Raw genomic sequence first — 135,609 nt, 5'->3', positions numbered from 1 at the left:
AGAAAAATGAAGAAAGCATAAAATACAAAATAGCCGAGCAGCAACAAGCATACCTGACCTGACAGATTGAGAAAAAAAAATAAAAGGCATTCATGTAGAGAAAACTAGCTTTCAAATTTCTTTTCTCACAATGGCCAATACTATAATGGTGCTGACAGATGTACTATCAAGGTCCCCTTTCAGGATGATTCTGGATTCCTGCACTGGCATATTTATCCTACCCATTAAAAAGCCATGGCCCAGGCAACACTTTAGATTGCAGCTGACGTCAATGCCTGGACTAAGAATGACAGAATAATCAGCCAACTGTAACTGCTATCTAATGACCTCTGCTCTACGCAAAGGACAACATCAAAACTAATATAATGCTTTACGGTTTTTATCCACAAGGCCTTATCGACCACGCTTGTTAACATTGAAAAAGAATGCAAAGTACAATAGATACGTGAGACATTAGCAACTGAAGTCTGTGCATTCAAAAAGGAAAAAAAGCAAAATGATTGTTGAGTTAACATCTTCACCCAAAATTCAAGTGCCATTACTATTCTTGTACCTTACTTTATTCTAAATATTGTGGCGACTCACCGTCTAGTCGGGCGAACCGGCTCGGCAGTCGGGTCGCGTGGCGTCGGAGCGACGAGGCCCAAGATGGCGGCGGGCCTCGTCTTTCCGAGCGACGGGGAGAACCCGCGCGCGGGAAAGTCCTGATGACGTAGGACTTACGTCATTGCCGGTTTTTTTGGGCGGGAGTTTTTCTCCCTTAAAGGGCCCGCACAAGGCGGGAAAATAAACCAGTTCTGTTTGGCAATCCTCCGAGTAGAGTCTTGTTTTATTCCGCGGTAGCAACCGCTACAATATAATCATAATACTGCCTTTCAAGAAAAATGCAAGTCTAAATATATAACCAAATCAAAACTTTTTACAATTTAAGGCAAGTAATTTGTTTTAGTGGTGTTTATATAAAGAGCTGATATTAAACCAGATAAAGGTAGAAATCAGATACCCAAGAGGACGTGTGCCACGTGCAGCCATACGTGCTCATGGGATACGACACCAGCTCCATCATTCCGGTATGAGACAACCCCACATTCTCATATTTCTCATGACATAGCTGCAAGCCATTTGACTCATTAAATGTATGCTCTCTCTCATGGTATTGCTATCAGTTCCATTCATAGTACCCACAGTCACATAAAGAATGTGCATACTTCATAGACAGCATGCAAGGCAAAAAGTGAACTCAGGTTCCTGGTCCCAGGGTAGGGGAGTCCAAAACTAGGGGCACAGGCTTAGGGTGAGAGGGGAAGATTTAAAAGGGACTGGAAGGGCAACCTTATCCAGGCAGAGGGTGCTGAGTATATGAAATGAGCTGCCAGAGGAAGTGGTTAAGGCAGGAACAATAGTATCATTTAAGCAGCATTTGCACGTTCTCCCTGCGAATCAATGTTTCCTCTGGGTGATCCAGTTTCCTTCTACATCCTAAAGACATGTGGGTAAGTTGGTTAATTGGCCACTGTAATTTGCCCCTAGTGTGGAGATGAGTGTTAGAATCGGGAGTTCTTGAGCATCCAGGGAGAACAAAAAAGGATTAATATTGGATTAGTGTACATGGGTGGTTGATGGTCCGCACAGACTTGGTGGGCTGAAGGACTTGTTTCTGTCCTCATTCATGTGACTCTTTTGTACATTGTCCTCCTAAAGGGGATCATTACCAAGAATTATAGACATTACTTTGGTCTCAGGTTTCACTCTCAATTTATTTTTGTCCTTTTTTAAAAAAAAGTTGTATCCCCTTTGATGAAACAAGGCAATAAACAATAGTCCGCAGTTAAAAAAGCAGTCTATGATACTGATATCTTCAACATCTGTTAGTAAATTGCTTATCCAATCCCTAAAATTGGGTGCAAAAATAGAAAATATTGGAAACACTCTGCAGGACAAACAGCACTCGTGGAGAGAAAAAGCAGTTAACATTTTAACCAGAGACTCTTCCTAATTCTCATTCCTAATACAGATAAATAAGAATCTCTGAATATCCTACAGAATAAATGCATGTCATGTCAATACACTGTGTTCAGTCCTGTACATTTTTAAGAATCAAAGTGAAAATAAAGCAATAAGCAATGCAGATAGTCCAAGTTGCAGGAATGCCCAATCATTTGTATCAACTGTGACTGGAATTGAAAAACAAGGAGTTCCTTCAACGGCAGACTAGCTGAAAGTATTGGCCAAAGTGATCAGACATTATTCAGCGATTCCTGCTGGAAAGCGTATAGATTTGGGCAAGGTTAGATCAGCCTGTCTATATAGTTTCACGATCAAAGAGTCTACCATCACTGTCGAGGGAGATATCTAAAAACTACAAGAGCCACAGGTGCCTGTAGAACTCTCCTCAGTTACTGTCCACACTTTCATTGGGAAGAGAACAATAAGGATAGACGTGATAGTAGCGGGAGGGGGACTGAAAGCAGTAGCTTGCACTTAAATATATCAAAATATATCTTCCTTAAACTGAAACTGTGCAAGACTGACTGGCAAAATAACCAGCCAAACAGCAATGTCGGGTGGAGAACAACCTTGCTAGGTGGGCATCCACTGGTGGGGGGCAATAATGGGATGGTAGCTTGAAGGAAGATGTACGGAGGTGGTGGTGTGTGGGTGCACTAAAGGAGGAAACTGAGAGGAAGGGAGTTGAGGATGCATAGAGGGAAAAGTCCGAAGTTTCACCGAGAAGTGGAAGGGAAGGCATACATCGGTAGAACAGGGTCGGAGATATACCCTAATGAGGGTTGGTGCATTAGGAGAAGGGTAAAATGCGTCGAGCTGATGGCGGGGGTTGGCAGTGGTGCACCGTGGAAGAAAAGAGTGCAATGCACTGTGATGGGCGGGTTGTTGCTGCACCAAAGCGGATGGAAGGTGCAGACGGTGGATTTGGGGAGCCACCGGTTGAATTTTTACCGTGGTTAGAAGCGAGTGCCGATTCCAGCCTTACCCCGCTAACCGCCACCACTCCACAGCAACCGCCAACAACCACCCACATGGGTGAAGACAACACCTCCCCAACGCCAATTGGCCCTGGTCGCCGCCTTACACATTCTGACCGGGCTCTCATAGGTCAAGCGGACATCACTCAAACCTCAGGGCCTCGTGTTGGAGCTTCCCGCGCCTGCGGTGAGGTGGGAGTCTCGTGGTGTCAGTGCGCGGGGATGGACGGTTTGTGTGGGAGTGGGGTAGGGGCAGGGGCAGTGGTAGCAGTTGGTGAGAGGGAAGTGAGCAGCGAGAGTCTAGGCGTGGCCTCGTCAAGCCCCTGTGTAATTGTAGTAAGATATTCTTTTTCCTGTATTCTAGCCCTTTTGCAAAGAAGGCGAACGTGTACATGCTTGCGATGATTTCTGTCAATGACCAGGGTACAAGGACATTTGCAGGTCAGGACTATTGCTCAGCCAGGAGTAATCATGTCAGCAGCAACACTCTGATCATCCAGCACCTTTAGGGATGTGAGTAGTACCGGACTAACAGATTCTCCAGACTGTTGCATATTAACCTATTGATATCCAAACATTATTTCACAATTTTTGCATGTTATGCGGGTTTCCAGTGAAAGTTTGAAGGGAACGGGAAATATACAAGCACTCCAGATGCTGACTCTTGATGCACCGCTGACCCACCATCCAAACCCCTGCCTTCAGCCACACTCCCAGAACACGGGATTGGCTGCATTCACTCCCGTTTTCTGAACTAATGAGTGAGCCAAATGCCGAATCATCGGAATTTCTGAGCAGTTGGATTTGGGTTATCAGAGTTTTACTGTACTGGGCTGTTGTAAATGTAAAGGGCAGGGAGACTTTGTTCCAACAACCAATAAGGTGTGAGCAGGAAGATAACTATGATAGATTGGGGAGCTTCATTGGAAAGCATTAGCAATGGCTGACAATTGAGGAATGAATGCCTCAGCATCGGTTAGCTCTATCTGGTACAGCCTACAGGCTGACCATGCCCACATAGGTCAAGCTGGACATCACTTAAAGCCACATCGCCTTGTGTTCCAGCTACGTATGTGGGCAGTAAGGCCAAGTGCCATGATCCAAGTATGCAGGTAGAGAAAGGATGTACACAGCAAGGCGAGTTGATTGCGTGGTTGCACAACACCCATAGTGACTCTATCGACATTTCCCAATCCAAGTCATAGTCTTCCTTTCTCTTTTTCCTGCTGAAGTGGAGAACCTTACTTATGTGTTATACTGCATTTGCCTTGTATTTTCTCACTTCAGGATGTCTAAATCACCCTGAAGCCTTTGCATCTGCCTCACAAATCTCACCAAGTTTCATGTTCTTGGCAAACATAGAAATGTTACATTTGGTTCCCTTATACAGCCTATTGCTATATATTATGAATAGGTGGTTTTCTATTAGTCACTGCCTGCCACCGTGAAAAAGACCCATTTCCCATTTATTCCCTTTCTGTTGCCTGTGTGTCAACCAATTTTGAATCATACCAGCTTTTACTCCCAATTCTATATGCTTTAATTTTGCCTAATAGCCTTGTATGTGGGGCATCATTACAGGTTTTCTAAATATCCAAATGTGCCACTTTCATTGGCTCTCCTTTATTTATTCTACCTATTAGAACCTCAAAACCTGCCAGTAATTTGTCAAACATGATATCCCTTTCATAAATCTATATTGATTGACGTTATCTAGTTGATATTTTGTAAAGTAACCCATTGTCATATCCTTTATAACAGACTCTACCCTGTTACTGCTGTTTGGATAACTGGTCTGTAGTTTCCTATAGTCACACTTTTTTTGAACTAATTGGGTTACATTTCCCATCCTCTAATCTGTAGGAACCATTCTATAATGTATGAAGTTTTGGAAGATGGCAATCAATGCATCCAGTATTTTTCCAGCTGCCTCTTTCCATACTATTATCAGACATTTTTAAAAACTCCTTTTCATTATACTGTTGGTTCCCTAGCATTTCTGGAAAGTTATTTCTGTCTTCCGTGCAGACAGAACCAAAATATTTGCTTAATTGTTCTACCTTTTTTTTCCTTTTTATAAATTCTCCTGTTTCGACTGTAGGGCAACAACATTTGTCTTCACAAATCCTTTTAATTTTACGTACTTGTAGAAGCTATTACAGCTTGCTTTTATATTCCTTGCAAGCTTCCTCCCATACTCTATCTTTCCTCTCATTCAATCTTCTGCTCCTTTTTTTGCTGAATTCTAAGCTGCTCCCAATCCTCAGGCATGTTTTTTTTCTGACATCTTTATATGACTCCTCTATGTGTCTAATACTTTTCTGAACTCCTTTCATTGGTCATGGTTGGGTTGCTTTTCCTTTTGTGTTTTGTGTCAGAAGATACAGTATTATTGCTATCCTGAATTTAATTCCTTAAATGTTAGCCATTGCCTAAACACTCCCATTTTTGTTTTAATACTTTGTTCATAAAAAAATCAGTAAGTTTGTAAACAAAAATGTTCATCTCACTATTTCATAACGAGTTATGTTATTCCCATAACTGATAATGCTAACTAATCATTTACAAGCTTAAAGCAAAATAGTTCATTGAACTTTCAACCCAGATTTCAACTAATTTGCATGCAATCTCAGAAGGGCCCTAAACCATAACCCTTCCCCATGGAGCCCTCACAGTGTCACCTAGCACATAGTCCTGCATCTTTAACTGTGTTCATTTACAACACTAGGTCATGATTTTTGAGCTGAGGAAAGGGCACCTTTCACTATGTTGATAGTTTCCCGGCTCTAGTTGATATCTGTCTCAGTGTGTATTCCTGGGAACAGTTCATGCAGCACAGAATATGCATACCAATATGCATACCATATCATATTTGGAAATTTCTGAAAGGGAGGCCTTTTTCAACAACAACCAAGCAAGGGCTTGGTGCTTGTTTGAAAGTCCAATTGGGAAACCACCTCACTGGATCCACCATCTGGTTTTCTTACGGGGCTTTGATGACATTTTGTGCAGAGCATTGGCTAATTGATTGTGATCAAAGGGGTTATCTTGGAAAAAATGTTTTGTACAGGAACAGGGTCATGTGGTAAACTTGATCAAAAAGGAATGTTTGGAGGCAATTGGCCAGACCCATCTTTGCAGTGCTGTGGACAGGTAAAATCTCAACTGCTGTTTTGCCATACCCAGGATCTATGTACAGCTTGATACAGCCATCATAAAGGTGGCCTTCAGAGAGAAGTGAACGATAGAAATAAATTTCCTTTTTTTTTCTCGAGCTCAGTACACAAAGGTTCTGCAAACTGCCTCTGTTTTTGAATTATAGATGTGATTGCTATGGTATAATTGTGGTGTATGGGCCATATCTGTGCCAGGTACAACAACAGAGGGCATCTTGCACCTGATGACCAGGTTTTTCTTGTGATCGGTATTGAGAACTAGTGGTGATGCACTAGTTTCTTTAACTTATCTGCATGCACTACCCAGTTCTTAGTGCATGTCCTGGCTCCTGTGAACCAAATTACTAACACCTTCAGTCATTTGGAACTGATGATAAAGGGAACAAAGAATTGGTTTAGACATGATCTTGCTTTTAACTGCAATTGAATTTGGCCCCCATGGCCAGTTTGAAATGGCCATGGATGAACATTAATCTGCAGACCAACAGTCTGAGCAGAAGCAGAAGGCTTTGTCTTGAATGCCTCCACTGTTGGAATCATCACCCCTCTTATATCTGTGTCCTTACCAATGAATTCAGCAAAAGGCCTTAAGGCTGACATATGTTCTAATGAAGCTCACCAATCTATCATAGCCAACTCACCTCTCATCCTTTGTAGATGTAAGATTGAAGTCATTTCTTTGAGTCAGAGTAATACAGCTCGGAAACTTGCCCTCTACATTTACACCAGCCTGGTAATGCGATTACTCCTGTATGTGCAGAAGTCCTGACCAGGGACTTTAGCCAGCAATGCTTATTCTGCAGTGAAATGCAGCATTTATTTGAGTTTGAGAGAATATAATATGGAAAACTGCCCAATAACAGGATTCTCCTGTTATCAAAAAGCAGGAGAAATCCAACAATCTAACTCAGTCTATTCTCTATCATCAGCAAAGTATTGGAAACAGTTGTTGATGTGCTATCGAGGCATTTATTCACAGATAACCAACTCCCTGATCCAAGTTTGGGTTTCACCAGGAACATTTAGCTATGGACTTGGACATAGCCTTGGTCCAAATCCAGACAGTGGATTCCCTTTGACATCTAGACAGCATTTGACCAAGTGTGGTATTAAGGCGCCCTGGTAAAACTAAAGTCAAGGGCATCAAAGGGAAAATACTTACTCGTGTTATGCCATTCGCCCTCACAATGTGTGGTAGAGGTGTTCTTTGGATTACAAAACATATTCTCATGTTACTACACTCTGTCTTACTGTACTTCCTCTCAGTATTATCCTTTCAAAATCTTTGTGACAGACCCTCCACCATTGATTTAAATAATTGTTTTGTACTCAGTTTACACCAACATGAGAATTACAATATTGTTAAATTGACCAGAGAAGTTGATCTGAAACAACTTCTTAACAAATGGATTCTTGGTCTCATTCATTCTACTGGTTATACCCTCCTTCATGGCTCCTGTTCCCAGGAATATCCTCTAAGTATCAACTCGTTAATACTTGTTTCCTGGAAAACCAGTTGCACAAAATATGGACCCTGTGATATTTATCCAGCTCTGGGTTATCTACCTGACTCTCAAATGGGAACAGCTATATCCTCTGAAATTCTTCCTTGAAATAATGTCTACTTATCCCAGGGCAGAGTGGTGGCAGATAATATTTAATCAAGTGAAGTAATGCATGTTGGGACATCAAATGCTGGCAGGACATATACAATAAATAGCAGCAACTTCAGGTGTATTAATATACAGAGACCTTGGCATTAAAGATCATAGTTCCCTGAAAATGGTGATATAGGTAGATTGCCTTCATAGGCTGAAGCATTGAGTATGAGTTGGGACATCATGTTGCAGCTATACAAAATGTTGGTTAGGCTGCACTTAGAGTATTGTGTGCAGTTCTGGTCACCCCACTACAGGAAGGGTGTGGTAGCTTTAGAAAGAGTGCAGAAGAGATTCACCAAGATGTTGCCTGGAATGGATGGCTTCAGTTATAAGGAGAGATTGGATAGGTTTGGCTTATGAGGCTGAGGAATGACCTTCTTGAGGTTTATAAAATTATAAGGGGTATAGATAGGGCAGATTGTCAGAGGCTTTTTCCCAGGATAGAGTGTCGAAAACTAGAGGGCATAGGTTTAAGGTGAAAGGGGATAAATTTAAAGGAGATGAGGACAGGTTTTTCACCCAGAGGGTAGAGGTTACATGGAACAAGCTGCCAGAGGAAGTGGTAGAGGCAGAAACAATTACAATGTTTAAAAGGTATTTAGGAAAGGAGGGATATGGGCCTAATGTGGGCAAATGGGATTAGTGTAGATAGGCATCATGGTTGGCATGGATGAGTTGGGCTGAAGGCCCCATTTCTGTGCTGTACAGTTCAATGACTATGAGCTAGTGTTTGTTGTTCCTGTTCTATTTTATTTTTCAAAAATAAACTTTATTCATTTAAAAATACAAGAAATACAAAACAGTACATGGCTTTTTTTATATTGATAGTGTCATCCAGTCTCCATATTCATTCTGTTCTCAAGTCAATATATTTGTAGTGTCATCAAATTAATATTTTATGAGCGAAGCACCAATGCCACTCATGTGGTCACTTTAAACAATATACCCTTAAAGTGCAGGTTTGTCACACAGGACACAGTCACTCAGCGTCCAGTGGAGGTAGGATCTTAGGTTGCAGTCCTTCCTCACAAAAGACTTTGCTTTGGCTGCACCAAGTTTCAGTGTGTCCCTTAGCACATTCTCCTGTGCAGTGGAATGTGCTGTCTGGGGTTTTACTGAGCTGTGCTTCTCCAAACAAATTCTGCAACATCCTCACAATGTCACACATTAGGCTGTGTAGGACCAATTCGACTTGTGACAAGTCCTTGCTGTCTTTTAACTTTCCTTTAGCCAATTTCATGTTTAATGTGGAACCATTTAACTTGCTTTGGTAATTGAACTGCATGCAAGTTGTCCAGTGTACGAAATAATGCAAGGATCCTTGCATAATTTCGTACCATCTGCTTTCTCCGCATCCCAGTTCTGCAGTTTAACTCAAGCAAGGTACAGCTGATTTCATTGTGATTTCACCATATTTTGGGTGATCCTAAGGTGTATTTATTCTAACATCTCCCAGAACTCTCTTACTTATTTTCCCAATTTGCTTTCTCTGCCTGCTTCTTAGTTAATATAGGAATCAGTAAATGTGTCAGTTTAAGTATTGAGTTATCCACTTGTGGAGAGTATCCAGTACCCTTTGAAATGCTGCTTCTAATCCCCATTAGGATCAGTGAAATTACCTTATCCCATTTAAAGCCTGCTTCTCCAACTCCTTATGTAGGGCTAGCTTCAAAATCTAGTTCGTTCTGTCCACAGTCCCCGATGGTTGTGGATTGTGAGCCATATACATTCCATAGAACCACAGAACATAGAACAGTACAGCGCAATACAGGCCCTTCGGCCCACCATGTTGTGCCGACCTTTAAACCTCTCCTAAGACTATCTAACTCCTCCCTCCCACATATCCCCCTATTTTAAATTCCTCCAAATGCTTATCTAACAATCTCTTGAATTTGACCACCGTGCCTGCCTCCATCACCGCCCCAGGCAGCACATTCCATGCACCAACCACTCTCTGTGTAAAAAAAAAACCTCCCTCTGATGTCTCCTTTGAACTTCCCACCCATTACTTTAAAGCCATGCTCTCTTGTTTTGAGCATTGGTGCCCTGGGAAAGAGGTGCTGGCTGTCTACTCTATCTACTCCTCTTAATAGTTTGTATACGTCTATCATGTCTCCCCTCATCCTCCTTCTCTCCAATGAGTAAAGCCCTAGCTCCTTTAGTCTCTCCTCATAATCTATACTCTCTAATCCAGGCACCATCTGCCACTTCTCAGCCCAGCTTTGCATCCTATCAATATCCCTCTGCAATCTTCGACAGTCCTCCACACTATCCACACCACCACCGACCTTTGTGTCGTCTACAAGTTGCTAACCCACCCTTCTACCCCCTCATCCAGGTCATTAATAAAAATCACGAAAAGTAGAGGTCCTAGAACCGATCCTTGTGGGACACCGTTATCAAAAATTTTGTCAATGCATTACACAAAAAGTGCTGGAGGAACTCAGCAGGTCAGGCAGCATCTATGGAAGGAAATAAACTGTCGACATTTCGGGCCAAGACCCTTCATCAGGACTGGAAAGGAAAGGGGCAGAAGCCAGAAAAAGAAGGTGGGGGGGAGGGGGAGGAGAACACGCAGGCCAGTGATAGGTGAGTCCCAGTGAGAAGGGGGAAAGTAGGTGGGTGGGAAGATGTAATAAGCTGAGAGGTGATAGGTAGAAGAGGCAGAGGGCTGAAGAAGGAATGTGGTAGGAGAGGACAGTGGGCCATGGAAGAAAGGATGGAAGAGGGGAGGGGAGGAGAGGAGATGGGCAGGTCATCAAGGTGGGGGAAGGGAGTCATGGGAATAAGGGAAGACAAAGGGGGGGGGGGGACAAAGAAGGGGTGGGGTTACCAGAAGTTAGAAAAATCAATGTTGAGGCCATCAGGTTGGAGACTCCCAAGGCGGAATATGAGGTGTTGTTCCTCCAACCTGCATCTGGCCTCAATGTGGCAGTAGAGGAGGCCATGGGTAGACATGTCAGTATGGGAGTGGGATTTCCCTTCTATGCTTAATAACTTCAAAGTGGCTGGCACGACCAAGCTTGTAAAATGGCTTCCTTGGCAGTCTCCATCATTCTTGAGAGCCCCCAGCAAGTGAACACTTCCCTGACCACTGTCTTTGCTGGCCACAACACTCTGGTTAATGTCCAATAAGATCAATTTGGATGCAATGCCAAGGGCCCGCTACCCTTTAGTGGTGCTTTCCTCCTGTGAAGGTCTGGATTGTTATACAGGTTCTACAGTAATCCTCTACAACCTTCCTCAGATGGGGCCATTGTCCCACTTCTGCCGCCCTATTCCTGGTCACTTCTGATCCAGGATGACCAGCCCCTCACTCCATCAGCGACTTCCCCTTCCTCCCTCACGACCCAACTGTATGAACTCTTCCTGACACACCTCTGGAACAATCACATCTCTTTTAAATATGTCTCCTTTTAAATGCAGATTAATAGCCCCAAGCAACCTTTCCACTGACTTCTTTGACTTCTCGGGCAGTTTTCAACACTGTTGTACTTTTGTGGGTCCGGTGGTGGAGAGTGTATGTTGCTTGCTGTGGTCCAACAACCATCAATCCTAGCTGATGGGGATCCCTGGGATGCCCTTTTCTGCCCCCTCCCTTGCCAGTTTATTAGCCCTTTTTCCCCTTCTCAATGAGACCAGGTTTTTGTGGGCTTTTATATCAATTATATACTATCATTCTTTATTTGTTTCAATCACATCTAGGATTATCCTGACCAGTGGGGCTGTTATCAGGGGCTTTTTGTCTGCTGAGATAAAACCCCCTTCTGGTCCATATCGCTAAGTATTCAGTGCAAAAACTGCAATATGAACATTTTGGGGGGAGCGACAGGGAAATGTTACCACATATGCTACTTTAGTCAACTATGCCTACTGGCAGTTTAATAGCTAATTTTGCAGGTCATAAATTCCATATCCTGTTTTCTTCACCCTTTTCTACGTAACTTGACACATCTACATATACATCTCTGCCTCCTGGGTGGGCCCTTGATCTAAATCTACCATTTGCTTCCCACACTTCTTCAACTGTGCAGGTGTGTAATTTACCCCAAATAATTCCAACCCTTCCTGAACAATCTCTACAAAGGTGCAATTTAGCTATATTGTCCTTTATAAACTCCCTACTATACCCTGTTAATCCCAGAAACAATCTCAAACCTGCTATTGATGTTTGCTGGGAAAGGTCTTGTATACCCTCATGCTTAACATCATCAGTGGCCAACTCCTCCAGCTGGATGAGCAAGCCTAAAAACTGAACCCCTTCCAGACCTAAATACTTTTTTTGGATTCACTTTTAATCCCATGATCTGGAGTAATTTTGAAAGTTCCTCAGGAAGTTACTGATACTCCGTATCATAATGCATGAAAAATTGGATATCATCCATATTGCAACATCTAAGTTGACTAAATGTGGACAGACAGTCATGTAACTCTTCCTGTATACTGCTGCCCCTTAAACAAACTTTATGCTGATTTCATGGGTGCACTGGAATAGACCAAAACCCATCTGAAATGTCTAACACAATGAAAATGGTTGCTGATTCAAGGGAAGTCAATAAACTCCAGCTACAGTTGGTTCTGTTGGGGCACAGGCAGGAATATTTTTATTTGCCATCTATTAATCCATTATCCTACTCCACAATCCATCTGGATTCTTCATGAGCCAGAATGGAGAATTCATGAAGTCGGCAATTCTCTCAACATCCCCTAATCAATCAACTCCTGAACTGTCCTTTCAAAATCCCTTTCAGGTTTCTTAGAAAGTAAATATTGTTTTTGGGGTCTACTCATGGGTTTCCCACACCCCTTTCATCATTTCTTCCAAGGGGATAAACTGACAGCTGTGTTTGTATGTGGCGAATGCTCCAAGGACCTCCTTTATCAGTAACCTTCATTCAACCTGTACATTATCATCCAACTCCCTGCACCGTAGGATCACTCAGACATCACCACTCAAGCCTCTCTCTTGCACAGGAGCTATCACTACTATTTCTTCATCACCTCCCTATCCCACCACAAAGACAGTGTCTTCTGCAACTCTATACACTGACATCTAATCAGTGCCCAGAATTCCCTTTCCCTCTTTGCCCCATTTGATTATTGTTCACTTCTACCAAGTCCTCAAAGCCCAACTGTTACTTGTAAAAGTATTGATATTGGCCCAACCATGGTGTCTCCTGTAAAATCCCATTAAACACACGGTCACACTCCACCAAGGAGATAACATGGGAGATGCAGAGTAGACTACTACTCAAAATGCTCCCATGTCTACTAAATATTCCCCTCAATTACAATAGCTATACATGGTTGATCCTGATCATAGCTGAGTAGGCAGATACTTAGGCTGGGCGTTTCCCCTTCATGCTTGTTCCTTTTTGTCCTCGCACTCTTTCCACATAGCATGTGGATTTCTGGTGGGAAGACTTGCATTCCCTACTTTGATCAGGCCCTCATGAGAATTAAGCAAGCAGAATTGTGGTTCCCCTTTCCCTTTCAGTGGCTATTTACATTCTCATACAAAAAGTGACCCTTCTGGCCACAATTATAACACCCCCTCACACTGCTCCTTTAGCTCCTGCTCAGATTTTTCCTTCCAGCTGGCAACTATTCACAGCTACTCTCTTCGCCTCATACAGTTTCCCCTTGGATTATTCTTTCAGTCTTGGATTGTGCATCAGACTTCAAAGTTATTTTCCTTTGCACTGATGTTTCAGTATTATCATCCCTTTCAAGATAGAAATCTGAGAAACTAGCTTGTAGCTATGGCGATGAGTGTAGCATCAAAGTCTGCAGCCATTGATTAAAAGAAGCCTCCTATAACTACACAATCTCCCAGCACTCCTTCCATAGTCTGTATGTAGACTTGTCACACTGTTGAAAGGACCTTTCCTGTCCCTTCTCACCGCTGATATAGTTCTGTTTTAAATTCTCACGAGTCTGTTGCCCAATGTAGCCTTCAGGTAACCCAGTTATAAATTAATACTCAAACCGAATAGCAGCAACCTACTCCTATATTCTCCATTAAGTCCATTCAAATACCACTAACATGTCAACCTCTAGAAAGAGCTGTAGCGTGCAGGTGAGGTAGAATCTGGGGGAAGTTGATGGGAATGTGGGGAGAATAAAATGGCTTTGGTGTAGGATTACTGTAAATGGTAATTAATGGTGGGCATGGACTAGACAGGCTGAAGGGCCTGTTTCCGTGCTGTACGACCATGAATCCTTATTGCTGTTCTGTTTCCTGTAGCTCACTGCCTGCATTCAGAACCTTTGAAAGCTTGGTTCCTTCAAAACATGAAGAGGAAACACAATTTTCCAGCCATTTCTTGAAATGTGTCACAAATTGGAGTGCTGGCTTAACCTTAAAACACTGTTGATCTAGGAATGGTCAGCCAATCTTCCTGTGGGTATTATTACATCATTTGCTAAATCCTTTGTTTTGATTTATGGCCCTAGTTTCAGATAACTACTTCACTTTCCATTATAATGAAGAATTCTGTTATGGTCATTTTCCCCCTAATGGATACTGCACAACAGATTATCAATTAACCCTTTCTCATTACACAAATAAAAATCTAAAATAGCTTTCTCCTTAGTTGCTTCCTCAACATATTGACCTGGAAAACCATCACATACACATTCCATGAATTCGTCCTTCACCTTATTACTTTTTATTTCCCAGAGGGCAAAGAAGGGAATGGACAGGAATACAATTCCAAGTGGGGAATGGAAGGGAATACAATGGAATATAGGACCCAGAGAATATATATGCAGAAATATAATGCTCAGATGAAAATGGACAGGTTTGAACACCCATGGGGAAAGGGGAAATGAAAAGACCCCCAAATGCAGTAAGGGGGTGAGTACAACATATTTTAATTCAGCTGCCAGCAACCCTGTAAATAAGATTTAACCAGGATTTTTAATTTATCAAGGTGAGTCATAAAATGATTGGCAAATTATTCCCTACAATATTATTTTCACCACTCCTTTCCATTCCTGGGTCCTAGTGTCAGAATTAAACAAACTAGGCAGGTGGATAAGGAATAAACTTCTCTTTCCATTGGGGTCATTATCTCCTTATACAGATTAATGTCAAAATTTATTGATATTTTTATGAAGTGCCTCTGGCTAATTTACTGCATTAAAAGTTGCTGCTATTGAGGAATAAAATTTTGCCAGGATTCCTTACGCTTATTCCAATAGGTAGGATCTCTATTTAACATCTTGTCCAAAGGACAGTTCTGAACTCTGTCCATCACATGCAAGTGTTAGCTTGGGTTATGCGCTCAAGTCTCCTAGGGCCTCTGCAAATAGAAGACAGGTTCCAGGGATGATGGTCTGGTTGTACAAAATGGTATATTCGTATTGTATCAAAGATATAATTAACATCATCCATTGGTCAATTTACAGTGACACAATCTGACAGTCTTTCTAAAATGTTTTATTGGTTTGAGAATGTAGTGTCAACATTAATATTTGCTTTGCAGTAAACACTGCTTAGAAATTGCAGAAGATCTCCCCATTCTAAAACAAAATAAACTGAATCCAATGTAACAGCTTCAATTCCCCAACAGAAAACTCTCTCAACCAATCCTCTTATACTTGAGACCTCAACAAGATCAAGAAAGAAAACTCAGCTCGCTGCCTGAGGTAGAATCTGTTCAGGAAAGCAAAAAACAAAATCAGCATGTACAACATGTGAAAAAGGAATTGTATAAACAACAGTTATGTACATTTCTCTTTAAATCAATCCCTGGACTGGTTTCCATAGATCTTGATTTAACCTAATCCTATTGTTGCCATCTTCTGTTATTGAAAAATTTCATTTGTCTATGGTACAAGCACTTCTCATCACTTAATACTTCCAAAATAATTTAGTTTCTCAAATCTAAACATGCCCCAGTCATGTATCTCGGGTAAGAAGTGCCTGTTACATTTTTTATAAGTAGAAAAACACAACTGAGTTTTTTTTAAATGAAGCATTCCTTCAGGAGTTAGAAGCATGATTTGTTGCAAATGCTGCTGGCTCTGATACTTAAGGTTGTCAGAAAGAGAAGGCCTAATGTGAGGAAAGAGATGGGGAAGAGAAAGATCCATTCCTTCGGCCTCAAAGCTGAGTAGGCCTCTATTTAAGTTGTTCATTGATAACTGCAGTGTGGTCAAACCACCACCACCACCCATGTCAACACTGATGTCCTGCTAAAAGATAAACAGAGGGCAAAATACTGCAAATTTCACAAGAACTGTCCATCACTGAAAACTGTTTCTTCCTTAATGCCATCTTCGCTCTTTCATCTCTTCATCATTCCAGATAACTGATTTCCATGTTATCAAAGAGGAAACAGTTATTGTTTGGAATATCTCCACTTTCGTGCGTGCCCAATTAATCATTAAAACTTTTAACCATTTTGTTTCACAAAACAATATCCAAGTAGCCTTTTGGTAGAAGTAAGTAAAAACAAAAGCTGGAGCATCATTCAAATTTGACCCGCAATCAGTGCATTTATTTAAAGTGGGTTTCAAGACCATCACTGTACACTTAGAGTCCTGATGGCTTGACTTTCCTAGCAGCCCTTGAATTCCCTTCTCACTGACTGAGGATTCACTTCCATGACTTGATTCGACTGTTCTTTGGAGAGTACGATTTAATCTGTGCATCATCTACAATATTCCATCCCTATCTTTAATCCTGCATCCTAGAGTGTTCTTGACTCCATGGCCATGAGCAAAGTGTGGCAAAAATATGTAAATAAGCACTAGAGATTGAGGCAACATAGTGCTACTGGCAAAACCCTTTTCTGTTTGGCAACTGACCTATTATTAGTCACAACCAACAAATCATTGACATTTATACTAGCACTGAACAAGGAATTATAGTCCAATGGCTCAACATCCCATTTTTAAAAAATGTACTCTCTGATTCTGGTAATGCAGGCTTTTCTCCAGGGAGGAGGTGGTGACTGAGTAGTTGACCAGACAATTTCAGGGAGTAGTTATAGTCAACCATGTTAATGTAATACTGGAGTCACAAACAGGTTAGACCGGGTAAGGATGCCTATTTTTCTATCCTATATATAGATTATCGAATCAGTTGTGTTTTAAAAACAAATTAGCATCCTTGTGGTTACTTTTTTGATACCAACTTTTTATTTTCAGGTACTTGAAGCCGACTTCAAGTTCTCAATTAGTTAAAGGGGAAAATACACTCATGTTCCAGGATTTTTAGTCCAGTAACACAACCACTGTCTAACTATACCCTTCTCTGCTGTGGTTAACATATAGTTTAAAACCAGATCCCTGTAAAGCTAAGCTATTACTTGCTGATGGAATCATAGAACAATGTAGCACACAAGGAGGCTATTCAGCCCATCATATCTGTGCCAGAATGTTGACTGGGAAGCCTTCTAAAGAAAGTAGTGTAAGTTGCAAGTCAGAAACTTGTGCAATTTTTACCAATCTTTTTCTCAGCAATGTGTCGTAACAGTGAAGCGTCTCATTATATCTTTTGTTTAAAAAAAAGCAAGTTTTTGTAACAGGCAGCTGGGCACAAGTTTGACAGGAGGCTCCTTATTGCTGGGATAGCAGAGCACTTCGGTTAGCTTTCATTTTCTCCAGCCTCTTCGATAGGTGGCTGTTGCTCATCTCTAGCTCCTCAATTTTATCCAATGCTGAGCGGACCTATCGGAGGAAATAGAATCATAAGATCAACCCAGATTAGTATGTGAACAACGTACAAGTTACACCAGCACAACTAATCATCCAATGAAGTATGGAACACAACAGCAGCCCAAATGTTATTCCTTGACTAGAGACAGCCTTTTCAAACACTTCACATTATTTGGGTTTCTTTACCTACATGATCCACTTTTCTGGGAAATTTGCAGTTTTTCCATTTCCCTACCTTTCCTCAATCAAAATTGGGTCATCAAGTTTCAATCTATTAGAGTATAGAAACACCATGAAATCACTGACTGTCAAGGTGGGAGGGTAAACATTTATATTGACTAAAGCAGTAGTAAGCTGCAACTGTTTCCAGTTAAGCCCAATCCTCTATAGAGAGGTGCAAGCCCGAGAGAAACTGGAGGAAAAAAAACTAGAATTGTTTCAGAGATGAAGGACTTCAATTGCATGAACAGACTAAGAAGCAATGGTTGAACTCCTTGGAGCAGAAAGGTTAACTGTTGATTGAGGGGTCCAGACAAAATAAATGAGCAGAAAATTCTTACATTAGTGAGATTTAAGAAACAATGGACACAACTTTAAGGTGACTGGCAGAAGAATCAAATGCAAATTTGGGAACCAGCAGGTAGTTATGATCTGGAATGCATTGCCTTAAACAAATGTAATTGTGCTTTTCAAAAATGAATTGGAAAAAATGAAAACAATGCAAAGTGCAAAAAGGAAACAAATGCAGGGCTATAGAAGAAGAGGCAGAGGTTTGGGCCGAACTGGAATACTCTTATAAAAAGCCGGCACTGGCTTGACAGGGAGAATGGTCTGCTGTAATAATTTAATAAAACTAACAAACTATCATACAGAGACTTGATCAGTCTTACACTACAGAAACCAATTATCAAGAGTCTTGAATATCTCACCTAGTCTAATCTGACCGACAATTTCCTTTATTAGTTTTCTAGTTTAAAAAATTAACGATTTTCTTTTCACCAGAGGTTATTGACTCTGCTTCACCACAGTTTATAGGATCAATATCCAACTGGGCATGTCAAACCAAATTAAGTCTTGTCCGTACACACAATAGCTCACAGATTATTACGTCAACAATGTTGTGAAGAGCTTCTATCTCTTCACAACATCCCAGGGTGGTGTTGTGAAGAGATAGAAGCACTCACAAGCTTATTAGGAATTAGCTTTTTTATGTAACCTTCTAACTAGACATCAGATATACTTGTTTGCATCAGCATATTCTGTCACTGAGATCCCTTAAATAACTGTCAAGCCTTCACCTTACCTCTCTTTGGAGTTTGCGCTTCTCAGCTTTAAGTTCATCTTCCACTTTCTCTGCATTTTCTGCTGCTGTCTTGTATCGCAACACCTGGCCTTCAAGTCGAATGATCTGAAATAATTTCCAATCCAACCATCCCCCAAGAAAAAATAGAACATTAATCAATTTCATAAGAGGTAAACAGAAAGCTTCACATTAATGTAGAACAAAGGATGTATACAAAAGCACTAGTCAATAATTGAAAGTTCACAGTGTGGCAACTAACATCCCTCAGCGCTTTTCACAGTGAGTTAATTTGCCAAGTTCAGCAACTTAATCAGTAGTGAAATAATTGCCAGCTAATTTATTATTATGTATATGGGTAGTTGAGGGTGGAATGTTGGTTAAAGGTATAGGGAGGACTCCTTGTTCATCAAAACAAAAATGCTAATGGAATATTCAACATCCCCCTGAATCATAGGAACAGACAAAAAACAGGACATCTGATATATGGCACTTCAAAAGTCAAAGACCCCTGGTGAGGCCTGACCCATGCAGAAGCAAGGCAAAACCCAACTGAACTAAGATGATAGCACTCTTCCAGAACAATTCCTTAATCACAAACTATGATTTATCTTATTGCAAAAAATACTCAATTTTTGCTCCAGGGATCTAGGTCCTGGATTTTTGCATCTTCTTTAACCAACTTTAATATTTAAATTGGACCACAAGAACATTTTGAATCAGAAAAGCCCACTAAGAAGGATATTGAATAGGTAGGTTGAGATTCTAGGTGGAGTCACCAAGATAGGGAAGTGCACATAGAGTATGAGAGGAAATTGAATGGTTGGATCGGATCAAAGATAGAATAGAGTTCACATGCAGGAATACTGTTAAATTCTTACGTTTTGTTCCAGTGCAGTTATTTCCTGTTCGGTCTTGGTGAGTTTAAACTTGTATTCGCTGATTTGTCTGTTAGCATCTCCTTTAAAATAAAATCCACCAGTTATGATTAGCCAAGGCCTGTACATTTTGAGGGAGTGAAAGATTTACAAGTGATCAGGGATCTGGCCTCTAAATTGTTATAGTACCTGACAAGAGCAGATTTTTAGCTGTACCACACAAATAGAATGAGCCAAACACCAGGAAGAAGGTGGGGGTGGGGGCAAGGCAACACTGGAGAGGAAAGAGCAAATCAAACATGAGGGTCAAAGACATTCTGCAGGCTTATGGCTAAGAGGAACAGAAACGTGGAACAGGTACCTTATTAGTTTGATCAATATATGAACCCAATTGGTCCAACATGTTTCCTGAATAACCTCATTAAATTTTGTCTAATACCAAAATGCAGAAGACAAAATTTCTTGAGATCTTTAAGTGTTTACAAGCCAATGGAAACAGGGAATTGAATGTTGGGCAGGAGGGCTGGCCTGTCTTGGAGAGGTAATGTGCTCATCACCTTTCCTTGTATGGATACCATTTAAACGATAAAAAAAAGTATAATTTTGACTTTCGGTAACAGTGTTGTAGCCTGCTTCAAAATGATTGCTGCAATATCTCATTGTTGTGACTTCCATGCGATAATATCTTTGTTTTGCAGCTAGGGAGAGCCAAGAACACATGGGTGAGCAATTTGTTTTACAGTCATTCTTTGAAAGGATATGCAAAGTTTTTTAAAAATATGCTGCTCAATGAAGCATATCTAAACACATGAGTGATAATTTGAACAGGTTGGGCATCCAGTCAGTAAGGGTGTGATGCCATTCTCAAAGTAGGCCACATTGGGCAAGGGCCCACTGGAGCACATGAGACCTGTGTTTAGCTACTATTTAATACCATAACATGAATCATACTTGCACACCATAAACACAGACACACATTAAACAAATGACAGGAATTTGAGGCTTACTTTGCACATCAATCACCTGCATGTCCATCCCATTTTCCAAGATTATATCACTGAATGCTGCCTTTTCTGCCTTTCCACTCTTGGTTTTCTCATCCAGTTGTGCTTTTAATTTTTTAATCTAATGGAGAAAAGAAAAATCAGAATCAAAACTAAATTCGCACAAGCTAAATATGAACACAAAATTTATGAAATACATTAATAACTAATCTGCCTCAATGTGTCATCTACCTTCCCACAAATCCCCATCTCCCAACTTCTGTGATCTTTTAGACACTCATGACTTCCTAAATTACAATATTTTACCGTCTGCTTCGTTACTTGGTTTGACTGGCCAAAGCCTTCACTTTACAGAAAATCTCTATTACATCAATCCAGGCACAATTTAAAACGGCACTCCAGACATGCGTCTGACTCAACACAACATCCAGTTTGCGGAAATAAAAGAAACAACTCATAAGGCAACTTATAAGGCATAAAAAGAGAGACTGCAGATGCTAGAATCTGCATAAAGCCCTCCCCATTCTCTTGTTCCCCCCTTCCCTCAACTTTATCTCCCTGTCTGCTTGGTTCCTTCCTCTTATTCTCATTCTTCCCTCCTACCCCTCTAACCTGTTTCTCATCCCCTCTCTGTCCTTGACCCTTAACCTCCCTTCAATTTGTCCTCCTTTCCCCAGCTGTCACCCTCCCATTTCCTGTCCTCTAGTTCCTGCCCAACCCATCCCCTCCCCCTGCAGCTCGTTTCCACCCCTAATTGCCTTCCTCCTGTTCTGCTTGCTCAACTCATATCCTTCCCTCACCTTACCTGTTCTCCCCTCCCTGAGGGTCCTTACCTGTTCTAATAAGGCTTCCTTTTCATCTACAATTGTATTTACCCTAAAATCTGCAGAAGGAAAAAAGAAAACTTTATGAACAAATCAGGGTACGAAAACATTCTTATTTAAAAGAATACACATAGGACAAAAGAGAATGAGGAAATGCTGAAGTTAGTGTAGAAAGTTAAATGAGTTATTCACATACCACAAAGCACGGCAAGGGTGAGCCCAGGTTTAGTTCAACGTCAGTATGAGTGCTGGAACCTCGGGCTGCATGCAAACAGTCTAATCTTCCATTTTGTTTAGCATGCAAATTCCCTATGGTCAAACAGAACTGGAACACAAAATCTCATTATCCTGGTAATTTGGGGTTACATAAAACATTACAACACACCAGAGTCAGAAGTAGGCTAGGGGAAGGGGGTAGAGAAGGGGAGAAACAAAGGCAGGCAGTGAAAGAGACAGAAGGGAAACACACACACACACACACACACACACACACACACACACACACACAAAGTAAGAGACAGACTGTGAAAAGGACAAAATGAAGCTGACAGTATGAAAAGAGAGCAAGACAGACTCAGATTACACAAACAGGTGTAAAAAAGAGAGAGAGAATCATCCAGTGGACTGGCCAGCTTTGTGCCCTGGCATCATGACATACAATCAAGTTGCATCCATGCACAATACCAGTCACACACATACTTAGTATTTTCACTGTGTTTGACTTAGATGGTAACAGTATGTAAGGGGGTGCCCCTTGGTGTGTTATAATTTTATTAGTGCACTATTGTAATTGACAGGTTATATTTTCCAAAAGGAGTTTACAGTTATTTATTTTAGAAACTACGCAACTACTACAGTTAGTGGGAATGAGTAGACAACTTGTGGAATGACAGGTATGAATTGCAGGAGAGACAAATGTTAGACAAGAGTTGCAGTAAAACTCCGATAATCTGGCCTCCGATTGGTCACAAGTCTGGCATCTGGTTTACTAATTAGTCCAGAATGTGAGGCAGCGTCTAGACTATGGGCTAGGTGTGCAACTAGGGTCAGTGTCTGGAATATCAGGGGGTCAGGAATATGGGGAGGTTTGTGGACCCAGCATTGAGTGATGTATATTTCCTACTCCCTTTAAACTCACTGGGTTTCACTGGAAATTTATCATACTACTGTGTAACATGTAAAGAAGGGGAAATAATAGTGTATTTGGGTATTAATAGGCATAATATCCAATTGTACAGAAAATTGGATAGCTTAGTCTGGCACTACCAAAGTTCTCAGGGTGCCAGATTTTCGCAGTTTTTACTATACTTAGACTTGTTGTGCAAAAAAATGATCACCAGGAAAAAAAATATGCTAGAATTCACATTTCTATCATTTGTCCTTGAGTGAATTGAGACCACATTTTAACTTACAGCTAAACTGAGGAATGTAGCCCCATTCATTGGGCAGTGAGTCTGTGATTCTCTTTAGGAGTGGGGTGAGTGTCTGAGTCTTTTAATTTTCTCCAGTATGTGGTCTCTCTCAGAACAGGAGTAAGTATGCATCCACGATTCCTCTAATAATTATGGCCTATAGAATAATAGGTAGATTTGTGTGTTCCCTCAGTGACAGGACACTGACCTGTTATAGTGATTTTGCCTCACCCACAATGATGGAATAAAAATCTCTATTGATAATTTTTCCTTAAAACAATGGGTTTTGTCAGTTTGTGATTTTTGTGATACAGTGATGTGCCAGTGGTCTAGTGATTGTGACAGTAATGGGTGATGTACAGAAGTGTTGATTGCCCTAAGTAGGAAGACCATGAAATGTTGCATGATTGGAGTAGGCTCGAAGGGCCAAATGGCTTATTTCTGCTCCTAATTTTGGTAGCTACTTCTACTAAACACAAGAGTCAAAATACAGTACATTCAATCAGGTGGCATGCACCGTGTGAAAGCAGGTTCTCCCTTTCCAGTACCCTGCTTTCGGTTTGTTACTATCAACTCCCTAATGACAATTTACTAACTGCCTTCCTGAACAGAGGGCCTTTAGCTTAATCCACAACTTAACCCATTACTAAGCAGGTTTTCCACTCCTCTTACCCCTAGTCCTCCTGGAGGCATCAACTCTTCGACTGCAGTCCCACAGCTATTGATTGGTTTCCTGTACTCTTTCTGAGTACAAGACACCAAAGGTAAACAGAGGAGGATATGCAACTTCATAACAAGCTTAATCCTCTGCTCAACCAATAAGAAACAACACACTTGCAGCAATGCTCACCAGCTACAATTGAGAAAAGAAATCTATGAAAGGAATAGGCAGGGCTGTGCTCTGAAGATTCTACGATGCTGCAGGAGAGCTTTGACCCCCGTCTTAAGGACAGAGGTGAAGTGGCTAGCTGACCTGCCACTCAGGTGAGATAAGAGCTCAGCATGAATCTGGGAAATTAATGCAGGTATGTAACAGATATCTGAACACATACATATTGATAAACAATGACATAAAATCCTGGCACAGAACTAGATATGTGCTATATACCTACATCCTTGCATATACACATGCACACAGACATTTTTCAGGAGTTACTGGATAATAATCATACTCCTTCCTAAATAAAAGGTCACTGAAACCAATGAACCACTACCCCACCTCCTCCTTACTAATGTCATGCACGAAATGGCCTGTAGCAACCAGAACTTGTCATTACTAAGTTAATGACAGAACTATATTCCCATTAATAACAGCTGGATCCATATATGTATGTGCTCAGGTTCTTCCAAACTCTCTGATATGGAGAGTCTGGGCCCAAACCTTTTCTCACATGTGTAAAGTGGCAGTGGCTCAATTCAATTTAAAATATATAATACATAATGACTCTGAACTCAGAACAGTTTGATCAAAATGTTCAAGTTGTGACCTTTTATTCAGATTCAGATTCCAGCTGTGTCACAGTGCCTCACTTATGCAATGTGCCTATTTTAAGACTGTTAATCCATACAAAAACTGTAACATAACACAGTAGTCCAGTACACCAAGACTTTTTCAACTCTCCAATAAATGTATTTAAGGCAATGACAATAGAAATTCAAATAGTTTCTGATGCAGTCTGTGCTTCTTTGATTTTAAATAGCTGTTCAGGGTTTCTGTAAGCCATGTCTATCTTTCTAACTTCACAGCAAACATGAACTTATAAGTGAGGTGATGTTTTTCAGGGAACATCCAAACAAAAAGCAGAGGAATAGCAGGCCACATAAAGGCACAAATCATCACATGCAGTTATTAAGCAGACAGGCATCATATTGTATCATAAGGAACCTCTGTCTAACCCAAGAGCCTGTCCCCTGTACAGCTAATGCAGGAGCTTGGACAGTGATCAGAAGCAGAAACCCTATCTGGTCACGATGCAGTAGTCATTGAAGAGTGCTCAGGAGCAAGACCTGACTTGATCTGAGACCTGACTGACCTTGAGTCACTGGGCACTGATCAGGGAAAGGAATCCTGAATGATTTTCTCTGCCTAATTTTGGCATGTTATGGCCAACTGTTGCCCCCTTACATTTGTTTTATGTTCAAAAAGAAAATGTGGATTTCTCCAATATTTGTGGTATTGAAAATTCAAATTGATTTTGCATTCAAAACACTTCATTAAGCAGCAAATATTGCACCATCAAGTAGTAGCCATGTGGCATCAAGAAGATCAGTTTAAGGCAGGCTGCCATTTGTGGTCTGAGAGGAATGTGCAAGGTTTAGCTTGGTTTTCTCATAAAGAACATGCACATCATGGAAAACTGAAAGAACAGGCAAGATGTGCAGGTAGCCAAGGGCTAGAGAAGCTGTGTGCTGGTGAAGCAGGATTGAGCATGGCTCAGAATATAGTGCAAATAATAGCTCAAGGCCAAATGCAAACTTTATCATAAATGACAAATATACAAATTTATATTAAAATAACAATTCTGATACAGTGAATTATTACAGTGTAGTTCTATAGTGCAATCTGCAGACTTCTAATAAATCTTATGATAGCGAACACTCATCTTTACTTTTGCTTTTTCTCTTACTATCCTTTGCCGTCTCAGGAAGCCCCATTTCTTCTTCTGTTTCTTTCATATTGCCTTCTGCTCCACTAATGCTGCACGTGCCCCTTGGACTCTCACCCTGCTGTTGGTTGCCACGATAGTTGGATTGCCTCGAACTACTGTTCCTACGCTGGCACTTCTGCTCATCATATGCTGCATCCATATTGCAATGAGTACTGGGTTTTAGATTCTCACTGGACCCTGCACTCACAATGGACCTAGGTTCAGTCTCACTTTCAACAGATGTCTCTCCCCTTTCCTCCTCACTCTTAGGTGCCTCCTTATCATCTTGAATTCCATCTTGCAACATGTCATTCATCTCTTCATTCCACTCAAACTGATCCCCTTCCTCAGCATCCTCATCTTTGTCTCTGATCTCTTGTTCTTCCATACTACTCTGAGTAACTGTTATATCTTCGATCCTTGTTTCGTTTATCTCAGAGTCCTGTTGCTTTTGTTCTTGGTTGGTTCCAGAAGATTCTCTTTCACCCTTTGCAGGATACAGTTTGTCACTATCCTGAACTCTTTGGTTGGCAACATCCTCCAATGCCACTCTACCCATTGCTGGATCCTGCTGCACACCTTGTGCTAGTTCCTCTTGTCCTTCATTCAACTCAGACCTTGTTCTTCCATCATTTTCTTCAGAGCCACTGACAACCCCTTCAGATGTTTGGGCATTATCCCCCTGCATTTTATTCCTACTACCGATATCCAGTATTTGCCCAGTTTCTTTCTCATCCCTAACTTGCAGGTTCTCTTGAGCTGCTGACTCGTCAGTTACTCCGATCTCCTCCTCTCTCACCATCTCTTGTTCAATTTTGTTGTCCGTTACCTTGTGAACACTCTCTGGTTTGCCCTCACAGATTTCTTCAAAGCTCTTGCTTTGCATTTGATTGGTTTTGCAGCTCTCATGAACTTGTCCCTTTAAATAACACTCAGTTTCTTCAACCATGATTTCTCCCAGTTTTTCCTTTACTGCTAGATCAGTAAGCTTTGCTTCTTCTGACTCTTCAACTGCACACATCTCATTCTCCTTTCCCTGAATGCTTCCTAGTACGTTTGTGCCATGCTGTTCTTCACTTTTTTGGCCGGACTTGACCTTATCCTCTTCTTTATCTTTAGGATCTTTAAAGTCATTATTTTCCTCTCCTCTTGGGCTCTTGACATCATCCTCCACTTCTCTGGAGCTTTTGACCTCTTCCCCCTCCTTATCTCTGGGCTCTACAACCTCACCACCTTTTTCTCTGGGGCCTTTGACTTCATAACTCATTTCACTCATAATCTCATCACTCTCTTTGGGGCTTTTGGACTCATTCACTTCTGCATCTCTGGGTCCTCTGACCTCATCACCCACTTCTCTGGGGCTTTTGATCATATCCCCCTCTTTAACCTCACCCTCTTCCTCTCCTCTGGGAACTTTGATCTCCCCCTCCTCCTCTCCTCTCAAGCCTTTGACTCTATATCCATCTTCACGAATGCTCTCATCATCTGCTAAAATGCGGCCTTTGACCTCACCTGTATCTTCATCCTTTGGGCCTATGGACATATCTCCCTCTTTGCTTCTTGCCCTACCACCTTCTTCTCTGGGGTCCTTGACCTTATCCATCTCCTCTGTGGGGCCCTTGACTTCACTAACATTAGAATCGATAACCATATTCCCCTCTTCACCGCTGAGTCTGTCCTCCCCTCTGGGGCCTTTGATCCCTTCCCCCTCTTCTCTGGAGTTCCTGACAACATCCTGTACCTCGCTTCTGGGGCTGCTGACTTCATCTCCCTCATCATCTTTGACCTCATTATCTTTTTCTCTGGTGCTTTTGATCTCATCTTCCTCTTCACTTCTGACATTCTTTTCTTCTCTGGAATTTTTAATCTCATCCTCCTCTTCATCTTCGGCTTTACTGTCCTCTTTGGGACTTTTAACCTCATCCCCCTCCTCGTTTCTGGGGTTTATGACCACATTGTGCTCTTCTCTGAGGCTTTTGACTTCATCCCCCTCTTTACCTATGACCTCATTGCCCTCTTCTCTGAGACGTTTGACTTCATCCCCTTCTTCATCTATGACCTCTTCATCCTCTTCTCTGAGGCTTTTGACCTCATCCCTTTCTTCACCTTTGGAGCATTTGACCTCATCACCCTCCTCTCCACAGCTCTTGACTTCACCTCTGACCTCATCAATTCCCTCCATCGGACCTTTGACTACATCGCCCTCCTCTTCAGGTCCGCTGAATCTATTTGGTATGGGGTGTTGAAACTCACTTCCATCTTCCTTAATCTTAAACTGACTGTTACTATCTCGAGAAACTTCCATCTCAAACTTTTCTTGTTGGATTTCCCATTTTGCTTCATACTCTACCTGACTTTTAATATTATCTTCTTTGGAGCCCTTAGTCTCATATAGATCATCTACTGGGATTATGCTATCATTTTCTTCCTTTCCCTGGTCTTTCTCGCTACCATTGTCTTTATCCACACCAACCTTGGAGCCCTTGAGGGCTCTTTCACTTTCATGGCTACTGACCTCACCAATCTCCCAGCTTTCTCCATCATACAAGATTCCACATGTCCAGCTCTCTTTGTCAGTACCCTCATCTGTTCCTTGACATTCAATGACACTCTCTTGAACGCAATTTTCACTTTCATCCATTCCATGGCCTTTAATCTCCCCTGCATTGAGGCCTTTGTGTTTTTCCTCATCTTCTCCGAGTTCCCCTGCTTTATCCTCATTCTCTCTGGACCTCTTGACTTCACCTTCAAATTCTCCAGCATTAATCTCAATCTCAGTTTCTGCCCCTTTTTTTTCCTCATTCAGTATAATTTTCTGGAGACAGTCATGCTCTAGACTATCTTCCACTTTTCGTTGCTGCAACAGTTGTCTGGCTCCATCACCTGGCTTTGCAGCTGGATTGAGCCGAGCTTCATTTGCCAGCTGTTCTTTCCCTAGTTCCAAATCCTTTCCTTCTCCATCCTGTTGACAGATTTCTGTCCTCTCTTTCACTGTCACATCATCCCTCCAATCTTGATCTTCATTAAGAATATGTGCATGGTTAACTTCATCTCTGATCAAAGGCCCTCTCTCCCCTCTCAGATGGCAAGCAATCTCTTCATTTTCCTTCAACTCCTGCATGGCTGCTCCTTTTAGTAAACCATTCCCTACCTCAACATTTTCTGCCATTTCCTCTATTTCCTCCAGCTCTTCAGAAACTGTGAATCCACCAGCTATGGGTTGCCTCTTTCTCTCCTGATCTCTTCCCCTGTCTTTCTCTGCCCCATCCATTTCATTGATGCCTTCCCCACTTAACTTAGATTGATCATTTTGATCTGACTGAATGACTAGCAATTGCCCAGCCTCCCCGCTCTTGATTACATCACCCTGAAGACCTATTGGGCAGATTTCACTCTCCTGAGCTGTTGAATGGAGCTCAATGTCCCCCATGACTGCCTGCTCATGTTCTGTTTCTTGTACCACCATCCTAGCTAGTTCCTTCTCTTCAGCCTGATATGATTCAGCAGGTCTTTCTTGTGCACTTGTCAAGTTCTCCCCTTTCAGCTGGACTGATCCTATCCCTGCATGGATGGTCTCATCCATATCTTGTGACTTTTCCTGCAATTGATGCCCAGACATCTGCTGCTGGAATATTTCTACAGCTTTTTCTACCACATTCTGCACTATTTCCTGAGTTTGCTCCACAATCATTTGATAGTCAGCTCCTGTTTCAATATCATTAAAAGTCTGGTTAGCTTTCTCCTGCAGCTGATTCCCATTCACTCTTGGGTCACTTTCACTCTCATTACCCTCTCTGCAACCATAGCTGTGCATTCCTTCTTCAGATCCTGGGGCACAGTTTATTCCCTCAGATACCTCTTTACCTCCAGTGTTTTGTGTGTCACATGCACTTTGCTCTGCATCATCAAGATTAGCTGCAGTACATTCTATCTGGTCTGCATTTCCATTATCTCTTACAGTCATTGTTGGTGTATCAGTCTCAGTCAGTTCCTCACAATTCTCAGTTTTGTCCTTTTCTTCCACATTATCCATTAACATCTCCCGATTCCCAGTCTCCTCCATCAGTTCATCAGTTCCAGTATTCTGCATGTCTCCTCTTTGCTCAACAGCCTTCAAAATCTCATTCCTCATTTGCAATCCATGGCTTTCTCCTATAAGGATCATTGGAAGAGGTGAAGACATTGTGCCTGAGTTAACCCTTCTGAATTAGGACTTTTCTCTAAAGAGCTGTAATTTGCCAAGCATTTGTAGTCCCCAAACAAAAAAAACTGCTTATGCTGGAAATCTTAAATTAATTGTTCGCATGAATGGCCACCAATCTGAAACATCAAATCTGTTTCTCTCTCCACAAATGCAACCTGATCTGCTGAGTATCTGCAGCAGTTCTGTTTTTACTTGTAGTTCCCAGTTCTCCTGGCTTTTGTAAAAACATTGGTGCAAAATTTTCAGAGCAGCCCTCAAGGGACTTTGATAAAGACTAATTAAAACTGACTGATGTCATTAATTGACCCAAAACTTGTTTAACCTTTTATGATGTTGGGCATAATTTACTAATTGTGTTTTTTTAATTCACTTTCACAATCTGGCGATTCTTGGAAAGTCCAGCATTTATTGCCCATCCCTAATCGCCCTTGAGAAGGCGGAGGTGAGCCACCTTCTTGAACCACTGCAGCCTTCTTGTGAAGGTACACCCACGATGCTCTTGGGATAAGAATTTCAGGATTTAAAACCCAACAATGATGAAGGAATGACGTTTCCAAATCAGGATGGTATATGGCTTGGATAAGAACCTGCAGACATGAAGTTCCCATAAACTTGTTGCTGTTATCCTTCCTAATGATAGAAATTGCAGGTTTGGGAGGTGTTGTCAAAGTAGCCTGGGCAAGTACTTGCAGTGTGTTTGTAGATGGAACACACTGAAGCCACAATGCACCAGTGGTGGACAAAATAAATGATTAGGGCAGTGAATGGAATACCAAGCAGGCTGCTTTGAGCTGATTGGCATTAAGCTTCTGGGGAATTGTTGACAATGCACTCATCCAGGCAAGTGGAGAGTATCCACCACACTCCTGACTTGTAAATACTGAAAAGGCTTTGAAGTGTCAGAAGTTGAATTATTTGCTGCAAGAAACCCAGCTTCTGACTTGCTCTTGTGGCCATGGTATTTATGTGGCTGCTCCAGTTGAGTTTTGGGTCATTGTTGACCCCCAGGATATTGATGATGAGCTCTTTGCAATGGTATTGAATGTTAAGGGTATTGAATGTTAAGGGTATTGAATGTTAACCTGTTCTATAGAAAATGGTCAATGCCCAGCATGCTTGTGCTCCAAATGTCATCAACCCATACTTGAGTGTTGCCTATTGTATTTAGGCATGTATTACTTCATTTACTGAGGAGATGTGAATGGAATTGAACATTGTAAAATCATGAGTGAACATCCCCAATTCTGACCACGTGATGAAAGGAAGGACAACGATGAAGCAGATGGAGTTAGTTGGGCCTAAGACACTGTCCTGAGAAACTCCAGTAGTGATGCCCTGGGTCTGGAATGATTGACCTCCAACAACTACAATCATCTCCCTTTGTGTGAGGCATGACTTTGATCACTAGAGTGTTTTATGTTTGATGACTGGAGTGTTTTATGTTTGATGACCATTTTCTTTAGTTTTACTATGAAACCTTGATGTCACACTCAGTAAAATGCTGCCTTGATGTCTAGGCCATTCATTCTCACTTTACCTCTGGAGTTCAGCTCTTTGGACCATGTTTGGACCAAGGCTCTGCCAAGTTCTGGAACAGAGTGGCCCTGGCAAAACTTAAACAAGGCTTCAGTGAGTAGGTTATTGGCGAATATGCTGCTCGATAGCATTGGTGATGACAGTTCCTTTCAATTTGTTCATGATTGATCGGGTGATAGTAAGCCAAATTGGATTTGTCCTTTTTGTGAATGGGACAAACCTGGGCAATTTTCCATATTGTTGGGTGGATGCCAGTGTTGTAACTTTACTGGAAGAGCTTGGCTAGAGGTGCAGCCAGTTCTCAAGTACATATCCTCAGTATTTCAGCTGGGATATTCCCATAGCTTTTGCTCTTTTCAGTGCTGTCACCAGTTTCTTAATATCATGTGGACTGAATCAAATTGATTATTTCTGGAAAGGGTTGCAGGAGAATATATTTCACTTTAAAGGACACTTACACTTTGATTTGTGTAAAGAGGGGAATCATTAACAGATGCAGAAGCGAACAGCTGGCAACACATGGTGATGTTACTCTGTGGAGAATTATGAATTGAAACACACCTAGCAACAGCCACACTCCAACTTACCCACTGTTCCTCTCTCCCACCTCAACCAAGACAGCAATGAAACCTACCCCAAAAATTCCCTGAGAGAGAGTTGAGACACAGCAGAGAGTTGAGAGTGTTGAGACACAGCAGAATTTGTCCAATGTAGAGGGTAACGTTATCTGTGCAGTGAACTTCAGCCCTGGAACTACCTCAATTCCAGCTGGTAATAAGGTACTACCCAGCATGGTGGAATAACCTACAGCACAGGGCTGTGCCCACCTCTGTTTAACAATTTTTCTATCCATTTTGCACTTGGGCTCAGACAGCAGCCCCCCCTTTGTAATCAATAATAAACTCAATCTGAAAACTTCCTCAACTGCTGTAATTGGTAGTGGCTACCTTTAAATTTTCCAAAAAGGAGAAAGCCTCAAACAATTTGCTACCTTTGCTACAAAACAGGGTCACAGGATGGGACAGTAGGTCAAACACTGTATCTCTGCCACCTGGTTCCAAAATTCAGCCCAATTGCAGGTCTCCCATGTCTGCTGACTGGAAGGGACCATCCTGAGAAGGGCTTTCATCTGCATAGCCAGAATCGTGGCTGATGGGAATGCGCTGACAGCGCCAATTTACCACAAAATGACACAGTAATATTAATTCAAAGGGGTTATAGGATGGAGAGGCATCGAAAATCAGAAATTACTGCACCACTTCTCCTGGGCAGAAAATCAGTTTAGCCACCACAGAAAGAAAGTGCATTGCTCTGTTATGATCCTGTGGTTCTGGAATGGATATTGATGCAAGGTTTTACAACTTCAATTAATGTTACATAACAGTTTCATAATCTCATTTACACATATTTGTTCTGTGACCCAATTCTGGCCCATTCCATTTCTCCTTTTGTCCTTCTTTATCCAGAGGCTATTACAAAATCTGAGATAAGCAACCCCCCCCCCCCCCCCCCCCGAGCATCCTGCACTTACCTAGAGGGCTGTCGCTGGAGCTCTGTTGCTGGGCCTCAGCCTGAGGTCTTGTCTGAGTAGTTTCCCTTTGAGCACTGCCTTCGCTGCCAACATGCTCAGCCTCTCCGTTTGTCATCAGCCCATGTGCCTGGGATAGAGGATGAACAATAGTTACAGGGTGGAACTGGCCCCAAATCTTGCTAAGCTCCCACACACAAGTATAGGAGCAATGTTCTGCTCACCTGGTCATTTAGCTGTCTTGGATTCCAAGTGGCTACCCGATACAGCACACAGCCTGGAGGTCCCAGGCCCAGAGCCCTGGTCTGCACTGAGCTTTCTGATATGACTTGATGTCACTGGGGTGACCTGACAGATGGCTGCAGCTCTGCTGGCTTACAGAGGAGGGGAAGGAAAGCCTGGGCATCAGGTGAGGACAGGAGTAGCACATCCCTCCCCCACCAAGCGCACGTCAGGTTTAGTGCAATATCCCCCCCATACTTTACAAGCACTTTTTGTCTCCTTTTCCATTTTGACAAAAGGTCTCTAATCTGAAATGTTGACTCTTTCTCTTTCCACAGATGCAGCCTGACCTGCTGAATATTTTCAGCATTTTCTGCTTTTGCTTTAGATTTCCAACATCTGCAGTTGCTTTGATTTCATCTGACCCACACTGCCCTTGTTCAAGCAGAAGTCCACATTCAAATAATGTGTACAGAGTCTAATCTGGGAATCATTGCAGCTTGGATGCATAGCGAAGACAGCCTGTAGAAGGTCATCATAAAACTGGATAGAAAGGTGGCCCTAATCACAAAATATATGTTTTACCCAGCTGTGCCTCACTTCAGAGCTCACTGCTTCATATAATTTGCTCTGCTGAGTGTTAGTGGTGCAGGAAGGAGGGCTTTAGGAACTTGGATCATTGGAATCGTTCCTGGGGAAACATGCAAAGTGGAAGGAGACCAATATCCTTGCAGGGAGATTTGCTCACACTGCTCAGGAGAATTTAAACTAATTTGGAGAGGGGGTGGGAAACTCAGTATCAGTGTGGTAGGTGGGGAGATTGATCAGAGTATAGAGGATAAATGAAGCATGTCCAGTGGGCAGAGCAGACAGAGGCAGGTTAGGGGGCATGGGGGTGATGGAAAGATTAACTGCATTTACTTTAATGCAAGGAGCTTCATGGATAAATCAGATGAGTTTAGATCTTGGATTAGCACATGGAATTATGATATTATTGCAATCACAGAAATGTGGTTGAGTGAAGGGCAGGATTGGCAGCTTAATGTCCCAGGGTATAGAAGTTTCGTGCGTGATGGTGGGAATGCAAATGAAGAGGCGGACTTGCACTTCTGATTAGGGAGAACATTACAGCAGTTTGTTGAAATGATTAAAAAAAAAAGCTGCTGGAGGAACTCAGCGGCTCAAGCAGCACCTGTGGAGGCAAAGGAATAGTCGATGTTTCGGGAATGAGAGGATATCCTGGAGGGATTGTCCAGTGAGGCCATATGGATAGAACTTAAGAATAAGAGAACTTGGGGCCAATCACTTTGCTGGGGCTATACAATAGCTTCCCAATAGCCAGTAGGAATTGAAGGAATAGATACGTAAGCAAATCTCAGAAAGGTGTAAAAGCAATAGGGTTTTAACTTTCCTAATATTGACAGGAATTGCCCTAGTGTGAGAGACTTTGATGGGGACAGAATTTGTTAAATGCATCCAACAGTTTTTTGAGACAATATGTAGATAGAGAAGGAGCTGTATTTGACTTAGGAAATATAACTGGGCAAGTGGTGAAAATGTTGGTTGGACCATAATTCTGTAAGTTTCAAGGTAGTTATGGAAACGGATAAGGTTAGTCTTCAAGTTAAGATTGAATTTCATAGTGCAAGAGAGGACCTTATGAAAGTAAACTGGGGGCAGATGCATCTGACAAGTGGAGTCTTTTAAAAGAGTTAGCAAGAGTTCAGGGCCAGCATATTCTGGTAAGGACAAAAGGCAATGATGGCAAGATGAAGGAACCTTGGATGACAAAGGTTACTGAAGTTTTGACCAGGAAAAAAAAGGAAACATATGACAGGTATAGGAAACTACAATCAAATAAGTCCCTTGACGAATATAGACAGTGCAGGAGAGTACTAAAGAAATTAGGAGGGCAGAAAGAGGCCATGAAATATCCTTGGCAGGTAAGATTAAGGAGAATTCCAAGTCATTCTGTAACTATATTAGGAGCAAGAGGGCTGCTAGGGAACAAGTGTGTCCCCTTAGGTACCAAAGGGGTAATCTTTGTGTGAAGCCAGGAAATATGGGTGAGGTCCTAAATAAATATTTCTCATCTGTATACACGAGGAGAAGGATAAGGAGGACTGCGTGTACAGGGAGAGATACAGTTATAGTCTGAAGCACATCAATAATAAAGGATAGAGGTGTTAGATGTCTTGGAGTGCATCAGTGTGGATAATTCCCTAGGACTGGATGAGATCTATCCCAGAATGCTATGGAAACAAGGGAGGAGATGCTGGGGCCCTGATGGAGATTTCTGAATCTTTGCTAGCCAAAGACGAGGTACCAGAAGACAGGAGGATAACACTGTTCCTTTATTTAAGTAGGGCTGGTAATTAAAGGCCAGTGGGCCTTATATCACTGCTAGGGAAATCAGTGGAGAAAATTTGAAGGGACAGGACTTAAATACATTTGGAAAGGCAGAGAATAATTAGGCTTAGTCAGCATGGCTTTGTGCAGGGGAAATCCTGGCTCATTAATATTATTGAATATTTTTCAGGAGTTAACAAAGGAGATTGACAAAGGCAGGAATGTAGATGTTGTCTAAATGGACTTTAATAAGGCATTCTGCAAGGTCTCGCATGGTCGGTTAGTCCAGACCATGCACACGGAATTCAAGGTATGCTGGCTAATGGGATCCAAATTTGGCTTGGTGAAAGGAGGCAGAGGGTAGTGGTGGGAGAAGTCTGACTGGTGGTCTACCACAGGGATCAGTGGTTGGACTTTTGTTGTTTTTGATATATATTAATGACTTGGATGTGAATGCAGGACGTATGATTAGTAAGTTTACGAGTGGCATGAAAATTGGTGATTTTGAGGAAAGTCGTCTAAGGCTACACAGGATATAGATTAGATGGAAAGTTGGGCAGAGAACTGATAGATGGAATTTAATCCCAACAACGAGGCAATGCATTTTGGGAAGTCCAGTAGGAGTAGGATATATACAGTAAATGATAGGGCACTATGTAATGTTGATGTGCAGCGAGACCAAGGGATCCAAGTCCACAGTTCCCTGAAAGTAGTGAAAAAGACATGCGGCATGCTTGCCTTCACTGGTATGGAAAACAGGCAACCTCTGTGTTATGGGGGGGCGGGGGGGGGGGGGCGGGCGTTTCCTAGAAAATGGTCCATGGTGCGTGTTGCGATTTTCTGTAACATGAGGCTGCATCATCTGCGCATGCGTCAAGGAACACGAGTTGATAAAAAAGTGGTTATAATGTGTTTGTTTGTTTATTCCCCCCACCCCCATAAATTCCATGAGAGCAAATTTTATTCTGTATCACAAATTTCTGGGCAGTGATTTGTGAATTCTGTAAGGGTGAATTTCCATTACCCAAAGAAATATAATGCAGGGGTCATCTATATAAGAGTTATGTTGCAAGTTTATGAAATACTGGTTAGACCACACTTCGAATATTGTGTGCAGTTCTGGTTGCCACACTATAGATTGTGCCAGAGAGAGTGCAGAGGAGATTCACCATGATGTTGCCTGGATTAGAGGACTTTAGTTCTGGAGAGAGATTGGACAGGCTGGACTTGTTTTCCCTGAAGCGATGGAGGCTGAGGAGTGATGCGATAGAAATATATAGGATTATGAGAGACATAGAAAGGGTAGATAGTCAGAATCCCATGGAAGGGGTATCACACAAGAGGGCACAGGTTTAAGGTGAAGGGAAGATGTTTTAAAGAGGATCTGAGGGGTAAGTTTTTTTTTACACAGACAGTGGTTGATACCTGGAACACTATGCCCGAGGAAGTGGCGTAATCAGAAACAGTTACTACATTTAGATAGACATTTGAATAAACAAGGCATAGAAGGATACAGTCCTAATGTGAGCACATGAGATTAGTGTAGATGGGCAAATAGGTCAGAATGGGTGAGGTGGGCCGAAGGGTCTGTTTCTGAGCTATACAACTCTATGTCTTTGTTACTGGTGGGAATAAATTTCCCGAGCACAAATGAAAAAGGAGTAATTACTAAGACAGCCATATCTCTCTAGCTTCTATTCTTCAGTTAAGTACGTTATAACAGTGAACGGTCTCCTTCCAGAGCTTTGTTTCAGCAGTCCACTCTTCATGCATAGAGTTCAGACAGGCTGTTTGACAGCAGGAAGAATCCTAATCAAGTCTGCCCCATCCTCATCAAGTCTGCCCCATCCTCATCCAGTACAACTGAATAGGAACTGGGAGATGGAGACCAGACTGATGCCCCCCCCCCCACTGGCCCAGAAGGACTAACACTTAACAATAACACTGCCCTGGCTGCTGAGCACAGACTCTTTCCTGCTCATCACGACGACTTGTAATAGCTTGCAAGCTTTCTGAGTTGCTACCACTGCAATATCCCTCCCTCCCAAAACACCCAATTCTCAATGCTCACCAACATATAATCATTCATGCATGCAACTGATAGCCCAGGAACCCAGACTAGGAGAAGCTTTCCAGTCCCAAATCCGTACCTTCAGTCTCTCCTTCAGGATTACAACCTCATTCCTAAGTTCATCTCGATCAATCCTGATGGCTTCAGAGTATTCCTTCTGTCTTTCTAAGGCCTAATGCATCAGTTATAAGAGACAGATGAGAAAAAAGGAAAAAATGTGTGTAAAAATAGACAGGAGGCAGAATTCAAAGTGAGAAGATACAGGCAAGACTCAAAAGATTCAGGCAAAAACAGCAGGTTTATACATTCACATCAGTCTAAGTAAACAGTTCTCATCACAATACATAGGGTCAACTTCCTTTTGTTATCCCCTCAGGAACTCTTGGCCCCCTAAAGACACTGTAGTGTGACAAATCAGCCTCAGAAGAGTGCATCAACCTGGAAGGAGACAGCAATAGGAACTGAAGGGTAGGAGCTCTGTGCCAACAGATGGTGTGGCCTAGGTCACCAATTGGAAGCTGTTGGTCAGTGATGGTAAAGGGGCTTCTAATCAGCAGGGAGGAAGGGAAGTAGCTACTGGTCAGCAAGGAAGGACTACAAACTATTAGAAGGGGAATTGCTACATCAGTAGAACAAAGGGACTACAGGTCCAGGGTTCAGTGGGGCGGTATTTGGTGTCAGGTTGCAGCTCCTTTTAGGAATTGAGGAAATGAAGGCCTGTGAAGGGTATTACGACCACTGGAAGCATCACAAGGTTCTGGAGGGACAGGCTGCAAGAGCCAGTGGTCAGTGAGGGAGGGAATCATATTTCAGTTCTTATCTTCCACAGAGTTACCATTCCCTATCCTGTACCTTTCTATGTCACAGTCTGCAATATGCATTGTGACTGACTTGGTACCTCGTTCACATGTGTGACTACTCTCAGTTGTCACATATACAGTGGATTTCCTTGCACTGCATTGCCATGGGTCAGCAACAAACCCACACCTCACTAATGCCTCAACTCACTGTGGTCCATTAGCTCCGGAACCTGTTGAGAAGTGGGAACCTATATCATTGTATCTCTGCTTCTTTCCATTCCACTCTCTGAGAGGCACTGTTTCCCATTGAAGCTCCTCCCACTGCCAGTCAGCTAGCCACTGATTGCTGTGCTCCTTTCAGCAGTGCTCTTAGGACCTAAGAACGTGATAGTACTGGATGGAGAACACCTTCTTCATGCAGATACTATGGTGACATGATAATTTCCTTGCTTCTGATTCAGGTGGTGGTGTGCTCAGTCCCAGCTCCAGACACTTCAGCACATATTATGGGCTGATAATCTACTGTAGTCCTGATGGAGGGTTGCACTGTTGGAGGTGTTATTTTTCAGGTGAGCCATTAAACCAAGGCTCTGTCTCCCTCTTGTTTGCATATGCCATGGTATTATTTACAGTGACGGTTTAATCAATATCACAAAGAAAGATTATCTGGTCATTTTCACATGCTGCTTGTGGGATCCTGCTATGTGAAAGCTGACTGCCAGGTACAAAAATGACTACACTGCAAAAGTGCTGGCTGGAAGGTGTTTTTGGTAGACTAGAGAAAAGTACTAGTTAAACACGAGTGTTCCTTAGCTCAAACTGTAGGAATGAGACCCATGCCTGTGGAAAGTGACACTGCTTTAATCTTCTGGAAGAAGTGAAAAGAAATCCTTGATTGCCTTCACTCAAATCTGCTGGGAGAGCTGGTCCAACCAACTTTACTTCTCTTTTGTCACTTTTATCAACCACCAGAGGTTCTAGATGCTACCAGGGGATAACAAAAACTGGTCACAAGTGTTAAAGACTGAGCAAGGAGTGGGTAGCCGCGGTGCCAGGTCCTTCATGCATGGGCAGTTCCTACCCCAATTTTCTTGTCTTTCCATTCCAGCGTCTCCTGGAGGTCAGAGATTTCTTGGGCAAAAGAACGCTGTTTCTGGTTCAGCTGTTTGATTTCCTACCAGTTGGACCCATGCCAAGTAGGGCAGAGAAGGAAAAGGAGAGAAAGAAAAGGTAGAAAGGGGAAGAAAGTGAAAAGAAGCCAGAAAAAAGGTGAACATGAGAAATGGTGGCATACTGAAAGGCAAACCAGACAAAAGCAACAGTTCTCACAGATTTAAATTAAAATGCCACCTCAGATATTTAAAAAAAATCTGAGTTAGCAATAGAGCACTACTCCACCTTCTAAATACCACTTACTGGAAACAAGGGCACATTCTGGGCAGTGCTGTATTCTATCCCCACTCCTAGCCCACTGACCTGACCTCAAGTAGAGCACCAAGTGAGTTAGAGACAGAAAGTGGTCAGGATTCCAGTGTTTACTGCTGATCTGTGCATACAATGCAGATTGTTGATCATTTTGTGGAGGACCATGCACAATCTGCAGGAAAACTCTGAGCTTCCAGTTGCCTATCAGTTTAATTTACCATTCCACTTTGACCTTTCCGTCTGTGGCCTCCTGCATTGTTACAATGAGGCCCAATACAAGTTTGGGAACAAAACTTCATCTTTCACCTGGGCATGTTGTAGCCTGCAGGACTCAATATCAAATTCTCCAACTTTAGATGATTCTCTAGTTTTTTCTGTTTGTATCAGAATTGGCTATTTCTGCCTACCAAAATTTTTACATTTTGTATAGTCTGTTCTGCTGGGCATGTCCAACAGCCTTATTACTAGCAACATGTTAAACCAGAAAGAAGCTTAATCTGATTTTAACTGCTCCTTAACTGCACGTTAAGTCATCCAGTTTCACGCTGTCAGAGATATTACCTCTGTTCCACCAGTCTCCCTCCCCTGCCTTCTCTGCTACCTAAAACTAACATTTTCTTCTCTTTCCCGGTTCTGATGAAGGGTCTCATACCTAAAACATTAAATATCCCTCCCCCACCTTGCTTCATCTGGCTCTCAATTTTTTTTGGTCCCTCTGTCTGCCTCCATCTATCATTCACCTGTCACTGTCTCCTAACTCCACTCCAGCTCCCCCCCCTATCTAGCGCAACGTGCCTATCATGTTACACCTCTCTTCACTCCATCAATCACCTCTGACTCCTATCTCACCACTTCCCTTCTCCCCTTTATACTGGTCATCTCGCCCCTCCACTTTCAGTCCTGATGCAGGGTTTCGACCCGAAATGTCGACAATTCCTTTCCTCCCACAGATGCTACTTAACCCACTAAGTTCCTCCAGCAGATTTTTTGTTGCTCCAGATTCCAGCGTTTGCAGTCTCTTGTGCCAGACATGCTGTGTGTTTCCGTCATTTTCTGTTTTCATTTCCATTTTCCAGCATTTGCAGCTCTTAAAAAAAATGTTAATTTACTATACAACGTTAGGACCTGATTGTCATGCCCTCTGTAGTAAGAGGGTCTGCTGGTGCTCTTGCAAGAATAAGCTCTTTTGGGCATAGAATATGCAGAACTGCATCCGGCTCCAATAAGCAGCTTACACCAAAAACAGCGAGGTCAACTATCAGGAAGAGACAAGACTGAAGGGGTGGGAGTAATTCAGGATGTGTGGCAATGGCGCAAGGAAGCCAGGATAGCTTCAGCATATTAAGTTAATACAAAGTGCTACTACTCCAGCTGGTGTACTGCAGTATCATCAGCCTTACATGCCAATTCACCAGTCTTCATATATGAAATGGAGCTGGGCTAAACCTGTCCATACATAACGTACACCAAAAAAAGTCATCAGCAATTTAGATGGAACAAAAAAAAGCATGGCTAATCCTAGACAAACCTGAACCTTGGCATAGCTCCCTGTCCAAGGTATTACATGAACTAGTATGCTATCACCATTACTGGCCATTGCCTTTCAGAAACGGCCAGTGGTGGCAGCTTTGCTGCTCGCTGTCTGAAATGACCTGTACCAATTCACTTACCGTTAACATCTCTTCCCTCTCTTTAAGGGTCTCCTTCATTTCTTCAAATTGACACTGCAAGATGCTATAAGCATGTTTTTGTCTCTCTAATTCCTAGCAAGAAGAAGAAGAAGTTAGGTGTTACATGTTCAATAAACCAGGGCAGTTGAAAAATGAAGTACCTACAATACCAGAGAGAAGGGTGAATATTGTCCACAGATGAAACTGCAACTAATAACCCACCTCAGGGCACCTGAAGCAATGTGAGACCTGGGTGAGGAGGCAGGGATCTATGTCTGTGAATCTCCACACAAGCCATTAAAGTGAGTAGGGTGGTAAGGAAAGGAGAGGGATATCTGTGGCTCTCCACACTGATAGGATGAGGATTTGTGTCTGAGATTTCCACCACTTGGTGAGAGCACAGGGAACTCAACACGTGATTCTCCTACATAGTGGTGGGATATCATAATCAGTGGACAGAATAAAAGGCCTATTCCACTCTGGGAGCTGTAATCTGCTGTCATTCGCCTATGATGTCAGACACCCCATCTACTTACCTTGGTCTTTTCCTCATGTCCCCTATGCATCTCCGCTAACTGTTCTTCCAGCTCCAGCAGGTCTTCCCTCAGTGTGTCCACCTGGTACATAAGGTTGGCCTTTTCATTGTCTAGCTGTGCATTTGATACCATTGCCTTTTTGTACTTCTCCTCAACCTCCATCAATGAGTCCTGGATAAGGAGCAAAAAAAACTGTCAAAGGAGCAGCAAGCAAACAAACTAGAATGGCAGGGGTAGCAATGGATTCCATTGGGACCAGGACACAGCCTGCCTTAAAAACTAAATATACAGTGATAGGGCAGAGGATCCTTCATATTGTTATGAAATATTGACTCAATCACATGTGAAAGAACCAGTAGTCAAACTCACTTCACCTGCAGAAAGTAAAACTTGAGTTAACCCATCTCTGCAATAGTAGATTCAAACTTTCTCAACTCAGCCAGGGTTGGTGTACAGTTGCACCCTCCAAAGGTATGGGAGAAGTGATTGCTGGTGAGAGATAGGGGAAGGGGGTACAGGCAGGGAGGGTGAGTGATCCAGAGGAGGAAAAATTAGAGAGAGCATAAGCACACGAATGAGCTGGTTAGAAATTGATTAATGCTAAGGTGAAAAACTGAATGCATTCAGCCCAGCCCATGCTGTTAATTTGAAGCTGATTAGATGGAGGTCAGTTGGAACTGAACCCTATTGGTTAGCATCATGTCTGTACTTAGGCAGCTAAGCACCACTGGGGGAAGGGCTCACACTCATTCCCAAACTATATACCTTCAGCTCCTTTAACCCTTCCATGTATTTTCCTTCTACATCCTGTATCTGGTCCTTTAATTCAAAGATTTCCTGTTGGTGGGAAAAGTGGACAGCAATGAGAACAGAGAGACCAAGAGCAGAGAGAAATAGGTAGATGAACAGAAGAGGCAGTTACCAGAGAGCCAAAAACAGGAAGAAATTCAAGAGAGACAAAGACTGAAAACAAATAGAGAGAACAGGCAAGAGAGCAAAAAAGAAGATAAGGAGGGATAAGAATAAGGAAGAGCTCCAGACAGAGGTACAAAATGTGAAAGAGAGAGGAAGAGAAGTTGAGAAAGGGAATGAAAGTAACGTAGGGACAGGAAAAGAGTCTGAAACACAAAACAAAAGTGAGTTGAATAGAGACAGAGATGAAGTGATGAATAAAGATTAAAGAGAGTCTGGCAGGTATAAAGTCATGGAGAAACAGTCACAAAGAAAACAATAGAACCTAAGTAGGAAGAAGAGAAAGAATGAGACACAAAGGAGAGAGACATAAATTAAAGACAAGGATGACACAGAAGGAGAATGAAATACAATTAGAGATAGAAGAAAAGAAGATGGTAAAAGCTATAGAGGCAAACCAACAGTGAAAGAAAGGGAAAGAGAGAAATGATGCTGAGGGAAAAGAGACAGGGAAGTCAAGCATGGAAAATTTGTAACTGTGGAAGCCATTCAGCCCATGGTGTCTCTGCTGATCAAAATAAAGCTACCCAGCTTAATCTCGCCTTTCTGCATGGGCTTCACAGATCTGCAAGTCACAACTTTTCAAGTACACATCCAAGTCTTTATCTTCTGAGGCAGTTCTTTGGGATTGAGGACGACCTGTTTCCACTCCAGTTTTCTGGGTTCTGAGGTGGCTGATGAGGATAATGTAGAAGCCACAGGTTTTTCCACAGATGGGGAAGGTGTGGCTGACAGAGTGAGCACATGAGATGTTTGTGAGGTGACATGCTCCTTTTGCTGTTTACACAGGACTTCTGTGTGCTCTTGATGCGTGGACTCAAGGTTCTCAATACCATTTCACATGCTTCTTCACCATGGATTTCCAAAAGTCAGTGGGAATGTTGCATCTTTTCAAGGAGACTGAGTGCATCCTTTTTCTGTTTATCTTGTATTCTCTTCTTGTGTCAAAGCAAAAAAGAATGCCCATTTTCAGAGTCTGGTGTCCAGCATGTGAGCAATGTGACCTGCCTAAGGGAACTAACTGAGTGTAATTAGTGCCTCAATGCTGGAGATGGTTGGCTGAAGACAGTGTGCTTGGTTCACCAATCCTTTCAGTGAATTTAAAGGATTTTCAGATTCAGTGTTGGTGGTATCTTTCCAGTGTCTTAGATGCCTTCTGCAGGTAGTCAGATCTCAGAAGCAAAAGGAGAACAAAGATCACTGCTGCTCTGTAGACCATGCGTGAGGTCTTGATCTTCAAACACTCTTTTCCTCAGTGGACCAAGGGTTTTTCTAGGGCACTGAAAGTGGTGGTGACTTTCATTACCAATGTCTGCCTTCATTGAGAGGTAGTTCCTGAATTAAGGGAAGTGCTCCATGTTTTCCAAGATCTTGCTATGAAACCTTGTGAGAGGGCAGTGTGGAGTACCATGGACATATTGGTGGAGGATCTTTGTCTTGCGAATATTCTCTAATGTGCCTTAGAAAATCAGTTGATGATGGCTTGGAGCTCAGCTTCTGAGCACACGAATGCAAACATTGTATGCATACTGCAGCTTGACTACTGAGGTCTGCATGACATTAATTTTGGACTATAGTCACCATGGGTGAACATTTTCTTGTAGGCTGTGAAGATTAAGTCTACTCCCATGGGAAGTTTGCTAGTGGTAAGAAAAATCAAAAAAGCTGTGCAACAATGATGCAGCCTTGCTTGACGACAGTCTTTGCTGAGACTAGCTAATGTAGACCCATTAGTTAGAACATGGCTTGCATGCTATCATGAAGCAAACGTATGTAGGAGATGAAATTCTGTGAGCAGCCATTTGAGGGGTTCTCCGGTTCCTCCCATTTGACATTATTAATGACATTAGTGAGGTTGAGAAAGACCATGTATAGTGGTTGGTCCTGCTTCCTGCATTTTTCTTGGAGTAGTCATGTGGGAGGACAGAATCTAGCTCCTTGGCCACAGTGAAGAGGCGAATAAGGAAGACCCTGGCAATGACTTTCCCTGTGGCAGATAGCTGGGAGATGCCTCTGTAGTTACCATAATTTGACTTGCCTCCTATTTCAAGGGTGATCATGATTCAAGTACTCTTTGAATAGTTTTGCCTCGACCACTCTTCCAAGCTGTGATCCAGACCCCTGTCACTTTCTCCATGAAAAGGATTTCTTCATCTCTACTATGCACTTAAAGGCACATTTAGGAAATATGGGTATTTGCCAATGAATTCCTTATCTATGTTCCCACTGGATGAGCTTTTCCCTGGCAACTCCAGCATTGAAATGCCGTTCCAATACACTCCTTACCTTGATCTCTCGAATGGAGCCTTCAGTGTCTATTGAGGTGGTAGTCTCCCCACTACCTCGCCTTGATGAGGTTCCCCCCAGGAGGCAAGGGTAGCTGCAGAGAGGCTTGAAGCTGCTCTGGATCCCTGAAACAAAAAGTGCATCAATTAGTAAGCAAGGTCACATGGACCAGAGTATTCTACAGGCACAAGGCCAATAACTATGCTTGTTCTGGACAGGACCAACCAAAATCAAAAACCATTAGGCCACCAAATAAACATCAACCTGAAAAGGACATTATACATTTGTTATAGAGCTGGGATATTGATAATGATATTCAATCCATGGGCCTAGAAATTGCCTACACCTGTACTTTTGGCATTAAAACAGCAATGCATTTCTCACTAATGCTGTTTTCAAATGTTTCCAAAAAGGCCAATACTTTCTACTGCACGTTTCAAAAACTGCATTGAGTTCTGCACTTACTATTTAAGAAACTCCGTGAACAACCTTGCAGTTGGCAGCACTCAGCCAAACAACTGTGACCTCATTAGCCACTGCTTAAGAGTTATACATACACAAAACAAATATTACTGGAGAGTGCAGATTACTTGCGGTGACTGCAGCTGTTATACAAAATATAGCCCCAGGTTTAGTCAGAGGGACCTGGAGAGGCTGGTGGACAATATTAGCACAGCAAAGATGTCTTTATGTGCAAAAGGCTACATGTAGGTACTGGAAACCAGTACTTCAAGAAAGACCTTGATCTTGTCAGATTTGTCAAGTTGAGTCCTCAGCAATTAGGACCACCTTCATTATATTTTTAAACTTTTACATTTCTATTCACAGTCAATAAGTGCCTTTCTTTACAATAAACACACACAGACACACACCAGTTTACCTCTCCTCCCCCCACAACCCTGTCTCTCCCTATCATTCCACATTTTTGTCTCTCCCACCTCTCTCCATGTCCTTATCTCACTCTCTTGTCTCTACATATTACATTCTTTCCAATTCCCCCCCCCCACGTCTCTATCTCTCTCTGTCTATGATGCACTGCCCATTGTCCCCTCTAACACATGCCTCTCTCGCATTTCTCTGCATGCTTCACCATGTCTACTACACGAACGACTTAAAGTAGTGTAGCACAACCCCAACCATCCAGGTTCAATCCTGACCTACAGTGCTGTCTGTGTGGAGTTTACACATTCTCCCTGTGACCACATGGGTTTCCCCCAGGAGTTCCACCACATCCAAAGTAGTGCTAATTGGCTACTGTAAATTAGCCCTAGTGTATTTGACTGGTGGGAAAACAGGGGTGTTTAAGGGCAACGTGAGAGAACATATTTGAGGGGAAATATGTGGGGAAAATGGGATAGCTCTAAGGGTTATAGATTCTAAGAGCTGAATAACCTTCTTCTATGTCTTAAGAAATATGGAAATCCAGCAGACCACATCAAGGAGACAGTAATACTTCTGGGTCTTGTAACAAAAAATATCTTTATGTGCATACAATCCAACATAAATATGTTTCATACAGACTCTACTATTACACATGTAGTCAGATGCCATTTCATATAACTATCATGAGTTAGCAAAGATAATTGTGACATACCATACAGGGGCCCTTGCATAGTGAGAGCTTTTACTGCAATTGCAAACATAAAGATCGAATCAGATGCATACTCAGAATCTTGGATAGTCAACGTTGATTTGAAACTTCATTAAAAACTTGTCTCCTTCAAACTCTCCAGTAGTGGCAGCCAATCATGGCTCATTAGTTTTATCGTAAAACTCATTGATCTGATACAAGTACCAGAAAGGGGCAGCATGGTAGCGTAGCAGTTAGCATAACACACTTACAGCGCCAGCAATCGGGTTCAATTCCCGCCGCTGTCTGTAAGGAGTTTTTATGTTCTTCCTGTGATTGTGTGGGTTTCCTCCAGGTGCTCCAATTTCCTCCCACATTCCAAAGACGTACAGGTTAGTAGGTTAACATGGGTGTAATTGGGCGGTGCAGGCTTGTTGGGCTGGAAGGGCCTGTTTACCTTGCTGTATAAATGAAGTTTTAAAGTCAGTAATGGCAGAGGGATATAGACTGCAGTGGACCACAGACATTTCCATTTGAACTCTGAGGGACTGTTTGATGCAGAGAATTCCTAACTGAGAACATTTAGAACATTGCTGCAGGATCATCTATGGTATCCCTTTTTCTTTGGAGAGTTTCCTCACAAAGACAGGAAGGTAGCCCTGTGCCACAGCCAAATGAACTTGAGGAGCAACAGATTCGGGCTCTACCTGTTGCAGAAGAGCAGCAATGTCACTCGTGCACCTGTCTGTGCAGAGCACTAGCTCAGATCTCGACATTGTGAGAATATATTATTGCTGTGTTCCATACGGAAGACATCTAGCAGTAGCAAGAAGGAGGGTTCAGTCAGTGGTGCTGACTGGAGAACACATCCATATTCTTTTGGGAGCTGATGCAGCCATGAGAACCTGGCTTCCAATTGCTCTTGTGTCAGGCAACAGCATTGCAGAGAAGACAGAGAAGTTGAGATTGAGCAGGTTTCTACTTCTACTCAGGCAGGAGTCCTAGTCCTCCATAATTCTGCTAACCCTGACCCACCAGCAGGGAGGTTCCCAGGTACAGGAGATTAGCGCTCTGAGGACATCAGTGAAGCACTCAGGGAGCAAACTGCCATGTTCCAGGAGCAATGTGCCAACCTTAGCAAGCTTTTGGAGGGTATGGCAATAAACTGGGCAACACCAATCCCACAAGTTTTTCTTACAGAGGTGTAGTAGGCATATGGAACGAGCTGCCAGAGTGGTAGAGGGAAGTACAATTACAATTGTTTAGAAAAAACATTTGGACAAGTACATGGACAGGAAAGGTTCATAGAGATATGGTCCAAACACAGGCAAATGGGATAGCTTAGATAGGCATCTTGGTCAGTGTGGATGAGTTTGGCCGAATGGCCTGCTCCCGTGCTGTATAACTCTATGACTCAAGAAGGGTGGGCAGGAAGAGTATAGTCAGATAATTATGGGAGGCTAGAGTTTGTAAAGGATATTGGTCACCGAGCTCTGAGTTTCCTGTTCATCTACGGGATATTTTCACCAGACATCCAATCCTTCTACTTCTCCATCCCATACCAGGGTAGTTTGAGTGCCCAAACAGTTCCCCTCCATAACTGAATTCATTCTTACCATTGATCAGCTCCTTTAAACTTTACTGATTTCCTTCAACTCAAAGTTGCAGACGTAGGAACTCCATTGGTCCAAATTGTACCTGTTTCTTTGTGGAATATATTTTGGTCCTCCTTTAGTCCCCCTCCCTCAGTTCCTTTCCTGATACACTGATGACTGTTTGGTGCTGCTTCTTGCCTCTTGCACTCGAAAATGTTGTCAACTGTCGACCAATTTCCAGCCTGCTGTCTCTTTCACACAGACCTTGTTTGACTCTTCACTTTCTAAACATCTGTCTCCATCTCAGATGATAGAGTAGTGATCAACATCCACTAAAAGCCCACAATCTTTCACAACCAACTTGATTACACCTTCTCCCACCCAGCTTCTTGTAATGACTACATAACATTCTCTCAATTTCTTCAGTCTGTCTTATCTGTTCTGACAACAACATTTTCCATTCCATACTTCTGAGGTGTCTTCTGTTTCCTGTAATCATGGCTTTCCCTTCACGATAGTTGACAGGGCTCTTCACTACGCCTTTTCCATTTCATCTCCTTTCCTCCTAACCCAGAGAAAGAATGAAGGTTCCTCTTCTCACCTTCCACCTAGCAACTTCCACATTCAATAGATCATTGTTCATAACTGCTGCCACCTTCAACTAGATGCCACCACCAGACACATCCTCTACTCCCCTTCCAGCATTCCAAAAGCTCCCATTCCTCCACAGCTCTCTAGTTCACTTTTTCTCTCCAAATGCATCTTCCAGGTCAGCACTGATTCACTTGTACTACTTCCTTCCACAAACCAAATGTAGATTGGGTGACTACTTTGCAGAATGCTTCTGTTCTGTCTTGCTGAGTGACTCTGTGCTACCTGCTGCTGTCACTTTAACTTTCCACTAACAGTTTGACAGCTTTGTCTTTACCCTCTTACACCTCCAGTGATGCCCACAGAACTGTTAAGGGCAGAAAACAAAGTTCAGGTACTTGTAGCAAGCTCCTCACCTTCTCTGTAAAATCCTTTCTAACCTTTCCTCCACCTATAAGGAGAGAGAAGAACAAAGGAAGTTTAGAAAAACATTCATCATTAACAAAACTATTTTTACAACCATGCAGCAGAGTGCAGCCATGTTAACATCAAACAAGAGCCAATGACCTGTGGGAGTCCATATCCCTGGAACCATGTACACGATAGGTCAGTGCCCACATTTCAAGATCCAAAATAAGCCAACTGCCCATGAATTAGAGGGGTAGGGAGGGGGAGGGAGGAGGAAGGAGGGGGGCAAGGAGGGAGGCACAGAAAAAGCAGAGTCATCATTGTCAGAGAAAGAGAGAAAAGCCAATAGCACTGAATGACTGCAGCTAGTGTGAGTTAGTATTCATGGTTGGACAGATACTGTTTAACAATATCGTGCACAATCTGCTAAATTAGTCTTTTTGTTTTCCACACTGAATTAAAAATCATGCTCAGTCTTTTAGAATATTTCACAATGCTAAATTATACCGCCTTAACGCAAATTACATTCACCATGAATACAGACCTTTACCCAGTGTTATAGTGACAGATTTGTATTAGTGTTAGACAATAAAAGACTAATAATCCATTCATACTTTCCATTGGTGTTATGCAGTGAGAGACCCTCTCGTACTGTACTCAAGTGATATACATTAACAATCCTGCCCCTACCAGTACTGTATCCCAGTTATACAATGATAGGCCTATACCCACCTGTATTATATCCTAGTGTAATACAACCAGACCTGTACCAACCAATATTGTACCCCAGTGTAATATAGAGTCAGTCATTTCCCCGTCAGTATATCCATGCAATAGTGACAAACCTGCACTTCACCAGTACAGCAATAAATATACGGAGAGATTTATAACCCACTGTGATAGCAAGACCATACCTGCCAGTACTTTACCAGTTGTAAAAGGGAGGCCTGTATCCCTCAGTATTATACAATGTGAGGCCTATGTCTACTGAGCATTGTACCTCAGTATGATGACAAACCTGCACTTACTACTCCTGTACCATGATATATCATGTCATAACTACGACTATATCACTATAATGTTGCATAACTGTCCCCACCAGTGCTATATCCCAGTATTGGACAGTACAGACCTTAAGTCTCTAATATTGCACTTTAATGTTATACAGTTTCAGGAGGTTTTTATGCAACAGTTAACACATAGGAGAGATGAGCTCTTGCCATACATAATACTACCTAATAGAGGTAAGAACTCATTCTGTGTTGTTCAATAAATAACCTATTCCATTTCCCACATGCCTACATCATTTTTGCTTTTAAATCCAATATTTTTCAGTTGGAGCATAACAGTCTTGGAGAGAGCGTGGTGAGGTACAATATTTAAAAACAAATTTTTCACATCAAAACTGACACAGGGGTTGAGAGTAATGCTTCCATTTGATTTGGGCAGAATCTAAGATCACAGCTGGCTTTGTAGACTGGAAAAACTATAACCAGTCTCTACAAAGTAAAGGTTCCTGCGGAGATCATGAAGGAGAAGAAAGGAAACTAGGAGGTTACACTAAAACAATAAAGATGTGCATATTTTGTAAACACCAACAGTAGACAGCAAGATTGTCCTCACCACTGGACTTGCCCGAGCTGAGCTCGCGCGAGATGATGTACGGGAACTGGAGCCAAGTAAACAGTTGTATTCGGAGGGCTAGTCAAATGGGGAAAGTGGAGGAGAGACAGAGAGAGGCGGGATTAGATGGAAGGTGTTTAGGGACAGCTTACAGTAGTGCTTCTATACAGAGACAAAACACACAACATGCAATGTTTCTTAATGATTGATAATTTATTGGGAGAGGTACACATCTCAGTGTCAGGGACAGAACTCTTCCCATCCATCCATCCATCTGCACATATATACTTTACCTTCCTAAGGCCCCAGTGAGGGGCCCACTTTGATACTAGCCAAATATTATTTTAAAAACTGGGCAAAACACTTTTTGAGCTCTGGCATCAAATCAGGCAAAGTGCAATGCATGCAGATCTTGGATCCCCATCCAAGTTGCCTCTCTCTAGATCCTATGGTCCTAGACCAAATCTTATGCTTTCTTCCCAACTACAACCATACATCGCAGATCCACACAAACATACGCCAACGAGTCCTTTCCAATCATACTCCCTCTCCTAACCCACCCTCTTCTGCCAGTGGTCTATCCCAGATTGTACCCTGTACCTAACAAAATAAAATGTCTCTAGGTGCTTCACAGGAGTGCTTTCAAATAAAATTTTACACCAAGCCACACCAGAGACAAAGCCTGATGACCAAAAATTTAGATATGAAATTAATTGAGAATTGCAAAAAGAATTGAGGGGTGGAGAGTTTAGAAAGGGAAATCCAGAAATTGGAGCCAAGGCAATTGAAAGTACGGTACCACCAATGGTGGAATCAACAATGATTATGATCAACAGGGAGGAATTAAAGAAGTGCAGAGGTTCCAGTGTTATAAGCTGTAGAACTTTACAGAAATGGGGGGGGGGGGGGGGGGGGGGGGGGGGGGGGTGCAGCAGGGGTCTGGGGTATTGATGATGGTATTTGAATGTACAATGTAGCTGGCTGTCACTGTTCTGCACTCACACTGGGTGCTGCAGTCTTAAAATTGATTGTCTGGGTACAGGGCCTTTTTCAGACACCCCTAGTACCATGCAGAATAACCAGTGTCACTTTCCATGCTGTTGGAGATTGTGTCAGGAGCTAGAAGCTATATTAGAGAGAGAGGGAGACTAGGCCTTACGACGCGAGAGCTGGAACTACTGTAGCGACGGCTGGCACTCCCGTCATAAGCAGACACCTGGAAGAATGAAACAACAGTAAAACTGAGTTAACTGGCAGGACAGGTTAAGTGGCCACAGCAATGATGTGACAGACGTGTTGTGAAATCATGCATAGCTGATCAGTGGGGATGGTGTGGTAGGGATGTGCAGCAGAAGCATTGTTTAGAGATCAGTTCACAGCACACCACACAGGGTAAGAGTGTAGAGAGACATTATTGATCCTTGGGATTTGATTTTCCCTCAGAAAGATAAACTGGAGTATTTTCCAAGTAGAAGTTAGAGGTAGAAATCATACTCAAACTGAATGATTCTTTGAAAGGAGTGGAAGGAAACCATGCTTCAGTTATATAGATTTGAGGGCTATTTATGTGAAGGTGAAGTAGGTTTCCTTTTCACGGAGATTTAATTTTCTGTGAAAGCTCATGAATTACTTTTGTTTTCTTTTTATTATAGTACTAACTGTACTCCTTTTATCCTCTTGAGGCTTGGTGTCTCCAGTGTTCATTTTATTGTGCCTTGTCCCCATCACTGTTTCTCATCTCCTTTCAATATTCCTTATGGTCTCCAATGCTCCTAAGCTGTCCCGATGATGCTTTCTAGCTGCTCAGTGGCCCCAAGTGTTTCCTCCCAACTATCTCAATGTCTCCCAAGCTGTGTTTTTTTTAAGCACTCATGGCACACTCTGATTCATCAGGATAAAGGGTATGTATCTGAGTGGTCCGATCAATAATCTGACAGGCATGAGGACCTCATGTGGTGACCAAGGCAAGTTGTACGCTGTGCACCACAGCCTTATGCTTGAGATGGCTCCTGATTCAACTATTCAAATTAAAACCCTTTCTCCCGACCAACTTACAATGAACAAACAAGCACTAGGACCTGGCAGAGTCACTGGGGTGGGTCCCAGGAAGAAACACAGGACAAGGGAAATCTTTGTGCATATTTATACACAAAGTCTCGAAGAGGTTGAAAGGGGTTTGAAGACTGGGGATTGGTAGCATTTTTATTGGGTAGGACAGTCATGGGGTATGAAGCTAAGGGGAGAGAAAATAGTTAAGATACCAACTAGCCATTATGTAACTGGTTCATGAAACATACTCAAGAGACTGAACTGCCGGTTCTGTTCTTACATAAAGAAGTGCTATTGGAGATCCCCATTTTCTGCTTCCTGATGGATTCAGCTTTGTGATCTCTTGATGATTCCTTCTGTATCTGGCCACATTTTCCTCCTATGAACATTTTACCTGGTTTCTTTTTACCTTGGATAATGAAAAATCTTCATTTTATGCAGCCTACAATAAAATTATTCTCACAGAAACCTCCTCAGTGCTTTCACTCTCTACACCAAGTGATTTCCCAATTGCAGCAATTTCAACCTCCATCTGAATTCCTCACAATCTCTCTACTGTGTTCACAGCTCTTCTGAACTATTATAATCTGAAGTTCGGTATTAAATTCCAAATCCACATACAAGGCCACTTCCTTCCTTGACCCTGCAATCTCATATGGCTTCACTAGGTACCTTTGCCTTAATCACAGACAGAGCTATCTCTGATCACCAACCAAGGACTCTTTCTGTGTCCTCCAATTCTTGACCACAAAAATCTAAGTTAACGTTAATGCAGTAGTGAGAAAGTGGGACACTGTTGAAGGTGCTGCCTTTCAGATGACACCGCAACTGTTCTTCAAAATGGACTTAAAAAGGATTCAAGGTACTAGTTCAGAACAGAGGTGTTCTTACTGGCTTCCTGAGTAAGTCTTACTCCTCAATTACTATCACATAAACAGATTCTCTGTCTGTTTTTGAGAATTTACTTGTGTAAATTGGCCACGTTTCCCCAGTTTTACTATGACTGCACTTAGAAGCGTCACTGAAGGGAATGTAAGTGTGCTGGATTAATGCAACTTCTTAATTTTTTTCCCCATTTAACCTCATGACCATCCTTGAACTCTATCAATCCACTACTGGTAGCTGTTCTTTCAAACCCCCCGAGCTCTCAGGTTCCCTCAGAATATGGACTTTGTTGAGAATAGCAGGTGTTTATTTTATTTAAAGATGAGTAGATGTAATTTAGATTTGCAGTTAGATTCTATTATAGTTTAAACTGTAGTGACAAACAGGTAGCCTTACACCCCAAGTAATTAGGTAATCAGTTACAACTAGTTAATTTAAGTCAGGTGATACAAGAATACTGGTAAACTGATTGTATAAATTTGAGGACTCCCAGCTTAAAGCACAGTATTTTGTGAATATAGAGTGTACTTTAGTAAGGGTAACAAAAATGATCTTAAATGGATATTTTAAGGTAGCACAGCAAGACAACTATGTGTTGCAGCTGTAGAATGTGGAAGCTGATAGGCAACCACATGTGCTTTAAGTGCAGCTTGAGACACTTTGGCTTAAAATTGATGAACTGAAGTCTCTGATGTCAACACAGTGGTGTATCAGAATGGGAAATCTTAGTTATACCAGGAGACTAGGCCAGTCTGGAAGGTTGGATTGCATAGGATCCAGGGAGAGGTAACTAAATGCATGCACAATTAGCTTGATGGCAGGAAGCAGACGGTGATGATGGAAGGCTGCTTTTTTTTGGACTGGAGGCCTGTGACTAGTGGTGTGCTACAGGGGTTGGGGCTGGGCCTGGGCCTGGGCCTATTATTGTTTGTCATCCATATACATGATTTGGATGAGAATGTACAAGGCATGGTCAGTAAATTTACAGATGACACTAAAATAGGGTGATAGATAGTGAAGAAGGTTATCAAAAATTACAGTGGGACCTTGATCAGCTGGGTGAGTAGGCTGATGAATGGCAACTTTTCAGATAAGTGTCAGGTGTTGCATTTTAGGAAATCAAACCAGGGTAGGACTTTCATAGTGAATGGTATGGCCATGGGAGTACAAGTACATAGTTCCCTGAAAGTGGTGTCATATGTTGACAGGGTGATGAAGAAGCTGCTTGGTATGCTGGCCTTCATCAGCCAGGGCACTGAGTATAGGAGTTGGGATGTAATGTTGCAGTTGTACAAGATGTTGGTGAGGCTGCACTGTATTGTGTACAGTTGGTGAGGTTACATTGTATTGTGTACAGTTCTAGCTACCTGTTACAGGTAAGATGTCATTAAGCTGGAAATAGTGCCAAGAAAGATTTATGATGTTGCCAGGACTTGAGGGCTTGAGTTTCAGGGAGAGGTTAGGACTTTATTCCTTGCAGTGTAGGAGACTGAGGGGTGACCTTAGAGAAGTATAAAATCATGAGGGGAAGAGATGAGATGGATGAACAGTCTTTTTCCCAGGGGAGGAGGCTCAGACTAGAGGGCATTGATTTAAGGTAAGAGGGGAAAAGAATTAAAAGGGACCTGAGGGGTAACTTCTTCATGCAGAAGGTGGTGTCAGAGGAAGTGGTTGAGGTGGTACAATAACAACATTTAAAAAACACTTGGACAGGTGCATGGATAGGAAAGGTTTAGAGGGATAATAGCCCAAACAAGGGCAAATGGGAGGGGAGTGAAGAAGAATGGGTGGGGTGGTCAAATACTGTTATCTGCTAATGTAACTGTGTCCTGAAAGCTGTTTTGGCTGCAAGGGTTAAGATCCTCTCCTCTCAGACAGAAGGGAAAGATCTAGTTGTTGTGGAAACCGATGACATAGACAGGACAAAAGGAGGAAGTTCTGCTTAAGGAACATAAGCAGGTAGGGTCCAAATTTAAACAAAAATACCACTTGCTAAATGTGTGACTCAAAGTCTGAAGGAGAAAGAGGTTCAATTCATGGGGCACTGACATTTGTACTGGAGGGAGAGAGCTGTTCTGTTGGGACAGGCTTCACTTGATTTGCAATGGAACCAGTATCCTAGTGAATTGAATAACTAGGGTTGTAAAGCATTAGATTAAAATAATACTGGAGGAGCAGGAGGGTTCTGGCGCAGAATTCAGAAAGTGAAACAGAATAATACTGTCACTTTGTCTTGAGTAGCTAATGGGTAATGATAACCAGTCTGGCAGGAAGGAACAGTGAATACAATTGTGAAAGTGCTTTGGAATTAGTCTGAGCAGGGAAAAGACAATTGAAGGCTCTTCACCTGAATGCACAATGCATTAACAAGATGGGTGATTTAATGACAAAAAAAAATGGAGACCAATGTAAAAGCCATCACAGATGAGGTTGCAAAGTGACTAAGATCAGGTATTAAATATTCTTGTGTACTTTCAGAAGAGGCAAAATGAAAAAGGTGGGGTAGTCCTGAACTAAGATTTTTATTTTTTACTGCCTTTAATCCCATTTTTTTAAAAAAGAATGGGATTAAAGGCAGTAGAAAATAAAAATCTTAGTTTAGCAAATCTAGCAGCAGAATCAGTTGGGGGTACAGCAAAGAAACAGCAATGGTTCGGGAACGAGTTCTATATAGGCTCCAGACAGATTTAGAGGCATCATAAATGAAAGGAGTAAAGGTACATATACCAGCTATAGAATAATCATAGGGTAACTTGTATCTATAAGACTGGGCAAATAACATTATGGTGGGGAGGATGAATTTATAGAGTGAACAAGAGATGGTTTTCAGCACGAATGTATTGAGGAATTATCAAGGGAACAGGCTATTTTAGATCTGGTAGCTTGGGGAACAGTGATCATAAGAGAATATTCGTGCAAGGGTAATGATTTCATTCACTCTGAAACCAGGGTCTTAAATCTAAACAGCAAAGTAACCACTGAGATAGTGCAGGAACTGGTTGTCATCTTCCTTTATTCCATAAATTGGAAAGTAGCAAAAGTAACCCCAACATCTTTAAGTAGGCAGGCATGGTAATGTAGTGGTTAGCGTAATGCTATTACAGCACCAGTAACACAGGTTCAATTCCGGCCACTGTCTGTAAGGAGTTTGTATGTTCTCCCTGTGACTGCATGGGTTTCCTCTGGGTGCCCTGGTTTCCTCCTACATTCCAAAGAACTACAGGTTAGGAAGTTGTGGGTATACTATGTTGGCGCCGGAAGCGTGGTGACACCTGCGGGCTGCCCCAAGTACACTCTACACAGAAATACATTTCACTGTGTTTTGATCTACATGTGACTAATAAAGAAATCTTATCTTAGAGGAAAAGAAATGAGGAACTATAAACCAGTTAGCCTAACATCTGTAATAAGGAAAATGCTGGAACTTGTTATTCAGGAAGTAGCGCTGGGCACTTGGAAAATAACAGCATTGTGCAGAGGGTTGATGCACATTTTTGATAGGGAAAACTATATTTAACAAATCTGTTGGAATATTGAGGTTTTAATTTGCAAAATAGATGAATAAGTTCATGTAGTATGTTTGGAGTTTCACAAGGCCTTTGATAAGATGCCACACAAGATTACTGGAAAAAAATAAGATTGCACTGTGTTGGACTAATGTACTGGTGTGTATTGAATAATAAACAGAAAAAACTTAATTACATGGCTATATTGGAGTTGGGAGGCTGAGTCAATTGAAGTGCTGCAAGGATCAGTGCTGGGACCCTAGTTGTTCAAAATAAAATATTTTGAATTAGTAAATGTGCGCTGATGATACAAACCAAGTTCAGGGTGGGCTGTGAGCAAGCTGCAGAGGCTTCCAAGAAATAATGACTGGTTAAGTGAATGGGTAAGAATATGGCAGGTGGAATGAGGTTGGGAAAAAAAAATGTGAGGACCTCATTTGGGTAGGAGAAATAGAAAATGCAGACCATTAAATGGTAAGGGATTGAAATATGTTGGTGTTCAGAGTGATCTGTGCGTGGGTGGGGGTGGGGTCGCTTGTACATTTCACTGAAAGTACAAAAGTTGAGATGTCATGTTACAGATATACAAGACATTGGTGAGATCACACCTGGAATATTTTGTGCAGTTCTGGTCACCATATTATAGGAAGGATGTGGTTAAGCTAGAAATGGTGCAGAAAAGATTCACAAGGATGTTGTGGAGGACTGGAGGCCTTGAATTATAAGGAGAGACTGGATAGGCTGGGACTGTTTTGCTTGGAGCAAATGAGGCTCAGGGGTAATATAGAAGTTTAAAAAAATGAGGTGTAGATAGTTTTTCCCAGGGTAGGGGAGTCTAAAACTAGAGGGCATAAATTAAAGGCAAGTGGGAAAAGGTCTAAAGGGGATCTGAGAGGCAAGTTTTCCTCCCCCACAGAGGATGAGGGGTATGTGGAATGAGCTACCAGAGGTGGTGGTAGAGGTAGGTACAATTATAACGTTTAAAGGGTATTTGGACAGATGAATGAATACTAAAAGTTTAGAGGGATGTGGGGCAAATGGGACTAGATACTTTTGGTCAGCATGGATGAGTTGGGCTGAATGCCTGTTTCTGACTCCAACATGCAGATACATCAAGCAATTGGAAGCCAAACAGTACATTGGTCTTTATTGCAGAGGATTTGAGTTCCAGAGTAGAGACATCTCTCTGATTTATATGGAGCCCTGGTAAGACTATATCTGGAATACTGTTCACAAGTCTGGTCTCACTACCCAAGTAAGGATATTCTTGTGATAGAGGAAGTGCAGTGAATGTTCACTAGGTGGCAGATTTGACCAATGAAGAGAAGTTGCACAAATTAGTCCCATATTCTCTAGACTTCAGAAGAATGAGATCTTGCTGAACATACAAAATTCTTACTGGGCTTGATAGGGTTATGTAGGACAATGTTTTCCTGTGGCTGGGTATCTAGAATCAGAGGTCAGTCTTTAAATGAATGACTGGCCATACAGCACTGAGGAGAAGTTTCTTCAACCTGAGGGGACACAATTCCGAAGAGTCACTGAATACATTCATGACAGATTATAGATTTTTGGGGTTAGTGCAGGAAAGTAGTACTAGTTAAAAGATTAGGAGCATGATTAGGTAAAAGATTAACCACGTTACTGAACGACAGACAAGGCATGAAAGTGTGAATCACCTGTTCTGCTTATTATATTCTAAACCCTCTTGACTGTTAACATCCTGTTCATCCCAAGATGCTCATTGAAACCCACCTCTAACCAAGCTTGTGGACATCCATTTCTGATGAAAGATTGAAGACCTGAAACATTGACTGTTTCTCTATCCACAGATATTGCCTGTTGTGCTGAGTTTTAAGCATTTTGTTTTTGTTCTAGCATCTGCAATTTTTAAATTTTCATTTGATCATCTAGCTCTGTAAAATTTAATTTGGTAACAGCTTTCCCCCAGGGTGCTGGAGCTCCAGAGCCCATGCCTGACATTCCACACCATGTCCAAGAATAGGACTGGCTCAGGTCCCAAGTCTCTCTCCTAGCATCCTCTGGCCTCCAACTATCTATGAGCAAGAAATTCCACCTTGGAAAGATGAGGTCAGTTGAGAGAAGCAAAACAGTAACTAACATTAACAGAGCACACCAATCAATTGTCCCATGCCTAGTGTAAACAGAAGACAAAAGAGACTGCAGATGCTTAAATCTAGAACAAAAAACAAAGCTGCAAGAACTCAGCAGGTGAAGCAGTATCTGTGGAGGCAAAAAGTGTACATCAACATTTCTGGTCAAGACCCTGCATCAGAACTTGTGTAACACCTTGTGCAAGTATCAGTGGGCACAGTCATGTACACGCACACACAAGCACTCACTTTCTTCTTTTAAAAGATCTGGTCACAAGTTTTAAACAAAAACATGATGATTGAGGGATAGACAGAAGAACACTTGCAGGCACACACATATTGGCAAACACTGCTATACTTGGACATGAGCATGCATAAAGCAAGAAAGCCAAGAATGGCAGCAGAGAAACAAACCCGTGTTCCATTCTGGGATGCTGTGTGGGACTTGGAGCTGAGTCCAGTGCTGTGCACAGGGAGGTCGGAGTAGTAACTTCCCTGGGAAAAATGCAAGAAAAGTGAATCAAACCCATACTTTGCCAAAGTGAGAGGGAGAAGGCAGGAGATTGGTTAGATGAGGGATGACATTTGGTGGGTCAGAAGGATGTGAGGCAAGAAGATGGGAAAAGATAAAAGGAAAAAAAAGATATTTATAAATCACTTGTAGGAATGAATTGGAAGGTGAGAGCAATAAGTAGGGCAGATTAGGAGAAGGTGATGGAGCACTGCAACAGGGAAATTTCAGTGTAAGAAAGTAGTCAGTTTACATTAAGAACCCAACAGATCTCCACACAATAAACAGAGCAGGAGAATGAAAACAAACAAACCACTGCCTCCTTCCTGAGTCGTTGTTTGGCTGATTTCAGACTGTCATCACTGTAGCGGGAGCTCTGTGCAATACCAGTGAGTGAAAGAAACAACAGGACATTACACACAGGTACTGCAGAACACTGGTTGGGTTGAAATGCATTCAGATAGTAAAAGTAATGGATTCTGATTGTCAAGATTCACACATGCTGCACAGGTGCTACATCCATACACTGCACAAATATACAAGTAGTACTAACCCTACTAGACTGTTTACTGGGCCCAGATCCACAAGACAACTCGTCAAAGCCATTTGCCTGTCAGGAAAGAAAAGCAGTCCATAAAGATCAATTGAGGCTTGGGGTGGCAGGAGGGAATGCACTGGGTGAAAGATGCTAACCTGCCCTTGTCCCAGTTCCTGGACTTGGTGTTTCATGATCCAGTCTAAAGTAAACCAAAGGCCCACTTCTCTGGGAACTTGCTAGTAAGGCCCTGACATTCCTTGTAATGTGTAGTACCCAGACTGGAACATAATATTCCAGCCATGCAATAACCAGTTTCACAAAGGTTTAGTAATAATGTCCTTGTTTATTATTATACTACTCTTTACAACACCAAGAGTTAAGAATCACCTTTTTAAGTGCACACCTCAATTGACCTCTGTACCAGAGATTAAAGGCAGGGGCTTAACTCAGTGGTGTCCCTTTAAAACAAAATCTCCACAGTAATGGAATAAATACCATCACTGCTCTGTGTAGATTTAGACATGTCTGCAGATCAGGGGTTAGGCTGGGCTTGGACCAAGAGCTATTCCCATGGCACAACACATTATCCCAACTATGTTTTATTTAAATAAAGACTTATTATTAACTCCACTCAAAATAGATCTTTTTATCTTGTAAAGAATTTATAGGCTGAATCCAACTAGCCTCTCAACATCTGTGCTGATTACAGCATTTTCTCAAAGGGCAAGGAGTGTGAAAGGTTGTTACACCATGGGGACAAAAGGGTGGGGCTTCAAATTCAGCCTCTATTGGTGGGACTAAGACCTCCTCCATTTCCTAATCTTTGAGACTTTGTTCCTCTCAATCATATGCTCAGGATTGTTAGAGAAAGCAGTTTCAAACTGGTATAATCTATAAAACCAACTGGCGGAGGTGAAAGGCTGCTAACATGGGGCCAGGAGCAGGAGGGCATCTGAGATTAGGCTTTGGGCTTTCACTCCGTATCAAACCAGTGCTTGGCTTTCTTTGAAAGTGTTTGATGAGACTGCACAGAGGAAGCTTTATTCTGTGGTATCTGACTTGCCACACTTTTCTCCTTATGTTAACCATTACTGTCAAGAATCCTTGACTTGTTGCCATTTCTCACTTTCTTCCAAATGGCTTTCTCTAATCACCAGTTCCTCATTTTCTGGCTCGTCTCCTAGCAGGAAGATTGTGGGCAAAATTTGCACCTGAGATCTCAGCATAATATCCAACCTGACTGTCCAGTCCAGTAACACACTTTCAAAAGCATGAAGTTATGTAGGTGTTAAACAGAGGTCCTGTCTGCCTTCTCAAGTCGATAATCCCCCTAGTCCTGACCAACATTTGTCTCTGAGCCAAAACTGCTGAAACACATTATTTAATCTTTATCACATTGCTCTTTGTGGGATCTCGGTGTCTAAATTAGCCACTGCTTTTCCTACAACATTGAGCACACTTCCCAAAATATTTCCTTGCTCATGAACAACGAATATGCTGAGATTGCATTAGGAGCTTTATATATGCAAGTATTTGATTCTTATTCCATCTTCTCTGCTAAAGCTCTCAACGTTGGTGACATCATTAATGCCTAGCGTGGAGTTTCCGAGCATTTCAACCACACAGAAAGAAAAAAAGAATTAAGGCCAGGTGTCAGTGATAAAATGGATCAGCCTGTGCCAGAGCAGCCCAGCCAATACTTACATATAGAGGCTCAGTTATAGTAAGAAGCTTCAAATCCGATCGCAACTCCTTAGAAAGTGCAAGTGGCCAAATACTGCTACATATCTTGGAGGGGAGTTTCAGGCACACAACCCTGCAGTGAATGCAGGAAAATCATTCACAAGCAGTGACCCCCCTGTTGCACACCCTTAAGTATAAGCAGACCCCCATCTTGCCCGAAATAGCATCCTCAAGTGACAACTACTTTCAGGTGACCAAGCCAAACAGACGGATGAAGGTGGTGAGTGTTTTGAATGGAGTGACAGAGCAATCTGTTGTGGAGGCTTCACGGCTGAGCCCATCTTCATCCTCAACCAACACCCTACTTCCATCCCATCATACACTGCACCCCTAGTGGCCCCTTATCCTCTTTATCCCAACAGAAGTCAACAGGGGTTTGAAAAGATGGGGGAACGGTACACTGCAGCTGGTGCCTTTGCCCAGACTGTCCAACCACATGATGATTGGGGCCCATGGGTAGTTAATGGTGGGGAAAGTGCTGGATTGCGACACCCTCCCTGCTGTCCCCCCAACCCTGGACAGACAGGCACTCCTCAAACACCAAGGAGCAAGTTGCATACAATTCTTGTTACATATGGCCTTTGCTTTCTTCTTCTTTCGGCTCTTCTCAGTGACTTGTTTCATACAGAGTAACGGGAGAGTAAGGGAAAGTTCCACAACTGGAAGGAGGAGGGATTGAGGGGGCTGTGGAATGCCTCAGCATGCAAATGGAGGGGGAGTGAGTTACTCCATGAAATCAGAGACAAACCATGCAGCAAATACAGTAGGAGCCTCCTGGAGCCTGCTCATGCTGCTCCTTCCATTCCAGTTAAGCTAGAATCAAGCTAGCTTACACAAGCCTAGATGAGTAAAGCACCAGGGAGGCAGAGGACACACCCGTGCAAGAGAGCCAGGCTGTAGCAGGAATAATACTATTACACTTCCATGGAACTGATGGAAAGACGCCGACTGAGACGTGCCAAATCAAGACATACCAGCACAGTCACCAGTCCTCCCCAGTAGCCTGCTCACACAGTCTGTTCTCCAGTGCGAGTTCAGGCAGCAAACATTTACAGGATGTTGAAACTTAGGAGGCATCCCTCAAAGCCCACACACAGGGAGTACGGTTAGAGTAAAGGTTATGTTGCAGGGCCAGTGATTTGGAGAATGCAAGGTCAATCTCCACAATGATGATTTGAAATGTTATTATGAAGTTTGTGAAAAACTAAAATTAGGGGGCTGGTTTCAGTTCAAGTCATAGTCACCATGAAGTCTTTCAGTTGTGAAAACACAATTGGTTCATTAATTTTTATTTAAAAAAGCCACTATTACAGGTCTGGCTTATTTGTAAGCACAAATTCACAACAACATGGTTTAGCTCTGACATGGTCCAGGAGAGTTCTCAGTTGTATCACATTGTCACTAACATTTTGAGAGCATCACCTACCACACCTTTGTGGGGCAATGGAAGGTAGCTTTGTCAGTAAAGGATTGGTATCTCATCTATCCCTAACCCGGGGCACTGAGCCCAACAGATGGGTCCATACATACGAATGAGCATTTGGAAGATCAGCGGGACGGATGGACATGGATTTTCTGGCTGCTGTGGGACTGTAGACATCTTCAGTTGGATAGGGGAACAATCATTTCAATGCGTCATCTCTCCCCACCGCATCCCACCTCCACCCCCCCCCCCCCCCCACCACCCGAGCCACGTCAATCGGAGGGGTTCAGGTGAGCAGAGCTGGGAGTACTGAGTAGAATCACTAGCTCACTCAGAACCAGTGAGTCTGGCTGGTGGCTGCACTTCCCGTGCCCGTCACTCACATTTCTGTAGCAACACACAAAATGCTGGAGGAACTCAGCGGGTTAGACAGCATCTATGGAGGGAAATAGACAGTTGACGATTTGGGCCGAGACCCTTCATTAGGACTGGAAAGAGGGGAGAAAGCCAGTATAAAAGGGTGGGGAGAAGGGGTGGAGCAAGAGCTGGCAGGTGATAGGTGAATCTAGGTGAAAGGGAGATCCTCTCCCACACACAGTTGTTGTTCACTTCCAACTTACAAACAGTTCAGGTTACAAAAAATCCTCAGGAATGGAACCCTGTCATAACCTAGGTGCTGCCCGTATCTGTGAAGCAACTGCACTACCTGCTGCACCACCATATTGTGTTTCCCCCCCCCCCCCCCCACCCTGAGCAGCCATTCTTCACACCTCAGCTGACATTGCCAGTGCCATAGGGCAAAACCTGGGTGTGATTCTGCTCAGTACTCTCAATACATACTTAAACCCACCTAAACAAATTAACACATACTTTCCAGGGAAGCAGTTAGCATAATTTAGGAGCAAGAACCCTAATCCACTTGTATTCTCCATACCCATTGGCATTGAGGCTAAATTGATACCTCCCTTTCTGCCTCATACATAGCTTAAGTATAGATCAGTGACTCACATTGGTGCCCTGCTTGTTCTGAATGAATGGTGTATGGAAACTACCAAGGAAAAAGCTGATCTGGATGATCTGTAGACGAGGTCCACCAGCTCCTTAAATTTCTGTATCTCAGTCCAATTCCTGTCTTGCAAAACCTCAGACATCTTGCCCATGTTTTCAATTGTGCATCTTTCAAATAACAAGCAGGCTGAAGGCTGCTGGCACCAAAGTTCGTGAGCATCTGATTGTATTTCAGTGGGCATGGGACAAGAAACCATATCTTAAGATATAGGTCCCTCCATAGCCACAGTGACCAATGGATCCTTTGAACCCAGCCTCAGGAACTAGGTGCAGTAGTGTAGTGATTACATACTGGATTATTTATCCAGGCAATAAGAGATTAAATCTCACCATGGCCATATGGGAAATCAGATTCAATTTAAAATGAAAATTACTAGTTTGGATTAGTAAAGATGTCATAGAAACCTAACTGGTTCACTGGTGTCCTTAAAAGGATGCCTTTACTCAATATGGGCAAATGTGTCTCCAGTAGCACAACAACCAGGTTGCCCTTTGCATGCCATCTGAGCTGACCAAGCAATCATTCAGTTGTATGAAAACAGTACAAAGTAATGAGGTCTACAGCCATCTTCTCAGGGCAATCAATAAACGCTGGACTTGCCCAGATCCCAAATGAAACAAAGTGCAGCCCACAATACAATAACTAGTCTAGTTAGTGACAGTCATAGTCTGAGGAGGCACTCAATAGGTTTATGATCTCACCCCTCCAGAGGCACCACACATTCTCATAATCAGCCTGGTGAATAAAAGAAGAAATAAACCTCATCAATTAAGAAAGGAGAGCTGCAGATGAGATGGATTAGGTACGTTACTATGAAGCTTAGCAACAGCAACTTCCACAAAGGCCAGGTCAGGTAATTTTTACACTAAATGGAGATGGGTTCATTGCTCTGAATTTGAGACCACTGATACAATGTCTTCACTGAACTGGAACGACGCTAGTGTCCATAGCGCAACAGAAAAAGAGTGCTTAGATCTTCAAAGTAGTAAAATATGGAGGCAAATGGTGGAGAAAGGGTGTAAAGAGATCTTTCTTTCAAAGAAAGCAAACTATTTTAAACAAACCAAACCTGGAAAGAGCACGTAGTCATGTTAAACAGGGAGAGCCTACATTGCGAGGTGATGAAAATTTAACAAGGGTGGGTGATGATGCTTAAAAACAATGGGAGAGGAGATGCTACTGAATTAACATGTACAACAATAACAACTGTCTTATGAAGAGCAACAGAGGAACTCTAGCCAGGACTTTAATGGAGTTCAAAGGAAAAAGAGGCTATCTCACTGAGACATACAAGATTCTGAGAGGCAAAAACAATCAATAATCTTGGTTGGAAGATCCAGAACTTGAGGACACGGTCATAATGGCCAATTCCATATCCTGAGATTAAGAGAAGGAAGAATTTCTTTTAGGTAGATAATTGAAAATATTTAGAATTCACTATCTTGAGCACAAAGCTGGGATTGGTGAAATTTTGGACACTGAGGGGACCAGAGGATACGCTGAAAGAGCAGGAGTTGATTGCATTTACAAGACATAGTATCACCCATAGTCTTATCAAATGGTGGAGCGGCTAAGAAAACCATATGGCCCACTCCTGCCTCTACTTCTGTTATTCTTGGTAACAGTAATAAAACAGGGAACTGGAGGTAATAATACATTGAGAGAAAGCAGATATAGCAAGATTATTGAAGGGAACAACATATTGAAGGAACAGAGGTAGAGTTTTCTTTGTTATATGTAACACAATGGTAATAGAAAAAAGTAACACAGAATACATTAGGATAGAAAAGAAGATAATATTATTGTGATTATTCTTTCATTAAATCTACAGAAAAGGGAGAGGGAAGAATAAATCTGTGAACATATTATGGAAATAATAAAATATATATGTCTGGAAATTCACAGGCTCGGCATTGTTTTTAGCACCACGCAGCTGGAAGTCTTTCTTTTTCCAAGGTGGAAGACCATTGTTTTGGGTCAAACCACACTATTCAGGAAATTCAACTCGGCTCCCCCAGCTATGATTTACTTGTGTGACCCAGTGTGACTTCTGTGTCAGGCACGCTTCAAATAACATAATTCCCTGTGCATCACTCCCAATCCCTGATCCCCTCAAATCACTGACTGGTGTCTGCCACCCATTCAGCCAACACACCTTCAAACCTCCTGACCGTGGTCAGGTTCTTTTAAGCCATGGATACTGGTAGGGAAAATTGTGTATGTTGTTTCAAGAGCATCTGGTTATTGGGCACTCCTGGGGACAAACTACTCCAGGCTGGGACCACACTCAGCTGCCCCGTTACTTATCTTCGAGTACCCTGCACACCCTTCCCCACCATCTCACCCTGAACTTTGGTCAGCCTAGGCCCTGACCCCCTAATACACTCCAGCTGAGACTCTGACCTTCCTCACCACCACTACCACCCAACAATACTGCCAATCTCCAAACCACTCCCTGAACCAGTCTGATCTGGCACCCAAAGCATGGCCAACTTTGCCCCCAACTCCCCCAGAGCTGGCCTCAGTCCCAAACAACTTATCCTTTTCTGCACTCTGCAGCACAACAAAGAAAGCATGCAATGGCCTTGGGTCTGGGGGAACTACTTAAGTTTGCAGCAGTAAGCGCTTACCCCAAAAGCAGATCACTTAGGCCCACAGATCAATTTCTAGCTCATGATTAATTATCTGGATGGATTGCACTACCCTGAAACAAAATGGCCAGATATTATAGGACAAAGGGGCGAAGAAAGTTTCTAAAATGCATACAATGCTCTTTTTTATCAAAATTACTAGTATAGGGGAGAAATTAAAAAATGCTAATGAGGAAAAGCAAAGAGGAGCTGTAAAACTAAATTATCAAAGAACACGACTAAATTGCATAATATTCTACAGCTATTATATTAGGAAAATGTATGGGAATGAGGTAACAAGAGCTGATAGAATAAAATCAAAGACAGCCATAGGTAAAAAGCAGTAATTTTAAATAATTAATTGATTCTGTCTTTACTAAGGAGAGGCATGAAAAGATTAGAACTTAACGTTAGTTTAGTATTATAAATAACAGGATATTTATTAAATAGACCACTCAAAAGATAAAAACCCTTGTCTGGACAGATATGTTGCCCATTTTATAACAATCTAGTGAATTGGTAGCAAATGCTGGAGGTGTATAAAATTATGAAAAGGTTTTGATATAAACCTAGATACAGAGAGCTAGAAATTCCATTGTGTAGTATAATGCTTACAGATGCAACAGAATTTTACTGAGGGCATAATCATTAAATGCACTTAGCAAGCTTCAGCAAATTCAATCGGTCCTATGAAGGGTATGGCAACACACATGGAGGCCACGGGAAACAGAGTATTGCCTCAAGTGTAGACAACACACAACTGACATTACCTATGCAATTTCATTACAATATATATATAAAATTAAGAAAAGGTTTGGGCCTATTTCCATCATTTCTTAAAGACCCCTTTCTACCTAGACCAGTAGCATGAAGTTTGTCAGTGGAAAATTTGATTTTTCCTTAAGATACCTTAATAACTGAAATAATAGCCCCAAAATCCACACCCAGCTGATGATCCCTTGGATCTCTCCCAGTTCCTAACCCCCACAATCATCTCCTTGATAACAACTCTTTATTTGACCCTCTGATCTCAATAGAATCACATAGCCATAGAGCACACAAATAGGCCCCTTTCAATTCAACCCCCAGTTTTCTACCACACACCTGCTAAGAGCAATTTATAGTGGACAATTAATCTACCAGTCTCTGGGCTGTGGGAGGAACCATCTATGCGATCACAGGGGAGAATGTGCAAACTTCACAGAAGGTCAGGATTGAACCCAAGGTCGCTAGAGCTGGGGGGCAGCAACTCTGCTACTTGCACCCACCATGCCCCGCTAACCCTACACTTCTCCTGATCATCCATCATCCTAGATAAGATATCTTTATTAGCCATCAAAACACACAGTCAAATGCATCTTCTGCACACCATTCTTCTCCCCACCATTCTTCTCCCCATTATGCCTCTTCCACAAGAATTTCCCACAGTCATCTTTCCATACATTCCTTTTCCCCTTCCTGCAATCCACCATCCATCCAAATTCCTCCCCCCACTACACTTCCCCATCACTGTCCTCCATAATGGTAGGATATTGCAGAGAGGTATCCAGCTTTGTAACTGCAGATGGTGACACTCCTACTGCGCACAACGGATTACTCTGACATCAAATTGGTGTGGAAGCCCCTCAAAAGTGGTGCATTGAGGAATTTCTACAGGGTTGTGACTGTACAATACTGATGTACAGTGCTGTTGAGCACAACTCGGATTAATCATGGGGATGTTGAATGGAATTTTGTACTCCAATTTTTATATCAGCCAGAGATTCAAACTTAGCTGACAGCAGACTTGTTGATGCAGGGTTGAAGATCCAAATGAATGTGATGTCTAGTCAACGTAATCCAGGACAGGTGGAAGGGAACAACCCATGTTCAGCCTACAGCCTTTCTGGCCTCACACACTCCCTAACCATAATAGGTATCTAGCTACACACACGGGATCAGACTGTGTATCTAATCACGATTGCATATCCCAAATTAGACTGTATCTCCTCCACCACTACCCCCCCCCACCTTCCCCAAAACACACACACAAGATTCAGTTTGCATATCTGGATACACACAAAACAGACTGTGTAAAACAGAAAATGCAGATAACACTCAGCAGGTCAGGTATCATCTGTGGAAAGAGAAAGAGTTAATGTTTCAGATCAAAGGCCCTTGTCATTACTTTCTTGTTTCTCTTTCCAACGATGCTGCCTGACATGCTGAATGCTTCCAACATTCTGTTTTATTTTAAATTTCCAGAAGCTTATATTTTTTTTTGATTTTCAAATGAGACCCCACACTTGCCCAAAATCACAATGTCTACTTAAACCCACTCATAGCTCAAACCAGCCTGCGTATCTGTCCCCAGATAATTCCCATACACTTACACAAATCCTTAAGCAGCTAATGTTTCTGAATCAGACTGCATGGTAGAATAATGCAGTCAACATGTCATTCTGGCTTCAGTTAGCAATAAGATTATTACACGTTTTTTTAATAAATGGAGAATCAGTAGAATGCCTCAGGAACTATGCATCTAAAAACAGCTTCTGTGCAAGATTTATCCACACATAATTATAAAATATAAAGTCAATTTAATTAAAGAGCAGTTTCTGACTGATGCAGAGAGATGCATAGAATGAGTTCTAAACACAGTGTTCTGTCTCTTGTGACAGAGCCTGCATACTTAAATGGTTCAAGGAATCATTATTTGTCAGAAACATGTCATGGATTCAAAGTGCAAACAAACATAGCTAACAATCACAGCAATTGGAAATAAAATGTCACAAAACCCGAGCACTGCCACGGCTTCCTACTGATGTCCAGTCATCTTCATCAGACACCTGTACAAAAAACAAGCATGTTAACACATAGGGAAATGACAACATAGAAGAGAGGAGGGTGGGGTGATGAGAGATGAACAAATACTGCACAGTAGATAGCATGATATGGGGAGGAAGGCAGAGGGGTACGAGACAGAGAGACAGAGAGACAGAGAGACAGAGAGACAGAGAGACAGAGAGACAGAGAGACAGAGAGACAGAGAGACAGAGAGGACAGAGAGACAGAGAGACAGAGAGACAGAGAGACAGAGAGACAGAGAGACAGAGAGACAGAGAGACAGAGAGACAGAGAGACAGAGAGACAGAGAGACAGAGAGACAGAGAGACAGAGAGACAGAGAGACAGAGAGACAGAGAGACATGGTGCCAGAAGGTAACAGTGGGCAAGGCCACATAGGGAGTGAGATATGAGTGGGCCAGATGGCCTCAGGAGTTCTACATGCTGAGTGTGAAACACAGTGAAGAAGAGTAGATAAAATGTTGAAGAGATGTGTGAAAGGTGAAAGTGGGGCAGAGAGAGCAAATGAAGAAGGGAAGGAGAAACGAGAGGAGACAGTGACAGAACAATGGACAATGAATTGGGAGGAAAAAACAGTGAAAAGGAATACAAGGGAAGAACAGAGAACCTGTAAAAGGAGAGAGCAAGAGAAAGAGAGAGAAAGAAAGAGGGTACAAACCGAAGTGTGTCTTCTGAATCTGCGAGAGTATTTCTCGCTGTCTTCCTGAAGCGCCAGGAGGAGGATGAGGAGGGGAAAAAAGCCAGAGTTTATGAACAGTTCAAGTTGAGGTTCGGAAACAGTTGTTCAGAATGTTTTAACAGACGGGAGACTGATGGATCACACTTCATGCATTGTGTGCCAAACTCAAAATATGAAGATATGGGCCTCCAAATCCTGGCTGGATCAAGGGGCCTGATGATCCATAGCCTGCAGTAGGACACAGATCAGGGCAGAGGGTTGTTTCTGTGGTTTGCCCCTCAAGTCAAGGGCCACACTGGGAGAGGACGTCACCTCCTCCACTTTTGGTTCTCAGTGGAGCTCAGGCCAACTAAGAGCTCGTAGTTAGAACTGTAAAGATATCTCAACCTTTATAGAGCAGAATGCAGAGGATTCCCTCAGAGGCCTGCTCCCTCTTCCGCATCAAGGCAAAGCTATCCCAAAAAATCTTGAAGGCCAGCACTGACAATGATCGCCTGCAGGCTCTGGTTGCCCACTGTTCCCAGGTAAATGGGACAGCACCTTCACCTATAACTGAGGTGCCAATGGAGTGGTTGGCTACGAATTTAATACCCAAAGTGAAGCGCGTCTTCTGAACCCATGAGAATATTCCTTATACATGGCACTTAACAGCAAGCAATTTACCTTCCTCATTATCTCATTTTAAATGAACATTGTGAATTGTTCGCCTCTTCAATGCGAGGAAATGCATTGTTGGTAAAGAAACTCTTTATGTTAAAGATGGTTAATACCAGTAACAAAATCTTTCGCTGGGCAGCTACAGAGCCAATCTTCCATCACACCGTCAAATTAAGTACTCCAGGAAATGAAGCAAATCTCTGGCCTGCGTAGCAGGCATGGGAAAATGATGATGGGGTAAAGGTCAGCACCGAGGCAATAATGTGCTCCTTTCCGATACTTCAACTAATGCCTTGAGCACAGTTGCCTGCTCACAGCAGCCCATGCAACCTTCCCTGAATCCAAGTGCCAGCTCACTGCTGAATCAGTACATGCTCTGCCCAAATCTGTTTCCCAGAGGCCAGCTGGAGGACTTTCCATGGCCATAGTCTGGACTGGCTTTTACTTGAGGGGAAAAGACCACGCCTTTGGGTGGTCCCTTCCTCCTCTCCCCCATCACTTCTCATCCCAAAGGCCACAGGCGTGCATTTGTCCATCTGTGGAGATGGATGATGACACCGGCTTATTCCTCCAAGCTCTGGCTAGAAAGGAAACCCATTTTGCTTAAGGACAGTAGACACACCAGAACCCTGCAAACTGAGGATTATCCCAAAAACATGTGGGAAGGGGAAGATTCTACACATATTCTGACAGCGCAGACATTACCATCCACTGCTCGATGGTCTCCCCACTTTGTATCCAGCCCATAATATTTCTACAAATAGAAAGGGAGAGATTAAGAAAGAGGAGGAAAGAAAAAAAAATTCAAAGACAGTAAATGAGGAGTAACTCAAAACATGTTAATGATTATCCAGTGCTTCAGGACCACAAACAGCAGGAAAGCATGGTAACAAATGTGTAAGCTGAGAGAGAGAAATACGCCAATGCACTCTCACTGAGTAAGCCCGATATTCAGACATTGCTATCATCCCCAATGAAAACTCAGTTGTGCTATGTTATATGGCCATTTTTTTCAGGAGTAAAATTAGGTATCACATTTTCTTTCCATGCAGGAATGCAACCTGAAAATCTACAACTCTCCTAGACCAGAGCTTAGGCTAAGATTGAAATGGTTGCTGGGTGTAGATGAGAAATCATCTTACTGAATGGCAGAACAGGCCAAAGGAGCTAAATGGTCTCTATTGCCATACATAGTGTTCAAACCAAGCTGGATTAAACCCGATAGTGCCTAGGCTGCAGATGGGTTATGGTAGAAGAGGAGACCAGGCAACTAGAATTCTGCTCCTTGGCACTGTTGATGTCCTGCACTGAGTGAACAGTCCAGTAATCTGCTGGCAAGCACTTCCTAGGCTGGGAATTGTACTCCTGCAGCAGTCAGAGGATAAAAAAAAATGTGAATGGGGTGGGGAAAACAGTCAAGCAGCAATGGGTGCATATGATTACATGTGGGAATAGGCTGTCACCCCCAGATTAGTTTAAACAATCAGACAAACAAGGCACACAAAGTAAAAGACATCTCACCTTCTGTACCTGGTAGATCTATCAAGAGAAAGCAGTAGAAAGAAAATAGGAGAGGGCAGAAAATTAAATGGAATGTAACTGGAACAGAGATCAGACAGAGATTGAATCAGAAGCAGCTGTAGGCCACAAAAGACCATGGGGTACCTTATGCTGATTTCTTTTATTCCCACCCTACACCAACCCCTTCATTTCATTCTGTTGGCCATGCATCTCTGCTGTCTACAAGGCCAGTACTGCCCCAGGCAACTTTTTACCAAAAGGCCTAATGGCCCCACTTCGCCACCCCAGTAGGAAACACCAGAGTGTACACTTGAGGCCTTCTCATGTGATTTTGCTTGAATCAGGGACTTGATCATGTATTTCTTTGATGCAAACTTGGTATCTGAGCTGTAGCCAACCACACAAAACATAATAATTACACCTGAAGCACCATGGCATCCTGGCTAAAGGCATGGTGGGACTGGTGGAGACTAGATGCTCAAATGATAGATAAACCACCACCACCCTCCCCCTAACCATACATCAATGCAGCTAATTCATGGTGCATGATAAATGGACCTTCATTGGTTATAGTTCCTTCCAACACACTCATGGTCCCAAAATTACTCAAAGGGAAACAATCTGTTATTGAAACTCACATTTAAAATCTCCACAGACGGCAGCAGAGCGAGGAAAGCCATCAGATGCAATTAACAAGGCCCTTGGTTCTCAGACCAAGTTTAAGATTTTTACACTTACTTCATCTCTCTGTATGTTCAGAGTTCCACCATTTCACCCTTCCCTCTGTTGAGAGATTATCTGGCAGATCCTACTACAATCAGAAATGCAGAATTTTCTGACTCAGCCCAACTAATACATCTTCTGGCCATGGAGGAAGCACAATAACAATTACCCACAAATAAACAATGGCAAGATCTGTTCAACCCCACTACTCACCTCCTTCTGCTGTCTCTCCAACTCCTTCATTCGAATCTCTCTTGCCTCAGCTCGTGCAGCTCGTTTTGCGGCCAACCTGGCCTCGGCCTGTGAATCGCACACAAAACAACACAGTTCAGTGTCTGGATCAGTACAACTAATTCATTATCTCAAAGGCATCCACTCTAAATCAGAACTGTACCTACTGTCACACAGTTATACAGTGACCAGTATCGTACCCTGTTTACACAGTGACAGATCTGTGCCATACTAGTTTTGTATCACTGTGTTATATAGTGATAGATCCATATTTATCATTGTACCTGCAACAACCCAGGTATTGCCCCCTGACATTATAGAGTGATAGGCACATAAATGCCTACAAGTCCTACTCAACATTCCAGGGCACAGAATCTTCAAGCATGACGGGGGGAAAATATGTAAAGAGATGGTATTGCAATATTGATTAAGAAATTCATTACTGCAGTAGTGAGGCAAGATATACTAGAAAGCTCGTCAAATGAGGCAATACGAGTCAAACTTAAGAACGAGAAAAGGGCAATCATTTTGCTGGATGAATACTACAGATCTCCTATCAGTCAACATGAGATAGGAGAGCAGATACACAGAAAAGTCACAGAGAGATGCAAGAGTAAATAGGGGTATAGTGGAAGGGGAATTCAATTTTCCCAATGTTAACTGGGACTGTTTATTGTGAAGGTTCAGAGGGGACTGGCATTCTCAAGTGCATAAAACTTTTTGAGCCAGTATGTTGACAGCCCTACCAGAGAAGTGGCAATACTTGGCCTAACCTTAAGGAATACAGCTGGGCAAGTGCTTGGAGTTTCAGGGGGGAGAACATTCTTGAGATATTGATCACAACTTTGTAAGTTTCAAGATGTCTCAAATAGGGATAAGAATGGTCCAGAAGTTAAGATCCCGGATTCCTGGGAAGGTAGATTTCAATATAAAAACATGGTATCTGGCAAAAGTAGACCGGGAACAACTCCTTGCAGGCAAGTCTAAATGGTATGACAAGTGGAAAGCACTAAATGTGAAAGAGTGACAGTTCAGGGACAATGCGTTTCCCTAATGGTGAAATGAAACAATAGCAAACCCAGTGAGCCCTGGATGCCAAGGGCTCGAATGAAAGAAGCAATCATATGACAGGTATAGAGAACTGAAAACAGGGGAGGAGTATAGAAAATATAGGAGAATACTTAAAAAAAAAGATCAGGAGGCAAAGATGGGGGCAGACAGGATTAAGGATTAAGGAAAATCCCAAAGCGTTTTTTTTAAAGAAAGTAAGCATATCACAAGCAAGAGAGTAACCAGGGAAGAACAGAGAACACTAGGGACCAGCTGCAATCTGAGTGCAGGGTCAGAGGACAGGGGTGAGGTCTTAAGTCAAAGTTAAGCTTTTTGTCATGTGCACAAGGACATTGATGCACAGATGCAATGAAAAACTTACTTGCATCAGCATCACAGGCGCATAGCATCAGAGACACGACATTTGCAAGAAAAACACAAATTAAGCATAAATTATACAAACTACAAGAAAGAACACAATTAGAACAAAAAAAGTCCATTGTAGTGCTAAGTGGTCATTATGTTACTATACTGAGGTAGTGATTAGGTTATGCAGGTTGGTTCAAGGACAGAGTGGTTGAAGGGAAATAGCTGTTCTTGAACTTGGTGGTGTGGGACTTCTGTAACTCCTGCCAATGGTAGCTGCAAGAAGATGGCATAGCCTGGGTGGTGGGGATCTTTGATGATAGATGTTGCCCTTCTTGAGGCAGCACCTCATGTCGATAATTCTGATGGTGGGGAGGGATGTGGCCCATAAAGTATTGGGCTGAGTGGACTGATCATCGATGAGGTATTTGTTTAAAGAAAAGGACATTGTAGCTGGAGAATTCAGGGAGAGGGAAAACAGTGAAATTCTAGAACATGTTAACATTAAAAAAAAAGGTGTCAATTGGCAAACTGGATCTGCAAAGAGTTGTTTTTTGTGATTGGAAGTCTGTGACCAGTGGGACCCTTACTGTTTGTCATATAGAGCAGAGGAAGCTGAAGTTGACCTGATTATTATGGCATGGACAGGGTAGATAGCAGGAAAATTATCCCCATAATGGAGGAATCAAAAACTTGAGAGTATAGCTTAGGGTAAGGGGGGAAGACATTTAGACGGGATCCGAGAAATATTTTTTCTCACTCAGACTATAATTTTAATCTGGAATGCACTGACCAAGTGGGTGTTGGAGGCAGACACTTGTACAAGATAACTGGGAATGCAAGGGTTAATGGTGTGCAGCAATTCTTCCCATGGTGTGATATTGTGTCAACCATGGGGTGACTATAGTTATGGCTGTAAAATGTCTAGGTGTGGGTGAGAAAGAAAGAAGTTTTTTTGACATATCTTATTTTGCTAGAAGCCCGCTGTAAGCAACTGCCTTAATAAGTGCAACTTCCCACAAAGGTTTCCCACGAAGTGGGTATAAAAGTAGGGACACTGACCGGTAGATCTCTGAGTGGGGATCAGTACAGAGCTCGGGTTACACTGTTTACTCTTTCTCTGTATCCCTCACTCCCACTAGCGTAAACTAATAAAGCATTGATTCTATGTTCTTTGGCTCTGCTGTTGTCTGATTTATTACAGTGTGGGTCGACTTTCACATACTCTTGCAACATTTAAGTATTTAGAAGGCACTTGAATCACCAAGGCATAGAAAGCGACACACCAAGTGCTAGTAAATAGGATTAGTGTAGATGGCCATGGACACTGTGGGTCAAAGGCCCCGTTTCTGTGCTATATAACTACACTAATCTCAATATTGTGTCCTATGGGCAGATCTGTAACCACCAAATTAATAAACCCTATTACCTTGAACCTGGTGGGGTGGGACTTCAGGCTTCCGCACCTCCTGCCAGATGGAGACGTGCATCCACCAACGTTGTGTCAGAGTTACATAATGACAGACTTTTTCCCAGCACAGTAACCAGAATAAAATTGTCATTTACTCACCAATACAGTAGCTAAATAATAGTGACATACCTATATGCACCAGGACTATATTCCAGTTTCGTACAAAGACAAAACTATCCTATTGGTGTCTACTCCTGTCTTATACAGTGGCAGACTTATACACACCTGTTATGTGACCCTGTAACAGACCTATATTCAGCAGTATAGCCATATTTTCTACATGACAACAGCTTCTGGAACATGGTTATGATGACCATCAAGTAATTCCAAGGGGATTTCTTCTTCCCCATCCCCCACTCCCAAGCCCGTGTCTCCTCCCACTGTATGTGGTGGGCCACACCTCCTTTAAGCATAAACAAGAAGTATTCCTATTACTCGTTATGTAGTCCATTTATCAGTAGCTACCATTGTCTGAACACTCCGAGTTAAAATTGAACCACTGGCAGTTTAATTCTAGGCAGACTTACATTCCTATGCTGGAAGGAATGGGGGAGGTGGCAGTACCATCTATCCTGACAAACCCAGCATGTTGGTTACAAAACAACCAGACTCTTTCCCTTTAACCAAAAGTCAGCTCATACACAAAACCGCTGTTCATAAAGTACAAAGACAGAGCCAAAGTCTACTGTGGTAATACAAGGCTTAGCAACAAATCCATTGTCTGCCAAGAGGCTGAAACACAACTAGAGCTTTTCTCTTTGAAGTGGAGGAGGATGAGAGGTGACTTGATAGAGGTGTACAAGATGATAAGAGGCATCGATCGAGTGGACAGTCAGAAGCTTTTCCCCAGGGCGAAAATGGCTCATATGATGGGGCATAATTTTAAGGTGGTTGGAAGAAGGTATGGGGGGGGGGGGGGGGGGTGGGTGGGCAATGTCAGAGGCAAGGTGTTTTTTTTTACAGACAGAGTGGTGGGTGCGTGGAACGCACTGCCAGCAGAGGTGGTGGGGGCAGATACATGGGGGACTTTTAAAAGAGATTCTTAGATTGCCACATGAATGAAAGAAAAATGAAGGGCTATGTGGGAGGGAAGGGTTAGATAAATCTTAGAGCAGGATAAGATGTCGGCACAACATTGTGGGCTGAAGGGCATGTGCTGTGCTATGCTGTGGTGTTCTATGTTCTGTGCATGGGGAGGTATGGTGCTGCTAGAGCTGTGTGTTTCAGCCTTTTGGCAGAAGATGGATTTGTTGCTCACTTCCTGCTGCCGACCAGACAACATTTCAAGCCTAGTTTTGGATAGTCCCTCTACTTTGCATGTCCATATGTGCTTTTGTAGACTTAACCCTGTCTCTTGTAGTGGCCATTGTGGTTGGCTGGACTTCCAGATTCCACAAGTAGTTTGATCTTAAACATGCAAATCCTTCATATCTGCAAAATATCTTTGCTTCCTTAATATCAAAGGATTCTCCATATTCCTGGTTGTGAGTAAAGAACTGGTAACAGTCATCTGTTTCAATTGAAGGCAGGTACAATCTGCTTATATTGAACCTAATGCACACTTCAGGGTCTCATTTGAGTACTTAATGGTGTAGTATAATTCTCTCTCCCTGTCACTACACAGTTGCAGTAACAGGTTTACTGCTCTAGTTTTATCAAGAGCATATCTGGAGTTTATCTAGAGATGGGGACTCCAGACCAGTTCAATGTAGAATGCAAACTCTTCTTTCTACTGTCTCCATTCTTTGGACAGGTTACTTGTCTACAAATCCAGAAGCTTGGGCAGCTTTGTTTCCTCCATCATGTATCCCCTCACTTGAATCTCATACATCACTGTCTTGAGCCTATGTTCACATTATCATAATTGGGATGGGATCACACTTGGTGTTCACTATTTTGATTTAGGCAACGTGTCCAATTTTCATCAACTGGCATTTCTGACACCATGCCTCAGTTCACTCTAAATTACTGAAAATACTACAGTTTCTTTCCCCCCCCCCCCCCCCCCAAACAGCCTCCCTTGCAACTTTGTCCCCAAATACTGTTGCAATACTAGAAGCAGTTAATCACATGAAACAACCTTGAAAGGAGTGACAGCATTAAAGAAACAATTATCCATGGTTTGACATTACATACAACACCTATGTTGTTCCATTCTGGTGTGCTAATTAAAATCTAGTGCAGCTTCTCCCTCTCACTGCCTTCCTCAAAAGAAATTTCTGACATCCTTTTTCAGAAGAGAAATTCACTGAATAGTACTGGTTTCTCCACTTGCTAAATCGTTCAGTCTGGCTATGGTTGTTTACCTGTGTCATAGTAGGGAATAGTCTGTCTCTGAATTCTAGATACTAAGAATGGTATTTAATAAAACCTCAAAAGTTATTCATTTACTGTAAAATACTATTTAAATACAAATATTTCTCACAATATTTTGGGGAAACTACACATCAGCATATTCTCTGCATAGTATATTGCTACATATGTTTTAGTGATATTCTTGCCAGTTCCATGTCAATTCTTACCTGATAAGTCTAGTAAAATTTTGTCATCAAATGGCGTCTTTGTATGTTGTTCCGTTCTGGTGTGTTAACTAGAATCTAGTGCAGTTTCTCTCTCATTGCCTTCCTCAAAAGAAAGTTTCTGACATCCTTTTTCAGAAGAGAAGTTCACTGAACACTGCTGGTTTCTCCTCTGTGTTAAATCGTTCAGTCTGGCTATGGTTTGTTTACCTGTGGGTCATGACTAGGCTGAGGCCAGCTACAGTATCCTGTCACGTCACTGTGGGTAACAAATGCTGGGCAAAGATAGGAATGACTCTACAGCAGGCAATTCTGCACTGTACATGGGGGTCTTGAAGGAGGACAGGACAGTGATGCAGAGAAGGAGTTGTCCAGAGAAGAGGGCCCAACAGTGACACAGAGTGGTTCCTTCAGGAAAACCATGCCAGTTGAAATGTTACTGTTTGTCACCATATCAACATCTTGGCATAGATGCAGAGATAGGTAGAAACAAAGAGGAGAGAAGCAAGGGAACGGGAGAGAAAAGGGAATAGGCTGGGAAAGAAGAGATGGTGGAAAAAACAGAAAGGGAAAGGGCAAGGACTAGACAGACAGAGGAGAGGGCAAGGAAACAGCACACTTTTAACTGAGTGACTGCACTTGGAAGATGGGGACTTCAGGAGATACTTTCAGATTGCTCCCCTTGAAACTTTTACATACTATTTCCCTAGGCTAACAGAAGCAGCAGCTAGATTAAAACAGGTAAGAACAGCACAGGAGGCAACAACAGCCACATTCTCTCACTACACTTAACCTTGCAAGGCTCTGGTACTTTTCCACACACCACTCCAGGTTAACGTAGCACCTGGTGTCATCAGAAGCTACAGGAGCTCACCTTTTCTGAGCTATCAGCAGGAATAAAGTGCTGGAAGAGCAGGCAACCCTAAGGAAAACATTCCAGAAATTATCTGTCGCTCAGCAAGTCAAGTCAGAAGGAACAATAAGGCCAAAGGCAGCAGGATTCAGACAAGCTCCAGATGTACCCTCACAGCAGGGTTCTGTTCTGCACAGCCCAACTGTAAACCCCACGCACCTTACCTTGGGGAAGTCCTGCTTGCCTGTGCACAGATTGCAGGTAATAGGATCTTAATGGCAATCACTAAATTCAACTGGCTGCATTACAAGTATACAATCATGCTGCATCTCCCAGCTTGCCTCCCCAATTATGCCCAGGTTGGTTTCCACTCTGCTGAAGATGCTGGTTATGTGCACCAACTTACTCAGGCTGAGGTCAAATGAGGCAGGGTAGAAAGAAGGGCAGCTCTAAGGATCAGTGTTAAAGCAATTGACCTCCAGTTGCCCTAGGTTTGCCCTCAAGGTAACAGTCACCTTACTGTCCTCACACCTCAGAATTGTTCATTCCCCATACATATTTGTATTGGCTTGCTAGGTCCACTACGAGAATGCTTACTAGTGGCACCGAGTCTATACGGACCATACTTATTTGCCCAAAGTCTACACTAATCGAGTTTTTTTTGTTCTCCCTTCAACTCCCCCCAGGTTCTACGCACTAGGGGTAATTTGCAGTGGCCTATCAGTCGCCCATCTTTGGGATGTGGGGAAAAAACTGGAGGATACCCACATGGTTAAAGGGAGAATATGCAAACTTCACATAGACAGCGCCAGAGGTTAAGATTGAATCCAAGTCGATGGAGCCGAGAGGCAGCAGTTCTATTATTTGCTTCACTGTGCAGTTTCTTGTGCAAAGACACCCAAATCTTTTGGAAAACCACCATTTATTAGCCTTGCATCATTTAAATAACACTTGCCTTTTCTCTTCTTCCTGTGCAAGTGGTTAACCTCACAACTCCCCTCATTGTTCCACCTGCCATGTTTATGCCTGCCCACTTAATTTGTCTATATCCTTTGCAGGCTGTGCGCTGGATTTTCAGAAAAAAATCTTCCAATGGTCAGGCTTTTCCCAGTTATTGGACAAAGACTACTAGGTCTCTCCAAGTGCAAGTAGTTGGCTCAGCTCTGCCCTGCCCACAAATGACCTTGACAAGTAGTGAGTCCCAGCCCCGTAGGCTGTCACCAGGTCACCATAGCAGAATGTTGAACACTGTTGTCTAATCTGGGTTGTTATTGTTAAGGTGATTGAAACCTTGATGAGGGTTTTGCAAATGAAATGTCTAAGGTTTCAGATAAAATAGTGTTGAGAAGCCAGATGCTCCATTAGAAAGGTATTGATCAGAGTCACAAACAGCATACAAGATTCATACAAAGATGCAAAATAATCTATACTGGTTTTGTAAGTAATGAATTATATCCTGGTAATTATTTGCTGATTCAAATGCAGAAAGTCAATATGAAAGCAGATGACAGATATTGAAAAAATCATGAAATTAAAATGCCAAGACTTAATTCTTCATCATTAAAAACCATTACCCAATAGAGTCAATGGGAATGCACTGAAGAATGTGTAAAACTTGACGAGTCAGTTTTATTTGAGAGTGCTTGTTATGGTGTCAATACTGGAGAAATAAAATATCATGGCCTTGGAAACCCAGCAGCTGCAGCACTGGCTTTGTTCAGGCTGCAATTCAATCAGCTCCTTCCATCCCATTTTGTATGCGTGTGTGTGCAACAGAGACTTGCTCTACAGATTCTGGAACAATTCAATTCCTCCAAAACATATTCCATGCCACTATGAATGGCATCAAGACTGCAGTCCATATATTTCTTGCCCTCCAAATGCATCAATAAAAGTCAGCACAGCCAGAACAGGCACCAGTGGGGGACTTGGAATGACAAAATCGTGGTAAGTTAGCCCTGGCCAACCAGTCCAAAGAGAGCTCAGTGTCACAGTGCTGGAACTCTGGGGTAAGCACATACCCGAGCTGCAGTGCCAACCTACTGTTCGGTAAAGCCAGAAAAGAACAATAGTTATGGGTGTATCGGTGTCTTCTCACAACTTTCTTTCCCACCCATTTTGTGGTGTCAGTAAACCTGGATTAATATAGTAATACACAGGCGACCTCTGCATTATGGGGGCTTGCATTGCTAGAAAATATAACCTATTGCGATTTTCCACAACAGGAAGCCGTGTCATCTGCGCATGCGGCATGGTAGCGTAGTAGTTAGCGTGATGCTATTACAGCGCCAGCAATCGGGGTTCGATTCCCGTCGCTGTAAGGAGTTTGTACATTCTCCCGTGTCTGCGTGGGTTTCCTCCGGGTACTCCGGTTTTCCTCCCACATTGCAAAGACGTAGGGTAGGTCAATTTGGGTTTAAAATGGGCAGCACGGACTCGTTGGGCTGGAAGGACCTGTTACCACACTGTAAATAAAATTTTTTTAAAAATGCCAGTTAAAAAATATAAATTTTCCTTTTATTTATTACTTTCCTCATGTGAATTTTCATGAGCATATTTTATTCTGTACCCTAGGCTTTTTTTTTGAGTGATCTGTGAATTCTGTAAGGGCGAATTTCTGTGACCTTAACTGCTATAACGTGGGTGTCACTTGTAAATATCTGAAGTCCCAGCACCGATTCCTGTGCAATCCCAATAATTACAGCTTGTCAACCTGAGAATGGCCTCTTTATCCCTACTCTTTTCCACAATACTCTGAGCATTTACTTGTGGATCCTTACTGAATGCTTTCTTGAAATCCAAAAATGGGATCCATTTCATTTTTCTTGCTACTGGTATCCTCAAAAAAACTTTTTTTTACATTTTTCAAATAGGATTTCCTTCTCATAAAACTGTGCTGGACTGCTTAATTATCCCGTGATTTCCAACTGTGCTCTTGCTGTTTCCTTAATCATTGACTTGGATGTTAAGCTAACTGAATTGTAATTTTTCCTCTCTCCTTTCGTGAATAAGAGACCTTTCCAGAAACTAGAGAATTTTCGAAAGGTCACAACCAATGCATCCACTATTGCTGCAGCCAGTTCTTTTAGAACAGTAGGCTCCAGGCCATCAGATCAAGAGATTTGGCAGTCTTTTGTTCATTATCTAGTACTTTATTCTCTAACAATGGATTATTTTACCTTCTCCATTTTACTCAGAACATAGAGCTGTACAGCATAGGAACATGCTCTTTGGCCCACAATGCCGAATTAAACCAAATCTCTTCTGCATGTACATGATCCATATCCCTCCATATTCATGTGTCTAACAGCCTCTTAAATGCCACTATTGTATCTGCTTCCACCACTAACCCTGCCAGCCCGTTCCAAGCACCTACCACTCTCTATGTAAAAAGTTGCCCTGCACTTCTCTTTTAAACTTTCCCCCTTTCACCTTAAATTTACCTCTAATATTTGACATTTCTACCCTGGGGGAAAAAAAACTGACCATCTACCTTATCTATGCCTCTCATAATTTTATAAACTTCTATCAGGTCTCCCCTTGGCCTCCGATGCTCCAGACAAAACAACCCATGTTTGTCCAACCTGAAAGCTCATACCCTCTAATAAAGGCAACATCCTAGTAAACCTCTTCTGCATCCTTTCCAAAGCCTCAACATCTTCCTGGGATGACCAAAATTGCGCACAATGCACCTGGTGAAGCCTAACCAAAGTTTTACAAAGCTGTAACATGACTTCCTGACTCTTATACTCAGTGCCCCAACCAATGAAGGCAAGCATGCCACGTCTTCTTTACCACTATTTCTACTTTTTAAAAAAAAGAGCAATACTTGTGTGGCCACTTTCAGTGATCTATGGACTTGGACCCCAAGATCCAAGTATATCAATGCTGTTAAGGGCCCTGCCATTAATTGTATACTTTCCCCTTACATTAGGCCTCCCAAGGTGCAACACCTCACACTTGCTCAGGTTAAACACCATCTGCCATTTCTCTGCCCATGTCTGTACCTGATCTATATTCTGCTGTATCCCTCTACACTGTTCACAACTCCATCAATCTTTGTGTTGTTTGCAAACTCACTAACCCACCCATCTACATTTTCATTCGTCATATATATCCCAAACAACAGAGGCCCCAGTACTGATCCCTGTGGTACACCATTGATCACTGACCTCCAGCCCAAACAACACTCTCCCACTACAACTGTTTTCTATGGGCAAGCCAATTCTGAATCCTCTTATTCTGTGCCTTTTTGGCATACTTTTAACTTTTTCCATCTTCTTATACTCCATTTGTTTCTCAGACTCTGTTAAGACCAACATTTATTTTTCTACTCTCTGCCATTTTACACACTTGCAGTTAGAACCTGTTTTTGTATTCCTTGCTAGACTATTGTCATATTGTATTTGTCCCTTTTTTATCATTTATTAATCACGTTTTGCTAACTCCAAAAATTTTCCCAGTCCTTGAGCCAAGCACAATTTTTCACAATGTAAGCTTTTCTTTTCAATCTAGCATCTTTCTTAACTTTAATTACAGATGAGTTCCCTTTCCTGTAGAGATGGTATTCCTCAATGTTATTTATCTTTGTGGAGAATTACAAAATATATTTAAGAATCTGTCACTGCAAACCTTCTAATCTAATTTCCCAATCTACATTAACCACTTATTTTGCCATACTTATAATAATTACTTTTACATTTAATGATATGGATTCAAGTTTATTAAACTCAACACAAGATTTCACCTTGTTCTGATCACTTTTCCCCAAAAAAATCCTTCGCTAAGTAAACTCATCTATATTTGACCAGATGAAAACTCTGTATTTTCAGGAAACCAGTTTCTCAGTTCTGAAACTAGGTACTGATTTCTCCCCAAGTTGACCACAGTCTCGAACAGTTCAACACCTGCTGTAAAAAGAGACCTCTCTTAGGGCTAACAATGTCTATCTCTCAGCACCAGGCTCTCTGTGTGTCACATTTCCAGCAAGTAAAATTGCATTCAACCTTCGACCTATATACTCCTGGGAACCTCCTGCAAGTACCATTTGCTAGCAGGAACCCCCCCACAGATACAAGTTTACAAGGGCCTTCTGGAAGTTTGCTGATCCGTGTGGGTATGATGCACTCCTGGGGACTCCTCCAAATACAGTGAGCTCTCCACACACAAGATCCTCTTCTTACTGCCTCTGCCTAAAGTGACAAATCATCAACACACTTTCAGGTATGGTCTAAGATTGCCATGTTCCCGGGGATGCTTCTGTCATATTGTTCTGTAACATCCCATCATCTGTAGCTTGAGTTACTCTAAGAAAAGACCTGTCTTTTATCGAGACTCAAGATGTTAGCAGGAAGCTCAAGGATTCCTGTCCCATTCACCAACTATCACAATGATGACACCTCTCAACTTTGCACAGCCAATAATCACACTCCAATGGACAGATTCACAAGAAGTCCCTCAGCCAAGATGAAGAGAGAGATTATATTTGGACAGCACAGGCACACCACCTGTTATTCAGGTAGCTGAGCTATAAAAACAGTTGCGGCTTTATAAAAGCCCTGATCCCAAGTCAAGTTAGGGAGAAGGTACTAATTCAAAATTCATCCAGCCCTTGACACAGCTATGAGAACCAGTAACGTTAGCCCACTTTGTCTTTCCACTTCACTCACAAGCTGCTCCACATTTAGAACCAGTTTCAGATTACATTTCACCCTCTTGGGTCGAAAATTAAATGCAGCAACTCTCAGGGCTTTGCTTCCTATTAATATGAAGGGGCGGTGGCAAATGACCCCGGGCCTGCGTCAGTGATATACAAACACGCGTTCCCTCCTCCAGTGTCAGACCCTCACCTATATGGCCATCTCCTCCAATCCTATCCACACTTGTGGGAAATCCTCAGCCTCTGGCTGTAGTGATGTTGACCAATAATTTACTGAGACAGGAATGGTGAAGGGTCTACTCTGGGATAGGCAAGCATAAGTGATCACCAATAACTGGGCTTTATTCTGTCCCCATATTAAAAATGTAAATTCTTATTTTGACTTTTCTGAAGCTGCTGCTTTTAGCCACCATTCATGAACCAATAATTTCAGAAGAGTGAGAGAGCATGAGCCCAAGAGAGGGAGGAACACGCCAGAGAGAGGGGACTGGGGGGGGGACAGGAGAGCATTCCAGGGCAAAGTGCAGGGGGGGAGGGGGGAAGCACAGGAGGGAGAGCCAGATCCAGAATGAGATAAAGTATGTGAGAATGCAATGGAGAATAAAAAGGGAAAGAGAGGGTAGATTGCAAACACAAGACCCACCCACTGTGTCACTGTGTCCCATCATGGCGTGAAGTTTTCATTATAGTTTAACATTTTTCTCAATGGCAGTTTCCATTCTGATGGGACAAAACCAGGGTGACCATGGGGATTAGCCGTAAAAAGATATCTGGTCAATGAACATGCACCCATAAATTTATAATCTTTTATTTCCATATTTCTGTTATGTTTTTAAAATGGGCTCTGCTTACTAACAATGCTTCACTTGAAAGGTACATTTGACATCAACCACCACGAAAAGATAATGTTAACCCATATTCCAGGTGAAGCCTCAGTCTCATCATGAAGCCTCGAGGAAAGCCCTTGGAGAAGATGGGAGGAGGGAAAGCTGGGAGATCTCCTAGGAGGGAAGAGGATAGAGAAGGGGAATGAAGTGGATAATTACACTGGGAAATCCTCAGGGACAGAATGCTAGACTATGCACCCCTCAGCTACTTGCTGACTGTGGGTGTCTGACAAGACAAGTGAGGGCATTAAAATATGACAATGGGCCCCCCCCCCCCCCCACCCAGAAAAACCCCTCCAAGTGAAAGCCCAAACTGCTCCACCACTGGAAGACAGGGACTCTTACAGCAGAATCCTTGCTGGCTTTTGAAGCAGGAGAGAAACCTTCCACTCTTGCCCCTTCCTCCCTTAATCCAGAAGCCAGTGTCAGTGTAATGAGCAAACCCCATGGATCAGGGATACAAGGTCTCCCTGCTCCCAATATTTCAGTTTCATATTGAGCTGTGCATACATTCATCATATTAATCACATGTACCTCAAGTAAATTACCACCCCCCCCCCCCCCCAAACAGGCTTTCTCTGACCACAACATGCTGGAAATTTTAGGCCACATCATGGGAAGAAAAACAGAGTTGACATTTCAGTTTGAAGACCCTTTATCAAAACTGGGAAGGAGACAGTAGAAACTTGTTAAGTGGTAGGAAAGGTAGGGGAGGGATCGATATCTCTGATAGGGTAAAACCAGGATGACCATGGGCATAACTGTAAACAAGGATACATGGTCAATGAATGAATGGGAGCAGTTAGAGAGTGAGAACATAGACAGAATTAAAAAAGAAAGACTGAACACTGGACGATAAAAGAAAGACTGAACACTGGACGATAAAAGAAAGACTGAACAATGGACGATAAAAGAAAGACTGAACACTGGACGATAAAAGAAAGACTGAACACTGGACGATAAAAGAAAGACTGAACACTGGACGATAAAAGAAAGACTGAACACTGGAAGAACTCAGTGGGTCAAGCAGCATCTGTGGAGGCAAAAGGTGTACATTGGTGTTTTGGGTCAAGACCCTACAACAGTAATGACAGGGAACAGGAAAGATTACCAGTAGATAACAGTACATAGGGGATGGGATAGAGGCTGACAGGTGATATGTGGAACCTGATGGGGAAGGGATGCTAGGCAGAAGGAACCAGGTGTGGGGAGGGGAGGATGGGAGGGATTAAGGGAAAAGAAAACTAGGTGTGTCATCTCGGAATTAAGTTCTCACTTCTGTCCACTCTAAAGTAACACAGTGCCACGAGGTCGATTCGATAAAACGCGTTTATTAGCAGTGCACTGCTAAGGAGAGGTCTCTTCAGCACTCGTTAAGAGTCACCTCCTGAGGTCCCTTCATACAAAGGAGCAGACAGAAATTCATACAGATATTGTCACACACACTAAATGCATGCGGTGCCGTGAGTTTCGGTCAAGCCACAGAGATCCCGAGACAGACGTCGCACCTATTGTCCAGCATAATTGAGTTATAATCAAGAAATTCAAAGACAGGTATCACCCCTCATTGTTTAGGACAAGCTTCCCACTCGTTGTTTATTGCACTCAGTGCCCCTATTGTCTAGCATAACGGGACTGAAACCAAGGTTCCGGACACAGTAATTAACACCTTCTCCATTGAGTCAGCAGCTTGCGTGCTCTTGCTTGCGAGGTAATTTTTTCCATCAGCTATAGGTATGGTGACAGTTTTTAAACACTTTACTTCCTCACTCCCTCCTTTTTATCATTACATGATAACCTAGAGTGGCGCCGAGAACAGGGCCGAGAGTTTATTAATAAGGACCTTGCAACAGGTATTTAGACAGGTCAGCACCACACAGCATACTATTACAATAACGATTAGCCCCACTACTCCATGCAGCAGGTATGATGCCCACGATCCTCCCAGTAGCCACCTCAACCAACCCGTCCCTCCTGTAAGTCCCTGCCTAAAGCTATCTACTTGCTTCTGAATGTCCTGAATGGCATGGGAAATGTTGTAGGACTCATCTCTCACATTGGTGACACATTTGTCCCCTACTATGGCACATACTCCTCCTTGCTGAGCCAACTGGTAGTCCACAGCATACCGGGTCTGCTGGGCATAAAGTCGGAGCTCCGCCAGTTCCCGGTTCACTGCCTCCAGGCCCTTCATAGTACTGTTTCCCAGCACAGCCAGTCCACAAAGAAGGTAGTTCCGGTTTTTTTGCAGCTATAGTTCCTGCCGAACCCCAGAGAGAGAGAGTACTCAGAAACCCATAGCCTAACGACGATAAGGGAGATCCCAACGTAATAGGATCCCTCCAGTCCTCACAGAACTCCTCACTAACTGACCGCACCACAAGTCTTCGTCGGACATGAGCCTTCTGGGGGCAGGGGACCGTGACCGGCCCGATCGTTCCCATTGCAAACCAGGCTGGCAGAGTAGGAATACCATTAAAGAGCCCTTCTTTAGCCCGGTAACAGGTTACATTACCTGATTGCTGTGGACAGGGCATCTGAGAACACCAAGAGATTCCAACAACATTTCTCCCATGCTCTCTTAGGTAACTCTCCCTGGTTAGCCATTCTAAAGAGACATTAGACAATTTCACATGGGTCCTGTTCCCTTCCCCACAAATCCATCGCTGCCCTGCAAGTAATGTAACACACCTAGTGGCAGTGCACTCACACCTAAACCATCCCCCCATTAAATCCACATTTTCTCTCTATACAAGTAGTGGTGGCACATGATAACGTATGCTGTACGATCGCTATCCCACAACCCCATCCTTTACCGGTGAAGCAGCGGGAGAAGGACTGGTGGTTGGTTGTGCTACTAGGACCTGTTACTGTTCTTTGCAAGCATTTTCCCGGCAGCACCCTCCCGTAAGTTCCCGTCTGCCCAATACACTTTGTATTTGAGTGTTCGTACTTTAAGAGGGCCCTGGGGCTCCAGCTTGGTGTAGCTACAAAAAGGCCTTCCACTGATTCTGCCAAGGGGTAGCAAACAGTGCGATTCCCATGTAGCTGCATATGTAAAACAAATTATCCTCTAATGCCCACGCAAGAGTACCAGTAATGGTAAGGAGTCCGAATCTAAGAAATATCATCTTTCTTCCGGCGGCCATCGTTTACAGTCACTCAGATGAATCCAGCGTTCCTGGCCCTGTACTTTCACGGCTGTAGGAGTTTGGAGCATTATCTGGTATAAGGTCAACCTGGGTGGGTGGCTGGGTGCCAGCGTCCCATGGGGTTCTTCCCAGACGTCCATAGACGATTTTGGCAGCTGACACCCTGGTGGCCGAGTGGGGGGTAATTCTCATGTGGCACAATGCCAAGGGGAGAACCCTCAGCCAATTCAGACCTGTCTCTGACACCAATCCAGTTAGCCTATTCTTCAGGGTGCCATTAGCTCGCTCATACCCGCTGCCTGAGGGTGATAGGTGCAGTGGAACTGCTGTTTGATATGCAGTGCCTCGCATAATTCCTTATTTATTTTCCCTGTGAAGTGGGGACCATTGTCTGAACTTATCATTCGGGGCACCCCAAATCTTGGTACAACCTCTGTAAGCAACAACTTCACCACCATTAAGGCCTTATTGTTGGTGGTTGGAAAAGTCTCAATCCATTTACTAAACACATCAGCGATAAAGAGACAGTACCTATAACAATGTACACACAGTAATTCAACAAAGTCGAGTTGTATACATTCAAAAGGACCACCTGGCAAGGGGGTTTTGCCTGGGGTGCACCTCACCCCTTTCCCAGCATTGGTTTGTTGGCATATCAAACATGATTTTGCCTTGTGCTGCTTCCTCCAATCTGGGGTGCCACCAGGTACGTAGTAAAATGTTACTCATTCCCTCCTTGCCAAGGTGAGTGTCAGAATGCAGGCAGTCAATAAGCATAGGTAACAAAGAATCAGGTATACATACTTGACAGACTGGAGTAATCCAGAGGCCGTGTGGCGCAGTGCGTGTACACCCGTGTGCCTTCCACATTTGTTTTTCCTGCGTCAGGGGCATCCTCCTGTAAGTGCTGCACAGTAACCATGTCTGGTCTGCCCTGCGTTGTCATCTTTGGCTTACAAGCAGCTGCCTGTTTTTCAGCAGTCGAAACGATTTTAGACCCCTGGTGTGCTGCCTATTTAGCCTCTGCGTCTGCCCTGTTATTGCCCTGTGTCACTAGGGAGGTGTCTGAAAGGTAAGCCGAGCATTTAATGATGGCCAATTTGTTAGGGAGAAGGATGGCCTGGAGGAGGTTCTTTACATAAGCCGCATTCTGTATGGGGCTACCTGTAGAGGTCAAAAATCCCATGCGCCCAGAGTTGGCCAAAATCATGGGCAACTCCAAAAGCATAGCGGGAATCAGTGAAGATGTTAGCTACTTTGTCCTTGGCTAAAATACAAGCTCTGGTCAGGGCAGAGTTCTGCTTTTTGGGCAGAGACTAGAGGCTGCAAAGATGCAGACTCCACAACATGGGAGTCGTTTACTATGGCATAGCCGCAAAGGTAGGCTCCCTGTTTGGAAACGGAGGAACTACCGTCGACATACAGGTTTAAGTCTGCTGACTGGAAGGCCTTATCCGAAAGGTCCAGACAGGGTGTAGTCAAAAAGTGGTTACGCATTAAACAGTCATGTGGCAGATCTGCAAGATCCTCTGGTGGGGCCTCTAGAAAGGTGGCAGGGTTAATGGTGGTGCAGTAGGCAAAAGCGAGGAGTGGGTCATTCAGGACCGCTACCTCATATCTGTTTAAGCAGGCCTGGGTAAGGTGTTGTGTCTGATGAGAGGTTAGGAGTGCCATTACAGTACGGGAGGAATAAACAACTACTGACTATTGCAGGGTTATATTGGAGGCTGCTCTTACTAGAGAATAGATGGCTGTAAGCATCTGTGAGCATGGCGGGAGCCCCCTAGCAACTGGGTCCAGCTGAGTGGAGTAATATGCCACCGATCTTTTTCTATCCCCATGGGTTTGAGTAAGGACGGTTGTAGCGCAGTCCTCCAGAACATTCACAAAGAGCTGAAATGGGCGATCATATAGAGGGCGTCCCAGGGCCGGGGCGCTGGCAAGTGCTTGTTTGAGCTTATCAAAGGCCTCTTTTTGTTCCTCTGTAAGTTCAAAAGGTCCCACAGACTGGCTTGAAGCCAGGGGTGTGAGGTGCTTAGTAAGGAGGACTACGTCAGGTAGCCACTGCCTGCAGAAATTTACTAAACCTAAGGTGGTGCGCATACCCTTTGGGGTAGCAGGCGGTGGGGTAGCAATGATGGGTGCAATATGTTCAGGAGTGAGCCGCCGCTCAGTAGCACTTAAGAGGGTGCCCAGAAATTTCACCTGACACTGGGTTCATTTTACTTTCTGTGGAGGTATTTCATATCCCCAAGAGTGGAGTGCGTTAAGTAGTCTATTGGTGTCCGCGATGTTGGCGGGCTCTGAGGGGCTTGCCAACAAAAGATCATTGACATACTGGACAACGGTGGATTTGTCAAAAAGTTGCAACCCTTGGAGTTGTTTATGCAAAACTTGGGAGAAAATAGTCAGGGAGTGCATAAAACCTTGCAGGAGGCACGTCCAGGGGCATTGCTGATCTTGGAAGCTGAAAGCAAACAGGTACTGCAAGTCGGGAGATAGGGGAATTGCAAAAAAAATGCATGCTGAAGGTCCACCATAGTAAAAAAATACAGGAGTCGGCAGGGATGCTGCTGAGAATGGTGGCTGGGTTCGGGACCACGGGATGTAGTGGCTCCACTATCTCATTGACCTTATGCAGGTCTTGTACAAGGCGCTATTCCGTCCATCCGGGTTTGGGGACAGGTAAAATGGGGGTGTTGCAAGGTGATTGGCAAGGAATCAGAATGCCGTTTGCAGAATGAATCTATTAAATGGGTTATTCTGTCAACTGCCTCTCTCTGAAGGGAGTACTGTGGGACGGAAGGCAGTTGTGCTCCCGGTCTTACACGGATTTGCACTGGGGTGAATCCTACCTCAGCTTTCGACATGGCCGATAAATCGGGGGTTGGCTCATCCGAAGGGGGTCGGTGGGGCTGATGGCGGTGTAAACAGCCTGTCATCGAGAAAGGGGTGAGGTAATAAGTCAGGGTCCCTTCTGGCAGTATCTGGGGAACCCCGTGAAGGCCTGTGTCTGCCTGTGCCTCAAGCTGGTGGGCTAGGAATCCCAGCTCTTTCGGTTTATGACCCTCATTAACTGACAGGGTAATGTGAGGGGATATCAAGCCTGACTGATTCCACAATTCATTAGGCACTTGAACTAAAAGTGCTGCCCCCTCCTTCCCCTAAAATAGTGACAGTTACCATGCTCCCTTCCTGGGTAGCATACAACCCTTCTAGCTCTCGAGACCCCTGTGTGGTCATAAACTAGCGTCACATGCGGGTCAGGGGTTTTCATGGGTGGGTCAAAATCTCTGTTCGTGAAGTCCACTGTCCACCACTGAGGAGGCTGGTGAATCCAGAGAATCCTATGGGGTTTAGGGCCAGTATGGTAATTCCTTCATCCAGGCATTGTATTTTGAGTTGGAGGGAGCAGAGCAGGTCCCTCCTGGCCAAGTTAACCCCTAGGCCTGGGGTTACTGCGAATTGGATCAGACATTCCCGATGTCCAAATTTCACTTGTAAAGGTTCAGTTAAGGGATATGATCTTTCCTGTCCCTCCAGCCTGCTCAATGGAACTGAGGCAGTAGACAGTTTAAAATCATGCTGGGCGATACAAGGAGCTTGAGGGTCGAGGGTATTTGCCCCCGTGTCTATCATAAAGGGGATCAGCTTTCCCCCAACTAAGAAATTGACGATAGGTTCATCGTCCGGGTTATTGGTGAGGGTAGGGTACATGGAATGGCTACTCCCCACAGCCAGTCAGGCAGAAAATGGGTTGTTAGTTGAAAAAGGTTGTCATCTACCAGGGGTCTAGTCTGCCGATGGCAGTAGTGGGGGCAGTCCCGCCGCCAATGGTCAGGTCCCCCACAAAGGTAGCATCCTGTTGACCTGACGCTCACAGGTGCGGGTTGTTGGGGTCCCCTGGGTCCTGGGTAATTACGAGGGGGGTGGTGGTGGCTCACAAGGGGGCCCGTACGCTGGGGCTCTTGTGTCATTTGGGTACAATGGATATCCTTTACCAGGCCAGTCAACCCCTCCTGGAACACAAAACTGCCGTTCCATTTGATATCCCGTATTATCGGAGTAGGGAGGTCCGGGCCGAGGGGGGTCTCTGGACCAATTTCCTGTTTTACCCTTGTGGCTTTTTGAATCCCACCCATTACTCCAGTAGTGGACTAGGGCCCTCCTCGTGGCTTGTCATGTATGGTCAGGCCAATTCATGTTATTAGTGCGGATAGCTGATGCCACTCCCTCAGGAATACATTGTAATATGAGGGCGTTAAACTGGGGGGAGGCATTGCCTTTGTTGTAGGCATCGTCCCCCTCATAGGTACTGTAAAGTGAACAGAAAGGGTCCCAAAAATCTGGGCCGTCCTCACCCTGTTTCAGTCGGCATTCTAAAACCTTAGTTATGTCAATAGGCTGTTGGAGGGTTTTGCAAAGGGCAGTTCTAATGGTGGTTACCTGGTCCGGAGGCTGGACAGCCACCTGAAAGGCTGTCCAGTCTGCATAATTCTCCATGGTGTTCTTTCCACCTCATTAGTTAGTAAGGGCCATGCAACAAAGACTGAAAAGGTCTTGGGGGGTGGCCTGGTACATCTGAATTGTTCCGATCACAATCTATGAAATCCTCCAGGTTTGGTTTTATGGTCTGGGCGCATCTGACTCATGATTAGGACATCTCCTGAGGCTTCCGAGGGGTGTAGATTGTGATCGTAGGATAGCGCTCACCTTGGTTTGGATCGGGATTGGGAACACTTCTGTGGGGAATTGTTTTTAACCTTGGCTCCCTTTACTTTATTCAACATAGGTGGTGGGCCGGGATCTTTCAGGTCGTCGAATAATCAGGGGTAGAATCGGAATCATATATGGTGTCTGTCTGAGAATCTACTAAAGGTCTGTCCCCTACCAAAAAGTTCCATCATTGTCTGTGGCCTTAGAGCCGTTGTATGCGGGCTTCCCTCCATCTAAGCTAATTCCTGGTTCTGGGACCGCAATAGGGCCATGGAATTGTCCTTGGGATGGGACTTGGCTAGCAGTCATTGGTGGTGAGAGCGGAACGGTTTGCAAACTAGTCGCATTATATGGGGGCGGCAGTGAAACTGGGGGGGGCGGGGGGGGGGGTAAGTAGGGGCTGTGGGTTGAACCATCCAATCCTCCTCATTTTTGTCCGTATCACTACTTTGGAACAACAGGGGCACGCCAGACATGTCAGGAGGTACCTCCACTTTATCCTTATTTCTTTTATTTTTATTCCTACATTTTTCCTTATTCACCTGATCTACCCCTTCTCTCTCCTTTCTGTTCCTCTCAGCATCATGGTCTCCACACTGAGACTTCAGGACTTCCCAACTCTTAGGATTTCCTTTTTCATCACATACACTAATTCCCCTTCTGCGCGCATTATGTTCCCAACTGTTCTGTTTAGATTTATTTGTTAGGTCTTCAGCCGTTTTTCTCCAAGTAGACATTAATATTTTCCATTTCTCCCCCGTACTGCGCTCCCAAATCACCCTTTCTGCTTTTAGGCACTTATCCACATCAAGTTCCCCCTAATGGCCATATTTCATTTCCCAATTTTTTATTGAGGCATGCTGATAATTTACGGAAGTTACTCTCATTCTTCGGATCTTCTTTACATAACTTAGATAGTGGGGTATTGGACCCAGACTTCAAGAGTTTGTCCCATTTTTTCCCCCGATTGTACGGTACAAATTGCTGCGATTATCTGTAAGATCGGTCTCTTTCCTTCACCCATTTCAGGTTCCTGACCTTCCTGTGGGGGATTTCCCCTCTTAAGAACCAGTCTAAGGCAGGGTGGTAGTACCGGAGAACCGATCTCAAAACTTAGAGCTCAAAACCTTGAAATTCCCAAACTTAAAACCCAAACCTGGGGACTCGAACCCCCAACACGAAATTAACTTAACTGGGGACTCGAACCCCCCTTACGAGGGGGGTTCGCGAGGAGTCCAGAGGATATTCGACAAGTGAAGGGATCGATCAGGTGTCCAACTCCCTGAGAGGGATCAAGGTGAATTGTACCTTATGGGCCCTTCCGTCTCAGGTAGTCGTTATCCTCGTTGATCACTCACGCCGCTTCCGAAACCTCTTCTTGGACTCCTGGCTGGCTCGCCAAACTGTCATCTGAGAATTAAGTTCTCACTTCTGTCCGCTATAAAGTAACACAGTGCCACGAGGTCGATTCGATAAAATGTGTTTATTAGCAGTGCACCGCTAAGGAGAGGTCTCTTCAGCACTCGTTAAGAGTCGCTTCCCGAGGTCTCTCTGTACAAAGGAGCAGACAGAAATTTATACAGATATTGTCACACACACTTAATGCATGCGGCGCCATGAGTCTCGGTCTAGCCACAGAGACCCCGATACAGACATCGCACCTATTGTCCAGCATAATTAAGTTATAATCATGAAATTCAAAGACAGGTATCACCCCTCATTGTTTAGGACAAGCTTCCCACTAGTTGTTTATTGCACCCAGTACTCCCATTGTCTAACATAACGGGACTGAAACCAAGATTCCGGACACAGTAATTAACACCTTCTCCATTGAGTCAGCAGCTTGCATGCTCTTATTTTTTCTATCAGCTATAGGTATGGTGACAGTTTTTAACCCTTTACTTCCTCAGGTGGACAGGTGAGTGTGTGTGGGAGGAAAACACCATGGGTTACCTGAAAATGGAAAATTAGAGGACCCCTCTATAACAGGTCTTAATTGACCAAAGAATGGAGGAGTTGCAAAATGCAGACAGGAAGACATTCACAACAGGTCAAGCCAGGCATGTCCTTCCCTTTCAGAGGCAGACAAAAAACAACAAACAAGCTGAGCCAACATCACAGATGGATGACTGATACAGACAGAAATCAAGTTACCTGAAGTTGTAGAATTCAATAGTCTAGAAGTCCAGAAGACTCTACATTCCCCCGCCTTCCCTGCAGTTTTACAAGCATCTTTTATCTCCTTCCCTGTTCTGAAGGAGGATCTTCAACCTGAAATGTTAATTCTGTTTCTCTTTGCAGGGAAGCAGCCTGATCTGCTGAGTATTTCCAGCATCTGCAATTTATTTTTGGATTTTCATCACTTTCCAACATTTCAAACATCCTTCAACCCTGCCATCTTCATCCACATACCAATCATGAACTTTGTCCTATGCCCACTTGATACCCATTTCCACACACACCCATACCTACAGGTTTACCTCTGATGTTAAAATTGAATCTCAGCAATTCAGTGCTGCATCTGAGGGCCTCACGCACTGGAAGGTCAAGAGGAAATGAACATCAAGGTAGATGAAGTGTCTCCGTGCTGTCTGACTCTATTCACCCTAACACTACCTATAATTAAACTAATGGAATATATACTGTTCTAGTCATTAATGAACACCACAGAACATTTTTTTTATTATTATTATCATCTTGAACAATGCTTTAAAAATGTATGGGAGAATTGGCAATAGTCAGATTTCCATAAGTCAATTCACCCGTAACTCGGCAAGTACCTGTGTATAAAATAAGAGGCATATATGGTCAAATCTTTTTCCCCCATGGTTGGGGCATCAAAAATTAGAGGGCAGAGATTTAAAGTGAGAGGAAGGAACTTTAAAATAGATTTGAGGAAGAAGTTTTTGTTTCTTACTCAGAGTGGTTGATATCTGGACGTGATGGACCAAAGAGCCTGTTTGTGGGTTGCACTACTATGTGACTCTGTGTATGACAGTCCTGGTATTTTCTGGTGGGGAAACTAGGAGTCTCTTCACAGGTGCTAATCATAGTGGACCCAAGTCTATTCTAAGCACTATAGGCCCTCCTGTGGCTCCGGTTGGTTGGTTAGTGATCATTGCTGGTTCCAGCCCTCGGCAACCAACTCCAGCAGTGGCCACTGCTACCACCTCCAGATCTACTGAGTCAATGTATACTGCAGCGCCAGCCAGCTCTCTGGGACTATTGGAGGTGATTGTGTGCCATCATCTCCTGCAAGAGGTAGAGGGAAGTCCATCAATGGATGTATTACAATATATGCAGGTAATGTGCCTGAATTGGCTAAGGAGGAGGTAATGTCAAGCACCACAGAAACAGGCCCCCTTTGGTCCACCAAGTCCAAGCCAACTATCCAGCATCCACTTTTGCTACTCTACATTATTCCTTTTTTATTCTCCCAGATTCCTATCAGCTCTCTCAAAGTCTACCTACACACTAGGGGCAATTTGCAGTGAACAATTAACTAACAATCTGCACGTCTTTGGGATGTAGAAAGAAACTGGAGCACCTGGAGGAAACCTACAGAGTCACAGAGAATGTTCAAACTCCACAGGGACAGCACCAGAGGTCCAGTTTGAATCTGGGTTGCTCGAGCTGTGAGGCAGCAGCTCTTCCAGCTATTTCACCATGTTAGCCCAAAGATGTTGTGATTGTTGCTAATTGAGTGGAGGTGATAGCTTCTTTCCAGCACTGTACTCAGATCTATGGAGCACTTGTATTGTCCTCCTTGGCCATTTCCTTTTACTGCCAATTTGAAGGGTTTCCCAGAGCTCTTGGTTTAAAGGATCATCACCTCCAGTTAGGAGCTTGATTGTGGGACCATTTGATTGCCCCTCCCATACTTGTTGTTCCAGCAAATCTTGGAGATGGCAATCAGCATCCCATTAACAGTTGCAGGGGGATTTTAGTGTCATTTGTAGCTCAACTGGTAACGTGGATGTCTCTGAAGCAAAAGATTTTAGGTTCAAGGCTCACTGCAGCAAATTGGCTGCAAAATGCAACACCTAGGGAGTGCTGTAGTGTTGGTGGCTTCTGCCTTTCGCTAAACAAAGGTCCCTTCTGTCCTCCCAGATGGATATAAAAGATCCCATGAGCAGAGAGTTACTTATTGAGAGTGATCGATACTTATTTCTCAATCAGAATTTCTAAAATTACCTCATCGCTGTTGCATTGTGTAAGCTTGTCTGTTGCTTACAGTTATTTACTTAAAAGTGTTGATTGCTGCGGATTCTTGTACAGACTCCATAGTTTGCAATTACTGCACAGGCTGTCCCTGGGTTACGAATATCCAATTTATGGACATTTCTCCAAAAGGAGGAGCTCCCATAATGTTATGAATTCAAAAGTCCAACGTAGGTACGTATGTTCATTCCTACAAACAGCAGAACTAGTTTCCTCTCTCTCTTCTCTTTTGGTAATTGTTCTTATCAGTCTTATGTGCTTTTGATGCCACTCATTACAATACTGTGGAGGTATGGTTATCATATTGAGTGATTTTTTGTGTATTTTCCAGCTTACGGACAAAATCAACTTACGGACATTTGTAAAAATGGAATCCATTCATTTCCCAGGCCAGTACTTGTAGGAGTTTTGGAATGATAGCTGATTGTCACACTTTGCTCTTGTCTCATCTCTGCTGGACTTGGATTTAATTCTTGCTCACTACACAGATTGACTCACTTGGTCCACCTTCCCATGACGTTTGACAGCATATTAAAATACTATTTCTGATAGTTTTGTTCTGTTCTGTCCTCTGCTGGAAATGTTGACTCTCCACTGGAATGCAGTCCACAGTCAAGGGTCACCTTCAATTGATCCTAGCTTGTGACAGTATGAGAGAAGACTAAGTGTGGATGGACTCCGTTGGAGTCAAGAGTAAGGTTCACCGTAAAATAGTGAATTTCCCTCATTATGTTGCTCATCTTTTCTTTCTTGCTGTGTGTGAAGCTATTAACTGATGGAGTTAGTTTTTACCTGAACTTGCCCTCTTTTGTTCCTCCTTTGCTTCTATTCCCTGCCCTACATTTCTTACTCCCTGGTGATGAATTAGCTGAATTGAGTCTTGCAGAGGATTTGTGTAAAACCTTGCATGTCCTACTGGTGCCTTGTCCTCCACTCTGGCCAGTTTCTGAGGCCCAGGGTTTTCTCCTTGCCTTCCCTAAAGGTTAATCTTTCACTGTGCCCTTCTTAATGCAGTCCTGCAATTTTTTTTCCTCCCTACCTAGCCCCTCCATAATCCACCCATAACACATGCCAGAGGTTAGAATGAAAGTGACTGTAATCTTGGACAAACAATAATTGAAAGAACTTTTTATTTCCACAATAACTCTCAATGACCTTGAGGTCACAAAATGCTTTACAACTAATAAAGGACTTCTGAAGTGTTATCACTCTTGTAATCAGCCATTTACATACAGCAAGTTCTTGCAAGTAGCAGTGTGATAATGATAACATCTTTTTTGGAGTTGTGAGGGGTAAATATTAGCATAAGATAGCAGGGTGGCCCAGTGATGTCATACTGCTGCCTCACAGATGCAGTTATCTAGGTTCATTCCTGACCTCTGGTGCTGTTGTGAAGAGTTTGCACAGTCTCCCTGTTACTATGTGGATTTCCACCAGGTGGTCGGATGTCCTCCCATATCCTAACAGCATAATGTTTGGTAGGTTAATTGACTACCATAAATTGCTCCTAGCATGGGTGGGTAGGCATGTGAGAGAGAATAGGTTATAGAACACAGACCATAGAACAGTACAGCATAGGAATAGGCCCCTAGGCCCATGGTGTTGTGCTGAACTAATTAAATTAATAATCAAATGCTCAACTAAACTAATCCCTTCTTCCTACATAATGTCTATCCCTCCATTTCCTGCACATTCATAAGAGCCTCTTGAATGCATCTATCGTATTTGCCTTCACCACCACCCCTGGCAGTGCATTCCAGGCACCCACCACTCTCTATGTGTAAAAAAAAAATTGCCCCGAACATCTCCTTTGAACTTACCCCCCTCTCACTTTAAATACATGCCCTCTGGTATTAGACACTTCAACACTGGAAAAAAGATACTGGCTGTCTACTCTGTCTATGCCTCCAATAATCTTATAAACCTCTATCAGATCTCCCCTCAGCATCTGCCACTCCAGAGAAAACAACCCAAGTTTGTCCAACTTCCTTATAGCACATGCCCTCTAATCCAGGCAGCATCCTGGTAAACCTCTTCTGCACCCTCTCCGCAGCCGCCACATCCTTCCTGTGATATGGCGATCAGAATTTAATGCAATACTCCAGATGCAGCCTAACCAGAGTTTTATAAAGCTGTAACATAACTTCCTGACTCTTGAACTCAGTTCCTTGACTAATAGAGGCAAGCATACCATATGCCTTCTTTAACATCCTATCAACTTATGTAGCCACTTTCAGGGAGCAGTGGACTTTGATCCCAAGATCCCTCTGCACATCAACACTGTTAAGGGTCTTGGCATTAACTGTGTACTGACCCTTTACATTTGATCTCCAAAGTGCAACACTTCACATTTGGCCAAGTTAAATTCTGTCTGCCATTTCCCTCCCATATCTGCAACTGATCTATATCCTCCTATATCCTTTGGCAATCTTCTACACTATCCACAACACCACTAAACTTCGTATTGTCTGCAAACTTACTAACCCACCCATCTACGTTTTCATCCAGGTCATTTATATATATCACAAACAACAGAGGTCCCAGTATGGATCCCTGTGGAACACCACTAGCCACGGGCCTCCAGCCAGAATAAGTCGCATCAACCACTACCCTCTGTCTTCCAAGTCCAAATTCTGAAAAACCAATTCTGAATCCAAATGGCCGATTCACCGTGAATCCCATGCATCTTAATTTTCTGGATGAGCCTTACATGAGGGACCTTGTCAAACACCTTACAAAAATCCACGTAGAAAAACGTCCACAGCTCTACCTTCATCAATCACCTTCATCACTTCCTCGAAAAACTCAATCAATTTAGTAAGAAACAACATGCCCCACACAAAGCCATGCTGACTGTCCCTAATTAGGCCATGGTTTTCCAAATGCTCATAAATCCTGTCCCTAAGAGCCCTCTCCAATATTTTCCATACCACTGATGTGAGACTCACCGGTCTATAGTTTCCAGGATTATCCCCATTTCCCATCTTGAATAATGAAACAACGTTAGCTATTCACCAGTCCTCCTGGACCTCGCCTGTGGCTAGAGCGGACACAAAGATATTGGTCAAGGCCCCAGTAATCTCATCTCTTGCCTCTCTCAATAATCTGGGGTATATCCCATCAGGCCCTGGGGACTTATCCACCTTAATGTTCTTTAAGAGACCCAACACTACCTCTTTTATCTCGACATGCCCTAGCATATTAGCACACTCTACACTGACTTCCCTGTCCTCCATGTCCTTCTCCTTGGTAATTCTGATGCAAAGTATTCATTTAGGAACTCTCCCACATCCTCCATCTCCACACACACGTTCCCTCCTTTATCCTGGACAGTCCTACTTGCTCCCTAGTTATCCTCTTATTGTTGGTGTATGTATAGAATACCTTGGGATTCTCTTTAATCCTACTTGCCAATGACTTTTCATGGCTCCTCCTGGCTCTCCTAATTCCCTTTGAGTTCTTTTCTGGCTTCTTCTTTATAATCCTCAAGGGCTCTGTTATGGGAAGTATGTGTGGGAAGGGAATTGATGAAATAGTTCTGAGAGTTGGCGTAAAATCAGTGGGCCAAATGGTCTCCTTATATTGTAAGAAAATATGATCTTTGGAAAAATTGACATGGGTCTTTTGTGCCCACTTGAGAGAGTAGACAGCACTTCAGTTTAATGAATCTCCAGGTACTGGAATATCAACTGAGATTTGGTGCTGGAGTAATAAGTAAGTTTAAAGGAAGAGTTTTGAGGCACCAATGTTGGGGCAAAGAATGTGGGTAGTGTGCAAAAGACAAAAACTGGAGTTCAGGTTTCAAAGGGTTGTAGGAGTTCATGGAATGGGGGGGGGGGGGGGTCGGTGGGACTGTGGAGGGGTTTGAAGGGAAGAAAAAGGAAGGGAGTTATAAATTGCAGCATTGTTGGACCAATGGGCCATGTAACTTAGTGGAAAGGAATGATGCAAAATGAAGCGATGGCAGCAGAGATTTTCACGAGCACATGTTTATGAGGAAGGAAGAGTGGCAAGGAGATATGACCCCAGTGATTCTGTTGGTATTGCATACTGACTTAAATCAGCACTCAGCCTGCTAGGGGTGGGAATGTGGCTGGGCCCCAATCTTTTCATTAATATGCATGAGAGTTATCCTTTGCAGAAGTGGCTTCCCATTCCTGAGTGTCTAAAGAACCTACCACTCCCCTACCTGCCAAGGTCAAGCCTACTCTTAGAGATTTGGATCCTTTCTCATGCATATAGAGTGATATAATATAGGTAGCTATAGAAAATGGACTTTTCTGGCTTACAGAGACATTGGCTTCTGGACAGTTCTTTGGAATGGAACCCTTATGTAACCCAGGGACTACCTGTACCTGTCAGGTCACCTCCCATCCTCCTTTGCTCCAGGGAAAACAAGCCCTGCCTATCCAATCTCCCCATACATCCAAAATCCTCCAATCCAGGCAAATCCTGGCGAATTGCCTCTACTCTCTCCAGTGCAACAAAATCCTTACCATAGTGTGGCGACGAGAACTGCATACAATGCTCCAAGTGCACTCTAATCACTGTTTTGTAGAGTTTCAACATAATGTCCCAATTGTTATATTCTATTTCCACACCTATGAAGGTAAGCACGCCATATCCCTTCATCACTACCCAATCAACCTATGTTTGCCATTTTTAGGGAACTATGGACTTGAACCCCAAGGTCCCTCTGTTTATCAACACTCCTTAACATGCTATCATTTACTGTACAGGTCTTATCCTATTTGACTTCCCAAACTATATCACCTTGCACTTGTCAGGTTTAAATTCCATCTGCCAACACCCCAATTTTCCATCCGATCTACATCCTACTGTAGTGTTAGGCAACTTTCTTTGCTATCCGCAACACCAGCAATTTTCCTGTCATCTGCACACTTACTAATCACACCTCTTACATTCATATCCAAGCCTTCAATATATATCACAAACAGCAAAGGTCCCAGCATCGATTCCTGCGGTACACCACTGGTCACTGACTTTCAATCAGGAAAGCATCCTTGTACAACTACCCTCTGCCTCCTATCACCAAGCAATTTTGGATCCAATTAGCTAGCTTGCCTTTGATCCATGTGCCTTAACCACCTGGACCAGCTTATCATGTGGGGTCTTGCCAAATGCTTTAGTAAAGTCCATATAGACAACATCTGCCATCCTACCTTCAATCTTTTCAGTTATCTCCTCCAAAAACCCAAATTAGTGAAGGATTTCCCCAACGTAAAGCCATGCTGACTATCCTTGATCAGCCCTGCCTTTCCAAATGAACATACATCCTATCCCTTTGGAATTACTCCAACAATTTCCTTACAACTGACATAAGGCTCACTGGCCTATAGTTACTTGGCGTATCCTTGCTCCCCTTCTTGAGTAAAGGAACAATATTAGCTATCCTCCAGACTTCTGGCACTTCCACCATAGCTAACAAAGATGCAAAAATCCGTATCAGGGCCCCAGCTGTCTCCCCACTTGCTTCCCATAGCAAACTAGGATAGATCTTATCTGGCACTGGGGATTTATCAACCCTTATGCTTCCCTTACACCTATGCCTTCTTAATATTGACCCGCTCCTGATTATCTCAGTACCCCTCCCTGAACCCACTATCTTCCTTGTTCTTCTTGGTGAATACAGATGAGAAGTATTCAACTGGACCTTGCCCACATCACCTGTCTCCACACACAGATGACCCTTTTGGTCCCCAAGGTGACCTACTCTTTCCCTAGCTACCTTCTTGCTCTTGATATACATATAAGATGTCTCAGGATTCTCCTTAATCATACTTGCCAAGTATATTTCATGGCCTCTTTTTGCCCTCCTAATTTCTTTCTTAAGTTCTCTCCTACACCCTCTATATTCCTCAAGATACTTGATGTATTGTCTATACTTGCCATAGGTTTGCTTTCTTTCCTCTGATCAAACCTTCATTGGCCTTTGTCATCTCAGGTTTGCTAATCATGCCATCTTTAGCTTTTACCTTTACCAGAACATGCTGGCTCTGAGCTCTTACTAACTCTTTCCTTAAATGATTCCCACTTATCAGCTGTTGTTTTGCCCACAAGCATCTGCTCCTGGCCTACTTTAGCCAGGTCCTCCCTTACACTTTTGAAATCAGCCTTCCTCGAACTCAAGACCTGAACTTGAAGATTAGCCTTATCCCTGGTGTGACAGCTTTGATTATAATGACCAGGAAGTTCAGGAGATAATTAGTTACAAATACAAAGCATTCTTGGATTGGAAACTGCACCAGACATCGAGGGGGTAACAGAGGCAAATAAACAGTGCTACAGGCACTTGAAGGCCAATGTCCAAGAAATGTTGGGGCCCAAAACTGACAGCTGATGGAAAGAACACAGGAGATCCCACAACATGCCATTAATCACAACAGCTAAAGTCTATGGTCCAGGCAAAGGCCCAACCTGCTACGTGCCAAGAACACTGGAGAGCTTATGAAGAACAGAGAGCCTGTCAGTAACCATGGAAAGAAGCACTCCAAAGAACATCCCTGCTGTGACTCAATGCCTGAAAGGTGTCTAACTCGAGCCACGTGGACATATATTTACCAAGTGGTAAGTCCAGTAAAAATGCAGGAAATGCTATACAAGGTAATTTTCCAAACTTATAAAAGCCTGATGCGGGGATTCAACCCTGAAACATTCACAGATTCCTTTTGCCTCCACAGGTGCTGCTTGACCCACTGAGTTCTGCTAGCAGTTTACTTTTTGCTCCAGATTCCAGCATCTGCAGCGTCTTATTTCTCCTATCCTCAACAACCTAATCGCGCTGCACAACATAATTCCCCAACAACAAAAGTCCATGATGAGATCCTGGAAAATATGGAGTACTTTCTGTATCATAGGAACCATGTCCGAGTCAAGACGAATTTCAACGAAATTCATCATTGTTGCTAGTTGGCTGAGTGAAGATCAAGCTCTCAAATCCAATATTAGACAAATGTATATTAATGACTTGGATAAAGAGACAGTGTATTGTAGCCAAATTTGCTGATGATATAAAATAAGTGGATAGGAAGTTGTGAGGAGGTCACAAAGAGCCTGCAAAGAGATAGAGATAGATTAACTGAGTGGACAAAAGGTTGACAGATGGTGTATATTTTGGAAATATGTATAGTTGTTAAATTTAGAAAGAAAAATGAAAAGTGAATTATAATTTTAGTGGAGATGAAGAAGGGTGGTGAAGGCAGCTTTTGGCATGCTGTCCTTCGTAAGTCAGGGCACTGAGTCAAAAAGTTGGGACGTCATGATGCGGTCATACAGGACACTGGTGAGGCTGCATTTGCAGTATTGCGTTCAGTTTTGGTCACCTTGCTATAGGAAAAATGTTATTAAACTGGAAAGAGTACTGAAAAGATTTACAAGGATGTTACCAGGACTTGAGGGATTGAGTTATAGGGAGAGGTTGGACAGGCTAGGACTTTATTCCTTACAGCGTAGGACGCTAAGATACGAGGGGCATAGAGAGGGTGAATGCACTTTGTCTTTTCCAGGGTTGGGGAATCAAGAACTAGAGGGCATAGGTTTAAACAAAGAGTGGTATCTATGTGGAATGAGCTACCAGAGGAAGTGGTTGAGGCAGGTACAATAACAACTTTTAAAAGACAGTCGGACGAGTACATGGATTGGAAAGGTACATGAATTTATTCTTGGGAGATATGGGAAGTATTGAGTCAGTATTTAATGAGCATTCCTAACTGCACATTAAAAGGTGGTGCAAACCATCACTTTAACCTAATGAAGGATCTCCTGTTTGGTGAGACATTCAGGAACTGCCATCCATTAACCAGAGGAAGTGACAATATATTCCAAGTACATGGAGCCTGCAATCTCTCAGGCTGTGGAGAACACATGGTACTGTTCTCCTTCTACATCATGGAGGTGGTGGCTTTTCCAGGTGATCTGAGGAGACCATGGTGAATTGATACCACCCATTTTTGTATGTGCTGCACACTGCAGCTAGAATTGCCAAAGACAGATGCTGGTAACTGTTAAGGTGACCAATGCAGTTGGCAACCAAATGGCCTACTTCATCCTAAAAAAATTTGAGCTTTTTCAATACATTTGAGGCTGCATTCATCAAGGCAAGTGGAACATTTTCACCACCCTGATCTTCTAGATGTTGAAAAGTCTACGCAAAGCCAGCAGTTCTGTCTCCCTCAGTAGAATTCACAGGCTCCAACATGTCCTCCACAGTAGTGAAGAGTGGTCACATAGCCTAGGGAAAACTGTGTTTAGACAGCCTTGTAGCTAGGACTCTGACAAAAAGGTGATTTATCCAACCAGACAAGGCACAGGGAGAAAAATCCACCACTTCATAAATGTGACCTGTCAACAGCTTTAGCAGTCACCCAGCACCAGCCATCATTGTGCACGTCATTCCAATTAAAACTCCTGCCACCAGTCTACGCTGCCAACCATATATAGCTGTAGTTCAGATATGCTGCCCATATATAGGTGTTTCTCCAGTCCATACAAACAGAGGCCCTGTTGAAATTCCTGTAAAAACCATGGATATGGTGATACACCTATAGTATGCACCCTGTTGTTATGGTGGAGTGTTTCCATAATAGGAGTACCCATATAGTAATGGCCTTGATATACATCTCCATACAAGATTGGTCCCTGTATATATTGACACTATTTAGGATGGGGGCAGTATAGAATATTCTTAAATAAATTTCCTCCAAAGGAGTGGCTTCAATATATATTGTTGTTGTATAGGAGGGATACACTGTTCCTACAGTTTGAGCGCTCCTATATAACATTTCTAAAATAGGGGTCTCTGTAGGATACCCACATTTGCATCCTGGTGAATGATACTGAATACTGATCAATTTCACTGATCAATTCTCAGAATTAATATGCTGTGAATTGTGTCTAGCCTGTGCCCCGGTCCCGTTTGTGCCCCCGGCTGGTGACTATAATTCTAACTGAACTGCAGCAGGATGCATGTTAAGAATGATTGCATCGAGTTTATGACAAACACAGGAAGCTTCTCAGCAAAAACATCACTTTAATGGCCCTTGGGCAGAAGGTAAACACTTGTCTAGGGATAGAAGTCATTCTGGGCCCAACAACAGGCTCTAATCTCAACAAGGAATCTCTTCAAATGGATTTCCTTACAAAAATTAACACACATTCAACCAAATTCTGAAACTACAATTTAGAAGCAATTTTTTTTTTCAGCTAATTTCTGTGAGAAACAATTTCAGCTTCACTGTAGTCTTGAGTTAAATTTTGCACATCAAACACTGGTAACTTCAACATACCCACAGTGTTACAAGATTGTTACCCCTCCCCCCCCCCCCATGGTTTAGAGTGCCTGTACCTCTAAGACACAATCTCCTCCAACTCCACCAAGTTTCCACTTTCTGCAATGCAACTATGACTACGATTAAAAAGTTAATTGGTCTGATGGGAAAACTGAAATTAATCTCTTCATCTTCTCCAATTAACATCATTAAATCTAGGTCAGATCCTATAGTACCGAAGAAACCCAATACTCCTAGAGCAAAGACTCAGAAATATATATCCATGGAAGCAGGTACTTAGAGTTGGCGCACAGTAATGAAAGTGGAAATGAGCATAGCTCGATGGCTCTCTTCACCATGCCAGGAAAGTGTGGGTTTAAATCCCACTCCAGAGAGTGGAGTACAACCATTCTAGGCTGATGGTTCTATGGGTATAGTTTTTGATTGTGGAGTTAAATAGGACAGATATCTGCCCTCTCAGATAGCCATGAGAGATTCTGACACCATACTGGAGGAAAGCAGCATAGTTCTTCCTGGGTGTCTGCCTTGTATTTATCATTCAAACAATATCACTGAAACCGATTTGCAATTCATTATCACATTTCTGTTTGAGAGATCTTCCTGTGTCCAAATTGGCTGCTGCATTTCCCAAATTACATAATTACATTTCAGAGGTACTTTATTGGTTCTAAAGTAGTTTGGAATGTTACAAGCTTGAGAGAGGTGGGCTATCATTGCAAGCCTTTCACTCCAAGCCGCACTGTGTTGCGGGTATGAATTTTCGTGTTAATGTGGGAAGGGATGGGGGTGGGAGGGCAGTGGGAATAAAAAAAATAATCCCACCTAGTCTCTACACCTGACCAACATGGTGCCCACTATTTCACCCTCTCATGAGGAACCCAAGCAGATGATGTGCCCCATGATGTTTCACACTCGTTGCTTACCAAGAGGGGATGATTGCTTACTGAAAGGACAGAACTCAGTTATCAGAGAGACCATGGGAATAGTTGTTGCCTTCTGCAGTTATAGAGAGTGTAAACTAATCATGATTATGCTCAAGTGTAAATATTGCAGAAGTGTTCTCGCTGAGCACAATCATGATTAATTTGCATCATGAAAAGATCCTTCCCTGGAATAACTGATTGTTCTGGCTCCTGAGCTTCCACCACTTCCATTCATTGACTATTGGTAGTCTTCCTTTAGGTCCAAATTTCCTCCCCAAACTTCTGTGTCTCCTCGTTATTTCAGATAAAATCCTCATTACCCAACCCATTTTCTCCTCATATGGCACTGTCAAATTTCAGTGGATCATGCTCTTGTGAAGCACCATGAAAATGCTTCACTTTCAAACTACACCAATGAAAGCAGTTGCTGTTGTTGAATAGGGAGCTCAAGACCAAGGGATCCACTGACTGAAGTAATGGCTTCAGACAGGCAGGCCACAGTCAATGCTAAACATATAACAAGCCCAACAGTGCCAGAGTTTAGGTTCCTGAGCAGCAAAAGGTAACCTGCATAGTGACAGATCCCATCTGCTGTGACGTGTTTATACACTGGACTCAAATATCTGCCCTATTGCTGGGGTGCACCTACCCAGAGGAAGTGGAAGAGAGATACAAACAGCTAAGAGCAATGGAAGTGGCGAGCAGGCTGCATAAGTCTGTTACATTGCAGACTTGCTTGATGAGGTATCTGGGCAAAAGGAAGCAGAGCAGGGAGCAAAGCTTTTTACAGGCTAACCTCAACAACAAACAGAGACTTGGGCAGGGCAGTGCTCAGGAATTTCAGTGTAACTGCTTTTTAAACAACACATTAAACATGGGAGCTTAAAAAGATTCTTCCTGGTCAGGAACCCTCCATAGATTGTATAGTATTTTGATATATTTCCTAACAACATAGTAGGAGGTCAGAATTTCAACCCATCAAGTCTATGTTGGCACAAAGAGCAATACCATTCCGCACTAATGTTCCCATAGCCTATTCTGCCAATGTGCCCCTCAATTCTCCTCACATTCTACTACTCACCTGAACACTAGGGTCAATTCACATTGGCCAATTAACCTATCAACCAGCAATAAACAATTTGCTGGAGGAACTCAGAGAGGGCAAACTTATGCAGTTATAGGGAGAGTGTGCAATCTCCACAACAGTAGCCAAGGTCAGGATTGAACTTGGGTGGTTAGAGCTGTGCTACCGTGCCACGACAGTGCATTGTACCCTGCCTCAAAAATCTGTTGGATGATGCTGGTGTGACTGACTGGGGATGAATTTCTGGCTAGTACACATTATGGATATGTATGCTTAACTTTAATATACTTAATGAATGCTGGGAAGGCCCATGCCTTTGCTTAGCTCTTGGGCCCATGCCACACCTAGGTTAAAGAACCTATGCTGAGTAAAGTACTAATTCCCATCTCCCTACCCTTCCCAAATTGCACTGAGCTAATTGCTGAATGCTTTCTACACCCTAATGAAACCTGGTATCCTGTTCTGGAATAGGCAGAATCCATCACAATGAGAGGTTCAGTTAACTGATTTCCCTTCACAGGGGACTGCAAAATCTACCGATTCCTGTCCCAGTACTCAGCTTGAGATGTTAGGTCAGGAAATGGCACTTCCTTTGTATCTTGGCAACCAGATTTTAAAAAAAAACAGTGGGTTGGGTCTAGGCCCGAAAACAAATGTATGGTCCATTTCTCAACAGCTGCCTAGAGAACTGGGCTGAGTCAGAAACAGAGCAAAGCAGCCTTCAATATTGCAGCACTCGAGTTTGCTAAATATAGACAGGCCAAGAACTTCTGCTGCTGCTCCCAAAGGCTACAAATAACTTTTATAATTAGCATTGTTTCCTCAGAACCTTCCCATTGTGGAAGTTCTAGGCCCACACAATACCTACACGTGTGCCTCTTTTTTCACAATCCCTCAGGTAGTGAGAGACTCGGCCCCATTCTACCTTACACTTCAAGGCCCTCCATCTGTTTGCTTCCTCCCACTTTCCATAAATTTTAAGTCTTCCCCTCTGCAAAAGGTATAGGACCGAGAATGAATAATTAGATGGAGAGAGTGAGGCGGAAAGGGGGAAGAGTTAAAATTACAGAAAGGGGCAGGGAACAAACAGATGGAGGACCTCACATAAAGAGATGAAAGATAGGATTATCACAGTCATTAGAACTGTTCGGAGCAACAATCTTAGTTGGCAGGAAAAACAAATCAAGGATCAATGTTAATTGTGATTTATTCCAGGCCCCTAAGGCAGTAAACACTCTCCGATAAAGGACAGCATGGTCACAATGTGCCCTGCCAAATCCCTGCAGATTTGGCACTGCATGGTACTGATACAGAATAAAACAATGAAATAACACCTGTTAAACTAAGGAGAAGAATGGTGGAATAGGACCTTGCACATTAGGGGTTGCCATGCACTACTCAACTCCCCTTGCTGCCAGGGCTGCTTTTAACCCATGCCTCTGAAATGGGCTTCAGCCCAACTCCCACAAGCCCACAGTCTATTACTCAGGCAAATCACTGATCCAAAAATAGCCATACATTTTGAGTAACGCAATGTCTGTTTGCCAGGGTGTGACTATGTTACCAAGAATGCAGATCACCCAGGCCAGCCACACTTGTACTCAGCCAGCACTGCATATAGCATTGTTATAAACAGGAGTTGGGCTAATGTACCAATGAAATGAGGGGTTCTTCTGTAATCCTTTGTTTCTCTTCTGCAACTACTGATTTGTGACCAGCCTGATTAGTAGCCTCTTGGGTTTGATCTCAGATAAGCAAAATGATGCTGCTTTTGTTGATCCCTGCAGTTGATCTAAACAAAATTCACACACCCACAGCTCTCAACAGGACTATTCCAGCCTGCCTCACTCTGCTGGCCTTCTCCCTTCCTCACCTACCTAGGTCTGTTCCATCAAAAGGAAAATTGTGGCTCAAGTCAGGTGGCAAGCAATATGCTGCTCACCCACAGAATGGCATCCAAACTGGGGATAAGTCTCCTGTTGAATGCCTCTTCTTTACTGTGTCCAAAGTTAGACTGAGACTAGTGGGACCAATGGGCCAATCAGCTAGTCTCCCTCTTACAAGGTCAACAAGAGTCCATTTTGGACAGGACAGTCTGAATATTGCAGATAGTGGAATTGTCCAAAATATAAATCAAACATAGCAGTCTATCATCTTTCTCCCTCAACCCTGCTACTCCCACCCCCTCCACTCATGATATACAGATGCAAATTCAGTTAGGAATACATTAAAGGATCAGGGGACGATTTTACACTCTGCACAACAGACATACAGATCAAACTTCTGCACTCTGAAATATATCTATCCCAAAATCCTTTCTTATTTCCAGCCAAACTCCTTTCCACAAAAGCTAACAAAACCTGCATGAACAATCTGGCACCACTTTTTTTTAAAACAGTTATTTGAAAATGTTCCATCTACATTTAAGACTAGCAACATAGTAAACGTTTGATTACTACAGATGATTATAACCATCCAGGACAAAGCAGCCCACTGGATTGGCATCCCATCCACCAACCAAAATATTAATTCCCTCTGCCACCAGTGCACCGCGGTTGCAATGAGTTCAATCTACAAACTGCACTGCAGTTACTCCCTCTAGCTACTCAGACAACGCCCCACAAATACAAGACCTCTACCACCAAGACAGACAAACAGAGCTTGCGGATAGGAACACCACCTGCACGCTCTCCAAGCCGCACAGCATCTGGACTTGGAATTATAACACCGTTCCTTCATCATTTTTGGGTCTAAATCCTGGAACTTCCTTCTCAACAGCACCGTGGGTGCACCCTCATCAGAAGGACAGCGATAATTCAAAAAGACAGTTCATCACCATCTTCAAGTACAATTAGAATGGGTGATAAATGTTGGCCATGCCAATAACAACCAGATCATGACAAATGAATAAAAAGTAAATTTATAACAATAAATCAGCATTTTAAAAATCATACTGCCAATCCACCATCTTTGCTGACTATATAGATTGCTGAAAATGATTTATTAAATATAAACAAAGCATTCCTCAAATTAGAATATGGCTACAAGAGTTCTTCAGTAGAATTCTAAATATGATTTTATTCCAAGTCTTTTCAAATGTACTTAATAGTGTCAATGCGGCTTAAATATTCAGCTGAATGTATGGAACCTCCTAGAAAGCTTGCAATAAACACAATTCTCCAAAGCCAGTTAACTCCCCTGGACATGCAGACAATTTGAGGGGCAGCTGTGTCTACCACCACATTTTTAAAATCAGTGAAAGATATTGCAGAAAGCAAATGGTGCCAAGGGTGAAAAAGGCTAATTTCTGCAATCTTTTGCACTGGCTACAACAATATGTAGGAAATCGAGCCAACCAAAAAAAAAGCCTATTTGCAGTGCAATCAGGCTGAAACCTCAGGTTTTCCTCCAGTACCTTGCACCATCCAGAATGTCCAATCCCATTCAGCATGTAATATAGAACTTAACCCTCACATGAAATTGCCTGTCGGGTCAAGATCATAACTGATCAAAAACAAAATCACCAGATACTTTCTCACTCTTTTCTCCCCACTCACACCCAACTTCCTGCCTCAGCAAACTCCTTACTAGCACCAGCAGGGGAAGGGTGACAAGCTCAGAAATCGAATATGGAAGAAACCTAGAAAGTCCAATATCCCCATTTAAAATCTAATTACAGATTTATAATTCAAGGGATTTATTTAACTTAATAAAAACACTTCATTAACAGGGACAACAATGGAAGCTTTATCATATGATGTTCCATCATCAAACCACTCAGCAGCTTTTATTCACCTAATATTTTTATAATTAATAATCAAGTCAAAGGTGACTCTAGGACAATTGATAATTCATTAGAAGTTCAAGCGAGCAGCAATCCATTTCCCCCATAACCCTATTCACACTAAGCAATGTAGGGACCAAGTGAAATTTAAAAATAGGCCTAATAACATTTATTACACTGGCATAAGATAGACAGAGAGCAAGGCAGAGAGAGAAAAAGAAAGAAAAAGGCATAAAAGAATGGTGTCAAGGAATGGGAATTAAAGTTGGGGGGGTGGGGTTAAAGCATGAAGTATAAAGTGAATGGAGGGTAAGCCTGGGAGGCAGAGAGACTGCATGACACAATGTTAGGCGATGTAATGGTTACTCCCACTGTGCTGTCTATTTTCACATCGTCACTTCCTGTGTGGATTGCCCTCCTCAGGCTGTCTCTGAGAGGACTGGCAGCTGATGTACTCGGCACATGCAGCCTGGGCTACGCAAAGCTCTACTGAAGCTGGGAAGCAGACAACAGTCCAGGTTCCCCCTGCTACAGCCACTGGTGGCTGCCCATTGGTCAACCTCCATCATCCAAATTGTCATCATGGGTTATATTGGGCTCAGTAGCAAATTAACTCCCTGCCAATCCAAACATCTAGAAGATTCTAGAGTCCTAGACCCAGACACTTTGGCATTTTCCTCAGACAATGGTACTGCTAAAGTTATTCTGGACAAGGGTAAAAAAATATACATGACAGCCTCTGCAAGGGGAGGTTAGAATGTGGTTGGAAATTATTAACATGTCACTCCATGGTGGAATAATCCACATGTAATACTTTAAGGTTGACGGAACCAAACTGGAGGAGACACAGGACTAGGAAAAAAGGTCATTGACACTTTGTTTGGGAATTAAAATGTCTGACACAGTGATCAGAGAAGAAACCCAAGAACATCTGCACCCCACTGCCATCCTTGCCTCAGTCATCCACACAAACCCCTGCCAACCCTGTGGGACAGAAAAATTAGGGGCATTTCACAACTTTCACGTTCCTTTGTATTTTCTCTGTTCTAATTTTGCTGCATTTACATCGTTTTAATCATGTGCTCTCTTTTGCACTTTCCTTATTAACCTATCAATCAGATAACTTTATCTACTGCTTATCCCGTGGCAACCCTGGCCTCATCCAATCAAAGATATTCCCTTTGACCTCACCCATTCTCTCTGCAACTTGAAACAAACTCATTTTCTCTCTTACCCTGTTCTGACAAAGGATCTTTGACCAGAAATGTAAACTCAGTTTCTCCTTCCACAGATGTTGTCTGACCTGCTCAGTGTTTCCAGCATTTTCTGTTTTTATGTCAGATTTCCAGCATCTGCAGTTTTTTTTGATTAAAATAAAGTGAAAAGCCATAACAATGAATCAAGCCCATTCTCGACCAGTGCCCTCACTACTTCCATGCTTTGAATACACAGGATGTGGGTTGGGTCAGTATTTGGGTGCAGGCACTCTGGTTGCCAAGAGCAGTTGTATACCTCTAGCTTTCATTCTGGTGAAACAAGCGAAGATGGAAGTATGTCTGATTGCTCAGTGCAGCTTCTAGCACATCTGTGGAACTAACTCAATAGAGGAACTTCAGCTGTGATTGCACCATCTTAGAGGCCTTGGTGCTCTGAAGTGAACTGCACCTAATTATCAGGAGGCTTAAGGTTCCAGTGCAAGTCTGAACTTTGCTTTGAGGTCCTCGGCAGTGATCAGAATATTGGGCTCAGACACTAGATTCCTTGGAGAGCCCTGCAATGTAGCACCTGCAATTAAACTGGGGAAGCTGGTCTTCAAACCTGTGCCAGGTCACATTATGTGCAGGTTCAGTAACTAAATGAGTTTCCAGGGAGAGGAAGAACTGCAGTAAGTTTCAGATAGTTTATGTATTTTTTTATATATTGTCTTTAAACCGTTAACTGATGTAAATAGTGTTTTAATACTTTTTATTAAAAAAGCAGTATGTATAATTTTTAAACACCTACAAACACTCAAGCTCACTGACAGATGGTTCAGCTTTGGGGCCTGTCACACAACTCACTTCTGTATAATTTATGAATGCAAGGCATATTCCTCGCCAATCTGGCCTTAGAGCTTCAGGGGCCATGCTGCCAAGGGAACGTCTGCTTCAAGAGGGGCTCTGGCAGGTAAAAGAGCAGCAAGTTTCCTTGGTTTATTCTTCTCTAGGTCAAGTCAGCCATGTGTCTGCCTGCTTCACCTGCCTGTACATACACCCCTGAAGTCTGCTGTGAACCTTCTCACTCATAAGTGAGTGATTAAGTTACACAGTCATAAAGTACAGAAACAAGTCCTTCAGCCCACTGAGACCATACTTTACCCATCAAGCACCCATTTACAGTAAACTTACACTATAGTCATTTTATTCTCCCTACATTCCTATCAACTCACTGCATATTCTATCATTCACCTACACATAAGGGACAATAGACAGTGCCCAATTAATCTATCAACCTGCGCATCTTTGGGATGTAGGAGGAAACCCAAGTAGTCAGAGAGAACATGCAAACTCACACAGATAACACTGGAATGCAGGAATAATCCCAGGTTGCTGGAGCAGAGGCAGCAGCTCTATTAGCTGCACCACTGTGCCAATCCACAATGTGTGATGTCTGCAAAAGTTGCAATTATCCCCGTTTTCTAGAGGCTCCAATTTTGCTGAGCACTACTTCAAAGAGATTTGCTGTGCACCACTCCCTAAACAATGAATAATTATTTGTTGAGAGAACGAGAGAGAAGAATAATCTGCAAGACAAGCAATCAGGCTGTGAGCATCTGAAAATTTGTGTAGAAAAGTTTTCCAACTCTTGGTTAAGATCCTTGACCAACTGCTTTGAGGGAAGTGTAATTTATTTCAATTTTAAATAACATCGACCTTCATGATTTAGGTCACCCAAGCACGATTCTGTGTGTTCTCAGTTCTGAGGAAGGATACATCCAAAACCTTTGTTTACATTTTCTGTTTACAGCTGCTGACTGACTTGTTATGCATTTCCAGCACTTTATGTTTAGTTTTAGATGTCCAGCATTCACATGTACTTAAATGGGCTTGTATCAGCTGCTTCTGGTCGTGAATGTCTAACCCATCCTCTCATGTTTATAATTCTGCATAAATACGCTCAAAGCGCAGACATGACTGAACCCTCCGTCTCTTTTGCCAATTCAAACACACATGTCCATTAAGCAAATACCAAAAAGAACCTCTATTCACAGATGTTACCTCACTGGAGAGTTTCCGGTCAGCACTGGAAGGAGGCTGGTACATGCTCCCCAATGAAGTGCATCTTGTACATCTCCTCCTCACTGCTGTGTGTCCCACTTCTTGCACCAAGGACAACAGGAGGACAGATGCAGTTACCCGTGGCTTACAATCATAATACATGCTGACCCAGAAACACAGGAAAGAGGACACAGTAGGCCATTAGGCTCCTTATGCCTGCTCTGCCATTCCATAAGATCGTGATTGCAACCTCAACTCAGCAGTCCTATCTATTCCCCCTTGCTTATCTGCCCACCTTTGCCCTAAAAATATTCAAAGACTCTGCTTCCACTATCCTTTGATGAAGAGAGTTCTAAAGACACAACCTTCAGAGAGAAAACATTTCACCATATCTTATTCTTAAATGGACAACCCTCCAGATTTTTAAACAGTGATTTCTGGTTCTAGATTCTCCTACTCTCCACATCCACCTGGTCAAGATCCCTCAGGATTTTACATATTTCAAACAAGTTCCCTCTTCTAATCTCCAGTGGATATAAAGCTGGTCTGTCCAACCTTTTGTCACACGGCAACCCACCTATTCTAGGGGCAAGTCCAGTAAATCTTCTCTGAACTTCCAATGCATTTACACCTTTTCTTAAATATGGAGACCCATACAGTACAGTGCTCCAAATATGGCATCACCATTTCCCTATTTTACTGAAGCATAACCTCCCTACTTTTGTATTCAGTTCCTTAACAATAAAATCCTATTAGCTTTTTTAATTACTGGCTATATCTGCATACTTGCCTTTTGCAAGTCATGCACCAGATCCCTCCGCATCTCAGAACTCTGTAGTCTTTCACCATTTAGAAATTGTGCTTTTGTTTTTTTTGCCAAAACAGGTAATTTCACATTTTCCCACATTATACTCCATTTGCCAGATCTTTGCCTGCTCACATAACCCACCTTTATTCCTTTGTAGCCTATTTACTCTTCACAACTTCCTTTCACACCTTTGTGTCGTCAGCAAAATTAGCAAACAAACCTTTGGTATCTTCATCCATATCTTCTATAAAACTACTAACAAGCTCAGGTCCTTGCACAAATCCCTAAGTTACACTATTCTTACATCTTGCCAATCAAAAATAGACTCATTTATGCTAACTGTTTCCTGTTAGTCATCCAATCTCTACCATTGCTAGTATGTTACCTATTATACCATAACCTTTGACGTGGCCTGGAAATTGTACATCCACTGATTCCCCTCTAGTCACATAGAAGTCCTCCCCAGGTTATGAGCACCTGACTTTTGGATATCAGACTGCTTCTCGAACAGAGTTGGTGTGACTGCAACAAATAGGGAGGGAAGGTTGTGGGGAAAGGGAACATCCCTAACTTTCACCAGTAAGTCTGACAAAGAGCTCAAAGTGGCCTCTGAACAATGAACAGGTGCAAGTCTACTTCAGAGATGAAGTGAGCAGACCGGGAACACCATATTCCAGCCTCCCACAGCCAAGTGCTCTTGCCCCAGCCACCTTCAATACTTATCTCAAATACTACCTCACAGCTCAAACAACCTGGGTTCAATCCTGACCTCCAGTGCTGGCTGTGTGGAGTATGCATGTTCTCCCTGTGACCACATGGGCTCCCCCCACGACCCCCCAATGTTCCATTTTCCTCTTGCATCTGAAAGACATGCTGATTGTTATATTAATTGTTGACTGTAAGTTGCCCCTAGTGTGTAGGTGAGTGGCAGAAGTGGGATGAAGAAGGTATGGGAAAATAAGTTACAGGGAAAAAAAGTAGAACATAGAAGAAGCTATGTCATGAGAGAGATATGCCTAACCCCAAGGAAATATGCATATAGAACTAATCACACTGGAAAAGATGCTCAAAGTGAGTGAAGATGCTGATGCCAGAGCTGTCAATAATGGCAGAGCATTTGCACAATTGGAAGCCGAGACCAAATCTATCCAAGCCTATCACCTCAACCATCATCTCAATATCACCTTCAACAGCAAGAATGTGCAACATGATCCAACTTCGACCTTCCATAACCAGCTTCAAGAGTCAGATGAACAGTGTAAGAATCACCACAATGGGCTGAAATACCTTTGTGGCAGTGACATTGGTTTTCTCAACAGCTGAATACCCTGCATCAGTCTGGGCACTCATACCAAATGCATGGATATTCAGTTGACACCAAGACAACAGTGCTGGCCAACATTCTCCTTCCAAACATTTGTTGTGCCAAGCAACATATAGGGAGATCGTCCATTATGAACAACAACCCAATTCAGAGATTTAACAAACTTCCCATTTCACCACATGGTCTCCCAGAAACCTTCATGGATATGTGTAGAAGATCTTGAAGGACATGGCCACTTAGCATTTGAGGAAAGAGTGGAAAGGGACCACAAACTAGAATGAACACCTAATCACTGACTCAAACACAAAGCTGTCTGCTTTTGACCTTTGTGTGACATATGCAAGGCAGTAAATCAGACCTGAAGGGGGCACATGCAAAAGTTCTGCAAAATGTGGCCATGGCGTTGCTGATCAAACTATGGACTATGTAATAACATTGCCTGGTACACAAACTTGACCGTGATATTAACAGAAATACACTGCCCTTTCTCAAGAGCATTGCATGTTTAAACTGCATTAAAAAAATCACTGCCCCAAGTCAGGAACATGAGAGAAGAAAGATCCAACTTACCTCTCTAGCAATCAGATTCAGAGTATCATCCTCTGCAGACAGTCGCTCTCGGTTGGCAATCCGCTTTCTGCCTGATCCTTGAGTCCCCATATCCTGAAATATTTGAAATAAAAAGAAAATCTGGTAATAAGGCAAGATAAAACTCCTGGACTGATTTTCTTTTGAAGCAGATCTCAGAGAATCAGCAAGGGAGGTAACTTAAGCTGTGAGTGTAGTTCTGAGTGAGCAGGCAGGTGCAAAGTACTACTGTAGCTTCTTACACATTCTATAATCAATTTAGAGATGTCACATGGTATAACCCTACTAGCTCTTCACTCTCTCGTTTAGTAGACCCAGTGGTTTCTTACCAACATTCCCTCCCTCTCTTCTCCTCCCTGCCAATCTCCACCCCCACCACTGAAACTCTTGCCTAGCAATTGGACTTATTTGCATCTTTTTTAAATTAGTGATTGGCACATGAGAAACATCATACACACAAGATCATGAGCTCATAGTCACAGGTTGATTAGCAATCAACAGACAACTGGCCTAGACACTTTTCATCATGGTGCATTTGCCATTTATCTGCCATGCACCTTACGGCCTACTTGCTGCCCATAGTAAAATGAGGAATACCCTTACAAGTCAGTAAGGACACACAAATTAAAGGATCCCACATGACAGAGTTCTGCCCTTGGACTCTGTTAGTCCCATTTTTCTGTGCTTCTCTTTTGTCCATAAGTACGATGGAGAGATTGCAACGTGTCTGTTATGCACCACTCGACCTCTTTGCAAGATGGTGTTCCCTTGATCAGCTCATTGCCATAGTGGCTTGGAGCTATTTGCAGCACAACTAACTCATCATGGTGGGGGGGGGGGGGGGAGGGTGTAACTTGCCATACAGTAGCATATCATGCCCCCACCCTACCCCCATGGCTACTTCATATGCTGCTGCAGTGTAACTGCCATAGGATGTTCTTAAAGAGCTGACATGCCTCCCAGTTGCATTGACATGGCAGTTGCAATGTCTGCAGGCAGCTGTCATTAGGAACATGCAAGTTAAACATTACCATGTGAAATCCACCCCAACAAATTTTTAAACACTTTTTTCCACCAATTTCCTGATACCTTGCAGGTCACCCAAGTACTAGTGCTACATACAACACCTATTCATGGACTCTTTCTCCCTTTGTAGGCATGTCTGATACACTCTCACATCCCCTTTCTCTCCCATACTCTACCAATAATATTCTAACCCTTGTCTTCTATTTAATTTGTCTCTGTCCCCTCCCTCTGAAGTACTTTCTTCCTATCTCTATTCTTCCTATTTCTATTCCTATTGGAGGCGACTCTTCACCGCCACAACTGTCTTTCCCAAGGTGTTCTATCCTCTCACTAATTACTCAATATCCCCTCTGTACTTGCCCAAACTCTCCTTCTGGTATTCACTCCATTTGGCAAACATTCTCTCCAGCATGCTCCCTTTCACTTTGGATGTTCCATAACATTCTCTCCTATAGCCTAGAACTCTCCTTCTCTCACTTCACATCCAACTTCCTTCAATACTGATTCTCTGGATCTCATTCCATCTGACAGTCTCTTAAACTCTGGTGCTCTCTCAATCCCCCTCTCTCTCTTCATCCAATATTTTGATGCTACCCTGACCTTACATCATTCTTAAGTAGCCTTGAACTCCATGTGAAACAATTTATAAAGTGCCTTCAGACATGAGAACACTAAGATGCTTCAGACTGAGAGAAAGAGGATGGGAGAGAGTGTATCAGACATATAAAGGGAGAAAGAGTCCACACATTACTATTTGGCCCACAGAACTGGTTATCAAACAAATGCAATCTTGGCCTTTCTCCACATGATACATCTCTCTCTTGCCCCCTCCCTCCCTTCCTCCTACCCAACCACCCACACACTCACTGTCCTCCACTGATACATTTCTCTCTCTCCATGCTGCATCCTTCCCCATTTGATTCTGTCTCTCTATTTCAACAGCATTTCTCTCCATAAACTGCCCCTCTTTCTTTGTTACTCTCTCCATAATATGCCCCTTACCAATTGATACACTTACTGCGTAATCTGCTGCTTATTTGATAATTCCTCTCTCCCCATTATCCATTACCATTTGAAAAAGTATCTCTCTCCCTAAACTGCTCCTTTATTTTTTAGTTTCTGTCCCACTCCCCTTGATACTGAACACCTATCTCTCTGCATAAAGTACCATTCTGTTTGATAGTCTCTTTGCACCCTCTACCCCTCTTCATTTGATAATCTCTCCTCCACACTCTCAAACAGAGAGACACAGGGTATACAGCAAGAAAGAAATACACTACTAAATATGAAGGTACAAATTAGAATCAGGAGTAGGCCATTCAGCCCCTCAATCCCATTTCATAAAATCACAGCTAATCTGACTGTAACCTCATCTGTACATTCCAACCCACTCCCACTGACCTTTCACCGTCATTGCTTATCAAGAATCTATATGCATCTGTTTTAAAAATATTCAAAAGCTCTGCTTCTCCTGACCTTTGAGGAAGAATTCCAAAGGTTCATCACCTTCTAAGAAAAAAATCTGCCTCATCTCTCTCTTAAATTGGCAACCCCAAGTTCTAGATTGCTCCACAAGTGGAAACATCCTTTCCACATTTCTAGCAGATAAAGTCGAGCCTATTCCTCCCTTCCTCACAAGGCAACCTGGTTAGGTATCAGTTATCCATGTATCAGTCTGGTAAACCTTCTCTGAACTGCTTCCAATGCATTAATATCCTTCCCTAATTAAGAAGACTAATACTATATCATGCACTAGGACACCCAGATCTCTCACAAATGAGACAGTGTAGGACTCTGGAAGGGATACTGTATCAAAAGAAGGTCAGTAAATGAAGGAACACTACTAAATAAAAAAGGGAGACACTGTGTTTCTCTTCATTTTAACTATCTCTCAGTATGTCTCTTTGTATATTCTGACCCCCTCCATTGAAGCATTCTCCCCACTCTACTTTTGGTACAGTGTCTTCCTCCACAGGTTTCCCCTCTCTGACGGTCTTTGTCTGCATAAGCTTCCTCTTTTCATTTAATATCACACCCCACTTTGCACACTCTGGAAATCGCTATTTTTCAATTTCTCTCTCCCTTCAAACTCTACCCACTCCACTAGGTAGAGTGACTCCATCTGGAACAGCATCTTCCTCCTTTTCCTACTCCCCATCCTTTTGGCACTCCCTTCATAAACTACATTTGATAGTGCCTCCTTGCTCCTTAATTTGATCCACGCCATCTCTCCCTCCACACTCTGCCCCTCTCCATCTGGTGGAAAATCCCTCCCTCAGTGGTCTGTTCCTCTTCATAGGATCACTGTCTCTCTCCCTCCACACTCTGCTCGGATCCATTTGATGCACTGTCTCTGTCCGGGTTCTGTATTCCTTCAGCAGCAAGTCTCTCCTGTCTCTCTCGTTGCTCTCTCTCCTCCATTTCAAACGCTCTCTCTCTCTCAGCACACACTCTATTCCTCTCCAGTGTACCTACGTCTGTCTGTGTCCCTCTCTTTCGGACGGCTGCCCCCCTCCAGTCCTGGTCCGACAGCCTGCAATCGCCGCCCCACGCCGCCGCCGCTCTCCGGACTGGTCGCTGTCACACAGCTGCCTCTGAAGGCTCGGCCCGGCTCCGGATGAAGTCCTGACCGCCGTTTGCAACATATTCCGGGGTCGGCCTGGCTTCTTAAAGGCGCCGTCCCCAACCCTCAATAAATGTCGGCGACCAGCAGAAACTCCAAATCTGACTGCTGACACTTAAAAAGCTCTCTCAATATATTGAAAATATATTAAATTAGAGGACATATTTATTAAAATATCCCCGATAAATATATGGCTCAAATTACCAAATATAATGAATTAATCGAGCCACCACATATACTAAATGCATATCTATGTATTTTAATCCAGTATGGAAACATGTATTCAATTAATCCAACCACCTCGAAATCATCCAATGTATATTGTAAATTAATCATTATAAAGTAACCTATCTCAACATACATAAGAATAACCAAGCTTTTGTTTTCATTGTGCAGTACCCAAGTATTAAAATACCTAGTTCCAAATAAATCAAAGTAAGCCAGGTCACTTTTTACTAACATAAACTCACTTCCAATATATTTTTGGTGACTAACAGTAATCCAGCCAGTACATCGAGTAAAGTAACCCATCTAAAGTATGTACTTGAAAAAAACAATAACCCTGCCTGTCATCCAATCCCAATTTATTAAAGCTAAAATCTATTTATATTCAATTAAACCAGCCATGTATATCTCAATTATCCTCATTCAGCCAAGTGGAGAGTATTCCTTCATACTCCTTGCAAATGGTGAAAAAAGTTTGGGAGTTAGGTGAGTCACTTGCTGCAGGATACCAAGTTTCAGGTAAAGACAAGGTAATCAATTCATTGATTTGAAGGACTATTTTCAGGTTTGAGTAAAGGACATTAGGCATAAATTGTTGTTCGGGTTTCTGTAAACACGGTACATTAGTGCACAAAGGCCTCTGGACGTGTACCATGAAGCCAAATAGTACATAACACTTCTTCAGTATCACTTGCCCGAAAATTCTTCTGCTCACACTGCGAGAGCACTGAAGGAGGGCTTCCCCATGGGTAGAGCCCACCTGTGTTAGTTAAAGGTCTCCGCTCAAGATAGGTGCTGCTGGAGAGTTCAATCCGTCCACCTTCCTCTAGATATGTGCCTCTAGGTGCCTTCTTTAATTTTCTATCAACCCCCTCGGTATACACAGCATCCTGAACATCTGCCAACCCGATACACTTATCATCTTATATAGATCAAGAAAGAAGTGGCACGTACATAAAATCAGCATCTGCCTTTCACACCTTAGGAGTAAAAAGTGTTTTTCAGCTTACTACTTAATTTGAAGAATCCTTCTTCCTGGGTAGTCCCTCGGGGTTGAAAGTGACATGCATGCACTATGGTCCTGTGGATTCTGAGGCTGATGGGGGAGGGTAGGTAGGTAGTTTGTCAGGTGGTGCGCCCCTACTGCCGCTTGCACAAGGCTTCTATGTGCTGCTGATGCACGGACTCAAGGTTCTCAATACCATCCTGAATGCTCACGGAACAGGGATTCCTGGGAGTCATTGGGGATGTTGTATTTATTCAGGAGCACATTGAGCACATCCTTGAATCTTTTCTTCTGTCCACCTGGTAATCTTTTCCCATGACAGAGCTAAGAATAGAATTGTTTCAGGAGCGTGGTGTTGGACGGATGAATAACATAACCCATTCAATGATGATGACTAGGTGTAATTAGGGCCTCTGTGCTGGAAATGTTGGGCTGGAAGGAAATACTAAAGTTAGTTTGTTTATCCTGCCAGTGCATCTGGAGGATTTGTGGAGATAGAGTTGGTGATAGCTTTCCAGTGCTTTGAGGTGCCTTCGATGGGTAGTCCAAGTCTCAGAAGCATGTAAGAACGCAGGAATCACTGTTGCCTGGCAGACCCTAGGTTTTGTTCCAGGGTTGAGGTCTTGATGTTCAAACACTTTTCCAAAATAACTGGTGGACTGAAGCTGGTAGGAGTCCACTGATAGCTGTCAGTTGCTGACAGCATTAATTCTTCTCTGATCCTAGATGCCATGAAGTGGCCTCATGACATGGCACTCAAGATTGCCCAAATGTAGTTGGCTGCAGTGTCATCTCCTTTGATATATTCTAAGTCTTGTGAGGTATTATCAAGAATGGACAAGGACCACCGAAGAATAAGACTTCATACTTTTGCATCACATGGCAATCGAGTGCAGATTGAATCCATTTACAGGCTTCTTGTGCTTCACAGTGAAGGTTGCACAAACATGCAGTTAGTTGACTTACCTCAGTTATTTATGGACCTGAAGTCTGAAAAGCACAGTCAGAACCTGCAATCAGTTACTTTAAATAGCTTCAGTCAATTGAACAAATGGACTGACAACTTTAGTGGAGCAAGGTGTCTGATTGCAAAAGAAACTTACTAAAGCAATGAATTGATATTTACTCACTACTAATGCCTGAAAGCTTGTGAGTTTTTTTTCAATAAGGCTTTTGAAACCCACCACTACAAAGCACTACTTTCCCTGTGCTTGTCATCTGGCTGTGGGCAGGCAGACTCTGTTGTCAACAAGATAAGATGTTCTCTCAGGATACCGACAATGAGTTGGTACGCCTGATGGCTTGCTCCACTCTATGAAGTATTGCCTGGTGAGTATACAGTCTGGGAATGCAGGCTTGGGGGCACCAATGAGGACAAGGCATGAGAGACGGAGACAACAGGAGAGATTCTGATATCCTGAGAGAGGACGGGGTCTTCATCCCTGCACTGCCAACTGGGCACTTATAGGATTGATGTTGTCTAGATTATTGCCCTAACTCCAGAACCATAGAATCCTGCAGCACCGAAACAAGCCCTTCGGCCCAGCTCGTCCGTGCCGACTGTTGCCTAACTGAGCCAGACCCATTTGCCTGTGTTTGGCCTATATCTCTCTAAATCCTTGCTATCCATGTACCTGTCTAAATGCCTTTTAAACATTGTAATTTTACCCAACTTTACCACTTCCTCTGGCTGCTTGTTCCACATACCCACCACCCTATGTGTGAAAAAAGTGCCCATCAGTTCCCTTTTAAATCTTTCCTCCCTCACCTTAAACCTATGCCTCTAGTTTTAGACTCCCCTACCCTGGGAAACAGACAGTGAGCATTCACCTTATCTATGTCCTCATGATCTTGGAAACCTCCATAAAGTCACCCCTCAGTCTCCTGCAGTGCACAGGATAAAAGCTGCTGCCTATACAATCTCTCTCTATGACCCAAGCCCATTATTCCCAAAACATCCTTGTGAATCTCCTCTGCACTGTTTACAGCTTAATGACATCTTTCCTATAGCTCAGTGACCAGAACAGGACACAATACTCCAAGTGTGGTCTCATCAACATCTTGTACAGTTGTTACACGATGTTCCAACTCTTGTACTCAGTGATCTGACTGATGAAGGCAAGCATGCCAAACACCTTTCTCACCACCTGTCTAGCTATGTTATCACTTTTGGGGATCTTTGTATTTGTATGCCTAGGTCTCTCTGTTCTACAATGCTCTCCAGGGCATTTCCATTTACTGTGCAAATCCTGCCCTAGTTTAACTTCAATACAACACTGCACATTTGTCTGAATTAAATTCCATTTGCCATTCCTTGGCCCGATATCCCAGTTGTTCTAGATCCTATTGTAATCTTAAGTAAGCTTCTTCACTGTCCACAAGACCACCAATTTTAGCAAACTTACTAACCACATTAGCAATGTTGGCATTGAAATCATTAATGAAGACAACAAACAACAGTGGATCCAGCACCAATCCCTATGGCACACCATTGGTCACAGACCTCCAATCTGAAAAACAATCCTCCAGTACCACCCTCTGACTCCTTCCACCAAGCCAATTTTGTATCCAAAAAACAAACTATTGGAGGAACTCAGCGAGTTAGGCAGCATCTGTGAAGGAAAATGGATGAGATGTCATTTTGGGTTAAGACTCTTCATCTGGACTGAAAGAGGGGAGCTAACCAGTCTAAAGAAGTGAGGGGATGAGGTGGAGCAAGAGCTGGCAAGAGACAGATGGATCCAACTGAGGTGGGGTATTAGGCAGATGGAGGAGGGGAGAGTGGAAGTAGCATTAGAGGCTGGGAGGTGATGGGTGGAGGCAACAAAGGGCTGCAGATGGCAGAATCTGATAGGAGAGGAAGGTGGAGCATGGAATCAAACGAGGGAGGTTGGGTGGGCAGATGTGAATAGTGGAGGGAGAGGACCTAGTGGGACGAGTGTGTGCTAGACAGATGGAGTAAGCAAACAAGGGGAAAGGAACGGGGTGACTGGTGCCAGGGGAGGGCAGTGGTTGGGTGCGTGCAGGGGGAACTGGGTAGATGAGGAGAAGAGAGAAAAAGGACAGATGGGGAGCAGAGTTACCTGAAATTGGAGAATTCAATGTTCATGCCGTCAGATTGTGGAATAAAAGTGCTGCTCCTCTATTTTGTGTTTGGCTCAGCCTGGCAGTGACAGGGGCTGAGGACAGGCATGTCGGTGTGGGAATGGGGAGGAGAATTAACATGGCTTGCAACCGGGAACTCCAAATGCTTGGAAAAGTGGTCACCAAGTCTGCGCTTAGTCTCACTGATGTAGAGGAGACCACCTAGAAGTTGGAGAAGGTGCACGTGAATCTCTGCCACATCTGGAAGGACTATTTAGGTCCCTGGATGGGGGGAGGAAGTGTATGGACAGGTGTTACAGCCCCTACGGTTGCAGGGGAAGTGCAGGGGGAGGGGTGGATGAGCGAACCAGGGCGCCACGGAGAGAGAGGTCCCTGCAGAAAGCAGAAAGGGGTGGGGAGGGGAAGATGTGGCTGGTGGTGTAGTCACTTTGTAGCTGGTGGAAGTGTCAAAGAATGATGTGCTGGATGCATAGGTTGGTGGGTGAAAGGTAAGGACCAAGGGAACTCTATCCCTGTTCTGTCTGGGGGGACGAGGGGTAAGAACAGAAATGTCGGAAATAGAGGAAATGCGGGTGAGGGCTCCATCAACTAGCTTGGGGGGGGGGTTTGCAGAAGCCCCATTTTAAGAAAGAGGTGAACATTCTAGATATCCTGGAGTGGAAGGCCTCAACTCAAGAATGAATGTGACAGAGACGGTGAAACTGAGAGAAAGGAATGGCATCTTTACAAGAGACAGTGTGGGAGGAGGAGCTCCCATGGGTAGTGGTGGGAGTTCGTGAGTTTGTAGTAAATGTCAGTAGGTAGTTTGTCCCCTGAGATGGAGACAGAGAGAACAAGAAAGGGGAGGAAGACATTGGAAATGGTCCAAGTACAGTTGAGGGCAAGGTGGAGGTTAATAGCGAAGTTGATGAAATTGATGAGTTTTGCACGGGTGCAGGAGGCACCGCCAATGCAGTTGTCAAAGTAGCAGAGAAAGAGTTGGGGAGTGGTACCAGAGCAGATTTGGAACAAAGACTGCTCCATGTAGCCCATGAAAAGGCAGGAGTAGCTAGGGCCCTTGGAAGTGCCAGCGGCTACACCTTTGATTTGAGTGGGAGGAATGAATAGAGAAGTTGTTCAGGGTAAACACAAATGTTGTCAGGCAGAGGAGAGTGTTAGTAGAGGGGAGCTGGTAGGAGCTATGTTCTAGAAGGAAATGGAGAGCCCTACAGCCTTCCTGATAGGACACCACAACCCCCCCATCACCCTGTTTCTTTCCCCTCACCTACCTACTCCGTCTGCTCATCATGCACACACTCCTTCCACTGGGCCCCCTCCCCGCACTGTTCCCATCTACCCACCCCACCTTCTTCCTTATTTGGTTCCCTGCCCCACCTTCCTTTCCCATCAGATTCCATCATCTGCAGCCCTTTGTTGCCTCCACCCATCACCTCCCAGCCTCTGTCGCTATTCCCACTCTTCCTTCCTCCATCTGTCTATTACCCCTCCTCACTTGGATCCACCTGTCGTTTACCAGCTCTCGATCCACTCTTTCCGCTCATGTCTTTTTACTGGTTATCTCCCCTCTACTCTTTCAGTCCAGATGAAGGGCCTCAACCTGAAATGTCAACTGTCCATTTCCCTCCACTTATATACGCTGAGTTTCTCCAGGAGATTTTTATTTTGTTCTTGATTCCAGTATCTTCAATCTCTTATGTTTCAATTTTGAATCCAATTAGCCAGCTCACCCTGGATCCTATGTGATCTAACATTCTGGACCAGCCTACCTTGTCAGAGGCCTTGCTAAAGTCCATGTAGGCAACATCCACTATAGAACCATAGAACCATACAGCACAAAACAGGCCCTTCGGCCCACCATGTTGTGCCGTCCATCAGACCACCCTCACACTACCTAACCCCTTCCTCCCGCATATCCCTCTATCTCACATTCCTCCATATGCCTATCCAACAAACTCTTGAACCTGTTCAATGTATCTGCCTCCACCACCACCCCAGGCAGTGCATTCCATGCACCAACCACTCTCTGGGTGAAAAACCTCCCTCTGACATCTCCCCTAAATCTCCCACCCATAACCTTAAAGCCATGACCTCTTGTCTTGAGCATCGGTGCCCTGGGAAGGAGGCGCTGACCGTCTACTCTATCTATTCCTCTTAATATTTTATATACCTCTATCATGTCTCCTCTCATCCTCCTCCTTTCCAATGAATAAAGCCCTAGCACCTTAAGCCTCTCCTCATATTCAATACTCTCTACTCCAGGCAGCATCCTGGTAAATCTCCTCTGTACCCTCTCCAATGCCTCCACATCCTTCCTATAATGAGGCGACCAGAACTGAACACAGTACTCTAAGTGTGGCCTAACTAGAGCTTTGTAAAGCTGCATCATCACCTCGCGGCTCTTAAACTCAATCCCACGATTTATGAAAGCCAACATCCCATTGGCCTTCTTAACTGCTCTTTCCACCTTTGAGGCAACTTTCAATGAACTGTGAATATGAACCCCCAGATCCCTCTGCTCCTCCACACTGCCAAGTACCTTGCCATTCACCCAGTACTCTGCCCTGGAGTCCTTCCAAAGTGTACCACCTCACACTTCTCCGGATTGAACTCCATCTGCCACTTGTCAGCCCAGCTCTGCATCCTATCAATATCCCTCTGTAAGCTCCGACAGCCCTCCACACTATCCACAACACCTCCTATCTTAGTGTCATCTGCAAACTTACTAACCCAGCCCTCCACCCCCTCATCTAAGTCATCTATAAATATCACAAAAAGTAGAGGTCCCAGAACCGATCCCTGCGGGACACCACTAGTCACTGCCTTCCAATCCAAGGGCACTCCTTCCACCACAACCCTCTGCTTTCTACCTACAAGCCAATTCCTAATCCACACAGCCAAGCTTCCTTAGATTCCTTGGCCTCTGATCTTCTGAAGAAGCCTACCATGAGGAACCTTATCAAATGCCTTACTAAAATCCATGTAAACCACATCCACCGCACTGCCCTCATCAATCTTCCTGGTCACCTCTTCAAAGAACTCTATCAGGCTTGTGAGGCAAGATCTTCCCTTCACAAAGCCATGCTGGCTGTCCCTAATCAGTCCATGATTCTCAAGGTGTTCATAAATCCTATCCCTTAAGAATCCTTTCTAACAGCTTACCCACCACAGACGTGAGACTCACCGGTCTATAATTCCCTGGCCTATCCCTATTACCTTTTTTGAACAAGGGGACAACATTCGCAACCCTCCAATCCTCCGGCACCACCCCCGTAGACAACGAGGACTCAAAGATCCTTACCAGCGGTTCAGCAATCTCCTCCCTCGCCTCTCGAAGCAGCCTGGGGAAAATCCCGTCAGGCCCCGGAGATTTATCTGTCTTAATATTATTTAACAACTTCAACACATCCTCCCTCTTGATATCAACAACCTCCAGAACATTACCCCTACCAGCACTCCCTTCTGCATCATCAAGGCCCCTCTCCCTGGTGAATACCGAAGAGAAGTACTCATTGAGAACTTCTCACACTTCCTCCGCCTCCAGGCAAATTCTCCCACCTTTGTCCTTAATCAGACCTACCTTCACCCTAGCCATCCTCCTACCCATCACGTACTTGAAAAAGGCCTTGGGATTTTCCTTAACCCTACTAGCCAAAGCCTTTTCATGTCCCCTTCTAGCTCTCCTCAGCCCTTTCTTAAGTTCCTTCCTTGCTACCCTATATTCCTCACGGACCCTGTCTGAACCTTGCTGCTTATACCTCACGTATGCTACCTTCTTCTCCCTAACAAGTCGTTCCACCTCTCTCGTCACCCACGGTTCCTTCACCCTGCCATTCCTTCTCTGCCTCACCGGGACATATTTATCCCCAACATCCTGCATAAGATCCCTGAACATCGACCAGATCTCCATGGTACATTTTCTTTCAAAAAGGACATCCCGATTTACACTCCCAACTTCTCTCCTTATAGCCTCATAGTTAGCCCTTCCCCAATTGAAAAACCTCCTGTCCTCTCTGCACCTGTCCCTGTCCATGACAATTTTAAAGGTTTTAAATTTTAAAGCAATGGTCACTATCCCCCAAATGCTCACCCACCAATAGATCCTTCACCTGTCCCGGTTCATTTCCTAAAACTAGATCTAACATGGCATTCCCTCTAGTCGGCCTGTCAACATACTGCGTCAGGAATCCCTCCTGGACACACTTAACAAATTCCGTCCCATCTAAACCTTTGGCACTAAGCAGGTTCCAGTCTATATTTGGGAAGTTGAAGTCTCCCATTATAACAACCCTGTTATTTCTGCTTCTCTCCAAACACTGCCTGCCAATCTGCTCCTCTATATTTCTACTGCTACTGGGGGGCCTATAGAATACTCCTAGTAGAGTAATTGCTCCTTTCTTATTCCTTAATTCCACCCATACGGACTCTAGAGATGATCCTTCTACAATATCCATCTTTTCCACAGCCGTAACAGTGTCCCTGACCAGTATCGCCACCCCTCCCCCTCTTCTCCCCCCTTCCCTATCCCTCTTAAACCACTGAAAACCAGGAATATTCAATATCCACTCCTCTCCTGACGTCAGCCACGTCTCAGTAATACCCACGATATCATAGTCCCCCATACTTATCCAAGCCCTCAGTTCATCCCCCTTATTCCTGACACTTCTTGCATTTAAGTAAACACACTTCAGTCCATCTACCTTACTACTTTTATAGCCTGTATTCTGCTTCTCCTTCCCCAAAGCCTCTCTACCTGTTTGATCTAACTTTTCCCCATTCCCTTCTTCCTCTGACCTACTCCTCCGGTTCCCTTCCCCCTCACAAACTAGTTTAAACCCTCCTGAACCACCCTAGCAAATCTCGCCGCAAGGATACCTTGCCCTCATCAATGTTTTTGGTCACCTCTTCAAAAAAACTCAATCAAATTCATGGGACATGATTTTCCATGCACAAAGCCATGCTGACTATCCTTAATCAGCCCTTGCCTTTTCAAAATCAGGTAGATCTTGTCTCTCTGGATCCCCTTCACTAACTTTCCCACCACTGAAGTTAGGCTCACCAATCTGTAGTTCCCTGGCTTGGCCTTAAATAAATGCACAACATTAGCAACCCTGCAGTCTTCTGGTACCTTACCCGTGGCTAATGATGATACAAATATCTCTGCCAGGGCCCCAGCAATTTCTTCCCTGGTTTCCCACAATGTCCTAGGATACGCTTGGTCAGGCCCAGTGGATTTATCCACCCTTAGGCACATTAACCCTGCCAAGGCTGACACATAGTTCCTGGAATATGGCTGTTTGCTCCTTGAGAACTGCATTGATGTCCTGCTGAGCACTGATCTACTGTCCTTAGGAATCTCCCTGCTGCTGGTTCATATTAGCAGAGCTCTGGAGGACTAGGACTCTAAGTAAAGGCAGAAATCTGCTCTCTCAGCTACTGTGTTTTCTTTACGACACCACTGACTGACACAGAAGAGCAAATGGAAAGCAGATTCTCGTGTTCACACCAGCTTTTGAAATTAAAAGATTTTACACTTTTTGGTGCCATTTGAGGATACCAAATAGTAAAAGCTAATGGATGTAGTGATTTGGAAAATACTGAGAAGTATTAGGAGAGTAAAGTAGTGATAATATGATAGTTTAATGCCCAGTACTAAATGGGATTGTAATTATGTTGAGGATAAAGGAAAGAAGAAATTCTTAAGTATGTTTGGGAGAATTTTCTGCACCAGAATGATGCCAATAAATAAGGAAGTATTGTTGGATCCAGCCCTGGTGAATGAAATAGGCCAAATGGAAAGTATAAGTTTGGGTGTAGATCAGGAATAGTAATCATATTGTTAGCTTTTGATTTCTTTTTATTTGGAGGAAAAAAAACACAATCTGGACTAAAAATACTCAATTTGAACATGACTGATTTCAGCATAGAGAGGAGGGAACTTGCCCAGGTGAATGAGAGTCAAAATCCAACAAGCACAAAGGTAAGGAGTACAGAGGAAGTTTTAAAGCAAAGATGGTCAGGATATAATCTAAAGACATGCATTCCCAGCAAGTTAGGAGGGCATTCAAAGCCAGAGTTCTCTTTATAACAAAACAGTCAGACACTAAAATGAAGCCCAAAATGAAACATGAAGACGCCATGATAATAGAAGATGCTGGAAATACTCAACAGGTCAGGCAGCATCTGTAGAATGAGAAATAGAATTTACGTTTCCAATCAATGACCCTTCCTCAGAATTGGGAAAGTAAGAGAACAGGTCAGTTTCAAGTTGCATAGAGGATGATGGAGCAGTGGCTAGGACAAAGGGAATATCTCTGATAGGATGCACAGGGCTGCTTGGATGATGTTAACATTTACAAATCAGCTGTTTAATACATGAATGAGGGCAGTTCAGGAGACAGAAAACAAAGAAAGGGACATGTTAACTTTGAGAAATGCAGGCCAGAAGTGTTTGTTGAAACGCTGGAGAAACCAGACCTAGGTTGGGTGATTGCTCTGTGAACAACTTCTGTTTGCTCTACCAAGGTGACCCTGAACTTCCAGACGCCTGTTACTATGATTTGCTATTCTGCTCCCACTGTGGCCTTCTGCACTATTCTAATGATGTCCAATGTAAATTTGAGGAACAGCACCTCATCTTCCATCTAGCCATGTTGCAGCCTTGCAGATTCAATATTGAACTCAACAATCTTGGATAACTCACCTTTTCAATTTGTATTAGAACTAACCAGTTCTTTTCTTTTCACAAACATTGCCTGATCTGCAGCGTAGTTCCAGCATTCTCCTATGGTTTCAGTAACAGTTTTGACTTGCATTTTACAGCTTTTACATGTTCCTTTGTTCTTTACTTTCTAATTGCCCTCACTTATCTACCAACCAGCCTGGCTCTGTAAACATCAGCATCACCTTAGCAACCTTGCCTTCACTCTATCTGGGATAGTCACTTATTCCTATCCACTACTTCCCAATCCTTATTGTAACTTAAATCATCTTGTTTTCTCACTCTCCCAGTTCCGATGAAGGGTCTTCACCTTAAAATGCTAACTCTGTTTCTCTTTCTACAGATGCTGCCAGACTTGCTAAATATTTCCAGCATTTTCTCTTTTTTATTTCAGATTTCCAGCATCTGCAGCTTTTTGATTTTCAACAAGAGAGATGACAGATTGATAATAGAGGAGAAATCAGACTAAGTAGAGTAATTGAAAGACAAGGACATAGAAACAGGTTGACCATCAACTACCCATTTACACTAATCCTACACTAATCCCATTTTTATGCTCTCCCCACATTCTCGTCAGCTCCCCTCAGATTCTACCACTCACCTACACACGAGGGGCAACTTACAATGGCCAGTTAATCTACCAACCTGTATGTGGGAGGAAACCAAAGCACCCTGAGGAAATCCAAGTAGTCACAGGAAGAATGTACAAACTCTACTTGGTCAGGATTGAACCCAGGTCTCTGGCCCTGTGAGGCAGCAGCTCTACCAACAGTGCCACCTTGCCACCCAAATATAAAACGTGCCAAGCAAATCAGAGGAACAAAAGAGAGATTGAAAATAATAACTAACATTAAAGGTCCTCTATTGGT

The 135,609-nt window shown here is 43.1% G+C and overlaps 1 protein-coding gene across 1 annotated transcript; it reads right to left on the bottom strand.

Moving 5' to 3' along the window:
* Positions 1 to 15,249: 15,249 nt before the first annotated feature.
* On the bottom strand, positions 15,250 to 123,675 carry LOC127568008 (trichohyalin-like). Its single transcript, XM_052011288.1, is given in 28 exon segments — positions 15,250 to 17,502; positions 18,794 to 18,898; positions 19,672 to 19,751; positions 20,676 to 20,793; positions 21,506 to 21,555; positions 25,497 to 29,708; positions 32,828 to 32,954; positions 37,546 to 37,638; positions 39,348 to 39,440; positions 41,362 to 41,454; positions 41,898 to 42,068; positions 42,663 to 42,734; positions 45,156 to 45,238; positions 45,241 to 45,280; positions 49,328 to 49,346; positions 50,926 to 51,020; positions 52,102 to 52,158; positions 59,911 to 59,991; positions 60,321 to 60,383; positions 60,561 to 60,617; positions 70,188 to 70,238; positions 70,915 to 70,959; positions 72,298 to 72,312; positions 72,314 to 72,346; positions 73,114 to 73,131; positions 74,050 to 74,136; positions 120,020 to 120,112; positions 123,539 to 123,675. Coding segments are annotated over 27 exon segments (6,159 nt in total). The 5' UTR covers positions 120,110 to 120,112; positions 123,539 to 123,675; the 3' UTR covers positions 15,250 to 17,391.
* Between the last annotated feature and the right edge of the window lie 11,934 nt (positions 123,676 to 135,609).

Source organism: Pristis pectinata, chromosome 1 (assembly GCF_009764475.1).
Source record: "Pristis pectinata isolate sPriPec2 chromosome 1, sPriPec2.1.pri, whole genome shotgun sequence".
NCBI lineage: Eukaryota > Metazoa > Chordata > Chondrichthyes > Rhinopristiformes > Pristidae > Pristis > Pristis pectinata.
This window is presented reverse-complemented; position numbering and strand designations above follow the sequence as displayed.